The sequence below is a fragment of the Aquarana catesbeiana genome, linkage group LG03, assembly GCF_042186555.1.
Source record: "Aquarana catesbeiana isolate 2022-GZ linkage group LG03, ASM4218655v1, whole genome shotgun sequence".
In the NCBI taxonomy this organism is placed as follows: Eukaryota; Metazoa; Chordata; class Amphibia; order Anura; family Ranidae; genus Aquarana; species Aquarana catesbeiana.
Genome location: NC_133326.1, coordinates 641,297,417 through 641,441,595, shown reverse-complemented (window position 1 = coordinate 641,441,595; position 144,179 = coordinate 641,297,417). Strand labels below are relative to the sequence as shown.

Below are 144,179 nucleotides of genomic sequence, written 5' to 3'. Positions count from 1 at the left end.
AAAACGCCGCTATTATTAGCGGCGTTTTACCGTCGGTATGCGGCCGCTAGCGGGGCGGTTTTACCCCCCGCTAGCGGCCGAGAAAGGGTTAAATACCACCGCAAAGCGCCTCTGCAGAGGCGCTTTGCCGGCGGTATAGCCACACCGTCCCATTGATTTCAATGGGCAGGAACGGTAAAGGAGCGATATACACACCGCTCCTTCACCGCTCCGAAGATGCTGCTGGCAGGACTTTTTTTACCGTCCTGCCAGCGCATCGCTCCAGTGTGCAAGCCCTCGGGGCTTTCACACTGGAATTAAAGCAGCGGCACTTTCGGGGCGGTTTGCAGGCGCTATTATTAGCGCAATAGCGCCTGCAAACCACCCCAGTGTGCAAGGGCTCTAAGTACTGTTAGGCCTCATGCACACGAGACGCCGGTGCAAACTCCGCTGAACACATGTTTTTAAAAGCTGAAACCGGCGTTTAGAAACCCCCGTTTTGCCGCATTTGCATGCCGCGTTTTACCGCGTTTGTGTCTAGAAGCGTCTACAGAACAGAGAATGACATTTTGCGACCTGAATTTGGGGCCCCATATCTCGGGGCCACTTAGTGTTAGGAACCCCAAATTTGGTGTGCAAACACAGTGGAACTACCACTAGAATGTGGGGTTCCTAGCACCAAGTGGCCCCGAGATACGGGGCCCCAAAGTCGGGTCGCAAAATGTCATTCTCTGCTGCAGAAAAGTGCTTGACATTTTGCAACCCGACTTTGGATATGTTGTAGTGTTAGTTCCACTGTGTTTGCACACCAAATTTGGGGTTCCTAGCACTAAGTAGCCCCAAAATATAGGGCCCCAAATTTGGATATGTTGTAGCGCTAGTTCCACTGTGTTTGCACACCAAATTTGGGGTTCCTAGCACCAAGTGGCCCCGAGATACGGGGCCCCAAAGTCGGGTCGCAAAATGTCATTCTCTGCTGCAGTTTACCATCATATTTCTGTGTTTTCTGGCCCATAAATAGGGTTCCTTTAAAAACACTTATAAACTCAAACGCGGCTAAACGCGGTACCCGCGTTTAGCCACGTTTAGCCGCGTTTGGCGTCTGAAACGTGGAAAACTTTTGCGTCTGAACCCATTTTTTTGCTTCTGGAAAAACGAGGTTAAACACAACTGCCTAAAAATGCCAAAAAAACGAGACTGTGTACATGGACACATAGGATAACATTGCATCTGTTCAGGGGCAGTTGAAAAAAGTGTCCAACTGCCTCTGAACACGCGTTTAACAGCGTCTCATGTGCATGAGGCCTTACAGCTTGATAAAGCTGGCCATATGCTAGTAGAATTTTCATTTTAAGAACGTCATTCAATTTTAGTGGGATCAAATCAATGTTTTCTTTGGACTGCAGTCATAACAAAATTCAAAGGTGCTGGATAGAGAAGTTTTCTGAAATGAACACAGCAGGATATAGCAACTTTGCAAGAGGACCTACTTAGAATAGAGGGGTGGGCAGCTTTATGGCAGATGAGGTTCAATGTAGGGAAATGTAAAGTAATGCACTCAGAAGCTAAACATTTGAATGCAAGTTACTCACTAGGGGGAGAACCTTTGGAGGAATTAAAGATAAAAAAAGGATCTGGGGGTCCTAGTAGATGACATACTCAGCAATAGTATGCAATGCCAAGCTGCAGCAATCAAGGCTTGCAAACTATTAGCATGCATTAAAGGGTTATTTACTCAAGAGATAAAACTAAGTCTATCACGTTACAAAACATTGGTTCGGCCTCATCTTGGCAATGTCATCCAGTTTTGGTCACCAATCTTTAGGAAGGAATTCTTGAACTGGAGAGAGTGCAGAGAAGGGCAACAACACTAGTAAGGGGCTAGAGGACCTCATTTGTGAGAAACGACTAAAAACACTAAACTTATTCTCCCTGGAGAAGAGGCGCCCAAGAGGGGATATGATCACGATATACAAAATTTTTATGAATGGTTACTTTAGCATTGGAAGAAAACGATTTCATCTTAGTTCTCTAATAAGACACCCGACCACACAATGAACTTAGACGAGAAGCTTTTCAGTTTTACACTGAGTAAGGAGTTCTTCACTGTTAGGGCAGTAAGGATGTGGAACTCTCTTCCACCGTTGGTGGTGTAAGCGGGCAGAGTAGATAAAGTCAAAAAACTTTTAGATGTGTTTCTTAGAGAACACGATTTACAGGAAGATGGAATATGGTGGTGACATATACACACACCCACACAGGTTGAACTAGATGGACTTGTATCTTCATTCAACCTTAACAACTATGTAACTATGAACAAGTTTCTAACAGCGAATGTGGTTTTCAATCAGGAAAGTTCGTTCACTCTAAAAACAAATGTTAAAAGCAAGTGTTTTTGTAACCACTTGACCTCCAAAACATTTACCCCCCCCCCCTTCATGACTAGCCATTTGTGATACAGCACTGCGTTACTTAAACTGACAATTGCGCAGTCATGCAACGCTGTACCCAAATAAAATGTATGTCATTCTTTGGTGGTATTTGATCACCACTGACAATTTTGGGGAAAAAAAAATGTTTTTACTTTTTTCTATAAAACGTATCCAATAAAAAAATTTTAAAAAAATCAAATGTCTTCATAAATTTAGGCCAATATGTATTCTGCTATATATTTTTGGTAAAAAAATCCCAATAAGTGTAAATTGATTGGTTTCCGCAAAAGTTACCGTGTCTACAAACATTTTATTTGTATTTTTTATACTAGTAATGGTGGCGATCGGTGACTTAAAGCGGGACTGTGATATTGCAGCTGACAATTGGACACTAATACTTTCGACACTTTGTGTGAACCAGTGACACTAATACAGTGATCAGTGATAAAAAAAATATGCACTGTCACTGTACTAATGACACTGGCTGGGAAGGGGTTAAACATCTAGAGCGAAGAAAGTGTTAACTGTGTGCCTAGCCAGTGTTTTTGTATACACTGTGTGCTGCTTTTACTAATTCCCTGCTTTGCAGGGACACAAAATCCATGACTTTCCCCATATCAGAATGGAACTTTGCCTTGTTTACATAGGCAGAGCTCCATTCTGTGTCTCTGCCTGATGATCAGTGCTTTCTGGCGAACATCCATTGCCCGGCACCCACAGATCGGCTTCTGCACAGAATGACTGCCCTGTAACAGTATACCTGCTATAGGACGGTTCTTAGGTGGTTAAAGTACTTTCAGAAAACATTCACCAAGTCATCAGATGTACTGATAAGAATTTTAATACGAATGTTCACACAAATGTTTATTCGAAAATCTACTTATGTACAGCATGGCCAGTTTAAATCAGTGCCTTTGCACACAGAAGGAACATGCTCTCAAACATTCTATTCTCCTACCTATGGGAACATTCTTTTCCTACTGCTGCTGCCAAATTACACAGGAAAAAGCAGAGGCAACCACTTATTGTTACGAAACTACAATCACCCCCCTTGGAGATTTAATTTCAGACTAGGTCAAATATTAAAAAAGTAATAAAGGAAAGAACAGATTGTTTCACAAACTCTCAGGGCTCATTTACATTCCCTGCATGCTAAAGCGTCAGTTTTTAGCGTGCAGGCAGCTGTCAGTTTTCAGCTGTAGAGAGCTGCGGTGATGGGGGGGTGTGATGAGCATTTCGGGTGGAAAGGGGGGTGGGGGAAGCTGGCCCTCCCGGGAGAAGACAGTGATTACTGCTAGCGGCTATAACAGCCGCTAGCAATAATCGCAAGTAAAATACTGCAGGCTGATTGTACCCAAATTGAATGATTGATCAACTCGGTACATTCAGCCTGCCCATACATGTTTCGAATCTCGTCCGGTTCCTGCTGATCCGAGATGCGAACCATCTATAACTGGCCTAAGTACGTGTACTTTGTACTGGAGTTACCCTCTCCTGCCCCCTCTTTTTTTCTTTTTAATTTTCCAAAAAATTGCGACAATAAAAAAACTTGTCATGCCTCTTACTAAATACCTTGGAATGTCTACTTTCCAAAAAAGGTTCATATGGGAGATATTTGCACTGTCCTGGCATTTTCGGGCCTCAAGAAATAAGATATGCCCTCAGTACATCAGGACTGATCAATGTTCAGATATATACCATAGTTTGTGGACTCTATAACTTTTCTACAGACTAAACCAGTGTTTCTCAACTCCAGTCCTTAAGGCGCCCCAACAGGTCATGTTTTCAGGATTTCCCTCAGATGAAGCTGCGGTAAGTACTAAGGCAGTGAAGCTGATCAAATCACCTGTGCAAAATAAAGGAGAGCCTGAAAACATGACCTGTTGGGGCGCCTTGAGGACTGGAGTTGGGAAATATGCCTCGTACACACAATCGGACTTTCCGACAACAAAACCGTGGAATTTTGTTTGAAGGGTGTTGGCTCCAACTTGTCTTGCATACACACGGTCACACAAATGTTGGTCAACAATTACGAAGGTAGTGACGTACAGGACGTATTACGTGTTTTTTCAGCTCTTTAACGCCACCCTTTGGCTCCTTCTGCTAATTTCGTGTTAGTAGACGTTTGGTGAGTGTTGATTCGCGCTTTTCTTTTCGCGTTTTTCATTTAGCGCTTTTCAGTTCGCGTTTTTCATTTTGTGCTTTTCAGTTAGTTTCTGAACGGCCGTTCGTCAACCAGACATGTTGCGGAATCAGAGAAGATACTGTGTTATTTATTATTGGCCTTGGAGTTATTGCTTTGACATTATTTTTTTGGTTGAATAATGATTTGATTTGGTATATTTTCTATATTTTTGGATGCATAGAATGCACTTTTTGGTTAAGTTCTATTGGCAGATAGTATGCCAAATTTTTTTTTTTTTAACGCACAATAAAAAAATTGTGGAGAATAATACTTGGCTATGTGTTTTACTTCAAATGACGGTTTGGGAGTAGGCAGTTACATTTCAAAAAATACAATGTAAAATTAACTGTAAAAATGTAGTGTAAAAGGGACACCAACATAGTTGTATCTTTGTTCTTAAAAACTACAGGATAATGGTGTTGTGCTAACTTGCACAAATAATTAAAAAAAAAAACCATAATAATATTATTCTTGATATCACTAGAAAAAAAAGCCTTTGGAAATTCGTTTGCAATAACTCCATCAGTATCACCAGCAAAGCAGCTTCATTATTATCCCATTAAAGAAGAAGAGAATTGTGCACTACATCTGGAGATTTCATAATTTGCCACGTCACGAATGTTAATTCTCCATTACGAACGCTAGTTTACAAGGCCGACCACTTCTGGCTCATCCTTGCTTCCGAGCATGCGTGTTTGTACTTTTGACTTCTGTCCGACGGACTTGTGTACACACGATCGGAAAATCCGACAACACACATTTGTTGGTGGAAAATTTGAAGACATGCTAGCCAACATTTGTTGGCGGAAAGTCCGACAACAATTGTCCGATGGAGCATACACACGGTCGGACTTACCGCCAACAAGCTCACATCCAGTATTTCCCGTCGAAAAATCCGATCGTGTGTATTACTGGACTAAACAATCATTGTGTGAAAAAATTATAAAAAATTTCATATGGGTACAGTGTTGCATGACCGCACAATTGTCATTCAAAATGCAACACTGAAAGCTGAAAATTAGCCTGGGCAGGAAGGGGGTGAAAGTGCCCGGTATTGAAGTAGTTATTATTTATTAATAATTATTAGTAACTAGAAAATGTATTTCCTGGAGAAAATGCATGGGAATGCTAAATGGCATCCCCCTATCTGCAAGCTGCCTGTCCCCTGAACACACTGTAAAAAAACATCTCCTCACTATCTGCTAGCTGCCTGAGTGAGAGACAGTGTGAGAGAACCCTTCAAACAAGCCTTAATAAATCTACAACAGTACATGCTATGGAAGCAGCGACACACGGCCTTTGTGAACGTATCAGTATAAAATTTGTTGATAAACTTAAAAATGTGGGCATGTCAGCGATTTAAAAAAGAAGTTGGCTGTGCGTTTCGCTGGAAAATATGAAGAATTTTATACAGGACAGTCAATGGAAGAAAGTGTAGAACTCTTGTCATTTGGAAGCTCAACCAGCCAAAAGTAAAAGGCGTATCACAAAACTGAGCACATTGCCTGAAACTAGACAAAAATACCTACATTTTGATGTATACATTGTGTATGACAAGTAGACCTTGTGGGCGTGAGCAATTTATAGAGAAGGAACTAAGATCATTTTTTTAAGGCTCTGTGCTCTAGAAATGACATCATCCACTCTAAGCACCCCAATAGACACTCTGTTTAATCGATAACATTTCCAGAAATGATCACTAAACTTTTTCACAAAAACTGTAAAAGATATCAAACTGAAAAGATATAGCCAGATAGCTGAATATTTTGTGAACATTTTAAAGTTTGTTTGGCGTCTGTAGGTGAAAGTAGCTGAAACTTTTGGGAGCGGAAGAAGATTTTGAGGATTTGAAGCATGCTCTCATTCACTTCAATGTTAAAAAAAAGTGTTAAAAAGCTTAATATTTTAAAAAGTATAAATAGTAGAAAAAAAAGTTGAAGAAGTCCTATCATCATTCCACTAATTATTACAGTGCCCCTTTGCAGTGCAGCCCCCTTTACATCACTGTGCATCTTTACAGTGCAGTTTTTTTCAGTTTTGGATAGAGTGGTAAGGGACTAGAACCATTGTTAGCTTTTTATTGCTGTCTGTATCCCAAATATTCTCACAAGGTGTGGAAGTCAGGCAAAATCTAAAATCTGAATTGTCATCTGAACAGAAGGGAAAATCTCCTAATGAAGACACACCTTTTGGCTAAGATCAAGTGCAGTATCTGTTCTTATCAGCGTCTAGAATGGGTGCTCTGCCATCATCCTGGTCTTAGGCCAGCCGGGGATGGCTCCCCCCCCCCCATTCCTGGGAGAATACAATGTCTAAGGTTGCAGGAAAGAAATTTGCTTCGTGTATGGATGGCCTTATAGCTGGGTTGGCTGCCACCTACACTTATATATGTTATGTCTTTTCACGCTGGATGGCAGGGTTTGGGTCTTTGGGGCTACCATAAAGACTAGGGGAAGGATGTGTGACCATTAGGTTCATTCTTCCCTTGCTGTGGGGGGGTCTACCTTTGGGAGAGCCCCCTGCCTAGTACTCATTGGTCAGCTTCGGCTGATCATGAGGAGCGGGGTCTGCCAAGCCTTTTGGCAAGGTAGACCTGAGCGTTCCTTACCCCTGTCAGGAGTTTTTTGGTCTGAGGGAGTCCAAAGGCACACCCTAAGTGCACTTTTTTTCACTTTTGGTGTTTACTTTTTGTGCATTGCAAAGCAGGGTTGAAGATTTAAAAAAAAAATTAAGACTTTTTTGGTATGGATGGCGGCTGCCTTTGTCAGGTGATGGAAGGTGCAAGGAGCTCTCGATGATGTGCCCCTGAGGTGGCATCCTAGGGGTACCAGAAAATTACTGTGGAGTTGATTTTCTAAAACTGGAGAGTGCAAATTCTGGGGCAGCTCTGCATAGAAACCAGCTTATAACTTCCAGCTTTGGCATATCTCTAAGAAGCAGGGTCCACCTGTCTTCAGCCTGGATAGACCATAGATTTCCTGGCCTCTGTCAAGAGCCTTGTGCTGTGGGGGGGGGGGGGGGTAGTTCAGAAATTGAGGCCCTTCCTCTTCAGGAGGCTGGTCTTATTCTCGACCTTGGTGCACTTTTTTGAGTGCTGTGATTTCACGGTTCACTCGTTCGATCACTGGGAATTGACTAAATACTGTACCATGGAGCTGAACCATGAAATTTGAAAAAATGTCCTCTCTCTTCTAAAGCAGACAGTTGAAGAGATGACATCAATGCCATCACCACCTCTTCCAAGTGATGTTTGCACCAGAACTACAGTATATGGGCACTTACACAGGTGAGAGCTGAGCCGTATTTAGCATAAGGTACTTGTGGGCCAGTCCCTAAGGTGGAAGGGTTGGGGGGTAACAACAAGCCTAAAATTATACATAGTGTGATAACATTTTCTGTATTTTGTTTCTGCTTTTCTCTCTATATGTGGGCATTCGAGGCTATATTCAGCAAGACAGTTGTATGGAGAAGGGGAAGGTGAAGACATGTTAAAGTTAAACCAAAAGCAAAGCTTTTTTTTTAATCCATTTTGGTCAGATAAAGGGAGGGTTATAACTCCTGTCAGTTTATTTTTTGCCATCTGTGTCCCACTGGGGAGATTGCCCTTCATTTCCTGTCCCATAGCCAAAACAGAAAGCAAGAGGAAATCCTTCCAAGGTGAGGGAATCTCTGATTGCACTGTGTTTGAAAGGGAGCTGAAATGTTGATTTCTTATGCCTTATGTGATGCTGATTTCACAATAAACACGTGAAACACAATTATTTGAAGTGTAGATGACTTTTGCATCTTCATTTCTGTTTGTCACCAAGGTAATCATAGTTAGTTTATGCATTGGAAGATTTCCCCTCTTTTCCTGCTCTGGTGACAACCCGAAATTTGGGATTTACTTTCACTTTCTGTGATCAGGGCCGGTGTTCTGCTGAGAAAGTTCCTCTCGGCGGATAAGGACCCCCCTCTACTGCGCAGGCGCAGCGCTTGCGCAGTAGGAGTCGGCGGAAATAGCCGAAGGCGAAAAGAATACAAATCAGCTGTACACGGCGCCTGTAAGAGGGCCCCTCACGGGCTCGCTTCACTCGCCACGCTTCGGGCACTTTTTTATTCCCCCTCTAGGTCCACTTGGATGGTGGGGCTTGAACCTGGACCTAGGGCGCAGGCGCCGTGTATAGCTGGTTGAAGTTTCTCAGCTTTGGCTATTTTCGGTGGCTCCTAGTCATTCGTACTGCGCAAGCACTGCGCCTGCGCAGTACAGGGGGGTTCTTATCCACCGGGGGAACTTTCTCGGCAAGACACCGGTGCTACAATAAGGCAGCTTGAGCAGCCTGCCTTACATTACCAGGATGGGGGAGGGGGGTAAAATCCAAATCTCCAGCAACTTGCTGGGGGTTTGGATTTTTACAGTGCTGCAGGCGTGTTTTTTTTAATGCTAGTAAAGCCGACTGTCGGCTTTCATGTGGAAATGATACAAGTGGTTGTGGAGCCGCCTATCACTTCCACCACTGCCGCAATGTGGCGTGTTTCCTACCCATGCAAGCCCCCCCGCCATGTTTACCGGGCTCCGCTGTCCCACCTACAGGCCCAGTGCTGTCATGGCAGGTGTCGCTGGGAAGGGTGGCTGGAGCTCAGCGGACCTCCATCCGCTCAGCCTCCCTTCTGTACGAAGACCAGGAAGTGATGTGTATGACATCACTTCCTGGACTGGAGCTGTCATTCTCCGGGATCAGTGCTGGGGGAAGCAGTTGATGGAACATGGTCTGTGTTCCATCAGCTGTAGTGGATTAGAGAGGAGACATCCATGGTCTAATAGACCCCGGGTGTCTCTATAAAGATAACCTGTCATCTACATGCTATCACATAGGGGCTATAGGTTCCCTATGTGATAGCAATAAAAGTTATGTAGAAAAAAAATAAATAAAAATTAAACCAAAAATGTTTTAAGCATATAAGGAGACATATAAAACAATAACATAAGAAAATTCAGTCAATTCGCTGTCTCAATCCTATGTTATAACAGCGCTTTAGGTTAGTCCACTGGATTCCTGAAAAACACGCATATGTAATAGGGATGAGCTTCGAGTTGAACATCGGCTGTTCACAAGTTCACCGAACAGCGAACAATTTGGGGTGTTCGCGGCAAATTCGAATGCCGCGGAACACCCTTTAAAAGTCTATGGGAGAAATCAAAAGTGCTAATTTTAAAGGCTTATATGCATGGTATTGTCATAAAAAGTGTTTGGGGACCTGGGTCCTGCCCCAGGGGACATGGATCAATGCAAAAAAAAGTTTTAAAAACGGCCGTTTTTTCGGGAGCAGTGATTTTAAGTGAAACAATAAAAGTGTAATATCCCTTTAAATTTCGTAGCTGGGGAGTGTCTATAGTAAGCCTGTAAAGGGGCGCATGTTTCCCGTGTTTAGAACAGTCTGTTAGACGAGAGAGCGCCCCCCCTTCTGAACCGTACCAGGCCACATGCCCTCAACATTGGGAGGGTGCGTTGGGGTAGCCCCCCAAAACACCTTGTCCCCATGTTGATGAGGACAAGGGCCTCATCCCCACAACCCTGACTGGTGTTTGTGGGGGTCTGCGGGCGGGGGGCTTATCGGAACCTGGAAGCCCTCTTTAACAAGGGGACCCCCAGATCCCGGCCCTCCCCCCTGTGTTCAATGGTAGGGGTACAAAAGTACCGCTACCATTTCACTAAAAAAGTGTCAAAAATGTTAAAAATGATAAGAGACAGTTTTTGACAATTCCTTTATTTAAATGCTTCTTCTTTCTTCTTTCTTCTATCTTCCTTCATCTTCTTCTTCTTCTGGTTCTTCTGGTTCTTCCTCCGGTGTTCTCGTCCAGCATCTCCTCCGCAGCGTCTTCCTCCCTTTTTCTCCTCTGGCCGCTCCGCATCCATGGCTTGGAGGGAGGCTCCCGCTCTTCATCTTCTTCTCTTCTTCATCTTCTTCTCTTCTTCATCTTCTTCTCCGGGCCGCTCCGCATCCATGGCATGGAGGGAGGCTCCCGCTGTGTGACGCTTTTCCTCTTCTGACGGTTCTTAAATAATGGGGGGCGGGGCCACCCGGTGACCCCGCCCCCCTCTGACGCATGGGACATGACGGGACTTCCCTGTGGCATTCCCCGTGACGTCACAGGGAAGTCCGGTCAAGTCACCGTGCGTCAGAGGGGTCGGGGTCACCAGGTGGCCCCCCCCCGTTATTTAAGAACCGTCAGAAGAGGAGAAGAATCACACAGCGGGAGCCTCCCTCCATGCCACCATGGATGCGGAGCGGCCCGGAGAAGAAGATGAGGAAGAGAAGAAAATGAAGAAGAGAAGAAGATGAAGAGAAGAGCGGGAGCCTCCCTCCATGCCATGGATGCGGAATGTCCCGAGGAGAAGAAGGGAAGAAGAAGCCGCGGAGGAGATGCTGGACGAGAACACCGGAGGAAGAACCAGAAGAACCAGAAGAAGAAGAAGATGAAGTAAGATAGAAGAAAGAAGAAGCATTTAAATAAAGGAATTGTCAAAAACTGTCTCTTGTCATTTTTAACATTTTTGACACTTTTTTAGTGAAATGGTAGTACCCCCTTACCATTTCACACAGGGGGGAGGGCCGGGATCTGGGGGTCCCCTTGTTAAAGGGGGCTTCCAGATTCCGATAAGCCCCTGCCCGCAGACCCCCACAACCACCGGCCAGGGTTGTGGGGATGAGGCCCTTGTCCTCATCAACATGGGGACAAGGTGTTTTGGGGGGCTACACCAAAGCATCCTCCCAAAGTTGAGGGCATGTGGCCTGGCACGGTTCAGGAGGGGGGGTGCTCTCTCGTCCCCCCCTCTTTTCCTGCGGCCTGCCAGGTTGCGTGCTCGGATAAGGGTCTGGTATGGATTTTTTGGGGGACCCCACGCCATTTTTTTTTTTATTCTGGCGCGGGGTTCCCCTTAAAATCCATACCAGACCTCAAGGGTTCACGTGTTCGAACAAACTTTTTTTCTGTTCGTATGTTCTGGTGCGAACCGAACAGGGGGGTGTTCGGCTCATCCCTAATGTGTAATCACCCATATGAAACTTGATATGTTGACAGAAAGTGCATTCAGCTTAGGAGATAGTAGATGATCTTAAACGGTTGGTAAGAATGTGAACAATCCCACCACACACCAGAGTCTTCACCACGTGAGGCACACTCCCCCAAGGGGTTACACTCACCAAAATTCAAAAAATCTCAAGCCGAAAAGTGAATCCTTTCAGTACTTTAAAAGTCATCAGTTATGGGCAGTGTGAACAACCAAAGGTCCGTGGTGGTCACGTTCTGACGCATTTTGTCAGATCCGACTTCAACTGAGGCCTCAGTTAAAGTTGGATTTGATGAAACGCATCAGATGTGACCTCCACGGTAACAGGAAGTGACGTTTGCGCTTCACGATCAGCTGAACATCACCAGGAAATACACAGTGCGGCTGGGGAATTCCCATAGATGCCATCCTGAGCAGTAGATCAGTGAATACACTATATTTTATTTTACAGCTTGGACGTTTTCTGTATAAGGGAAGGGTTTTTTTTGGGCTTTTAAATAAATGTGTGAAACAATATTACACTATTGTGGAATCTCTCTGTTTTCATGGTCACATCTAACCGGAGCTGTTCCCGTTGCCCAGTACCTCCCTGCATAACTGATGACTTTACTTTTAAAGTATTGAAAGGATTCACTTTAAGGCTCGAGATTTTTTGAATTGTAAATGACTAACCTAAAGCGCTGTTATAACATAGGACTGAGACAGCAAATTGACAGAAGTTTCTTATGTTATTGTTTTATATTGGATTTTTTGAGATTTTATAATAGCAGCTTTTCTTTTATCTGTTTGGTTAGTGGTGTTTACTAATCAAGAGGTTTGGCACAAAAAGTCATAATACATATATATAGATATTATATAATAATTCTATTATTTTTGATTAGTCACAAGTAAGTTAGCGCTGAGTAGTGTAGGTAGGCCTTATTTTTACACTTTGTATTGCATATAAGGAGACATATACATTTAAAAAAAAAGTAAAACATTTTTAGAGGCCCCCCCCCCCCCCACACACACACACACACACACACACACACCCACACACCTACAAAAATGTGTGAATTGGGGCACCTATGTATGAAAATGGTGTTTTTTAGGCACCTTTGCCTAAGTAGACAAAAATCCTTGCACCGGCCCAGTCTGTGATAACAACAGACATGAAACATAGAGAGGGTGAATCTACCCAATGGGGACACAGACAGCAATAAAAAAATGACAGGTGTTCTATTCCCCCTCCACTCTAGTCAATCATAAAAAAAAGTGTTGAATTTTGATCTATTTTAATAGGAGTCAGAATGCTCTTTATAATTTAAAAAAAATGAAGCTACCTCTCTTTTGTCTTTTTTAGTAGTCTGTACAGCTGAAAATTGTTTTGCGTATAAAGCAGAACTTCCTGTAATAAAGACCAATCACTGCTGCTCTCTTTCCTTGTGCAGGGTGACTGGTCTTGTCTCCGCCCCTCCTGCAATTTTCTGCAGGAAGCCTGTAGTGGGTGGAGTCTGTATGACCCCTCCCACAGCTCTACTCTCTGCACAGGCTATGTACAGAACAGTGATGCTGTCACTTCTACTGTTAAAAGGCATATCTGTGTTTGCAAAGACATTTAGTGCACATAAACTGGATAACCTATCCTTTATCCGTTATTGAGGAGCATTTTTTAATATACGTTTTTGTGCCCGGAGATCAGCTTTAAAAGTGTATTCTAATTTTTATTAATCACGTGACACAAGGGGAAGCACTTGTACAAGTGTACACCATTATTCATGTGTTACAAAATCACTGTGGTGTCTAAATGCAGTCCTGAGTTGGAGGAGGAAAGGCTGATTACTTTTATCCAGACACATTTTATATGGACACGATCCAAGAAATGACAATGCAAGCCTGTATGGTCTTTTGGAGAAATGTCTTTGGTAAGATATCTCTAGAGTGTTGCAAACCTTGTATAATAAATGTTGTACATTGAGGCTGTTATGTCAAACTTTATGAACTCATGGATTGGAACTATGAAGCCTCTGTTCGCTGGATGTTGCAGGAAGTAGCACCACCTACTGGGAATTGAAAACATTACAACCCAACCTCAAGTGCAGAATTGTAAGTGGATAGACCAGCCTTTCTCAACAAGGGTTCCTCCTCAGGTTGCTAGAGGCTCCTTGAGCACTGGGAAACTTCTGCCTCTCAGATGAGTAACTGCTGACACCAATGATCTTTTTAGCTATCTATGGAGGGGGGGGGGGGCTATTCTTCCTACTGACCCTAAATGTAAGGAGCATTCGTACAATGGGCTGTAGATATAGTCAGGGCAGGACTTAGGGTGGTGGGGGCCCCTGGGCTTGATGTGACCATGAAAATATCACAGCTAAACAAAACAACTAAACAGAAGGATGCATACAGGCATCTGTGGGAGGAAAAAACTATAATCCTGATAGAGAGGGTCACAGGTTATTCCTCCCACATACAGGAATTACAAAGAAAAACACATCGAAAGACGAATATTCGTATCAGTATTTGTATTATGTAGCGCTACCACCCCCTCCCCCCCAGGGTCATGAGTTATGTCAGGTCCTTTGTTCTTACATGGACTCTGATGAAGGCCTCATTTGCATTTGCAGTTTCTCATTACCTTTGGGTCACCCTGAAATTAGACTCACTCTTTGTAGCAAATAACAGTTGAACCTTGGATTACGAGCATAATCCGTTCCAGGAGTATGCTCTTAATCCAACGTACTCGCATATCAAAGTGAGTTTTCCCACTGAAGTTAATGGAAACGAAAATAATTCGTTCCACATTGACTTCGAAGGGATGCCTCGGAAAGGCCCGAGGACACGCCGGCTGACCTCGGCAAACGTCGGAAAGGCTCGGAAACTGAGTATTTCCGTGTCTTTCCACACATTGCCGATCGGCTGCAATCGTCGCTGTTCGGCTCAGCTCAGTTCCGGGCCCCCGCACGTCAGGCCAAATGCAGTACTGCAGGCCCTATTAGGTTGAATTCTGCTCGTCTCGCGAGACAACACTTTCAAACCGAGTCAAATTTTTTTTTAAAAAAGTTGCTCGCAAATCAAAACGCTCTCAAACCAAGTTACTCTTAAACCAAGGTTCCACTGTATATTGTCAAATAGATTTGTGCACAGCGGAAAATTTTGTTTTGTTTCTTTTTTATTCCTAAAATACATAACTTCGTTCTGTTATATTCGTTATGTTACATTAATTCACTTTTGGATAGTTCGTTATCTCTGTATAGATATTCGTTATAACGAAACGATTCGTTTTATTGTTTAACCCATGGTCTAGCGGCAGGGTCCAATGGACCCTGTAGGTAGTTTGTGTTGTGTTTTTTAATGGAATTTATTATTATTATTTGATAAGAACTTATGACTTTTTTACTGCTAATTAGACAGTTATAAATCTGAAAGCATTAATTTTTTTGTACTTTTTCTGTAAATTTAAATTATAGCATCGTACACTGGCAGGGTCCATCGGACCCATGTTGCTCTTCAATGGTTTCTCCATTATGACTCATAAAGTCACAATGTTATTGTACTGCACTTTGGGAGCCATTTTCAGTCTGCAAGTTATGCCGCGTACACACGAGCGGACTTTTTGGCAACAAAAGTCAGACGGTCATTCCGGCGGACCTTCAACGGACTTTTGACGGACTTCCGACGGACTTTCGAACAAACGGACTTGTGCACACACGCTCACACCAAAGTCCGACCGTCTAGTACGCGGTGACGTACACCAGGTCCAACGAGTCTATAAAACAGAAGTTCAATAGCTCGTGCGTCACCGTTTGGGCCCCTTCTGCTAATCTCGTGTTTATCTCGTGTTAGTAGAAGTTTGGTGAGAGATGATTTACGCTTGTGAGACTCGTATTTTTCAGAACTGAACTGTTGTTCAGTTTGTGCTTGTGAGGTTTGTATCTGCTTTTCAGTGCCTGTAGTCAGTTCGCATTTATTTGTTTGTTTGATTTATTCAGTGTGTTATTGTTCGCTCGTTGCTGATTTTCAGCTTGCTCTTCACAGGCCTTGCTGTTCTTCAGTGCGTTCTGTTAAGTTCGTTCTGACCAGCCAGCCGTTTTGAAGCCATGTTGCGGGTACGTTCTCGTCGTCGAGCTTGTGCTTTGTATGTGCTTGGTGCTGTAGTTCATTCTTCAGCCCAAGCCCAGTCCATGAACAGGGTGGGGAGGAGTTCATGGACGAAGAATTGGTTGCTCCAGCATGACCAATTCTCTCACATGTCTTTGCTCCGTGAGATCCATGAGAATAACCCTGTGGATTTCAGGAATTTTCTCTGGATGACGGACCCCGTTTTTGATTGTTTTTTGGCTTTGCTGACCCCTTATATCAGCAGGCAGGATACCAGCATGAGGCAAGCCATCACTGCGGAGCAGAGGCTAGTCGCCACGTTGCAGTACTTGGCGACGGGGAGAAGCCTGCAGGACCTTAATTTCTCGACAGGCATCTCCCCCAAGGCTCTGGGGATCATTATCCCAGAGACCTGTTCTGCCATCATCCAGGTCCTGCAGAAGGACTATATTAAGGTAAGAATTTTATCCTTTAATATCACATTTTATTGTATTTAATGTTTGCTAATGTAATGTATTTCTTTACTCAAACACTAATTACCATGATTGCAATATAGTGTGAATGTTCCCTTTGTCCTCATGCATGCTGTAATTTTTTAATGCTCTTTTTTTGTCCTGCATGCATATTTGCCTTCACTAACCTCCCCAGCATGCTATGCTGGGCCCATATCCACCTAGTCTAGTCACTTAACAATGTATTTTGTCAGCCCCATTGTAGTGCTTTACACTAAAATGTCTCCAAATGGTCTGTGTGTCCTTAAATTGATTTAGAATCCCCTCCCTCCCTAAAATGTCTCCAAATGGTCTGTGTGTCCTTAAATCGATTTAGAACCCCCCCTAAAATGTATCAATGGGCCATCAGAGGGGGTGATGAATCTGATAAGTGGGCCTTATATTTTAGGCTTTAAATAATACTTACAATTAATGTTATACTGATGCTGGGTAATAATGATTTTTGTGTAATGTGCTTGCAATGTTATGTGCAAAAGTACTTATATTTTTTTTTCTTGTTTGACTCCCCAGTTTCCTTCAACGCCACAGGAATGGCAGACTGTGGCATCCCATTTTGCCACCCGTTGGGACTTTCCCAACTGTGAAGGGGCTATATATGGGAAACACATCCACATCGTGCCACCACCCCATTCGGGGTCATACTATTTTAATTATAAGGGGTTTCATAGTATTGTCTTAATGGCGGTGGTGTCGGCACAATATGAATTTCTGTATGTGGACATGGGGAAGAATGGCCGGATGTCGGATGGAGGAGTCTTCGCCTAGACGGAGTTCTACCAGCTTCTCCAGAGTGGTGGCCTGGGATTGCCACCTGATGCGGATAACGTGGAAGGACTCCCCTTTTTCTTCATTGCAGATGAAGCCTTTGGTCTGGGCGAGCACATGATGAGGCCATTCCCCCAAAGGACCCTCACCCCGGAGAGGAGGGTTTTTAACTACCGGCTGGCCAGAGCGAGAAGAGTTGTGGAGAATGCCTTCGGGATACTGGCCAGCCGGTTCCACCTGTTTCAGACAGCTATCCACATGGCGGACTACAAACTAAATCACCTTGTCCTAGCGTGCTGCAGCATCCTGCACAATTATTTACACAAACATTCAAGCAGTTATCTTGCATCACTTGGGCCTGAGGCCGGACTTATAGAGAATCCTCTGACGGGCCTGGATACTGGCTATACTGGCTTGGCCCCCCAAAGCGCCCGTCAAGTTCGGGATAAATATGTGGATTTTTTTTACGGGTAGGGGGGCCATTGCAATGCCAGACAATCTATAAATTTAAATGATACAGTGATTAATTTATATATCGGCAACTTACAATTGCCGTCAGTCTTTTTATATACACACTTAGAAACATTTATAGTCAAACTGACACTCTGGCAGATACGTGGCGCCGGAGCCGAGCAGAGCCGAAAGTCGCCGATCGCAGCGGTTCAGAAATGCAGGGAAAGCCCCGAGAACACTTTGGCTGACCTCAGCAAATCTTGGGTAGGAAGTCTTTCCGAGGTTAGCCGAAGTGTTCTCGGGGCTTTTCGGCCGTTTCCGAGGCTCTCCGGCACCCCCGCCTCTAGCCGCATGCGGTATTGCATCCCATTGAAGTCAATGCAGAACAAATTAATTTTGTTTCCATTGACTTCAATGGGAAACCTCGCTTTGATATGCGAGTACTTTGGAATATGAGAATACTCCTGTAAGGAATTATGCTCGTAATCTGAGGTTCCACTGTATGGCCATTTTTGGGCATTCGCTGCAGGCGTGGGCTCCTCCATTCCTCAGAGGGCGTTTCTAAGGTGGCTCCTTGCAAGTCTCTTGGGATGGGCTCTTCTCTCTTGGGGAGGTGGGGGCGGCCTCTGAACCCTCCAGAGTTTTCAACGGCTCTTATCATTACTGGTTACAAGAACACTCATTCCACTCTTGAGCGGTAAATATACCACTATGGCTTATTTAATGTGATGTATGATGACATGCTTCTTTAATTCTGAATATATGTAATATTTTTTAGAGCCAATTGTCCCCCTGAAGAGACCGCACATAGGTCAAAATGCGTCGGGGCTCACACACCATTAAGCATTATGTAATGTAACAATGTGCACAATTGTGTTTGTCTACTGTATTGTGGAATATGTATTGTGTCATTGGACCAGATTTTACATTGTATATATTGCATTTAACTATACCATGATATTGGCCAACCCTTAAATAAACAACTCTCTAAATATTACTTAATTTTTTCGACCCTGTTATATTGCTGTTTTAAAACCCGCCCCATTGGGGAAACCTTTCCATATTATCTGTTTTCGGGGTGTGCAGCTTTTTCATCTCTCTTATATGTGTCTTTTATTGTATTACCTTCCCTAACCTTCTCTCCTCCAGAGAGGAAATCCCTGGTTTCAAATTTAGTAGCCTTTTACTAGATCCCACCTGTATCCAGCAATGTCCTCCCTGAATATATTGACATTTAATGTACAAGGTCTCAACTCTCCCCCCGAAACACACTAAAGCTTTTAACTTTTTTTCCAAATTATCGGCACATGTGGTTTGCCTACAAGAGACACTTTATCTCACAATCTTCACCAAAATTTTTTAGTCGCAAATACCCCCAAGTTTATTCGGCTTCGGCCAATGCAAAAAAAAGAAGAGCCAAAATTGCTTTCCACCGTACAACACCGTTCACCCCTGAAAAAGAACTTAAAGACCCCAAGGGTAGATACCTGATCTTATCTGGACTACTATTAGATAGTGAAGTTGCGATCGTCTCCTATTATGCTCCTAAGAAAAACCCACTGTTATTTCTTTCCCATCTTTTTTTCGGTTGTTGAATCACATAAACAAGGTACTCTAATTGGTGGTGACTCAAACCAAATAGTATACCCCTTCCTTGACAAATCCCCAACACCAACTGCCACACCTAAACATTCCTACCAGCGACTCATAAGCCAATACTCTCTTCTTGATACCTGGCGAGAACATAATCCTGCAAAGCGACAATACACTCATTATTCCCATCCTCAAACCATTTTTCCGCATAGACCATCTTTTTGTTTCTGTTAGTACCTCAGCACTCATTCTAGACTCAAATATTATACCATGAACCTGGTCAGACCATAATGCAGTTATAACAACTCTTTCCTCCTTGGTTCCAAGACCCAATCATCATACTTGGTACATTAATGATAGTCTGTTGGCAAATTCTACATTTCAACAAGAATTAGAGAAAGCCAAAAAAGATTATCTTATCCACAACAATGCTACTGATATAGACCCCTAGACCCATTGGGAAGCTCTCAAAACTTATATCAGAGGGGTTTGTATCAGTCAAGCATCTCATCACCGTAAGAAAAAACAACTTCATAAACGCCTAAAAAAAGCATTTTATAAAGCTTCAGAAATTTTTCAGACCACACCCTCTCCGTCAAATAAACTTGTTTATGATAAAACATGCCTGATAAAACATGACTCTATCCTTAATTAATGGGGATTTGGACCACATTTCCTGTATGCTTTTATCTTATCTGTGAAAGTCAGGTGTCATGGATTTCTGAAAGGTAGTAGGCACACAGCAGAATCCAGCGGGGAATGGTTAGACACAGAAATGAGGGCTTAGCCATTGACTTTTGAAAAAAAGTCAACATTTGCATATCAAAAACAACGCTGTTTAGTTTGAACATTTTGGAGAAAGAAGGGGTGCTTCTAAAATAGCCGATGGAGCAGATTATGAAGGTATAATTACCTATTTGGGGAAGGAAAATTCACTTTAAATTGATAGGATGAATGTCTTTAAGTTGTATACAGTCAGTTAGCACTTAGGAAACATCTGTGCAGTTTGCCTCATAAATGTCTTAATAGAGCAGGTATCGTGCAGCTTCATATAACAGCCGACAAGCAAATGATTGACCACCTTTCCTGCTTCTCTGTTACTGCTTCCTTCCTATAGGTTGCGTTACATGGCAGCTTTTCCTGAATGTGTTTTTTTAATTGAGAATTGCCTCTTTCTACTAATTCCACACTGAGCTGATATCTGCACGTCATCTTAGGATGGCAGTCAGTGGGAAATGCTGTGATCGTCACACATGCAGCATAGTCTTGGAGGACAGCCTTTTAGCGGACAGGATAGCATTCATGAAATGATAATAAGGGAAGCTCCCTTGACATCCCCTTTCACTATTACTCCCTCCTAATGTCTTTTACACAGGATAAAGCTGTAAACACTCAATAAATCAAAAAGAATGGTGCGCGATCTCCTTAAATCATACTCATAATCTATAGTGAACACGTGTGTAAAAAATTATTTGTGTAAAAAAAACCTTCTCACAGTGTATATAACAAAGCAAGTCACCCTGCAATGGATAAGCCTCGATCTTAATAAATTAAAAATTAAAATTCACGTGTGAACAATAAATATTTAATAAATCCAGTTATTATTTATTATTAGTTTTTTATTATTAGTTATTATTAAAAAAAGTTATTATACAATCCATAAATGTGCAAAAAACGGTATCTCACATCTGATGTGAACATATGTATGCAAAATCAGTATTACATACATCATACAAAATAAAAAAAATCTTCAGTCCCTAAAATTTCATAAATTAGGCAACATAAAGTGCTCAGTCATTCAATCCCAGAGGATGCCTTACATGGAGAAACACAGGGCTGTTCGGATGACTCAGTGGCCGTGGCTTCACATAGCTGTCTGCAAAATACATCTTATATTGTAACTCATGTAAGTGCAGTATTTATCTAAATAAACAAATGACACCATTATAGTTGCGCTATGAGATCCTTTCTCCCTTTATGTCTGTCATATACGAGTGTCAGTGTTTAAGCTGCGAGTGCCAACAGGGGGTTAGCAGATGCCAGAGACTGGGCTGTCTATTAAAACTGCAGGGGTCAAAAATCTGAACGCCAACTCCTGGCTGGGCGCTTCGGCTCCTTGGACATACACTAGCACATCTCTATATAGTGATCTCTATCATTTGAGATCAGTGTGGTCCAGTAAGAGGCCATTTTTCCTCACGGGCACGACTTAGGGCTGAAGCTTTTTTCTTTTTGTATGATTTATGTAATACTGAATTTGGATAAATATCTACTTGCTACCTGTAGGACGTCCATGGAAGTTTCAGTAGTTATACCGGGGTGATGCCTGCACCTACAGGCCTCATCCCAGTATGGATCTTTTCAGCCGACAATTCCCTTTGTAGCAGAAGTGATTCAAGTGGCTAATTAGCCACTCAATCACTTCTGTGGGTGGCAGAAGGGGGTTCCACTGCACTGAACAGAGAGAGAGAAGAACTGACGTTGTTCCTCTCTCTCTGTAACTCTGGACACCCGGAGCGACGAGTAGTTTGTCACTTCTGGTTTCGCCTCTTTTTGTTTACCTGGCCGCTAGCGGCCAGGAAAGCAGCTGATCAGACCACTGTTGTTTGATTGGCTGCATGGAAGGCCAGAGGAGAGATTTGAAGATTTGACCCCATATCTCTTCATAAAGAGGACATGTCATGGCCCATGCTGTCACAAAGGATGTTGTTGGTCCCTTGTGATATCAGTAAAGTTTGTATAAAATTTTGTATAAAAAAAAATAATAATAATAAAAAAAAAAAATGTAACATTCCCCCGCCCACTGTTCTTATGCATAAATGCAAACGCATAAATTACTCCCACACACATATTTAAATGGTGATCACACCACACATGTGAGGTATTGTCATGAACATCAAAACAAGAGCAATAATTCTAGCACCAGACCTCCTGTGCAACTCTAAACTGGTGGTAACCTGTAAAGGCATTTAAAGCGTCTCCTATGGAGAATTTTAAGTACCGTAGTTTGCCGCCATTCCACGGGCAGAGGCAAATTTTAAAGCATGACGTTTTAGGTATCTATTTACTCAGCGTAACATTATCTTTCACATTATACAAAAAAATTGGGCAAACTTTACTGTTTTTTTTTTTTTCAAGTGTATTTTTTTCAAAAAATTGTATTTGAAAAACTGCTGCACAAAAATACCGTGCAACATAAAAAAAATTGCAATACCCACCATTTTATTCTATTGGGCCTCTGCTAAAAAAAAATATATAATTTTTGAGGGATTCTACGTCATTTTCTAGCAGAAAAAAGTAAATTTTTACATGTAGGAGCGAAGTGTCAAAATTGGCCCCGATACAAAGTGGATATATTTACAGATGTGAGATACCCGTTTTGTTGCACATTTATGGATTGTATAATGAGTTTGGATTTATGAAATATTTATTGCTCACACGTGAATTTAAATTTTTTATTTATTAATGTAGCAAGGCCCAGGCCTCCTCTAGTTTAATGAGAACCTCTGCTGACATCCTTTAGTACAGAGTGGGTTGTGAGGCATAGTGGGTATAATGCAAGTTAGATTCATGGCTCCAGACACTTCTTGAATGCAAATAGATTTTATTTCTCTTAAACATAACTTTGCAAGAGAAGGTTAAGGCCAGAACATTCTTAAGCAGTTGCAATGTTAATTGGTAGACTCCAAGACTTCTATAGGTGGACAGCCATGTAGGGAAAGGCATCCAGCAAGACTCTTCGTAGAACAATGCCAGCTAGAACTAGATTGTGAAAGAGAGAAAAACGTTGTCAGGTTTGTACAGCTGTCTGTGTGCCCATTGGTGAGATCCGATCTCACCTTCTATTTTAAAACCTGTTGTCATCGAGCTAGAAAGTGAAAGGAAATCTATTAGCCATTCCCAACCAGGGTTCATAGAACCTTATGCCGCGTACACACGGTCGGACTTTCCGGCATACTTGGTCCGGCGGACCAGAGTGTGCCGGACAATCCGCCCGTGTGTAGGCACCGGCGGACTTTTCCGGCGGACTTTTTCCCAAAAGCCCGCCGGACCTAGATTTGAAGAAAGTTCTAAATCTTTCCGCCGGACTCAGTTTCGGGCGGAAAGTCCGCTCGTGTGTGTGCTGGTCCGACGGAAAGCCCGCTCGTGTGTAGGCTGGTCCGACGGACCAGATACGACGCGAGGGCAGGGTATTGCATCTCGCGCTCTCTGCAATAGGAAAAACACATTTTCCTATTGCGGCGAGCGCGGGGCATACCAGGCCCTTAGGTCTGGTATGGATTATAAAGGGAAGCCCCTACGCCGAAAAAAACGGCGTGGGGTCCCCCCTAAAATCCATACCAGACCCCGATCCGAGCACGCAGCCTGGCCGGTCAGGAAAGGGGGTGGGGACGAGCGAGCGCCCCCCCCCCTCCTGAACCGTACCAGGCCGCATGCCCTCAACATGGGGGTGGGTGCTTTGGGGGAGGGGGGCGCCCTGCGCCCCCCCCCCCAAAGCACCTTGTCCCCATGTTGATGAGGACAAGGGCCTCTTCCCGACAACCCTGGCCGTTGGTTGTCGGGGTCTGCGGGCGGGGGCTTATCGGAATCTGGGAGCCCCCTTTAATAAGGGGGCCCCCAGATCCCGGCCCCCCACCCTATGTAAATGAGTATGGGGTACATGGTACCCCTACCCATTTACCTAGGAAAAAAGTGTAAGTAATAAAACACACTACACAGGTTTTTAAAATATTTTATTAAACAGCTCCGGGGGGGGGGATCTTCCTCCGGCTTCGGGGGTCTTCTTCCGGCTTCGGGGGTCCCTCCGCTTCATCTTCTCCCGGCGTCCGGTTGGTTCTTCTCCGCTCTCTTCTCCCGGTGTTCCTGTTCTTCGGCCGGCTCCTCTGCTGTCTTCAATTAGCTCTCTTGCCAGCAGAGGTCCGGACTTCTGGGCTTCTGGGCTTCTGGGCTTCTCTTCCCCAGATGTTGACACGACGCTCTCTCCTGCTGGACTGCTCTCCGAGGGCTGCGTTGTGACTTATATAGGCGGAGACCCCGCCCCCTTTTGATGTCACAGTCCCTGGGCATGCTGGGACTGTGACGTTTTAGGGGGCGTGGTCAACATCACCCAGTGACCACGCCCCCTAAAACGTCACAGTCCCAGCATGCCCAGGGACTGTGACATCAAAAGGGGGCGGGGTCTCCGCCTATATAAGTCACAACGCAGCCCTCGGAGAGCAGTCCAGCAGGAGAGAGCGTCGTGTCAACATCTGGGGAAGAGAAGCCCAGAAGCCCAGAAGCCCAGAAGTCCGGACCTCTGCTGGCAAGAGAGCTAATTGAAGACAGCAGAGGAGCCGGCCGAAGAACAGGAACACCGGGAGAAGAGAGCGGAGAAGAACCAACCGGACGCCGGGAGAAGATGAAGCGGAGGGACCCCCGAAGCCGGAAGAAGACCCCCGAAGCCGGAGGAAGATCCCCCCCCGGAGCTGTTTAATAAAATATTTTAAAAACCTGTGTAGTGTGTTTTATTACTTACACTTTTTTCCTAGGTAAATGGGTAGGGGTACCATGTACCCCATACTCATTTACATAGGGTGGGGGGCCGGGATCTGGGGGCCCCCTTATTAAAGGGGGCTCCCAGATTCCGATAAGCCCCCGCCCGCAGACCCCGACAACCAACGGCCAGGGTTGTCGGGAAGAGGCCCTTGTCCTCATCAACATGGGGACAAGGTGCTTTGGGGGGGGGGGAGCAGGGCGCCCCCCTCCCCCAAAGCACCCACCCCCATGTTGAGGGCATGCGGCCTGGTACGGTTCAGGAGGGGGGGGGGGCGCTCGCTCGTCCCCACCCCCTTTCCTGACCGGCCAGGCTGCGTGCTCGGATCGGGGTCTGGTATGGATTTTAGGGGGACCCCACGCCGTTTTTTCGGCGTAGCGGGGTTCCCCTTTATAATCCATACCAGACCTAAGGGCCTGGTATGCCCCGCGACGGGGCTAGTAAGGTGTCAATCTCGCCGATAAAAGCGGCAAGATTGACATCCTTTTCTAGTCCCGTCGCACCTGAGTCACGTTCAAAATGAACGGACTTGTCCGTGTGTGGGCAAGTCCGTTCATTCTGAAAGTCCGCCGGAACTCCGGCGAAAGTCCGTCGGAAAGACGGGCGGACTTAGCCCGCCGGAAAGTCCCGGCGTGTGTGGGCAAGTCCGTCCGTTTTAAAGTCCGGCGCACCTGGCGGACAAAGTCCGTCGGAAAGTGTGCCGGACCAAGTAGGATAGAAAGTCCGCTCGTGTGTACGCGGCATTAGGGTTCCTTTAAAGGTTGTTAGGGGTTCCTAGAGCTGTGGCTGGTTGTGGTTGAATTTCTATCTGATGGTACCTGCATAATTCTGGGTCTGATGCCCCTTGGCAGTGCCAACACTATGACACCAATAATCTGATATTTTCAGCTGTCTGTAAGGATGGCATTGTTCCCACTGACTACAAATGAATTCTTTTTCACAGGGGTTTCCCTGGAGAATAAAGGTTGAGATAGGCTGGAGTAGAGAATTGTTAAAGTTCACCTTCAGAACATGTTAGCTGTGTCCCAGGCAGGCAGGAGAAGATCTCCACCAGTATCTTCTGTGGTGGCAGCAGCTGCAGCATAGAGCGAGGAGCCTCCCCCACCCTGACCTCCTCCTCCGCACCCCCGTCCCGATCCACTGCGTGCAGCTAGGTGTACACCGCCATCCCTAAACTGAAGCCTGCACACACTCAGGTTCCACCCACCAATCCACCCTACATTGCATCCTTGAATCCACTCTGACAGCGGGACATGCCCTCCACCCCGTCTGCCTACTGCGCTCTCTGTGCTCTCTCTGTGACAGCAGCCTACTAAACAGCAGGCAAACTAAAATTTCCACATGGATTTCAGTATCTTGAGCATTATCACTATTATCACTTGATTGGGACTATTATTTAACGCGACTATAGTGTTACCATATTATGCTATGTTATCTGCTTATTTACTAATGTGCAGCACCTAGTGCGATGGGCTATTTAAGCTGCACTAGTTCCTTGTGTCGAAGTCGTTTGGCCTCTTACGTTCCTGAAATATCTGTGTATCTGTTCCTGTATTGCCATTTTGTTGCTGACCCGATCTGCTCCTGACTTTGCCTGAACTCAGCCTGCACCAACTCCTGGCTTGCCTCTGGACTACAGTTTTGCCTTACCCTTCTGTTCATCTGCCTTGTTGTTACCGATCCTGGCCTGACTTCTGACTACTCTTCTGCCTGCTGCCTTCTGTCTGTGTCTGATCTGCCTAATAGTTACTGACCTGGACTGTCTGACCTTGGCTCTTCTTCCTGCACCCGATTCAGCCATAGCTGTGCTTAACATCTGTTCCTGCTTTTCTGCCTGTGTGCGACCAGCCAGCTGCTCTTGCATATCCGGATGCTGCCACACATCCGCATCCTCCAGCAGAAGTCTTATCAGGCACTCGTGCCACTCTGTGCTCTGGCATTCCTGTTACTCTACCAGGGCTCCTGAGCCAGAGCTGTAAGAGAGGCCTTCCGCTACACTTTGGGCTCCATCACCAGGTACATTAGAGCCCACAATAATGGTCACTGCCATTGAAGGGAGATTCACCCAAATCTAGCTGGCTGGACACACACAGGCAGATATAAATCCTGCATACATTCTGGTGCACCAAAGCTGGCCATATATGGGTCAAAATTCAGCCTATTCAGCAGGAACCGGCTGAATTTCAATTAATATGTGGGTGCTCCCATTCATGAGAAGTCGATCTAACGTTTCATGAAGGGGTTGTTGGTATATGTTTACTTGTCCAGTATGTAAGCAGGTGTTTCAAGAAAGGTTATTGTTTTATTTAATTTTCCGTTTTTTTAATTATGTTGTGGCTGTATTGGCTGATACATTTTTGGTTAATGTTGTCCTGCTGAGCTGGTGCCTCCTGAGAGTCAAGGGTTAACACTGCTGGCCAAGTTTCCCAGGGCTTTTTGGGTGGTACCGCCCTCTGCTGGGGCAAATGTATAAAAGAGGGACCCGGCTCTAGTTGGAGGTGGTCACTTCATGTATGGGAAGGGAATCCGAGTATTACTGAACATGTGATTACTACTGTGCTATTAGATTAACCCTTAGCGGAAGCCCAGTTGGGGTTCCAGGACATTTACTTATGGACTTGATACTCTAAGGCATCGGTTCTCAACCTGGGGGTCGCGACCCCCTGGGGGGTCGATTGCCGATTCTCCAGGGGGTCGCGGATGCTGGCCGAGATGCTGCCTGAGATGCTGGCCGAGACGGACCCGAAGTTACTGCCGGAGTCCGTCCGTCTCGGCCAGCGAGATGTCACTTCCTGCACAGGAGAGACTGCACGGAAGTGACGTTCCGTCGCCGCCATCTTGGTACTCTCGTCCACAGTAATGCTTAGACTTAGAAGTCGGCAAGCGGACATCTTGTTACACCCACCGAAGTCCGCTTGCTGTGGATGAGTGTACCAAGAGGGAGGCAACGACACACCTGAAGAAGAACACCTGTGTCACTGTGACATCTGGTAAGTCAGACACACAGGAGAAGCTGACAAGATAACATTTTTTTCATTATGTTACTTAACATTTATATATATATAAACGTATATATATATATATATATATATATATATATATATATATATATATATATATATATATATATATATATATATATATATAAATGTCCCAGTTGGTTCCTCAAAAGTGTTTATTCCGTGCCAGTGCTAGATACATGTTTGGGTGCTATACACTTTGTGTATCTAGCACTGGCACGGAATAACCACTTTTGAGGAACCAACCGGGACGTTTATATATAAATAAGTGGTGGGGGCGCAAACAAACTGAAAAAATCTGAAAATAAAAACCCCCATTAAAACGCTGCAACTGTGCCTTTAAATGCAGCCACTGTGCCCATCAATTGTCGCCACTGTGCCATCAAACGCAGCCACTGTGCCCTTTAATTGTTGCCACTGTGCCAAACACAGCCACTGTGCCCATCAATTGTCGCCACTGTGCCAGCAAACGTCGCCACTGTGCAGCCACTGTGCCCATTGTCGCCACTGTGCCATCAATTGTCGCCACTGTGCCAGCAAACATCGCCACTGTGCAGCCACTGTGCCCATCAATTGTCGCCACTGTGCCCATCAATTGTCGCCACTGTGCCAGCAAACGCCGCCACTGTGCCATCAAATGCAGCCACTGTACTCATCAATTGTCGCCACTGTGCCAGCAAACGCAGCCACTGTGCCCATCAATTGTCGCCACTGTGCCCATCAATTGTCGCCACTGTGCCAGCAAACGCCGCCACTGTGCCATCAAATGCAGCCACTGTGCCCATCAATTGTCGCTACTGTGCCAGCAAACGTCGCCACTGTGCAGCCACTGTGCCCATCAATTGTCGCCACTGGGCCCATCAATTGTCGCCACTCTGCCAGCAAACGCCGCCACTGTGCCATCAAATGCAGCCACTGTGCTCATCAATTGTCGCCACTGTGCCATTAAACGCAGGAACTGTGCCCTTTAATTGTTGCCACTGTGCCAAACGCAGCCACTGTGCCCATCAATTGTCGCCACTGTGCCAGCAAACGTTGCCGCTGTGCAGCCACTGTGCCCATCAATTGTCGCCACTGTGCCATCAAACACAGCCACTGTGCCCATCAATTGTCACCACTGCCAGCAACACCGCCACTGTGCCATCAAATGCAGCCATTGTGCCCATCAATTGTCACCACTGCCAGCAACACCGCCACTGTGCCATCAAATGCAGCCATTGTGCCCATCAATTGTCACCACTGTGCCAGCAAACGCCGCCACTGTGCCATCAAATGCAGCCACTGTGCTCGTCAATTGTCACCACTGTGCCATCAAACGCAGCCACTGTGCCATCAAACGCAGCCACTGTGCCATCAAATGCAGCCACTGTGCCCTTTAATTGTTGCCACTGTGCCAAACGCAACCACTGTGCCCATAAATTGTCGCCACTGTGCCAGCAAACGTCGCCACCTGTGCCAGCAAACGCAGCCACTGTGCCCTTTAATTGTTGCCACTGTGCCAAACGCAGCCACTGTGCCCATCAATTGTCGCCACTGTGCCAGCAAACGTCCCACTGTGCAGCCACTGTGCCCATCAATTGTCAGCACTGTGCCAGCAAACGCCGCCACTGTGCCAGCAAACGCGACCAACGAAAATAATTTTACTGTTAGGGGTCCCCACAACTTGGGAAATTTTATCAAGGGGTCACGGCACTAGATAGGTTGAGAACCACTGCTCTAAGGACTCTTTCTGCTATTTACAAGGTATGACTACCTGTGCAGTGGGCACCAAGGGACAATGAGGAAGCACATGTATTAGTAATGGATGTGTGTGAACAAGCTTTAATGTTTATTTATATTTAAACAACTTTTACAAAAAGAACTTTGTTGTTACATATCCTTAAAATGTATTTATAAACGTAGTGCTACAACACACCTGCCTCCTTCCCACAAATGCTACTATGACCCACACTTATTTGTGCAAAACAAAATACTTAAAACCGTATAAAAAACATAAATGCCCATACTATAATACACCTTCCTCTTATTTAACCACTTGCCGACCAGACGCCGTCATTATACTGCGGCAGGTTGGCTCATTCCTATGAATCGCCGTCATTGTACGTCGGCTCCAAAACTCTATTTTTTGGGTGTGCGCGTCCACTGGCCAGCGGGGGAGCCAATCAGCGGGTGGGGCAAACTCGATGTCCGCCGGCCACCCGCGATGGTTCCCCGCAGTGACAGAATGGGGATCTGCCTGTGTAAACAAGGCAAATCTCTGTTCTGACAAGGGAGATCACACATATTTCTCTCTTTCTGCTATGCAGGAAGATGGATCTGTGTGTTTCTCCAGTCACACAGTCCCCCATACAGTTAGTAAACACACTGAGGGAACACATTTAACCCTTTGATCGCCCCTGATGTTAACCCCTTCCTTGCCAGTGTCATTAGTACAATCTCAGTGCATATGTTTAGCACTGATTACTGTAACAATATCACTGGTTCACAAAAATTGTCAAAAATGTCAGTTAGGTGTCCGATCTGTCTGCCGCAATGTCGCAGTCCCGCTAAAAATCACTGATCACTGCCATTACTAGTGAAAAAAATAAATAAATAAAATACAAATGCCATAAATCTATCACCTATTTTGTAGACACTATAACTTTTGTGCAAACCAGTCAATATACGCTTATTGTGATTTCTTTTTTATTACCAAAAATATGTAGAAGAATATATATTGGCCTAAACTGAGGAAGAAATTCGTTTGTTTTTGTTTTTTTGGGGGGGGGGATATTTATTATAGCAAAAAATAAAAAATATTGTTTTTTTTCAAAATTGTCGGCCTTTTTTTGTTTATAGCGCACAAAATTAAAACCACAGAGGTGATCAAATGCCACCAAAAGGAAGCTCTATTTGTTAGGTACAGAATCGCACGACCATGCAATTGTCAGTTAAAGCAATGGCCTGGGCATTAAGGAGGAGAATTTTCTGTAAGTGTTCTGTAAGTGTTTAAGAGGGGATATGATAGCGATTTACAAATATCTTAATGGCGATTCCTGCATTGGAAAGAAACTCTTCAGTCTTAGATCACTCATGAAGATAGGTGGCCACTCAGTGAAGTTGGACAAGAAATGGTTCATCCTTAAACTGCGTAAGGGGATTCTTCCCGATAAAGCGGTAAGGATGTGGAACTCCCTTCCACAATCGGTGACTGTAGCGGGAAATGTAGCTAACTTCAAAAAATCCTTAGAGGGACATTTTATTAAACACAATATTCAGGGATATGGGAAATGGTAGGGACATAATACTTACATAGACAACCTTGCAGGTTAAACTGGATGGACTGATGTCTTCATTCAACTTTACCAACTATGTAACTATGTACTTACTGTCTCGTGTCACCTTGACAAAGAGGGCCACCGTGCCCTAGAAACAGGTGTTGTTTTTTTGTTGATTTGGGACTTCAGTAAATTTTTACGTCTGGATTTTCAGTCTGGCACGCTGGCTTTCTCCTACCATTGGATTTGCAGGGTACCATCATTAGCCATACGTCTACCCTGCCATAGGGGATTTCTGAAATCTGGGCAGTACGGTATGATGCATTTTTAGCAATAATAACCCGCCATCCAAATCCATTTATAATTCCTAGAAACACACTTTAAAACAATATTCCCCCATTTAAAAAAAATGGCGTTCCTTTTGTGAGTCAGGCTTACAGAGGTGGGGGATTTTTGTATTTGTTTGTATGTTTCCTTTTTTCAACATAATCATCACCAACGGTCTGTCTCCATATGTTGTCTCTTTCTAAGGTGATCACCATGTGCTGCCCGAATCTTGAAATAGCAGCTCGATACACTAGAGGCTTTGTGATCTATAAACGTAGGGCCAATTCACACTATATGAGGTGGCAGACGTTTTAAAATGGTAAAATGTATGTCACCGCAGGGACACACAGAAAACAATTGTTTCCTATGTGTCCCATTCACGCCACAACGCAGCCTAGCATTGTGCTGTAGCATGCTGTGATACAATGCAGACATGCTTCATTTTATTGCAGCGCACCGGCCTGAAAACGTCAGGTTAGTGAAAAAAAAAACAAGCCATCTAGAAAACCTACGCTAATTTTTCCAATTTTTATTACAGATTCCTTCCTATTCTGTTTTGAAGCTGTTGGCCGTACAGCTTTTTTATTATTTATCATGGGTTCCATATCTGAAGATTTGCACTATTAAAAACACATGGTTGGCCCCAGTGTTGCGTGGAGGTTACAAGGTATTCTCTGTAACCACAAACGTTATTAAATGAATCAGCAAATTAGCAACAGCATTTCTGGAAATGGAGTGTGGGAAGGTCTCGGAATCCCACAGTCCAGTACTGATATGAATCTCTAATAAATTCAGGCAATTCTGAGGAAGACCATGAGAGAGGTAAGAAGGAATTTTTCAAATGTAACTCTTGAGGTTCAGGAAAGGATGAAAAAAGAATATTTTATCAGATTACTTGTATCTCATAAAGTGATGAACTGGGTCTTCGGGTTGTTTTATTTTATTTTTTTTTCCATAAAAGGGGTGTTTTATTTGTTATTACTCATTTCCTTTAACCCTTTCTCTGCTGTGGATTGCCTTTCCAGCACCTTGGTGAGACGAAGCATTTTTCCTTTTTCTGTATCCACTGATCAAATACACATAACAGACTCAACATTTTTGAAAAAAAAAACAACCCTCAGACCATATTTTTTTGAAAAGAATTTAAAGACCATTTTTCAGACTTCATAATAGTTGTGCAAATGTTTTCAATATTTTTGTTGACAATACACCTAAATTGTTATTAGTGCACACAAGTTACAGCAAAAATGATAATTTTTGGCATGTAATTATGCGTGTTTTTGAGGAAATTGTGTTTAGAGGCATATCCACAAACTCATACCATCGGTTAGAATATTAATTTATTCTAGCAAATAAAAAATTTTTTTACGTGCATACATTACACATTGAAACGTGTTTGTGCACATTCAGGGGCAAGAGGTTGATGACGTAACGCGTAAGGGTGAGCACCAAGACCTGTCAGTTGCACACAGGGGAGCGAGAGGAAAGAACATACAGCAAAAAACCACTGGTCTACAGAAACTGTATCCCGAGCAGCATTATCAGTGAGTGGTAAGCTATGAGAGCTGTCCCTGCTCTCATAGGGAGATACTGATAAGCAAATCTGTGTGTATTTAATTAAATGGATATCTTATTTTTGTTTTGAGCCATTATCTGGGATTTTTCTTGGTTGATTATATGGTGGAATCGGGCTGAATCTTTCAATAGAGCTTGTCCCGGCTTTAAGGGGGTCCCCCGCACTCCAGACCTTTTATAACTTTAAGGTCCAACATAAAAGGTGAGCAAGCGCTCACCAGCATGAGTAGTGGTCGTGGTAACTACATGGGCACGTTGTTGGGTGGCACACCTGAAGTGAAGAACTTTGATATTTGTTTAGGTTGTTATTTAGACTAATGGACACATTTTTATAGCACTTTTTATGGCACTTATTTTGATATTTAGCATCTGTTTTTGTACATTTATTTGAACTCTCAAGTTTATTTATTCATTACAGCGCGATGCATTTGTACATGTATACAGTTTGTTTTATGTTAGTTAAAGTTGAACTAAAGGCAAAATCTTTTTTTTTTTTTTTTTTTTACATTTTGCATAGATTAAAGCAGTTGTAAACCCGGCTTTGTGATTTTTACCTACAATAAGGCTTACCTGTAGGTAAAATTAATATCTCCTAAATCTGTACGGTTTAGGAGATATTCACCCTGGATGCAGCCGCTGACGTCAGCGCCACATGTGCTCTGAAGGTTCGGCTTACCGCGCTGGAACTTCAGAGCTTCTTGCCGGAACCGAGGGCTCCCGCGTCCATGCACGGGAGTAACGTCATTGCGCCCCCGGCTGCTCACAGCGCTGGAGCCCGCAATCCCGGAAGAGAGGATAGGAAAAGATGTCAGCCCTCTCAGCGGTGACCAGGCACCGCTGAGAGGGCTTCATTCTAAGGTGAATATTTCATAGTACTAGCACATTATGCCTTTGTCTTGCAGTTTTTTTTCCTCCATTTACAGCCGCTTCAAGGGAGAGTTATAACCCTTGTTAGTATTTTTTTTCCATCATGTCTCATTGGGCAGATTTCCCTTCACTTCCCATTCTATATCCAAAAGAGAAAATGAGAGGAAATTGACCCCAAGTGAGATAATGCCTGGTTGTCACCAGAACTAGTTTTCCCCTCTATTTCTGTTCTGAGGACAAGCCAAAATTTGGGGTTTTCTTTAACCTCTACTTTTAGTGATAACAGTATACAGGATAGATAAAGAGGGTGACTCTCCCTAATGGGGCACAGACAGCAATATAAATCTGACAGATGTTACAATCCCTCTCCACTCTATCCAAAACAACAACAAAAAAGTTTTGCCTTTAGTTCTACTTTAGGTGTAAGTTAAGATTTCCTAGATATTAATTAATACAATTTATGTTTTAATTTTCAAGTGGTGACAGCTTTCAAAACCTTTTAGAGTTAATTCTTGTAAAAGTTCAAAGCGTAAAACTTGCTAGTGGTTATAAATTTTCCGCTTGCTGACCAACAACAATTGTTGGCTGGAATTGGGGTTTTTATTTTTGGGTTTTAAAGTTCAATAAAACCATCCTAAATGGCTGTAAAAATATTGGATTAAGGGCCAACTTGAAAAAGAAGATTAAAACATTCTGCTGCTGAACAAAACCAGAGAACAAACAAGCTATTATAAATCGGAAGAAACGCCAGTTTTTTTTTTAATGTTCTAGCTTTCAGTTTGCTTAATTTTAAAATTTCATTTAAGGATATTAGCTGATCTGAAGATAATTTAGATTCATTATTTTAAAAAAGTAAAAAAATAAAATCTATCCATCTATAAATCTAGTTGTGCTAGGTAGTAATTAGCCTGGCTAATGGTAGGTTGATCCACTGATTCGTGGATTATATATATATATATATATATACTGTATTTATTGGCGTATAGCACTCACTTTTTCACCATGAAAATTGGGTGCAAATAGCGTGTGCGTGTTATACGCCAATACTTCAATTTTAGCTGCCTGGGGGGGGACAGGGAAGGGGGCGGGACGATCGGCGTCAGATTACATACAGTGAGAAACTCCTGTTTACTTGGTGGCCTCTGTAATAGGAAGTCCCGTCTCCTGGGCTGCCATTGGACCACTGTTCTGTCTATCATAGGAGATTCTCACTGTATGTAATCTGTCGGCGCTCATCCCACCCCCCTCCCTGTCCCCTCTAGGCTGCAGGTGGGCATCGATCAGGCTGCACTGATGGCAATGGTGAGGCTGCTGCATTGATATGGACTGATGAGGCTGCATTGATGGCACTTGTGAGGCTGCAGATGGGCACTGACCCTTATTTTGCTTCAAAGTTCCTTATTTAAAATTTAAGTTTTTTCCTGAAACTTCCCTCTGAAAATGAATGTGCGTGTTATACGCCTGTGCGTGTTATATGCCGATAAATACGGTATCTATATATATATCTATATATAGATATATATCTATATATATGTGTATATATATATATATATATATATATATATATATATATATATATATATCTATATCTATATCTATATATATAGATATAGATATATATATATATATATATATATATATATACACTGTATATAGATAGATAGATAGATAGATAGATAGATAGATAGATAGATAGATAGATAGATAGATAGATAGATAGATAGATAGATAGATAGATAGATAGATAGATAGATAGATAGATAGATAGATAGATAGATAATTTTATTTGTTCTGATATGAGTTTCTGCAGATGGTGGACCAGTTTGCATTATTTTCTGCTTTGGAAAATTTGGCAAAGTTTATGTTGCCTTTACTTCAGCACCGAGTAATTTATGAGCTGAAAAATGAAATACAATAAACTGCAATTGTTGGCTCACAGCTTTTTATTTCTTTGTCCCCCCGCTTGTTATGATTTCTAACTTATTTTTGCTATGAAATAACAATTTGAAATTACTGAAAATAAAGTAAATTTTTTATATTAGTAAAAAACTGCCTCTTACCCTCACACTGCAGTGCTCTGTGTTGGCAGAGCTGAATAACAGCCCCACCGCTCATCACAAGGGTCCCCGCACAGACTTGTGTTGCAAAGAAGGGCAGAGGTGTGTCTAACCAGGCCAGTCAGCAGAACGATTTGTTCGTTCTCAGTGAGGGTTAATGAGCATATAGCTCTAATAAAAGAAAGGTGACACAGACATTATCGACAGTGTCACAATCGAGACCCAAGGGGTTATGGTACTGAATTTTTTATCATTGATCGGTATATCCCTCCATGGAGAGGCGGAGCTACGACCAGGGGTGTGTCACGCCTTGAAACTTTCTGAATATACTAATTCCAGTCTCATTCCCCTTTGGGGTTAAACATAGAGTGGGACATCCATGCCTTCATTAACAACGCATGAGATATTCATAATGTCCAGGATGCACTTTCACATTTTTGTATATATTGTTCATATATTTTTTATACACTCTTTTGATTTTATATTTTATATTTTCTACATTGTCATGTTATATGATTATCTCAGTTACTAATTTCTAACCATTATTGTATGTGGTTATACAACTTTGTGACTAATCTTGGCTTCCATTCTAATATTTATTCATTTTTATGTCAAATATTTTTAATGCCAAATATTTGCCCTTATGTAGTACATTTTGCATCGGAGGGGGGTGTCACCATTCTCTGAGTTGCAATATCTCCTATAAATGTTATTATGGACGCTTAGGTTGTTTATATTTAAAGTGAGGCTTGGTTACAGTGAAGTTCAGTCTGTGCATTACTTTCAATAGGGAGATTGATGGTATCGTTGATGCGGACGTTCCACACGCTGTTGAAAGTGAGTCTTGATCCGCTCGCATCACCACATCCTTAATTTTCGTTATGGAGATTGATGGTGTCGTTGATGCGGGCTTTTGGCGCGCTATCGAAATTGTTTGGCACTCACATCACCATATCCCTCTGAGCGGTATGCTGACCAAGCATGATCCAGCCCACGTTTCATAGCGAGGCTTGACACGCACGCACAGGCGCCATTTCGGAAAACAGGAAGTAACCACAGTCACAAGCCAGGATCGAATCACAGGTTGGCATTCACAATTTTGGGGCCATATTTTCTTTATAAACTCAATGACTGGAGCAAGCTCACACCCCAGATGCTGTCTCCTTGGACGAAACGTGTTGGGACGAGCTCTGCTGATGTCCTTACGTTGCTTTTACTCATGATTACAAGCGCTTGTTTTACTCTTCCCAAATGTGAGTGTTCCCAAATTTTTTTACATTAAACTTAGTATACCTATGGGTTTACACTATGTGGAGTTTTCTGTTTCCTTCTCGGTTATACTGCATGTTACAAGGTTAAAGACATATCCCACCGAGACTTGTGGACACTGGTCTTTCTAAACAGAGCCTGGTCGGAGCCCTTTTCAGTATATGGAATGGAAGCATCTCCCATCTTGGCTTAAACCATGCATGTGGATGATCCATCCTCTGGTACAGGCATTACACCTGTAAGGGGCCCAAATGTTCCCAGGGGCCCAGTCTCCCCCTGTTCTCAGCTCGCGGCTGAGAGGAGAGAAAACACTTTCATTTCGGCAGTTCCCCCCCGCCGCTCTCATGTCACGGCTGGAGAGAGGAGAGAAAATGGTCACATGATAATCCAACGCACCAGACTTGCAGTTCGATCCAGCTGTTATTCAGCTGTGCCCCCTCCTCCTATCACGTGTCCCCGCAGCGATCTCTCCTCCCCCTGATCCTCGGTGAAGTCCGTCCCCAGCCTGCCAGTGACTGCCTAAGCCATGCTGGTGAGCGGCGGAGGGAAGGGCAGGGGACAGGATTGCCGCCTGTGCAGGGCATAGTGCTGGCTGTGGGGCCCAAGGGGCTCTGCGAGGAGATGACGGGCCCAACTTCCTGTCAGAGGAGGACAGAGCAGTAAGTGGCCACATACCCTTCTCATGGCTGTGTGACACCTCTCAGGGAATGGATGTTTCAATGTATTTAAGACATCATGGGCAGAGCCAGTATACAGATGTGCAGCTCATAGACACTCCCCATGGCATACGCTACTTCCCATCCATTTATCCCCCTAGCATAGTCTGTGTCTTATTCACCGACCCCCCCGTCATAGACTGCCCCCTATTCACTGACCCCCTCTGTCATAGACTGCCCCCTATTCACTGACCCCCCTGTCATAGACTGCTCCCTATTCACTGACCCCCCCTGTCATCATAGACTGCCCCTTATTCACTGACCCCCCTGTCATAGACTGCTCCCTATTCACTGACCCCCCCTGTCATCATAGACTGCCCCTTATTCACTGACCCCCCGTCATAGACTGCTCCCTATTCACTGACCCCCCAGTGAATTGACTGCCAGGGCCGCCATTAGGGGGGTACAGGCAGCACCCCCCCGGTTCTCTACTCGCTGCAGAGGGAAGAAGGGAAGAGAGGTGAGATGACACTTCGACTTTTTCGCAATACCCCCCCCCCCCGGGTTCTCTGCTCCAAGGGGCCTGAAGCTGTGTAAGGCCCTGATGGCCCTGGGCATATGCCCATTTGGGTCCATTTATTCCAGTAATCCTTCCTGCAATCAGTGGTGGCTGTCTTTCACATCTATTCACATCTTAAGGGACTATAACTTTCCTATTAGATCCAGTTTTATCATATATGATCACAACTTTTCAGTTTTTGCACTATATGGACTCTTTTCACGGACATTATTACTATATATATGATCATTATTTTTGTTCATAGATTTATGAGCACTAACAGTCATTGATTTCTGTAGCTTTGCAGAATTTTTTTGATAGATGGGATTGAAGGACACTGGAGAGGAATGGACAAATTGAAAGAAGTGTCAAAAAAGGAACCCGAATGGGTTTATGAAATGAGTACCTTACATCTTTATGAGTTAAATATAGAAATTTACTTAAATTGTTTTTTGACCAATTTTTCAATTGCAAATTACTGATGTTTTGAGAGATATATACAGAGGTTTAATTATATACTAAAGGGTGGAATGTCTATATTTACATTTAGCTGGTGCAAGGCTTCACTCAAGTAGATAAGAGGAGATGCATATGAGCCCCACCTTGCTAGACACATGCGATAAGGGCTTGAGGACAATGGGACATTATGTTAGGGTTTTAAAAAAACAGTATGTGAGCTTGCTCAAATATATATTTTAAAGTGATTGTAAAGTCTTCTTTTTTTTTTCCTCATAAACATAACAAACATGTTATACTTACCTGCTCTGTTGCAGTGGATTTGCACAGAGCAGCCCGGATCTTCTGTGATCTTCGCCCCTCCCTCCTGTTCAGTGCCTCCACAGCAAGCAGCTTGCTATGGGGACACCCGAGTCGAGCCACAGCTCCCTGTGTTCATTCAGACATGGAGCCCCGACCTTGATGCACAGAATGCATTAGGATAAAAAAACCTTCTGACTTTACAACCCCTTTAAGTGTGTTTTATATGATGTACACATAATGGATGTGGAAAACGGGACAGGTAGCATCAATAAAGATGGCGCAGTGACAGCAGACGTCCTTTCATTCTGAGAGGATGTCACATGACAAAACGCATAGGGAGGGGCAAGGACGCTGACGTCACTACGCACGCTAGAATCGTACTCACGGCTTGAACCTTTGGCTGGAGATGATTAGCAATATGATTAAGAGCTGTCACCCTAGAGTCGGGAAGACACTATGAACATGTGTGTTTTTTTATCCTTTTTAATAAAAGCCTGATTACAAAATGTTTTTTATGCTATGAGAGCCTTCCTTCCTTTATCCTGCCACTATGTATGATCAGGACCCGTATATGAGGGTTCACTGTGAAGAGATTGAATTTGGAGCCAGTACCGTGGAGCCATTTGCCTTAAAAGGATTCGTAACAAGCGCAGTAGGTGGTTCATTAAGTGACCAGCCATTATCTCTGGTGGGTTCATTTAGTTTGTTCGGTGAAGGATCTGGTTGTTGCATACAGTGGTTTGAATAAGCACCTCTGAGAAGGATTCAGCACCCAGTTTGGAGTGTTGTCTCCGGACTTTCTCCTTTTAATCACTTATGGACTTTTTTTGATTATTGATTGAATATTATACTCTTTTCACAATTTTGCACTTTATTAGCACTTTATTTCATCGGCTTCATTTTATGATTATGCAACTTTTGCACATTATTGTATAATAATATTGGATTATTTTGTTTACATTGCTAGATTTGGAGGATGTATTGTGTATGTTGTTTTAGCACCAATGGTATATGATTATTAATTGATTGTAAAATATCACTAGTAACATTAAAGGAGTTGTAAAGGCACAAGGTTTTTTTTATCTTAGCCCCCATACCTCCCAACATTTTGAGATGGGAATTAGGGATACCTACTGGCAAATGTATGTAGGCTTAGGACACACTCCCTGCCACACCCCTTAAAGGAGAATTAACTAAAAAAAAGGTTAATTAAATCCACAAGGGCTTTTTTTACCACTACTATTCCTTTATATTGGCTTTTAAAATGTACAAATTCAGCAATTTAGAAATTGGATGAAAGGTTTAGCACTGGGAAACACTTTTTGAAAGATAAAAAGTGAATTTTATATACAACTATATAGATCAGACCAAAATGAGGGACAAATGAGGGGGAATGAGGGACAGAGGGACATTGCTCCAAATTAGGAACATTCCCTTTGAAATCAGGGACAGTTGGGAGCTATGGCAGCCCCCAGCAACCCCCAATTACCTACCTGAGCTCCTTCTCTCTCCAGCAATGTCCACGATCCCCTCAGCCATCCAGTACACTCCTCCTGATTGGCTGAGACAGAGCAGCGGCGCTATTGGCTCCCGCGGCTGTCAATCTAAGTCAGTCAGCCAATCAGGGGAGAGAGGGGGCGGGGCCAGGTCAGGGGGGCTCCATGTCAGAATGGATACACAAATGTCTGACTTGGCTTGGGTGCCCCCTGTAGCAAGCTGCTGGCTGAGGGGCACTCAAAGGAGGGAGGGGCCAGGAGCAGCAAAGAGGGACCAGAGAAGAGGAGGATCCGGGCTGCTCTGTGCAAAACCAACTGCACAGAGGAATTAAGTATAACATGTTTGTTATTAAAAAAAAAAAAAAAGCCTTTACCATCACTTTAACCACTTCCCGACCGCCGCACGACTATGTACGTCCTAAGTTTGAACGGGGATATCGTTGTTATGGCAGCAGCTAGCTGCCATAACCCCGGTATCCCCGTTTTCGTGCGGCGGCCGGCTTTCAGATAAAAGTGGTCCCTGCGGCGGATTCGCCGCGAGATCACTTTTATCAGTGGCGGGAGAGGGGCCCCCCCTCCCGCCGCGATCCGGTGCCCTCCGCCGCTTACCGGAGCCGTCGGTAGCGGCGGAGGCGATCGCGTCCTGTGCCGTGGTGTGTCTGGAGACGAGTGAGGCCAAGATGGCGCTCACTCGTTTCCATGACACTGCTGGGCGGAAGCGACGTCAAAACGTCACTTCCGTCCACGCCTCTTAAAGGCATATTTTTTCAAATGTCATTTTTCTAAATGACTTTTTTTTTTTTATTGCATTTTAGTGTAAATATGAGATCTGAGGTCTTTTTGACCCCAGATCTCATATTTAAGAGGTCCTGCCATGCTTTTTTCTATTACAAGGGATGTTTACATTCCTTGTAATAGGAATAAAAGTGACACAATTTTTTTTTTTTAAACAGTGTAAAAATAAATAAAATATTGTAAAATAAATAATAAAAATAAAAAAATAAATTTTTAAAACCCCCCTGTCCCGACGAGCTCGCGCGCAGAAGCGAACGCATACGCGAGTAGCGCCCGCATATGAAAACGGTGGTCAAACCACACATGTGAGGTATCGCCGCGACCGGTAGAGCGAGAGCAATAATTCTAGCCCTAGACCTCCTCTGTAGCGCAAAATATGCAACCTGTAGAATTTTTTAAACGTTGCCTATGGAGATTTTTGAGGGTAAAAGTTTGACGCCATTCCACGAGCGGGCGCAATTTTCAAGCATGACATGTTGGGTATCAATTTACTTGGCGTAACATTATATTTCACAATATAAAAAAAATTGGGATAACTTTACTGTTGTTTTATTTTTTTATTCAAAAAAAGTGAATTTTTTCCAAAAAAAGTGCGCTTATAAGACCGATGCGCAAATACGGTGCAAAAAAAAGTATTGCAATGACCGCCATTGTATTCTCTAGGGTGTTAGAAGAAAAACCATATATAATGTTTGGGGGTTCTAAGTAATTTTCTAGCAGAAAAACCTGTTTTAAACATGTAAACACCTAAAATCCAAAACGAGGCAAGTCCTTTAGTGGTTAAGGAGTGAGCACATAGGTTAGTATTGGCCAGCGCTGCTTATCTTTCTTTTCTTCAATAAGTGATCTCCCGAAATAACAAATTAACAGGTTCAAATTAATATAATCAATCTTCCGAAAAAACTTCTGAATATACGAATCGTTTCAAATCAACGAGTATGCAAAAGGAATTTGTATATACAAAATGATTCTGAATATACAAAACAAATTCAAATGTACTAAACTAATTCCAAAAACGAGTCATTCTAACATAGCAAATATGACAAAACAAAATGATTACTTAACAAATTAATCCAAATCTAAAAATGTTTTCCATCATGCACATTTCTAGAGTTGAATAGGACTTTTTTTCTATTATAGAGGTCTTTACATTAGACCACAAAGAGGAACAACTTAGCAGGAAAGAAGAACAGAGGGATGTGGTTTTATTATTATTTAAAGTGGTTGTATACCTTTTTTTTTTAACTTTTACCTACAGGTAAGCCTATAATAAGGCTTACCTGTAGGTAAAAAAAATATCTCCTAAACCTGTACGGTTTAGCCCCTCGCAATGAGCCGCTGACTGCAGCGGCGCATGCGCACAGGGGATTCTCGGCAGACAGCCCGGCAAACTGCGGAGCTTGCCGGACGGAAGTCTCCCGCACGCATACGCGGGAGTGACGACACCGCGGCTACGGCCACTCACAGCGCCGGAGCCGCGATACCCGGAAGACACACCGAGGGGAAATGTCAGCTCCCTCGGCGTGGACCGTGCGAGATGCCGGCGCCTCATTCTAAGGTAAGTATCTCATAATGAGCTAGTATGCTGTGCATACTAGCTCATTATGCCTTTTCCCTTGCAGGTGTAGAAAAAAAAAAAAAACAGCGGGTATACAACCGCTTTAAGGTACTTATATAGTGCCGTCAATTTACACAGCGCTTTTACATATACATTGTACATTCCCTACCCTGAAGGAGCTGACAATCTAAGGCTGGATTCACACCTATGCATTTCAATGCCGCGTACACACGAGCGGACTTTCTGGCAGACTTGGTCTGGTGGACCGGACTCCGTCGGACAATTCGATCGTGTGTGGGCTCCAGTGGATTTTTTTTCCCTAAAAGTCCTACAGACCTAGGGATAAAACATGTTTCAAATCTTTCCGACGGACTCGAGTCCGGTCGAAAAATCCGCTCGTCTGTATGCTAGTCCGACAGACTAAAACCAACGCTAGGGCAGCTATTGGCTACTGGCTATAAACTTCCTTATTTTAGTTCGGTCATAAGTCATCACGTACGAATCCGTCGGACTTTGGTGTGATCGTGTGTAGGCAAGTCTGTTCGTTCGGAAAGTCCGTTGGAAGTCCGTCGAAAGTCCGTCGGATAGCCCGTCGGACCAGTCCGGTCGAAAAGTCCGCTCGTGTGTAGGTGGCAATGGTGCTTTTTGCATTTTGCAGATTTGCACTGCAGTCCATTCAACATGGTTTCCTATGGAACACGTTCTGTAGTGCAAATCTGCAAAATGCAAAAAGCACTAAAAATGCATAGGTGTGAATCCAGCCTAAGGGTCCTAACTCACATTCATATAATGGAGCCAATTTAGACAGAAGCCAATTAACCTACCAGCATGTCTTTGGAATGTGGGAGGAAACCGGAGTACCTGGAGGAAACCCACGCAGGCACAGGGTGAACATGCAAACAATAGGCAGGTAGTGTTGTGGGTGAAATTTGAACCAGTGACCCTTCTTACTGCTAGGTGAGAGTGCTACCCACTACACCACTATGCTACCCAAAAATAAAAATAATAATAATAAATAATGAATATAATAATAATAATAATAATAATAATAATAATAATAATAATAAAAAATAATGATAATAAAAATATAATAATAATTAAATAATAATAAATATAAAATAATAATAATAATAGTAATAATGTGGTTTTAAAAGGTGGGATAGGTGGGAGCTTAGAATCAGGATCACATTCCTTGCATTTGTTTTACAGAATAAACCCAGGTGAAGTGCCATAGTATGGATGATGTAGGGAAGGAAAGGCAGTATAGTGAAGTTACAGAGTTCCTTAAATAAGTCCCAGACGTTCTAATACAAGCAGACGTAGCGGGGGTCCTGTTTTTGAAAGTGAAAGAGGTGCCCCCATTCCCAGGCTCTCTAATTATATCAGCAGACCAAAGTAGCCGTTTGAACACAGGAAATTCCTCAGCAGATGTCTGTGTGTAATATAGCGGAAGGAAAGCCTTATACAGTAAAAAGCTGATATCCATCCCACATAGTCCCTGTCTGTTCTGCTGAGCCTCCATGCTGCAGATATCATTATGGAGCTGCCAAGAACCCACCTCTGTCTACTATTCTTCATCTGTGGCATCATTCATACAGGTGAGCTGATGATTAACATAAACTTATTTTAATGCTTTTAGCTTATGCTGTGGCTGGGTTTAATAGGTGATGGCATTTCCAGAGTGGAATGCATTGACAGCTGTGTTTAGAAAGCGTTTACAGTGCCAAAACGGATTGTTCAGTTATGGGTGGAGGCTGGTGGGTCTCATCTCTCCGGGACTCCAGTAGAGAGATCATACCTCTGGAATTGCTGGCAATGCTGGCCTCGTGTCATGTTTCATTGTCTGTAAAATAAAGGAGAAATCAAGGTGACAGATGCATGTTGGCTATGATAGGCGGATGGATGTTGAGGTTCAGATGTTACAGCTGGAGGTCTGAAGAAGAAGAATAGACTAGAGGCTGATTAACTTGGGGTAGAATAACCCATTTAAATTTTGTATTTATTTATTACAGGTACTTATATAGTACCAACAATTTATGCAGCACTTTACATATATATTGTACATTCTCATTAGTTCCTGCCGTCAAGGAGCTTACAATCTAAGGTCCCTAACTCACATTCATACATATACTAAGGTCAAGCCAGGTAACCTACCAACATGTCTTTGGGGTGTGGGAGGAAACCCATGAAGGCACAGAGAGAACATGTAAACTCCAGGCAGGTTGTGCCATGGTTAAGAACTGACAACCCTAGTGCTGCCAGACGGAAGTGTTAACCACAGCGCTGCTGTTTTATGTCTGTTTCTTCCCTTTGCCGTCCTTCCACTGATATTTAGTACTATTAAAGCAATGCTACACCAAAATTAAGGCTAACCCCTTTCCTATCAGCTTTCTGAGATAGGAAGGACCCCTTTCAGCTCAATTTAGATAATCATTTATTAAAGAGCAATAAATGATAATTGCTTTTTATTTATACTGGCTTTTCAAAATAACAAATGCAATAATTAAAGGGTAAAACTCTGGTAAAACTGTTTGAGTGGGGACAGGTTAGAATTCATGTTGGGTTTTTACTACTAGGTAGAACTCTGTTGGAGAGACTTCCCCTCACTTCCTGTCAATGTGACATTGGTTATACCCATGCCTCCTAACTTTTTGAGATGAGAACGAGGGACACCTATTAGCAAAAGTATGTTGGAATAGGACATGCCTCCTGCCACGCCCCCTTAAAGGTGTGATGATTAGGTAAATCCACAAGTTTTTTTTACCACTACTATTCCTTTATACTGGCTTTTGAAATTTACAAATGTAGCAATTTAGAAATTGGATGAAAGGTTTAGCACTGGGAAACACTTTTTTAAAGATAAAAAGTGCATTTTATATACAACTATATAGATCACACCAAAATGAGGGACAAATGAGGAGGAATGAGGGACAGAGGGACTTTGCTCCAAATCAGGGACAGTCCCTGGAAATCAGGGACAGTTGGGAGCTTTGCATACCAGACAAGAAGTGACTGAAAAGTATGAGAACTTATACATTCAATTTGTATCCAATCAGGCAGGCCCTTGTACTCATGGCTACTGGCAGATCTAGCTATGACTAAGCAACAATGATGTTGTGAAACGCGTCAACTGTTTGTCCTGCTTCTGTTGTCACATGAACGTTGACTATTCATTACAATAACAGATGTTATCGGAGTGCGGATGTCCAGAATCCATTTCTTCAATACTGGCAGATCTAACAGAGATTGTAGTTTCAGGATGACATTTGTGGTGAGCGTAAGCTGAACTTCTGCCTTCCCATCAGTCTTGTACAGTTGTACAGACTTAGCTTCTGTAATGAATTCCTTACTATGTACTGCATACTCTTAGCTTATTACAGTGTGCATTGGAAGTGGATTAGTCAGCTAGAGCCCACCTCCTGAAGGATGTTCAGGGTCATTTAGTCCTTTCCTCTTGTTTTCCTTTTTAAAACCCTATTTAAATGTCACAACATAACATTTTACACAACTTTATACACAACAGTGACATGGGAATTTTATAGATAGGCAACTCCTATCCTCATATTGATTAGTGGTTCCAAATTAATAATAACTACTGCAGTAGGGAACAGACACAAAAGATAGGCTCAGCATCTTTCCAAATAACTGTTCTGCCTTATTATGACACAATTAAAGGTTTTTATACACATGATTACGTAGCTATCACATTAATATTACAATTGTACGTTTATGGTAATAAGGGGCGTTACATAGGCAGGCTAATTCTAATCAGGACTCGAAAGAATGTAAACATGTAATGAAAAACATTATTAGTGCCGTGTGCACAGTGAGGGCAGTGTGCAATACATACAAAATACAATACAATTATATACAGAACTCACACATTTCCTTAACAACAGCGTGTTGCGACACACTGCGGTGTTTTGTAACACATGATTGTGTGTTGCAAGGTGTACAAACCATGGATGTATGGTGAAAAAAGGGCATGTGGAAGATAATTGTTGCATTGAACCTGCATTGATAACAGTGCTGATTACCACAGCTAAACATACCAGGTATGAATCAGACTATACACCAAGGGAAAGTTTGTTCTAGTTAGAATGGCTGAATGGCTTTATAGCAAGCATTGAAGACTGATGCACAAATCTGAACATTCAGTCTTAAATTATAATTTAGGCTTACTCAAGGCCAAGGGACAAGGCAAGATCAAGGGGTAGGCAGAAGAGGGGCACAAAAAGTCTAGGACCTGTAACCTATGCTGTTGAAGTAGCCTACCACTCATGGAGGGGGGGGACTTTGACCTTTTCGCTTTACTACCTAAAGGACCTTGTCCCGCACCAGGCTTATGCCGCGTACACACGGTCGGACTTTCCGGCATACTTGGTCCGGCGGACCAGAGTGTGCCGGACAATCCGCCCGTGTGTGGGCGGCGGCGGACTTTTCCGGCGGACTTCTTCCCAAAAGCCCGCCGGACCTAGATTTTAAACATGTTTGAAATCTTTCCGTCGGACTCAGTTTCGGGCGGAAAGTCCGCTCGTGTGTGTGCTGGTCCGACGGAAAGCCCGCTCGTGTGTAGGCTGGTCCGACAGACCAAATACGACACGAGGGGATGGTATTGCATCTCGCGCTCGCTGCAATAGGAAAAACAAATCTTCCTATTGCGGCGAGCGCGGGGCATACCAGGCCCTTAGGTCTGGTATGGATTATAAAGGGGAACCCCGCTACGCCGAAAAAACGGCGTGGGGTCCCCCTAAAATCCATACCAGACCCCGATCCGAGCACGCAGCCTGGCCGGTCAGGAAAGGGGGTGGGGACGAGCGAGCGCCCCCCCCCCTCCTGAACCGTACCAGGCCGCATGCCCTCAACATGGGGGGTGGGTGCTTTGGGGGAGGGGGGCGCCCTGCGCCCCCCCCCCCAAAGCACCTTGTCCCCATGTTGATGAGGACAAGGGCCTCTTCCCGACAACCCTGGCCGTTGGTTGTCGGGGTCTGCGGGCGGGGGCTTATCGGAATCTGGGAGCCCCCTTTAATAAGGGGGCCCCCATATCCCGGCCCCCCACCCTATGTAAATGAGTATGGGGTACATGGTACCCCTACCCATTTACCTAGGAAAAAAGTGTAAGTAATAAAACACACTACACAGGTTTTTAAAATATTTTATTAAACAGCTCCGGGGGGGGGGGATCTTCCTCCGGCTTCGGGGGTCTTCTTCCGGCTTCGGGGGTCCCTCCGCTTCATCTTCTCCCGGCGTCCGGTTGGTTCTTCTCCGCTCTCCGGCCTCTTCTCCCGGTGTCGCAGGTCTTCGGCCGGCCCCTCCGCTCTCTTCATGTAGCTCTATTGCGAGCGGAGGTCCGGACTTCTGGGCTTCTTGGCTTCTTGGCTTCTCTTCTCTTCTCTTCCCCCAGATGTTGACACGACGCTCTCTCCGGCTGGACTGGTCTCTGAGGGCTGCGTTGTGACTTATATAGGCGGAGACCCCGCCCCCATATGATGTCACAGTCCCTGGGCATGCTGGGACTGTGACGTTTTAGGGGGCGTGGTCGACCACGCCCCCTAAAACGTCACAGTCCCAGCATGCCCAAGGACTGTGACATCATATGGGGGCGGGGTCTCCGCCTATATAAGTCACAACGCAGCCCTCAGAGACCAGTCCAGCCGGAGAGAGCGTCGTGTCAACATCTGGGGGAAGAGAAGAGAAGAGAAGCCAAGAAGCCAAGAAGCCCAGAAGTCCGGACCTCCGCTCGCAATAGAGCTACATGAAGAGAGCGGAGGGGCCGGCCGAAGACCTGCGACACCGGGAGAAGAGGCCGCAGAGCGGAGAAGAACCAACCGGACGCCGGGAGAAGATGAAGCGGAGGGACCCCCGAAGCCGGAAGAAGACCCCCGAAGCCGGAGGAAGATCCCCCCCCCCGGAGCTGTTTAATAAAATATTTTAAAAACCTGTGTAGTGTGTTTTATTACTTACACTTTTTTCCTAAGTAAATGGGTAGGGGTACCATGTACCCCATACTCATTTACATAGGGTGGGGGGCCGGGATATGGGGGCCCCCTTATTAAAGGGGGCTCCCAGATTCCGATAAGCCCCCGCCCGCAGACCCCGACAACCAACGGCCAGGGTTGTCGGGAAGAGGCCCTTGTCCTCATCAACATGGGGACAAGGTGCTTTGGGGGGGGGGGCGCAGGGCGCCCCCCTCCCCCAAAGCACCCACCCCCCATGTTGAGGGCATGCGGCCTGGTACGGTTCAGGAGGGGGGGGGGGGGCGCTCGCTCGTCCCCACCCCCTTTCCTGACCGGCCAGGCTGCGTGCTCGGATCGGGGTCTGGTATGGATTTTAGGGGGACCCCACGCCGTTTTTTCGGCGTAGCGGGGTTCCCCTTTATAATCCATACCAGACCTAAGGGCCTGGTATGCCCCGCGACGGGGCTAGCAAGGTGTCAATCTCGCCGATAAAAGCGGCAAGATTGACATCCTTCTCTAGTCCCGTCGCACCTGAGTCACGTTCAAAATGAACGGACTTGTCCGTGTGTGGGCAAGTCCGTTCATTCTGAAAGTCCGCCGGAACTCCGGCGAAAGTCCGTCGGAAAGACGGGCGGACTTAGCCCGCCGGAAAGTCCCGGCGTGTGTGGGCAAGTCCGTCCGTTTTAAAGTCCGGCGCACCTGGCGGACAAAGTCCGTCGGAAAGTGTGCCGGACCAAGTAGGATAGAAAGTCCGCTCGTGTGTACGCGGCATTACTCATGAAATATTATAGTTACATAGTTGGTAAGGTTGAATAAAGACACCAGTCCATCCAGTTCAACCTCTGTGGGTGTGTTTATGTCAAAAATTATTTCGCATATCCCTTTATTTTGTGCTTGCTAAGATGCCCATCTAATGCCGTGTACACACGGGTGGACTTTTCGGCAACAAAGGTCCGACAGTCTTTCCGAAGGACTTTTCGACGGACTTTCGAACAAACGGACTTGCCTACACACGATCACACCAAAGTCCAACGGATTCGTACGTGATGACGTACGACCGGACTAAAATAAGGAAGTTGATAGCCAGTAGCCAATAGCTACCCTGGCGTCCGTTTTTGTCCGTCGGACTATCATACAGACGAGCAGATTTCTCGATAGGAACTGGGTCCGGCGGAGTTCCGACGTAAAGATTTGAAACATGTTCCAAATCTAAAGTCCGTCAGATTTTCGACAGAAACAGTCCGCTGAAGGTCCGATGAAGCCCACACATGGTCGGTTTATCCGCCGGATTCGGACCAGTCCGGTCGAAAAGTCCGCTCGTGTGTACAGGGCATAAGAGGTTTTTTTAAACTATCAATACTTCCCGCTGACACCACTGATTGTGGAAGAGAGTTCCACATCCTCACCGCCCTGACTGTGAAAAACTCCCTACACAGCCTAAGGTCAAACCACGTCTCCTCCAATCTCATTGAGTGGCCCCGTGTCTTCTTACACTCCCTGAGACTGAATAGTTTATCCCCTACGCTAGGATTACCATTGAAGTATTTCTATATCGCTATCATATCTCCTCTCAAGCGTCTTTTCTATTATGTGGTTATTAGGTGATACTACACAATATCCTTATTCTCAAAAAATAATCCATATACATCCACTATTTTATGGCCCTGTAATCTATTTTTCATGAAATTGTTTCTTACTATGTTTTATTGCCTCCTTGTAAGGTCTTCCGTGAGCTCCTGAACCTTTCCTTATTCCGATCACTTCTATTTGTTTGAAATGAGCATGTGCACTGCTCTATGCACACCATATATCTCATAGATCATCCCAGGAGTAAGCAAGAGAGGGTGGAGATTTGGAGGAGGCTGAGAGCAATAGAAGGTACTTTTTTGAATTAGGAATATATACTATCAGATTGAGGTCAGGACTCTGTGCAGGCCAGTCAAGTTCCTCCACACCAAACTCGCTCATGCATGTTTTTATGGACCTTGCTTTGTGCACTGGTCCAAATCATTTGGTGGAGGGGGGATTATGGTGTGGGGTTGGACTTGGCCCCTTAACCGCTTCAGCCCCAGACCATTTGGCTGGCTAAAGACTATAGAGCACTTTTTGCGATTTGGCACTGCGTCTCTTTAACTGACAATAGCGCGGTCGTGCGACGTGGCTCCCAAACAAAATCAACGTCCTTTTTTCATCACAAATATAGCTTTCTTTTGGTGGTATTTGATCACCTCTGCGATTTTTATTTTTTGCGCTATAAACAAAAAAATATTTTTTTACTTTTTGCTATAATAAATATTCCCAAAAAATATATAAAAACATTTTTTTTTCCTCAGTTTAGGCCGATACGAATTCTTCTACATTTTTTTGGTAAAAAATTGCAATAAGCGTACAGCCCAACCATGTCTACGAGCACTTCATTTATACATACTGTACAGTCCTCTGTTCTAGTTTAGGAACTGAAAACAAAAGCATCAAAACTAACTGACCACAAACAGGTAAAACAATACTGCACTAGATTACCAGATAACTGCAGCTAAAGCACAAAATTTAGCAGTAAATATGAAATACTTCTGTCTCATTCTGGATACACTGTTCAGTAAACAGTATTCTATTCTGCTCAGTCTGGCAATGAACTAATGTGTGTTGTTTCCACAAAAGGGTTAGTCGTGATTTTGCATAGCCTGGGGTGCATTGGCAGTCTATTCAAAATTAATTGGTCTGCCGTAACACAATGCACATTAACGCACAGCCCAACATTGTGAAAAACAGACAGCAATAAAAACCTGACAGTAGTTCTAATCCCTCACTACTCTATCCAAAACAAAAACAAAAAAGTTATGCCTTTATTTATATTTTAAAAGAGAAGTATGTTTGTTTTTCTTTTATTCATACTTACCTAGGTGGATGCAGCACTGGTCCGATACTGCATCTGTTCCCCGACGCCTCTAACACTGAGGACAGAGCAATCGCTCACAGCTCCCCGAGCAGTGAGCTGCTGACTGTCAGTCACCGGCTCTCTGCTTTGCCCCCTCCTTGCTCACTGGAGCGCCAGGCTGTGGAGGGGGCAGGAGAGGCTGGCTAAGGCTCTCAACAGCTCGCTGAGAGCCTGAGCCTGAGCCGGTTGCTTGTCCAGGGATCTGGGCGGATCCCGACTCCATGGTCGTGATGACGTGGTGCCTGGACCGACTCTGTGACGTCAGCAGAGAGCGGACTTCAGCCCGCTCTCTGCTGAAAACGGGTCACAGGAGTGCAAAACGAACTGCACTCCTGTGGTCCACAGAAGTACAGCCAAACAAGCTTTGGCTGTACTTCTCCTTTAACTTCTTTGCTGAAAAAAAAACCTGTTGTTTACAGACCTCAAAAGCTGAAGCCCAGATTGTGCACACAACTGAAAGATCAGAGAACTGATTTATCTCCTTGCTGCTCTCCACAGATATTTAATTGAAATTCACCAAACATTTGCCCGATAGTCACCTATTTCTCATCATTTTTGACCAAGATTCAATTTTCCACTTTCTCTTTATGTATCACAGTTTTTTCCACCTGTTTTAAACAAGATTTGCTTGTCAATGGGTAGTCAATACTGATAGTCAATACTGGTTAGTATGGCTGCCCACCATTAAGAATGAGCAAAGTGTTAGGCCCAGGAGGCAGGACTCAGGAGGAGTGAGGTATAGTTGGCAACCACAGAAGAAATTACATTTTTGCTTATTGAAGCACCTTTGAATACAGGACACATGGGGCACGTGGAAGAGACTCTAAATAAACATCCAGGTACCTGGAGGTTCCTTCTCTATACACTTAGTGGTGTATTTATAAAACACTTGTTATTCATCATGTGAAACTGTGCACATATGTTCTGTATGAATTTAAATGCTATTAGACTATTATCTCTCCAGGTCTAATGTTTTTCATTCATATAGAATAAAGTGAAATACGAAAATACTGCACTATGCTCACTAGATGGAGCTGGTGATCATAGAAGATAAGCATTTACTTACTATGATTGTTAATCTATCTATTTACTTTTGGTCCATCTGGGGACCATAATGCAGTAATTTCTTTATTCAATCTATTCTGTATATATGAAATTGACCTGGAGAGAAAATAGCCTAAAAACATTTGTATTTGCATCTATTTGCAAAAATCATATGTACAATAATTTTTTTCAGGATGAATAGCTCTGTAAATTGTTTTATAAATACACCCCAAATGATAGATTTAAAAGGTTAAACATAGAAAATGGTAACTTTAAACAGAAGAGAAAAAAAAAGAATTTCAAAAGAACATAATCTCAAAATAAGTACTTTCCTGATGTTTTTATTGTGACTGGCACTCTCTTATAGGTCATATGAACTTAATACTTAATACAATCTTACATTTTAAAGACTATCTTATCTATGTTTATCTAAAGGAAGAACAATGGTTTCAGTTTCCCTAGAACTAATTAAAGGATTTTACATGGTCAACCAAGATAAACTCTAAGATCCCAACTATAGCAGGACAAAGCAGGGATAACGCCCTTTCAAGTTAGAAAAACTATTTTGTGTGACCTTTACTAAATATTTAAAACTACTGCCAGCTTATCATGAACAATGCCATTTTCTGAAAGACTTCAGAGAAGAAGCAAGCTCATTGTTCTCTATCACATTGTATATGAACTGAACATAAAATGTAACATCTCTAAAATTTGCCTCTTTTTAGCTAATGAAACCACCAAGTTACTCCCTCGTTATCTCTTGCCTTTCTCATAAGCCTACCTCTCCATACCCTATCCCCTCTTCAATCTATTAAGAATGATGCTGCCAAACTCATCCACCTTAAGTGTCTGCTACCCCTCTCTGTCAATTCCTCCACTGGCTTCCGATTGCCCAGCAAAATAAATTTTAAATACTAACAACAACAAACAAAGCCATCCACAACTCTGCCCCGAGCTACAGCCGTGGCCAAAAGATTTGAGAATGACACAAATAATAATTTTCACAAAGTCTGCTGCTTCAGTGTTTTTAGATCTTTTTGTCAGATGTTACTATGGTATACTGAAGTATAATTACAAGCAATCCATAAGTGGCAAATGCTTTTATTAACAATTACATTGTTTATGCAAAGAGTCAATATTTGCAGTGCTGACCCCTGTTTTTCAAGACCTCTTCAATTCACCCTGGCATGTTGTCCATCAACTTCTGGGCCACATCCTGACTGATGGCACCCCATTCTTGCATAATCAATGCTTGGAGTTTGTCAGAATTTGTGAGGTTTTTTTCTTCACCCGCCTCTTGAAGATTGACCACAAGTTCTCAATGGGATTAAGGTCTGGGGGGTTTGCTAACCATGAACCCAAAATTTCGATGTTTTTTTCCCCCAAGCCACTTAGTTATCACTTTTGCCTTATGGCAAGGTGCTCCATCATGCTGGAAAAGGCATTGTTCACCAAACTGTTCTTGGATGGTTGGAAGAAGTTGCTCTTGGAGGATGTTTTTGTACCATTCTTTATTCAGGCAAAATTGTGAGTGTGCCCACTCCCTTGGCTGAGAAGCAACCCCACACATGAATGGTCTCATGATGCTTTATCATTGGCATGAAACAGGACTGATGTTAGCACTCATCTTTTCTTCTCCGGACAAGTTTTTTTCCAGATGCCCCAAACAATTGGGGTGCATCAGAGAAAACTATTTTACCCCAGTCCTCAGCAGTCAAATCCCTGTACCTTTTGCAGAATATCAGTCTGTCCCTGATGTTTTTCCTGGAGAGAAGTGGCTTCTTTGCTGCCCTTCTTGACACCAGGCTATCCTCCAAAAGTCTTTCTTGGGCACCCTGAAACCTTCTTTACAAATGCAGTGGAAATGTTTTTTTTATAGGATTAAGTTCATTTTCATGGCAAAGAGAGACTTTGCAATTAATTGCAATTCATCTGATCACTCTTCATAACATTCTGGAGTATATGCAAATTGCCATCTTAAAAAACTGAGACATCAGACTTTGTGAAAATTAATATTTGTGTCATTCTCAAAACTTTTGACCATGGCTGTACATCACCAATCTTGTCTTCAAATATCAACCAAACCGTCTTCTCTGCTTTTTCCAAGACCTCCTGCTCTCAAGCTCTCTTGTCTCCTCTTCCCATGCTCGTATCCAGGACTTCTCCAGAGCCTCTCCAATCCTCTGGAACTCTCTACCTCAACCCGTCCAACTATCTCCTACTCTCTGTCTACTCCTCATCTCTTCAGAGAAGCCTATCATGCCTCAAAACTAACAACTGAACTTTTACCTCTTCCATCAGCTCATCCCCCACAGGGCTTGTTCACACTTGACTAAATTTATGATGCTCAACAAACGCTGCTATAGCATTTGTATGGCATTAGTATGGGCGTCAAACACAATGGAAAGTGACAGAAATGAACAAATTTAGCACACCGCAACCACACCAAAACCACGCTGAAAATGCCTGCCAGAGTGTTTGCGGAGCATTACCATAGACTTGAATGGGAGGCATTGAAATGCTTCAAACACCTCCTGACTCGACATGAGGCTTCAATTTTGAAGCGATGCTAATGCTTAGTGTGAACAGCACAATGTGCTGTCTATTATAGCTTGTGCATAGGCGTTCAAGGGTTTTGAATGCTTGTTAAACGCCTCTCAAACGCCTGTTTTTAATGCCAGTATGAACTCAGCCTTATAACTTTTTGTACCACTTGGCCCACCCTATTAGTTTGTAAGCTCTTATGAGTAGGGCCCTCTTAACCCTCTTGTATTTTATTGTATTGTAACTGTACTGTCTCCCTTTAGATTGTAAAGCTCTGCTCAAACTGTTGGCGCTATATAAATCCTGTATAATAATAATAAGAAGAAGAAGAAGAATGTAAATACAAAAATGAGAGAAGACAGTCAATGACCCTGGCAATGCTATGCAGTGTGCAAAAGTTAGAAAGTCCACTTGATATAACATTGCATCCACTTTGCACCTTTAGCAGGCTATAAACAATGCTACTAGCTGTGACTTCAACCTTTTGACTCAGAACAGGGGTAATAAATGAACCTTGTACTGAGAGAAATGGTTGTCCCACCATTGCTGGTCTCTCCCTGATAATACCAGTTTAAAGGCAGAGGTTCCCCTTTAACTGGTGGCCACTCCCCTTTGAAGGTGTATCTTTGGATTGGCCTTGACCTGTTCCTTTAAGGAGAAAAGGGAGAGATCAGTCTAGGTCTTCAGGCTATTAGCTGTTGGAGGAAGGATGGACCTATGAGGAGGAGAGCTCCCCCTGGAGCTTGGGGAGGGACTGGACATGTGGAGGACTAAGGCCTGGACAGCAGCATGGATGGAAATATTGAGTAAGCACCATAGCACCCCTTCTGTTAGTAATGAAATGTTACATTGGGAATACCTGGACATTGGTAACAGTGTATGTTGTGTACACAGAAGATTTTACCAAGATGTGGCCTCTTGTAATTTGTTAATCTGTTCAGTATAGTTAAAAAAAAACTCCTTGCCTCATCCTTGTCTCAGCTGGGGAAACAATATTAAAAGGATGTTGTGGGTTTAGCTACTTGGTGAAGAACAGTTAATGTATTATTTACTGGTGCAAGCCTGATCTGCTCAGAAGTGGGTGGTGGTTACAGTGCACAATGTGAGAGAACATACACCAGGTGACCTGGCCCTGGATTGGACTGCTGGAGCCCTAACCTGGAGCATGTCAAAGCACACAGGCCTGTGTGTTGGGAGTGATCCAGTAGTTAAGGGGTTATTAGGAACTGTGACTAGGAGGTTAAGTAGAGTGGCCTCAGGCCAGCATCCGTGCACATGAACTTGGTGTGAACTTGGGCTCTGGAACTGATGGGGGGTCCAGAAGCTCTGTCTATAGGCTGGGACTCAGCTGCACCTGCTAGTCACGTGCATGGAAAATGGGCAGCATGCTTCCAAGAGTCATAGCTGTCTCTGGCACCAGCACTTTCAGAGGATGATCTGGAACAAGTATGCAGATCAGGAAAGCCAACATGAACTCAGGTCATAAGCTGAGTTTGGTAACAGCCAGGTAGATACTTACAGAATCACAATCAGAGTTCAGGTCACAGACAGGCAAGGGTCAGCAATGTAATGGTGCTGAGGTAGAAAATCAGAAGGCAGAATCTTAGTCAAACGTCCAGGACAACGTCGGTAATACGGGTAAGCAACAGACATGAGCAGCAAGGGGAATCCAGAGAAGAGTCAGACCTAGCCGGGTCAGTAACAGGATCAAGCAAACTTTCAAGAGCACAGGTCACAAGCTGAAGACCATCCAGTGATGATACCTTGCATGCCTCAGGTTTAAATAGGCCATCAAGTGCCAGGATCTGTGGGGTACAGCCGTCATAAGGTTCCTTACACACTGTCAGTTTTGTCCATTTAGTATGAGAAAACTCACTGCTCTGACATATTCACTTGAGTATTTCAATCTCATCTTCAGCTACTGAGTTGTTTAACCAACAAGTTTTGGTAGAAAGATTCAGGAAAAACATGTGAAAAGAAGCCTAAAACTCTACCTGCTGGTGAAATATGAGAATACATTACATCCCATTATATATAGTGTTCTGCAGTTTTGGTGCTTTATAAATTCTGTATAATAATAATAATTTTTATTCAATATTTCATGTTTATCTGACAATAAAACATATACTTTTTTAGTTGTGATCATTACAAGACAGAAAATATATATAATATCACTCCCTTTCAATACAAAATTCTATGCGGTGGAGAAGGCATTATTATGATTTTGCTTTAAAAGAGGAGTATCTTGTTCTTTTCTTCTCCCATCGCCTTGTCTTATGCGACAAGTAAAGAAGTTCCCCTGTCCATGAGTCAGGCACATGTGTGTATAATAGAGCTGAAGGATGCCTTATACAGTAAAATCCAGGCAGATGCTCAGAGCGACTACACCCCTGCTGAGCAAACTCCCTGGTGATATATCACAGTGGAAAAGTCTGTATACCACCTCTGTCTCCTGCTATACATCTGTGGCATCCTTCAGAAAGGTGAGCTGGTATTTAGCATAAGCAAAACAAAACGATCCAGTGCTCAATGGGTTCGTGGAAAAAATCTGGCTCACAACAGGCAGTTGAACATTGAGTACATGTAGTTTTTTTTTCAATAATAGACATAAAATCCAATCCTGCTGTCCAACAGGATTGGATGTTATGGCTATTATTGAATAAACTATGTGTACTCAAGTTCAACTGCCTGTTGTGAGACATTTTTTTTCCACGAACCCATTGAGCGCTGGATCGTTTTGTTTTGCTTTGTTTTATCCATATCCTCCAGCTATTGCTTCTGTCCAGCTGCACTGGGCTTGGACACCACGCCACTGACTGTGACCCTTTCCTAGCCACACATGGCCACGTTTTAGCGCTGTTGATATTTGTTGTTTATCCTTAGGTATTTAGCATAAACCTTTCTTTAATTCTTTAAGCCTATAGTGTGGCTGGAATTTTGAAAGTATGGTGGAAGCTGCCAGAATCAGATGCATTTTATAGCTGGGCTTTTAAAGAGGATAGTTAGCTCCAAAACTGATTTTTGATAACATACAGACTGATGTACGCTAAACAGAACAGAAAATGACCAACACCGATGAATACATACTGGCAGCCGCAAGCTAAAATTGATGGGTAATGACACGCACTGACTAATAGAAAGATACTTGCAGCTGGCTATACTCCTGCCCACCCGAGGCAAGGAGTTACCAGAAACTTGATGGGGTTTTAATTAGCTTGGCGAAATTAAAGGAAATGTACAGTCAAAAATATTTTTCTATTTATGGATAGAACACAGAGGAGTTAGAACTTTTGCTAGTTTTTTTAGTCCCTACTGAAGAGATTTCCCCTCACTTCCTGTCAACGCTAATGCAATTTGGAGTCATGTGGTTTTTCCCTTCCTGTTGACTACTGTACCCCCTCAAATCTTGTACATACACCACAGGAACAGGAAATGGGGAGAAATAAATCCCACTGTATCAAAAACTAAAAAAAATGATCTGGGTTTTAAAGAGAGCCTGTAAGGTTAAAAAACCTGGATCAAATGTTTCTTCAACACCAATGTCCCAGCTGAGTCCCGTAGTGATGTAAGGGTCAGAGTATGGAACTATTTGGCTTTTGACATTTCCAGGAGTGTCATGCCTGTTTTCCCCACTGGTGCTGTGGTTCCTTCTTCCAGCACCAATGTAAAAGCTATTTTTCATAGTGGTGTACAGGTCTGAGTATGGACCTCTTCGGCATTTGACATTTCCAGGCATATCGGTGACTATGTTCCCCGCTGCATACAATTCCGGTTCCTTCCTCCAACACCAAAATCATAGCTGATCCTGTAGTAACATTGGGTAGGAGGATGGAACTCTTTAGCACTGGACATTTCTGGGAGGTTCAGTGCCTGTGTCCTCTGCCCTGTGCTGTGGCTCTTTCCTGCAAAACCAATGTCATGGCCGAGTTCTGTAGTGACATAAACGTCAGGGGATGGAACTCTTTGGTATAAGACATGTCTGGGAGTGTAATTTCCCATGTTCCCTGCTATGTGCTGTGGTTTCTTCCTCCAACACCTACATCATGGCTGGTCCTATCATGACAAAGGCATTTATTATGTCTGACACTCCAAGACATAGCGAATGCCAAGGTGGGTGCAGAGCTGGAACGGAGGGGGACATTATCCACCTTAGAGGTACTATACTACCATTTCTATTGCAAGGACCCTTGAAATTTTCTTACCTTAAACAGTCGCTTTATTGTGACAGTGGTATGGAAACCCTGCTTCCAGTCTACAGGCTGTGGAGTTTTTACATATAAAATGCACAGCAAGTATGGAGGTTCCACCATAGAGCATACATAATCTTATAATAATTATTTAAAGAAATCTTTGCTCAGTAAGGATGCTAGTGTAGTGCCCTCTTAGTTAGACTGCTAGGCAGATTTTTTTGGGGGGCTCCTGTAACCAGAGGAGCAGTAACTGTTTTTGGTCTGGCATGGTCTGTTCAGGGCTTCACAGGCTGAGTTTGATTGCTTACCCCTGACTCTAGAAGAAGTTTCTAGATCTTAGGGAGGGAGAAGTCAAATGACCAGCCTGGTGGAGGGGGGGGTAGCGGGGAGTGGCCGGTGTCTGGTAGGTGGCTGGGGTGCTGTTAAATAGTTTGAAACCCTGAGGAGATTGTCTTTTTCCCGCCTGAGGAAATAGATCTGTGAGCTAAGAGGAGGGGGGGCTTCTTGCCCCTGGTGCCCTTTGAACTGGATGCTGGGTTTCTCTGCAAAAGACTGCACTATGGACTGATCTTGTTCCAGGATTCTGTGAGTAGAGTCACCTTTCTGTGCTGCATCTTAAAGCTACTTAATGGTCCCCAGCCATGAACCTGACTAGCTGTACTCTGCTAAAGTTACTTCATAGTCCCCAGCCATGAACCTACCTAGTTGTACCTGTACTAATGCTTCTTCATGGTCCCCAGCCGTGAACCTATAGATTGTTCCAGTCTAGCTATACCTGTTCTGCAAAACTATCTCATGCTTTCCAGCTGTGAATGAAAGACTAAGGTGCTGCTGTTTAGAGAGAGAGAGAATTGTGCTCTGTGGAACTGTGCTTTTGGACTATCTCCCATCACCCCATCACCCCTCTCAAGTGTTGGCAAGCAATAAAATACAAAAAAGACAAATCCCTAGACTGTTCAATGAGCTGAAGTGAATGGACTGTTACTGTGTGCCTGGCTGCCTCTGCAAGTTGGGAAAGAATCACCTAAATCTACAGCGGCTTCTTCAGGGTTGGCGCTAAATTTGTTTTTCAGATGGGTGGAATTCTCCTTTAATTATACTTTGAGGCTTATTTTCATCATGATAATAGCGTGAGAAAATTAATGTTGGTACAGGAGTAACACAACATCACAATGTACTATGAACACAAATGTTACTTCATATGTATCAGATGAAAAGGCTACTAATAACATTTACTTATGTGAACCCTATTTATATTGCCAGAAAAAATAAGAGCATTATTGCTTGAATAAATTGTTTGAAGTTTAAAGAGATTGAAAAAGAAAAGTTCAAAGTTCAAAAAGTAAAAAAACAAAAAAAAAATATCCAAAACAAGGTTTAAAAAGGGATAAGAGCAGCAATATCTTTATCCCTTTAAGCATAGATAAAGCTGAGGAAATGTCTCATCAAAAATGTAATTTCTATTGCAGGGGATAATTTTATGTTCCGTTCTAGTTCAGTGCAAACTTCTATTAGGAAAATTGGCAAGCCAATCTCACAGGAAAGGAAAGAGATTCTGTGGACATTGTACCCCATCACCTTTGCAAAGAAACCAAAATGTAAAGGATATTGTTGATCCATACTTCTTAGGCCCCTTTCACACAAGAGGTCTGATGGGATACAGCTTTTTGTTTTTCAGATGGACCCGATCGGACCCTCCATTCTCCTCTACGGAGCGCTGGATGTAAATGGACCCAGCTACCTCTAGGTCTGATCTGTTCCGGCAAAAAAAAAAAACATAAGGTGATCCGTTCCCCTCCATCTGGCCGGATTAGATCGGAGAGCAGTTGGGTGTAAACGGACAACTGGTACATTTACATCAGGCTGCCCATAGAACAGAGTAGGCTGTGTCCCTGTCTTCTCTCTCTCTGCATAAGCGGAGTGGGCACGGGCCTGTCATCTGGCCGCTCTGCTCAGCTCAACAGGGGATCAGCAGACGGATCCCCTGCTGAGCAAAAATAAGATCCGGCCCATGTGAAGAGGGAAGTGGGAAGAGCGGTGGATCTGTGTCTCTTGATCAGTGAAAGGGTTGTGAGCAGTCTGAGGATTTGTCTGGCTGGCTGGCTGATTGCTGCTTCCAGTTGCTGCACTTACTCCCCACAGAAAATCTTGTTTCAATATGCCTGTTTAATCGCAGTCTATGTGAGTAGTTTTTTAGTGTTTTTAATAAAACTATCCAGCAGTTATCACACCATTTGAGTTCTCCTGTGCTCTTTTTATGTATCCATCGGAGGGATTTTTGAAGGGAGAGTAGAGGAAGTGGTGGATAACAGCCTAAGTCCCCTGACATGAGCCTGGTCTGCCTAATCTGTTCCTAGATAGGCATAAGGGTCTCGTATGGTAAGTGCAACCCTTGATTGTGGTGGAGGGAGCACTTTTTGATGTAACTTACCCAAGCACCTTTGAAGAAATACTTGGTAGAGGACATTTTTAGACACTTCATTGGACTTTGTATTGTTGTGGACATTTTTTTCATGGTGGATTCTTTTGTCTTTGGTGATATACACATTCATTTGAAGAGTAGATTTTGTTAGCCCTGATATATTTATTAAATATTTGTTTGCAGTGCTGTATTTTGTGTATTTGATATTCACGTTGTGGCAGTTTACATACAGCAGCTGTGCCACTTTCCGATTTTTCAGGGGGTTTAATTGATTATTTTATTTATTATTGTTCATAGCGCTGCAGGGTATATTGATTTATTTAATTTTATTTATCAATAAACATTGGACTCCAGCACACACACCTCACTCTGCAGTATCCATACCACCAATTGGCATTGCTCTCCAGCAAACACAGCTCACTCCCGGTTGATGTATTGCAAGCAATAATGGTTTTAGGTCAATGTTCTTTATTTTTTTAAGTTTGTAAGTTTCCAAACTATATATATATATATATATATATATATATATATATATATATACATATACAGTATCTCACAAAAGTGAGTACACCCCTCACATTTTTGTAAATATTTTATTATATCTTTTTATGTGACAACACTAAAGAAATGATACTTTGCTACAATGTAAAGTAGTGAGTGTACAGCTTGTATAACAGTGTACATTTGCTGTCCCCTCAAAATAACTCAACACACAGCCCTTAATTTTTAAACTGCTGGCAACAAAAGTGAGTACACCCCTATGTGAAAATGTCCAAATTGGGCCCAAAGTGTCAATATTTTGTGTGGCCACCATTATTTTCCATCACTGCCTTAACCCTCCTGGGCATGGAGTTCACCAGAGCTTCACAGTTTGCCACTGGAGTCCCCCTCCACTCCTCCATGACAACATCACAGAGCTGGCAGATGTTAAAGATCTTGCACTACTCCACCTTCCGTTTGAGGATGCCCCACAGATGCTCAATAGGGTTTAGGTCTGGAGACATGCTTGGCCAGTCCATCACCTTTACCCTCAGCTTCTTTAGCAAGGCAGTGGTCATCTTGGAGGTGTGTTTGGGGGTCGTTATCATGTTGGAATACTGCCCTGCGGCCCAATCTCCGAAGGGAGGGGATCATGCTCTGCTTCAGTATGTCACAGTACATGTTGGCATTCATGGTTCCCTCAATGAACTGTATTTCCCCAGTGCTTGCAGGACTCATGCAGCCCCAGATCATGACACTCCCACCACCATGCTTGACTGTAGGCAAGACACACTTGTCTTTGTACTCCTCACCTGGTTGCCGCCACACACACTTGACACCATTTGAACCAAATAAGCTTATCTTGGTCTCATCAGACCACAGGACATGGTTCCAGTAATCCATGCCCTTAGTCTGCTTGTCTTCAGCAAACTGCGGTGTTTCTTGTGCATCATCTTTAGAAGAGGCTTCCTTCTGGGACGACAGCCATGCAGACCAATTTGATGCAGTGTGCGGCGTATGGTCTGAGCACTGACAGGCTGACCCCCCCCACCCCCACCCCTTCAACCTCTGCAGCAATGCTGGCAGCACTCATACGTCTATTTCCCAAAGACAACCTCTGGATATGACGCTGAGCACGTGCACTCAATTCTTTTGGTCGAACATGGCGAGGCCTGTTTTGAGATCAAGCACTTTGCACATGGAGGAGGACTATCTCACATATTGGGACTGTGATTGAATAGTTAAGCTAAGCAGAGCTTTGAAAATGTGTGAAAATTATTTGATATGTAGCTATCTGCTGGCTGCATAATAAAAGAAAATATTCATATGCAATATTTAATATTTACCTAAAATTTATTATGATGAAGTAATATAAAATTATATAAAATAATTTTCATACTTAATGTTATAATTGTATATTTTAAATTTTATAGACATTATCTGCCAGAAATGTACTCAGCTCCTAATTTCCTGTTGTGTGCTGACAAGACACATCATTTTAACAAGCTCCCCCAAATCCCCCCTCCTAGCCCCCCCCAATGCCTCCTACCTCCAACCCTCTCCTCCCCATATCCCCCTCCTAACACAAATTATATCCCTAAAGGAGTAGTGACAGCAGCACAGAGGAGGAGAGAGCCAAGAGGTGTGGGTTGTACTCTCTTGTCCCCCCACCCAAGCTCATTCTACATTCCAATCTGAACATGATCCTCTGTTAACTCCTGAGATAGAGGAAGGAGGAGAGCACTGTTAACTCCTGTGTAAAGAGGAGGCAGAGATCTCAGCCTGCTGGCTGCCTGTGTCCTACCAACTGATTATGTCATTCTTTCTGTTTTGCTGACAATAGTACAGAGTGGAGGAGAGAGCCAGGAGGAGGTGCAGGCTGAGCTCTCTGCCACCTCTGTACATGGGAGTTAACAGTGCTCTGCTCCCTCCTCTATCTCAGGGGTCTACAGAGGGCCGCTCAAGTGGGGCTGTTGCTTCAGCACCTCTGAGGACTCTTTGAGACATCTGAAAAACACTGATTTAGACTTTTTGAGATAACACAAGAAGTGTGCACAAGACAGGTCTGAATTTCTGGCAGAATCAACAGGTTTTTTTCACATATCAAACAGATATAACGATACACTTTCAATTGTAAATTTAACAGGTCAAATGGGAACCAATAAGAGAAGTTTTTAACAGGGTTTACTTACACTTTAACGTTCTTTGTACACTTTCAGGCTTGTCCCAGAAGCAATGTGAAGTGCAGGTTGTCAGCACTCAGGTATTTGCGCCATTTGATGAGTGGGTCCTGCTAAATTGTACTTACACATGTTCCAAACCTAGCTGGGAGTCCAGACTACGAAAGAAGAACACAACAGAAGGAGAGCACTGGGTGTCCACAGAGGTCCTTGTCAACGACTGGGAAACATCCAGAATATCTTGTATATCAGAGGATGAGGGGAAAGTGCTGGAATCCATCGTGACAGTGGCAGCATATGGTATGTGGAATATTATTAATTTTATTTTATTGTCTGCTCAGAATAATTGAAATGGTTTGCAGCCCATCAAAGAGTATTGCACGTAACTTAAAAAGAAAGCACAGTGGGGGACATGAATCAAAGCTGTCTTATAGTTTGAAGTTGCTAATTTCTCACTGATATAATTAACGCTTGGGAGACACATTTGTTTTCCTTATGCATTTGCTTAATAAATTGGCCATTGTTAAAATAAAATAAAAATAGTTTATGTTCAAGAAATAAAAATAAGTGCTTGCAGTTGTGGCACAACTGAGAAAATAGTTGTACAGTTGCAATTTGGCCGCAGTTTTGAGTAAAACTGAAGCTGTTATTTTGTCAGTAAAAGAAACCCAAAGATTCATGCTAACATTTTTTCATGCAAAATGCACAATATTTAATATGCAATTGTGTTAATAAATGTTAATAAATGTCTTCCAATGTGTTTTCAGTGAGCAAAAATGTAGAGTTGCAGTGTTCCCTTAGGTGACAATTTCCCTTCATCTGAATCTGTCTTTATATAGGCCTCATGTAATATCTTACAGCAGCTCTTAGACCTCTTTCACATGGGGTGGATTCCACTCTGATCATCAGGGAACAGAACAGCTCACAGATGCCCTGCTGATTGGAGCAGAGTGGGCAGATGACACCTCTGCACATAATGAGAACACATGGCAGAGCCCACTCTGCTCTATGGGCAACTGGGAGAAAACTAATTTTGCTGTTCGTTTACACCTGACTACCCTCCAAAACGATTCACCTAATTGGAAGAGGACATATTCCTTTCTGATTTTTCTTGGACCTGAAAGTCCACAAGTCCATTTACACCAGCCTGACAGGCAGAACTAATCAGAATGGCAATGTGAAAGGGGCCTTAGACAGGGAGAGGGAGGGCCACATCCCAGTTTAAAGTGAGGGGGAGAATATGGTGACAACCTCATCAATGTCTGCTGCTCCTTCATTGTCTATCCAAAGGCTGGACAATGAAGAACCAGGCTATATTGCTTAATTGGAATGAAGGCAAAGATCTGGCTGCATTGAAATAGACACCTGAGGCCCTGTGCACCTGCACAGAGGGTTGGTGTGTCCTGGGTTTAGTTGTAGGGCTTACATTGAATTTACATTCACTAAATAACAACAGATTGTTCAGGTATTTTAAAGCAATATTTTTGTTGTAAATTTTTTAGCCATGATAAGTATATACCACAGGATATAAATGTTATGTACTCTGAAAATGTGAAAGCCTAAATTTATGGCAGAAAATCTAAGGCCAAAACAACTGCTTTTTAGAAGTTATAAATGAACACAAAGTCAGAGATCATGTGATGAATGAAACCGTTTATACTCAGACATCACTAAGAATTTACTACTACATATACATGCACTCAGTGGCGTAGCGTGGGTTGTCAGCGCCCGGGGCGGGACAAGTAATTTGCTCCCCCCTGACTCGCGAACTTACCTATTTTCAGCTAGCTCCAGTCTGGTTACATGATCCCCTGTGTGAGCCAGCGGTGGCTGCAGGGGAGAGGAGAGCGTGCTTGACAATGACTAGTAAAGCATGGAGTGGTGACATCATGCATAGGTTCCTATGTCCCATCTGATGTTGGCGCTCCCTCCTCTCTCCTGCATACACGGTACACCACTGGCTCACACAGGGAATAACATGACCAGACAGCCTGAAAATAGGTGTTTACATCTTCTACACAGGTTAGCCATCATAGGCATTAGGAAGGGGGATTTTATAATATTTCAGTTAATGGAAGCTACATATGTCATATTCACACTATAATACTTGTTGCAGCACCGTGCAGTTGGGATCAATACCCAGTAGGGTTTTGTATTTAACCTTTTTGAAAATGTTCTATATATATTTTGGTATATCTATATATAAGCCAATATATATATATATATATATATATATATATATATATATATATATATATATATATATATATATATATATATATAAAAAATTCAAAAAGGTTAAAAAAAAAACCCTACTGGGTATTGATCCCAACTGCATGGTGCTGCAACAAGTATTATAGTGTGAATATGACATATGTAGCTTCCATTAACTGTAATATTATAAAATAACCCTACTGTTAGTGAGTCCCAATCACCGGTGCTGCCAGAAACCTCAACCTCATTGTGCAAATAAAGCAATTAAATAAAGTACAGAAAATTTCATAAAACAATTCATCAAATACAATAATTCTAAGATAGTCCTGCTGGGTAGTGAATCCAAATCACCAGTGCTGCAAGAACACAAAACTGTGCAAATATATAAATAAACAAACTAATTCCATATAACAATCAATAAAAAGCATCCAAAAAACATGGCTATGAATTAACATTTTATTTATAATTATATAAAATTAGGTTGTTTATTTATATATTTGCACAATTGTGTGTTTTTGCAACACTTGTGATTTGGATTCACTGAGAGAGACATTGTGTTTAGAGAGACAGTGGAGCTGAGGGAAAGGGGGGAGGCTGAGAGATGACGAGAGAGACTGCTAGCCCTACCTTCCATGCCAGTGTCTCCTTTCATCCTTCCAGCGGCTCCCTGGCAGCATGCCTGTCCTCTGGGTCCCCAGTCAGCCTGTTGCCCAGGGAGGAAGTTAAAGCAATCCATGCTCTAGAGTCACAGGAGATTCTGCGCCCGCCGCTTCTCACCTCTTGGGGGAGGGGGGGCAAGGTCAAGGAGGAGGCGGTCACGGAGGAACTATTCTTCCGACTCCCGGGCTCTCAGGCCATTCTGTCCTCGGCTCAGCCCCATGAGAGAGATCCCCCTGCTGCTCGCCCGCACCGCAAGTACGGCCGCTGTTGCTGGTCAACGCGGACTTGTCACAAGTTTAACAGGAGCTATTATCCTCTTGCTAGACGGTCCACACTCGTGACAGCGCCCCTCTAAATTTTGCGCCCGGGGCGGTGGCACCCCCCCGCACCCCCCACGCTACGCCACTGCATGCACTATAAAGGATAATGACCATGCCGTGGAATTTACCAGTTAAAACAAACCCGTATTGTGCCCATATTTATACTAAATATCATGCTTGTTTTCTTGTCAATACCCATTGAAAGGATTTTTAGTGTGGATGTTGTGCCCAAAAATGAAAAGCAGAGGACAATGGACTAGTCACCTGTATTGCCTGTGGTCTACCTGCAGCTGATATCTCCCCATTATTGACTTAACATGTCTTGTTCCAAGTTGTGTCTCTGTGTGAGGGCAGCCATCTTGGTAGAGGTAGAGTTTTGCTTTTTAGGGCTGGTTCACACCAGATGCAGTCCAGTTTGTTTTTATTCTGCTTAAAAAACACGTGGACAGTGTTTAACATGGATTCCAATGGCCCTAGTTCGCACCAGTGCAGTGTGTTTCAGGGCAGTCAACAAAAGTAGAACACTTTACTTTTTTTCTCTAGGGAACGCATCTGGAACGTGGCAAAATGCAAAATCAAGAAATACACCAGAACACACATGTCCTCAATTGAGATTAAGAAAAAAGAGGGGGAAAAACACCCCAGAACGCATCAAAAATGGGCATACAGAAACACTTCCAGAATGCAGAAAATGTGGTGGTAACTGGCCCTGATTGACAGGCCTGGCCCTCTGATAACTGGATAGCTGATGACTGATGTGATAGTGATAAAGTAGCAGCAAGAGAGATGAAGGCAACACAGATCCACAAAATGAAGAAGCATAAGCAGGGAGATTCTTCCACTGCAGGTCCTCGGGTACAGCTTCTTCTCCAGCAAGGAAAACAGTGAGCAGCTCAGTAGTAACATTACCAAATCTCATGAGGAACAGGCTTAGGCCCAATTAGCATTTTTAAATCACCCAAAGAGTGTTCTAAATACCTGAATATGCTTTAGTCAGATCTTACCCAGGATGTGTACACAACCCCCGCTTCTATATAACGGCACTCATTTCTAGCAGTTGGTCACTCAGTCACCAAAGGTTGTGTTGTGGTTAGGCGAGGGGTTGGGGTGAAAGTGTAATGTGTTCCCCCACATTAGAAGTGCCAGCTATAAATGGCTTTCTGCATGCAGCAAAAAAAGTGAGTAGAGAATTAGTAAATCTGCTTAAAGTTCTTCACTGTAAAGCAAACCAATTTATTTTCCCATTACAGGTAAAAAGAAAATAAAGTAAATTGTATCTAAAAGCAAAACATTTTTTTTCTTTTGATTGAGTGGGGAAGAGTTTAGATCCTATCTGTGCCACCACTGGAGACAATCACTCTCTTTATTTTGACTGGTGACCATTGCCATTGGGATTGAAAATAAGGAAAATCCAAATAATTCAGTTGTCATTAAGGGTGTAATAGGGGAGGAAGTCTTTCTATGGAAAGATTTTCTCTTATTTCCTGTTGTATTTCTTGGCCAGAAAGAAAAAATAAATCTCCCCAATGGGACACAGATGGCAGAAAAAAAAAACTGACAGAGGATTAGAACTGTTCTCTACTACATCCAGAACTAATAAAATGTTAAACAATTCTGTTTATTTTTTTCATAAATGATATAGAGGTTGGTATAGATGGCTCAATCTCAGTTTTTGCGGATAACACAAAAATAAGCAGACTACATGGCAAATGAGGTTTCATGTGGAGAAATGTAAGGTAATGCACTCGGGGGCTCACTAAGGGGAGAACCTCTGGGGGAATCAAGGATGGAGAAAGATCTGGGCATTCTAGTAGAAGACAGGCTGAGCAATAGCATGCAATGTCAAGCTGCAGCTAGCAAAGCCGGAAGAATATAAGCATGCATAAAAAAGGTGATATACTCCAGGGATAAAACTATAATTCTGCCACTGGTTATGCCACATCTGGAGTATTCCCTCCAGTTATGGTCACCAGTCCTCAGAAGGGATGTGCTGGAGCTGGAGAGAGTCCAAAGAAAGACAACAAAATGAATAAGGGGACTGGAGGACCTTAATTACTAGGAACGACTACAAGCACTAAATTTATTCTTGCTGGAGAAAAGATGCTTGAGGAGGAGATATGATAGCTATTTACAAATACCTCAATGTTGATGCCAGTGTAGGGAAAAAAAATATTCAGTCTCAGGGAGTGTAAGAGGACACGGGCCACACAATGAGATTGTAGGAGAAGTGGAGAAGTGGTTTACCTTAAGCTGCGTAGGGGGGTTTTCACTGTCAGGGCGATAAGGAATTGGTGTCAGCGGGGAGTATTGATATTTTTAAAAGACTTTCGGACATGCATCTTAAAGAACACAACATACAGGCATATGGGAAATGATTATTGACACTGACACACGTACAACTACACAGGTTGAACTGGAAGGACTATTGTCTTTATACAACCTTACCTACTATGTAACTATATAACTATGTTTAACTTAACAGCAAATGAGCTGATTTTGAGTTTGTGGGCATAAACCCTGAGATTCAGAGTCAACACCTGTAATTTCACAGGTAAATGAATAACTTTATTCAATTTATTTTATTAGCGCTTCCAAGTAAAGTGACAATTGACCTGGAAGAAGAGCTGGAGGAGGGACAACGACATGAAGTCACCTGCACTGTGTTTGACGTAGCACCTTTGGCCAATCTCAAGGTTTCTGTGATCAGAGAAGGGAATGTGATCCGCACACAAACATTTGCAGAAGACACCATGACAGGCAAACAGACTCTGTCTGAGTCATTTTTCTTTGAACCCAGTCGAAGGGACAACCTTCAAGACTTCTACTGTCAGGCCACCTTAGAGCTTGGGACAGTCGAGGATTACATGGTACAGTCTAAGAAAATCAATGTGAAAACATTTGGTGAGTACTGCTATTCAGGTTCATTGCATAACATAACAGAGGCACACCTCCAGCTCTGCAGCTCTTATTGGCCCTCTTATGACTCATCCCCCCTCCCTTCCTGACAAACTCTCACTAGAGTGAGAGTGAGAGCTGTGCATGATGTCATAAGCCTAGGCTAATGACCAGACAAGAAACAGGAAGTGGGCTGTATAAGGTATTTGCTGGCAGAAAAATAAATGTTTAATTATCCAAAGGTAAAACAACAAGGGCAGAAGATTTAATAGATAGAAAGATGAAAAAATGACTGAAGGTCCGCTTTAACATCACATCTAGATTGTCATAACTTTCTTTCAAGGCAAATGATGGTTGTCCAAGAAAAGGATGAGAAGAGTGCAACTCAAACAAATAACAACGATCCTAGACTTCCTGGCACCAAATTGATTGAATTACAGTATCTCACAAAATTTTATATATTTTATTATATATTATATATATTTATACATTTTATTATATCTTTTCATGTGACAACACTGAAGAAATTACACTTTGCTACAATGTACAAAGTAGTGAGTGTACAGCTTGTATAACAGTATAAATTTGCTGTCCCCTCAAAATAACTCAACACACAGCCATTAATGTCTAAACCGCTGGCAACAAAAGTGAGTACACCCCTAAGTGAAAATGGCCAAATTGGGCTCAAAGTGTGAATATTTTGTTTGGCCACCATTATTTCCCAGCACAGCCTTAACCCTCTTGGGTCCAATTAGCCATTTTCCCTCCCCGGTGTCAAATGACTCATTAGTGTTACAAGGTCTCAGGTGTGAATGGGGAGCAGGTGTGTTAAATTTGCTGTTATCACTCTCACTCTCTCATACTGGTCACTGGAAGTTCAACATGGCACCTCACGGCAAAGAACTCTCTAAGGATCTGAAAAAAAGAATTGCTGCTCTGCATAAAGATGGCCTAGGCTATAAGAAAATTGCCAAGACCCTGAAAGTAAGCTGCAGCACGGTGGCCAAGACCATACAGTGGTTTAACAGGACAGGTTCCACTCAGAACAGGCCTCGCCATGGTCCAACAAAGAAGTTGAATGCACGTGCTCAGCGTCATATCCAGAGGTTGTTTTTGGGAAATAGACGTGTGAGTGCTGCCAGCATTGCTGCAGAGGTTGAAAGGGTGGGGGTCAGCCTGTCAGTGCTCAGACCATACGCCGCACACTGCATCAAATTAGTCTGCATGGCTGTCATCCCAGAAGGAAGCCTCTTCTAAAGATGATGCACAAGAAAGCCCGCAAACAGTTTGCTAAAGACAAGCAGACTAGGGACATGGATTACTGGAACCATGTTCTGTGGTCTGATGAGACCAAGATAAACTTATTTGGTTCACATGGTTTCAAACTTGTGTGGCGGCAACCAGGTGAGGAGTACAAAGACAAGTGTGTCTTGTCTACAGTCAAGCATGGTGGTGGGAGTGTCATGGTCTGGGGCTCCACGAGTGCTGCCAGCACTGGAGAGCTACAGTTCATTGAGGGGACCATGAATGCCAACATGTACTGTGACATACTGAAACAGAGCATGATCCCCTCCCTTCGGAGACTGGGCCGCAGGCAGTATTCCAACATAATAACGACCCCAAACGCACCTCCAAGACGACCACTGCCTTGCTAAAGAAGCTGAAGGTAAAGGTGATGGACTGGCCAAGCATGTCTCCAGACCTAAACCCTATTGAGCATCTGTGGGGCATCCTCAAACAGAAGGTGGAGTAGCGCAAGGTCTTTAACATCCGCCAGCTTTGTGATGTTGTCATGGAGAAGTGGAAGAGGACTCCAGTCAGTGGCAACCTGTGAAGCTCTGGTGAACTCCATTCCCAAGAGGGTTAAGGCAGTGCTGGAAAATAATGGTGGCCACACAAAATATAGACACTTTGAGCCCAATTTGGCCATTTTCACTTAGGGGTGTACTCACTTTTGTTGCCAGCGGTTTAGACATTAATGGCTGTGTGTTGAGTTATTTTGAGGGGACAGCAAATTTACACTGTTATACAAGCTGTACACTCACTACTTTACATTGTAGAAAAGTGTCATTTCTTCAGTGTTGTCACATGAAAAGATATAATAAAATATTTACAAAAATGTGAGGGGTGTACTCACTTTTGTGAGATACTGTATGTAATGAAACAGGGGCTTTTGCAAACTTTTTTTACAACTTTTTAATATCTTCTTTAAGAAACGAATTTCTTCCTAGGTGCAAATCGAGTACACCCTCAGAAAAATGCAGTGGCATCAGTCAATGACATGACCAACATCAGACAATGACTTGACCAACACAGTGATTTATTCCCGGTTATCTGTCTAGACCAGTGTTTTTCAATTCCAGTCCTCAAGGCGCCCCAACAGGTCATGTTTTCCGACTTTCCATTATTTTGCACAGGTGATTTAAACAGTTTCACTGCCTTAGTAATTACCACAGCTGTTTCATCTGAGGGAAATGCTGAAAACATGACCTGTTGGGGCGCTTTGAGGACTGGAGTTGAGAAACACTGGTCTAGACCAGTGCTGATGAACCTTGGCACCCCTGATGTTTTGGAACTACATTTCCCATGATGCTCAACTATACCGCAGAGTGCATGAGCATCATGGGAAATGTAGTTCAAAAGTATCTGAGGTGCCAAGGTTCACCATCACTGGTCTAGACCCACAGCAAGAAAAGCACAGAGGTACATGAGGGATCATGCAGAAGAACATTAATATATAAACTGTTGAAATAAAGAGTTTAACAAGCTTTTGGCAGACTTTAGCTCAAACACTATTGCTAACAAGATAAATCATTGTATATCCAGGGATAGAGGACTGTTCTGTGTAATCAGAAAGAAAATGCTGGCATTAGATCAGTTGTTTTAAGGGCTGGCATCTTGACACTGTGTAATTTCAGGGGCGGACTGTTTTAGCTGACAGATTGTGTAAGCTGAAATAGAAGTTTAGAAGTGAATAAGCAACACTGGAACTACATTTAGAGATAAGCAAACGACGGGCTGAATGTCGGGCGGCATTGGTTGGTTCAATAGAAACTGGGTAATATCCGACCCGTGTGTACTGAAGTTGGCCCGACAGAAGCTGGATGTTTGGCAGGCTTCTGTCAAAGGGGCATGACCGAAAAAGGTCTGCCGATCGGCTGACCAGAGTGTTCTGGTGGAGGGGCCATCTCCCTGTCAGAACACAAAAGAACAGCAGGGGAGGTCGCTGTACTAACGTCGGATAGTTAGTACAGCCTCTCTCCACCTGCCCATTGCAGAATCTCCCGTCTATGTCCCTGTGTTGATTGGTGTTGGAGCTTAGACAAGAGGATGATATCATAGCACCTCTCAAGTTATATTGTTTGAGCCTGAATCAGGTCTGGCCCAAAATTATGTAGCATAGGGAAGGCCGCATGCTCCACAATAGCTGGAAGCACTGCTAAAAAAATGAGAGCTCCGACAGTGTAGGGAGGTGGCAAGGAAGAGTGGCTGGTTCAGTGTACTGTACATGCCTGGGGTGATCTACAATGCCTTGAAAAAGTATTCATACCCCTTGAAATTTTCCAAATTTTGTCATATTACAACCAAAAACATGCAGTGCCTGGAAAAAGTATTCACACCCCTTGAAATTTTCCACATTTTGTCATGTTACAACCAAAAACGTAAATGGATTTTATTGGGATTTTATGTGATAGACCAACAGAAAGTGGCACATAATTGTGAAGTGGAAGGAAAATGATAAATGTTTTTCAAAATATTTTACAAATAAATATCTGAAAAGTGTGGCATGCATTTGTATTCAGCCCCCTTTACTCTGATAGCCCTAACTAAAATCTAGTGGAACCAATTGCCTTCAGAAGTCACCTAATTAGTAAATAGAGTCCACCTGTGTGTAATTTAATCTCAATATAAATACAGCTCAGAGGTTTGTTAGAGAACCTTAGTGAACAGACAGATCAGGGATAAAGTTGTGGAGAAGTTTAAAGCAGGGTTAGGTTATACATTTTTTTATAGGTTATAAAAAAAGCAAGGTTAGGTTTGACCCACATCGAGGCTTGGTTCAAACCAATGTGTATTTACATGCGTCACCTCAGTGTGTCGCCCGTGCCCCAGACGACATCATTGTGTGACGAAATGCGCGTCGGGAGGAGCTGACGTGCTGACGTTCCGCGTGTGCCGTCTGTAGGACGGGTGTTCGCTATAGCCGGCCGGCTGTTTTGCTGTTTTATCTCTGTGACATTGTAAGTGTCTTTCTAATTACTAATAAATACGAGTTATCAGGATTATGCTATGTCGATTCCTTTCCTTTTTTTGGGGAACCTCTGAGTGATACTCATCTTGCTACCTTTTGTGACCTGTGTACTTGACGAGATTTGTGCTGGGACTGACCCCTTCCGTGGGGCTTGTTGGAATATCGCCCCCCTGATTTCCTCTTGGATAAAGGCCCTGGCCGGGTAACAGGTCGCAAGCTTCTAAAGCTTGCCTTGGGGTAAGCGAACGCTCTATGTGGTGTCATCACTGCGGTGCGGTGGAGGATTTATACATTCAATCATCGTATTTGTTTCATTTAATCATCACATTGGAAGATTAATTTATGGGCTTAAGGCTTTGAACATTATTTTTCTATATAGATGGACATTTTTTTTCACCTATGCACTTTTTTTGTTTAATTAATTTAGTGTTTATTATAACATATTGTTCAATATCACTGCTGTCAGCGCTGCTACTTCCCATTCCATATGTTTTTGTGTGTGTCCCACTTATAGAGGCTGCTTTTATGTATTGTTTCCACATATTTTCACTATTTGATGATGTCAAATGTCTATGTCTTAATTTATAATTGTCATTAGCTTTTCTCATTTCATTTAATTTTATATAGCGCGGTATTTTTTTTTTACTACTTATCTATGCCACTGATACCCACATACTGCAGCTTGCTCAATTAAGACAACATCCACCTGAATACCCATTGATCATACTATGGATATCTTTGATTATAGGGCCTCCAAAAAGGTTAATACTACTGGGGTCTTTGAACCATACAAAGATGAAGAGGGAGATTTAAGTGGTCTCTTCACTAGGTTGAAAAACCTTACTATAACCGAAACCCATACTAAATGGGATGTCGCATATTTGGAGACCTATGTCAAGTCCAATATGGTCCCTAGAAGTCTTAGGTGGGAGGTTAGTCCCCAAAAGGGCGACATAAAATTAGAAGACTGGTACGAATATTTTAACGAAGCTGGAGTTAGTCTCCTCAGGTTTTTGATTGAAAGAAAGTTACTTAAACTCTCTTGGTTAGATGAAGAAATCAATACCCTTAAGGAGAAACTAACTCCACTCCAAGACACTGCTGAATACAAGGATAAATCACAAGTTTTATTGAATATTTTAGAGAAAGAGGACAGAGAACAGAAATACAAAAAGAAGAAAAAATACAATAGAGACTTAGCAGATTATCATGGTGGTGTTGTTTTCGAGTGGCAAAAAAAATTATTGGCAGCCAATGCGACTAATGCGAACCAAAATAATGCCACAATGGAAACATTACCTTCCACCACTTCTAACCAAGGGAGAACACCTGTCCCCAATAACCCACAGAGGACCAATGATAGGAATAGAAGGGGTTCTCATCAATCCCCCTACAGAACCTACAACTATGTTAGAGGGGTACCATCTTCAACCCATTATCCTGGTTCCTCTCAGCGCCCCCCTAGACCCAATCAAGGGAACAGGGGAGGACGGAATCAGAATACTCCCTATTATGGTCCTAACCATAATCAGGGATGGGCTCCCTATTCTCAAGACACCTCTCAGTACGGCTCGGGTTATAACCCAAGATGGGGCCCTCCACCTCGTGTGCAAAATTACCCTAAATCTGGGGGATCTGGGTGTCCACCACCTGTTCGTAATGACATGGCATACCCTAATAGTTCTGATTATAGTTATCCCTATATGCCCGGTGGTTTACAATCAAATCCATCTGGCATAACAGACACTGAGAATTGTTTTGGTTTTGGTGGCAACACACAAAACAGATTCTTCCCCTTGCGGGACTTGGATGGACCTTTAGAGAACTGTGGGGATCAAGCTGGTACCCCATACCCCCCTAGAGGTAGAGAACCTCCCGGCCTATCCCAATATTATGGGAATGATAGGGGGGTTACTTATGCTAGTTCCGGACCATCTGGTCAAGACTCCCAGCAATGGGGTTTTCACAGGCCCAGCCAGGGTACCAAGCGAACGGCAGATCAAGGAGAGGAACTAGAGGGGGTAGACGAATACGAACTAAAAAGAAAAAAGCTTTAGCTGGAACAGGTATTTTTAATCCAAGTACAGTTATTCTAAGTGTTCAGGAGAAACAGGTATTGGATAAAGGTCTCAAATTCGCACCCCCCCCCCCCCCCCCCCCGGAAGCTGAATAAATTTGAAACTTATATGGATATTCACAAGTTTATCCGTAAAATCAACATTAAGAGATACATGCTTTCCAATCCAATAGAAGATAGAGGAGAGGTGTTTAGTGACTACCATCACTCAGGACTTGCTAATGCCTCCCTTTTCAACCCTCCGGGGGCAACAGCCCCCTCTATTAAAGTTTTCAAAGATGTTTTACTAAGAGACCTTGAGAAGATGCCCATTAAAAAGGATTTCCAGACAGGTCTGGACTCATTATGTAACAATAAGGAGTTGGTAATCAGACCTGCTGACAAGGGGGGAGGGATTGTAGTCCTCAATAGAGAGGACTATTTAAAAGAGATGTATAGGATCTTAAGTGATAGAGACACCTACACTCCTCTTAAGTCAGACCCTAAAATCCCCTATCTAAGAGAATTAAAGACACTAATTGATGGAGGATTTACACAGGGGATTATTAATAAAAAGGAGAAGTAGTATCTTATCCCCAAAGCCCCCCGCACTCCAGTTATATATTACCTACCCAAAGTCCACAAACACCCTACCTGCCCCCCGGGACGTCCTATCGTGAGTGGGATAGATTCCCTCATGTCCAGGGTGGGCAGGTATATTGACTTTTTCTTACAACCCTTGGTAGCTAAAATGCCCTCCCTTATTAAAGACTCTAGACATGTTATTAATCTTTTGTCTAACTATACCCCCACTTCCACCATGTGGATGGTTACGGCAGATGTAACATCCCTGTATACGATAATTTCCCACAGTTTGGGCCATTTTAGCAGTAGAGTATTATCTTAGGCGGGATTCTGAACTCTACGATGAACAAATTAATTTCATTATGGAGCTTTTGAGGTATGCGGCATCACACAATTACTTTTGGTTTGACAAACAATTTTACCGCCAAGATCGTGGAGTTGCTATGGGGGCCAAATATGCTCCCAGTCTCGCGAATCTTTTTATGGCCCTATGGGAGGAGGATGTCGTCAATGTTTGCCAGAGGCCCCAGTTAAAACTGTGGGCTAGGAACATTGACGACGTCCTCCTCCTATGGGATGGAGCCCGCAGCGACTTGGATCTTTTCATGGAAGATTTAAATAAAAATAATAGGGGTATTTTATTGAATTTTGAGGCTAGTCAGTCTAACATCAATTTCCTTGATTTAAGTATAACTATTCAATGCAACTGGTTTGTCACCTCTACGTTTTTCAAAAATACAGATCGCAACTCTTATATCCCTATTGATAGTTGCCATCACAAAACATGGCTCCGTTCTGTCCCCAAGAGCCAATTTATACGTCTTAAACGTAAGTGTACAGATGCCACTCAGTTTTTAGAACAAGCTGAAATTTTGGTGGATAGGTTTTTGGAGAAGGGCTACCTTTTGGAAACATTAAAATCCACTCTGAATGAAGTCAATGGTTTGGATAGGAATGAGTTGCTGACTGAGAGGCCACCTCGTGAGAACAATTCTGTTCTCCTTCCATTCACTACCACTTACTCGGTACAGCATAACAGCATTAAGAATTTACTGAATAAACATTGGCATATTTTGGGTAACGACCCTCTCATGAGATCAGTTCTACCAGATAGGCCACAGGTCATATTCAGAGGAACATTGTCTCTCACAGACAGATTGGCCCCCAACGTCCTGGATCCCCCTACCACCAATATGAAAGGTCTTTTTGACAATCTTACAGGTTATTATAAATGTGGAAGATGTCGAGTGTGTTCCTTTAATACTGGCACGCGTAGACGTACCCAAAAATTTACTTCCCACAGTACACAGATTGAACATGAAATTGAGCCTTTCATTACTTGTTCAACAGAGGGGGTCGTCTACCTGCTTCAGTGCCCTTGCGGGTTACAGTATGTGGGCAGGACTAGACGACCCCTCTCCGTCCGACTTAACAAACATATTACCAATATCAAAAATGGGTTTCCAAAACACTCAGTCTCAAAACATTATCTGACCACACATAATAAAGACCCCTCCAAAACCATCTTTTTGGGGATTGATAGATACCGTCCCCACTGGAGAGGGAGCTCTCTTGTTAGGAGTATTTCCAGACTCGAGATGCTGTGGATCCATAAAATAAAATGTTATACTCCACATGGGCTCAACGTAGATACCGACACTAATGCCTTTATTGATAATTCTTGATAGTAATCTGTTCTATTATCTTTTAAAACTGCCATCGGTTTCGTTTAGGCTCCTTCTGCATGGCCTGATTAGTTGTGATATGTATTAGACATTCATTTTGTAAAGAATGATGGGGTCTATGTATATGATATCCTTATATTTGGATATATGCTAGGTAATGACCCTCTATGTGGGTCAATGGAAATCATCTTTGACCGAATTTTTTACTAATATTGCCTATCACTCTTTTTCCTATATACTATTTGTCAGGTCTCTCACTACCAGACCGGAGAGTCCACTTGGGCAGAGGGTAGGCTCCCTTATGTATCCGACTTGCGGCCCCTGGTAGAGCAGACAGGAAGCACACAAGTGCGGAGTGGTATGAGAGCCTGTGCAGAAGTCCGTATTCCAGAAGCTAGCAGTCTTCAGACAGCAGATGATAGTCAGAGGCACAGGCAACGGATGCTGAGCAGGAGCTAAAGACAGGTCAATGCACAGGCTGGGTTTGGCAACAGGCGGGCAGCAGAGGTACAGGAGGAGCAGGCAGAAGTGAGGTCAAAACAAGCCGGTCAGATGCAGGCGGAGGTCAGAAGAATCCAAAGGCAAGCCGGGTCGTCAACAGATCTGGAACTCAGGAACTCAGGAACACAGGAACTAGGAACAGGAAACAGGAAACAGGAACTAGGCACAGAGCTGTTGATCAGGCAGCACCGATCAGAGATAGCAGCAGACCTAAATAGGCTGATTGGCGCCAAACGCTGCTCTCGTGCGCGCACCGATACGCACAGACGCCCGCGCACCCGCACACGCCCCCAGACACTGGCGCGCACACCAGCACCACCAGGCACAGCGCGGCCAGTGGGATTAGACACGCCAGTGCCCCCAGAAGCACGCGCCCCAGCACGCACAGGAACGCGCGCACCAACGCGCCCCGGCGTGCACCAACGCCCAACCAGGTAACCTCTCTGACACTATTAATGTAAAAATTGGAAATCTGAGCAGTAAATATTATCTTTTTAGGGGGTCTGCTCATGATAATTGGGCTTAATTTTGGTCCCAGTTAACCTATTAAGAGTAGAGGGCAATTTGTCATTTATAATCCCCTATTTGTTTCTCTTGTCCTCTATTTTTAGTTTATTTTTAGTTTATTTTTAGTACACTTTCTTATTTTTATTTTTAATGTAAATTAATACTTGATCTTTGTCACATACTAGTGTGAATAGAGATTAATTTCTAGATACAAAATACAATAACTTATATATTATGTTTTTATTTATTATAAAATATTTTTTGATATTTTTTCCACCTTCTGAGACAAATTTTTTTTAAATAAAATTTTCTATAAAGATGTAAGAGGTTTGGTTAGAGGTCAACCAAAATCGGTGGATGCCTTGTATTTTTGGTGCCTACGATCCTCCTTCCAAACTCTTATTTTATTCACACTAATTTTAAGTTAATTCCTGTATCCGTTTTTTTCCAGCATCCAAGATGGTGGTTTTGAGCGTTGCCAGGTTTACTGGTGAAGCGCAAGATGATTTACTGGTTTGACCCACATCAAGGCTTGGTTCAAACCAATGCGTATTTACATGCCACACGTCAGTGCGTCGCTCATGCCCCAGACGACGTCATTGTGTGACGAAACGCACGTCGGGAGGAGCTGACGTGCTGACGTTCCGCGTGTACCGTCTGTAGGACGGGTGTTCGCTATAGCCGGCCGGCTGTTTTGCTGTTTTATCTCCGTGACATTGTAAGTGTCTTTCTAGTTACTAAAAAATACGAGTTATCAGGATTACGCTATGTCGATTCCTTTCCTTTTTTTGGGGAACCTCTGAGTGATACTCATCTTGCTACCTTTTGTGACCTGTGTACTTGACAAGATTTGTGCTGGGACTGACCCCTTCCGTGGGGCTTGTTGGAATATCGCCCCCCTGATTTCCTCTTGGATAAAGGCCCTGACCGGGTAACAGGTCACAAGCTTCTAAAGCTTGCCTTGGGGTAAGCAAGCACTCTGTGTGGTGTCATCACTGCGGTGCGGTGGAGGATTTATACATTCAATCATTGTATTTCATTTAATCATCACATTGGAAGATTAATTTATGGGCTTAAGGCTTTGAACATTATTTTTCTATATAGATGGACATTTTTTTTTCACCTATGCACTTTTTTTGTTTAATTAATTTAGTGTTTATTATAACATATTGTTCAATATCACTGCTGTCAGCGCTGCTACTTCCCATTCCATATAAAAAAATATCCCAAGCTTTGAACATCTCACAGAGCACTGTTCAATCCATCATCGAAAAATGGAAAGAGTTTGACACACCTGCAAACCTACCAAGACAAGATGGTCCACCTAAACTAACAGTCTGGGTAAGGAGAGCATTAATCAGAGAAGCAGCCAAGAGGCTCATGGTAACTCTGGAGGAGCTACAGAAATCCACAGATCAGGTGGGGGAATCTGTCCACAGGACAACTATTAGTAATGCACTCCACAAATCTGGCCTTTATGGAAGAGTGGCAAGAAGAAAGCCATTGTTGAAAGAAAGCCATAAGAAGTCCCATTTGCAGTTTGCAAGAAGCCATGTTGGGAACACAGCAAACATGGGGAAGAAGATGCTCTGGTTAGATGAGACCAAAATTGAACTTTTTTGCCTGAAAGCAAAACGCTATGTGTGGCGGAAAACTAACACTGCACATCACCCTGAACACACCATCCCCACCGTTAAACATGGTGGTGGCGGCATCATGTTGTGGGGATGCTTTTCTTCAGCAGGGACAGGGAAGCTGGTCAGAGTTGATGGGAAGATGGATGGAGCCAAATACCAGGCAATCTTAGAAGAAAACCTGTTAGAGTCTGCTAAGGACTTGAGACTGGGGCGGAGGTTCACCTTCCAGCTGGACAACGACCCTAAACATACAGCCAGAGCTACAATGGAATGGTATAGATCAAAGCATATTCATGTGTTAGAATGGTTAAGTCAAAGTCCAGGCCTGAATCCAATTGAGAATCTGTGGCAAGACTTGAAAATTGCTGTTCACAGATGCTCTCCATCCAATCTGACAGAGCTTGAGCTTTTTTGAAAGAAGAATGGGCAAACATTTCACTCTCTAGACGTGCAAAGCTGGTAGAGACATCCCCAAAAAGACTTGCAGCTGTAATTGCAGTGAAAGGTGGTTCTACAAAGTATTAATTCAGGGGGGCTGAATACAAATGCATCGCCACACCGATATTTGAAATTTTGAAAACAATTTATCATTTTCCTTCCACTTCACAATTATGTGCCACTTTGTGTTGAACTATCACATAAAATAGCAATAAAATACATTTACATTTTTGGTTGTAACATGACAAAATGTGGAAAATTTCAAACGGTATAAATACTTTTTCAAGTAACTGTAGGTGTAAACACTGTCAATTTGCCCTGAATGAATAAAGTGACAGTGTCTCTGAGTGTAGTGCATAAATGAAATTAGGTATTGGGTGGGGGTAAGTGTTACAGGCTCACTTTAGAGGTTAGATTAAGTGTCAAGATGGGTTAAGGGTAATTGTGAAGGGTACTGTTTAGATTCACTTTAGAAGTTAGGGACAGTTTTGGAATTTTAGGATTCTTGGTTATCAGTGCCAACATGCCTATGCTAAGAGTTACTGGCCCTAGTCCCAAAAAGCAAATTAACTATTTGACTCAAATGTGTTGGTTTGCAACGGAAAGTATAGGTTGTTCCAAAACTGGCATCATCACCTTAAAAAAAAACTATAAAAAAATAAATACAAAACCGTTTTTATTTTTTTTTGTGTTATTTAAGGCAGATTCTGTGGACCACATTATTTTGCTGTCACTCTTCTATGTACAGGGGGTCCCCTAGTTACAAACATCCAGCTTACAAACAACTCCTACTTACAAACGGAGGGAGACAACAGGAAGTGAGAGGAAATCTACCCCTAGGAAGGGAAATTCACTCCTGTAAGAGCTATTATGGGGAAAAGGTACCTCCACTGATGCTTTATCACCAAGGCTTGTTTCCACAACAACCCAAAATTTTCAAAATCCAATTGTCATTGGGACAGAAAGTGAAGTGAAACACACACAGCAAAACAAATGTTACAGGGGTGTTAACCCTTACCTATGCTATCCAAAAAGCTTAAAATTACTTTTTTTGGCTGGAGCTACACTTAAAAAATGTACCTGTTCCGACTTACAAACAGCTTCAACTTAAGAACAAACCTACAGTCCCTAACTTGTTTGTAACCCAGGGACCCCCTGTATCTGTTTTTCTGAAACTTTCTGTATCTGTGTTTCCTAAACTTACTTTCTGATATCTTCTTCCTCAGCAAGGCCAGAGTTCCCAACTATCTCAATAAAACCTTATACAACTGTCAAAGAAGGTGAATCCGTAACCCTGACTTGCCGTTCTGAGGGATTACCTGAACCCGAGTACTCTTGGGATCTTCCTACAGATGCTCATGTGACTTTCTCGCAGGATAAAAGTATTGTTAATATAGCCAAAGTCTCTTTTGCTCACAAAGGTAGCTACCTGTGTATGGTCAAGAACAAACATGGAAGAGTTCGTGAGGAGAAATTCTTAGACATTATAAAAAACCCTGGAGGTAAGCAAGTAGTCCTAATTATATCACCAATAATTTGATGGGGGGACGACGGAGATGGATAAAATGTTTCTATACTGTTGTCAAAGCTATTATAGTCAAATGCACAGTGGTAGCACAAGGCAGTCAACTCCATTGTTTTTCTCATAAATACTGGTTCCACAAAAAATCTACATACCTAGTGACGGGCCGAAACCAGGGGGGCAGGGGGGACATGTGCCCCAGGTGCCAACTTCAGAGGGGCACCTCCCACCCTGGGAGTCAAGGAGCCAAATTGAGAGATGTCGGCACTCGGCAGCTGCCAGCTTACAACCGCAGGGATATGGCTATGGTGGCCGCCAGCCGGTTGGATCGGGCTGGACTGTCACAGTCAGACTCACTGACCGGAGCTGAGCTGCTGCCTCTGCCTGCATCTGAAGAGGGATGCCAAACTGCCCGGCTGCTTGATGTAACAATGAGGCGAACCCCGGAGCCTGCATCCCAAAGCCCCGATCTCAGGGCAGGGGGAGCCTGGATCAGGACCTGCTGGGCTGCTGCTGTGTTGTTCCTTCCTGAAGAGATCCAGCTGGAGGAGTGAGCGAGAATCAGTCCTGCTGAACCTGGGATCCAGGCAGGAGAGAGCAGCAGTACCCGTGGTGACACAGTGACACTGACACCGTCTGCCCCATGATCCATCCATCCATGTCATTCTTGAAGGGATCAACAGACCCCCAAGGCGGCTGCAGGATTAAATGCCCAGGGAGATCCCCTCTCTCTCTGTGAATCTGTGAAGTCAGAACTTATGATCCGCAGCCTGGGGGGGTTGTTGATCAGCTGGTGGCTGTAGTCATCTGACTCAGCTCTGTAGTATCTAACTTGGGAATGTGATCTGAGTTCTGTGAGTACCTGCTTGGTGTCTAAATCCCAAGCAATCCCTATTATTACTGGCAGTGGCGGCTGGTGCTCAATTTTCTTGGGGGGCGTCCCCCCCCCAGACTATTAGAGGGTTTATCAGAAGGTGAAATGAGGGGGGAGATTAGGAGTGGTGATTTTATCAAAATAGGGAATGGGGTCTTTATCAAAATTGAGAGGGTGGGCGCCAAACTGAGTCTTTGCCCCGGGTGAAAGAATGTCTAGCTTTGCCACTGCCTAGTGATAATCTAGGGAAGCAGGCTGGACAGGCCAGTGGAGTTTTGCTTGCTTTCAAAGAAAACATACTCTTAAAGTACTGTTCTCTAAGAAAATTCCATGTAAGTTGTCCAAACCACCTCAACAATGTAGGCTGGGCAGGTCAGCAGAGATCTGGCTTGCCAAAGATATGTACCCAAGAACTTCCTGGGGATTTACAAGTGTCCAGCGGTCATCTTGGCAGGGGGAGCCATCCCGGCTGGGAGAACACACAGTGAATATTGCCAGTGGCTATAGCTGCTGGCAATAATCACACAACCATTTAGACAGACTGGTTGGACATGAGTTGATTGATCAACTTAGGTAAAAATAGTGACGGAAAATACTGCGCCACCACACTCAATAAATGAGCTGTTGACACTGCAATTAGACAAATTGTGTAAAGAGAGTGGTAAGGATTTAAGTGCAGCGTAACTAGTGACATGTGTAATAATACAAACATATGAGTGACAGTGCACAATCAAACATCCATTAATGGAATTGCCTATAAAGCAAGACTAGTATGCAAAATAGTAAGACAACATATATATAAACATGTTGAGAACCATAATGTCCATTAAAATGCGTCAAGAGACCCAAACTGAAAAAAAAAAAGATTTTTTTTCAAACGGTGCAAGATAAGTAAATAATTCAGACCTCCAGCCAAAGATGACCAACAGAGGTATGTGCTCGATTCAGTCGAGAAACGGATTCACCATCAAATGTGCTACCGCCACCAGTGAAGGTAATAGGGTACTCTTACCAAATGGTATGGGCTACCTGCCAGCAGCAGAGAGCCGAACAAGCAAAACTGATGGGGTCTTTAGCATCACAGGAAACAGCATGTGGGTTGTACAGCAGTGCAGATTCGGCAATCAAACTTTCCGGGACCAGCATTAAGAAAGTATAACGTTCCAAGCTCAGCATATAGAGACTCATGGGCTCCACCAATTAACAGGAAGGAGTCATACAGGAAAAAAGATTGCCACATAACATAAAATCCTTGGCTATAAATGTATTAATTAAAGTCTTGCACTTACATCAATGAAGATAAAAACAGGCCTTTGTATAATGTGATCACAAGAAGAAGAACGCAGTGTTGTGGAGCCAGCGCGGTACGTCCCAATGCATTTTGTCTACCAAGACATCATCATGTCTTGGTAGACAAAACGCGTCGGGGAAGAGATAATGGTCATTTGCACTTCCTTGGGAACGTTAAGGGACTTTTCTCCCATCATACATTTAACAGATGTCCTGGATGATCCACATTTAACCCTTCAATGGCTGAAATGTTGCTCTGGGACTATTTTTAACTGTTTCAAATAGTACTTGTAATTAGTGTCAAGGACTGATGAGCTTATTTCATAAGGCAATACTAATCACAGTTGTTTAAAGTAAAGGAAGTATACATTTTGAGCAGTAAGAACATAGAAAGGAGTTACTATGGGGTTCTCCACTTTGAACCTGGTGTCAAACCTTATTCAGTAAGGAAACCTGTAAAATATTAGGATATTAGAATTTCATTTTATCAAAAACCTTTTTAATATGACATGGAGAAGAATCTCTGTTAGACTTTAATTGCTAATAAATCAAGTCTTTTGCTAAGGAAGACAGCGCTAGTGTCAATGAGTGAAAATGACAACAATAAATATTGTGTTATTATTACGTACATATAGTTACATAGTTAGTCAGGTTGAAAAAAGACACAAGTCCATCTAGTTCAACCATAAAAATAAATAAAAAATAATATCAAACAATCCCATCTACCCAACTCTATACCAACAGTTGATCCAGAGGAAGGTGAAAAACCCCAGCAAAGCATAATCCAGTTTGCTACAGCAGGGGAAAAAAATCCTTCCTGACCCCTGAGAGGCAATCGGATTTTCCCTGGATCAACTTTACCTATAAATGCTAGTACCCAGTTATATTGTGTGCATTTAGGAAAGAATCCAGGCCTTTCTTAAAGCAATCTACTGAGCTGGCCAGAACCACCTCTGGAGGAAGTCTATTCCACATTTTCACAGCTCTCACTGTGAAGAAACCAATTCCATATTTGGAGATGAAATCTCTTTTCCTCTAGGCGTAAAGAGTGCCCCCTTGTTCTCTGTGTTGACTGTAAAGTGAATAACTCAACACCAAGCTCACTATATGGACCCCTTATATATTTGTACATGTTGATCCTATCCTATCTCCCCTTAATCTCCTTTTCTCAAGAGCGAATAAATTCAGTTCCTCTAATCTTTACTCATAGCGGAGTTCCTCCATGCCTCTTATCAATTTGGTTGCCCTTCTCTGCACTTTCTCCAGTTCCCCGATATCCTTTTTGAGAATTGGTGCCCAAAACTGAACTGCATATTCCAGAGGAGGTCTTATTAATGATTTGTACAGGGGCAAAATGACATCGCTCTCTCTGGAGTCCATACATCTCTTAATAGAAGAAAGGACTTTGCTCACTTTGGAAAGCGCAGCTTGGCATTGCATGTTATTATTGAGCTTATGCTCTACCAAAACCCCCAGAAACTTCTCCACTACGGATTACCCTCAGTTGTACTCCCCCTAGTATGTATAAATCATAAAAGGAATCCAAATCACGTGTGCTCCTAATTCAAACAGAAAAAGTGCATGTGTCTTTATTATTCAGTGCCACCGCACTCACCAGATGGTGTCGACTTATTATAATAAAGAAGTCAAGCTTTCTATGCCGATGTACCATGCATGGGATCCCCCGCCAACGTTGTCAACACTCCTTTATAATCTGAGCACTGGGTCCCCCATCAATATGGTAAAAAGGTAACTCTATCCCTTTAAGATTCTCTGTGGCAGCAGTATTAGAACAGCAGGACCATCAACAGAAAATGGGAAAGTGCACTTACATCAGTATAAAATCATAGAGCTCAAAAATCAAAAGTGAAACTACCGCTATGCTCTCCAGCATACGTTCCACTAAAGCAGAAGTGACGTCACTGGAAGCTTGCCCTATGTGTTTCGCCATCTGAATGCGCCACCCTCAGGAGCCAGGGGATAAGACGTGAAGGGTGCCAGTGTTATCAGCACAGGAAGACACTGTGAGCAATCTATACTGACTAATGTTCTAATCCTTCCTCACTCTTTCAAATACATTTTATATTCTTGCTGTCTGTGTCTCCATCAGAAGGAAATTCTATCACTTCCTTCTCTTGTGACACCCGGCCATCAGGACAGAAAGTGAGGGTAAATCTCTCCAACTGGGTCACAGACATCAGAAAAAAAAAGCCAGAGCTGAAAATGTATTTAATTAAACCCCCCCCATCTCTTTTTATGCTGATTATGCAGGATTTATATACAGTTAAACCAGCAGTTTGTGCAGCGCTTTACAATATAAAGGGGGACAGTACAATTACAATACAGTTCAATACAGATGAAATAGGAGGGCCCTGCTCATGGAGCTTAAAATCTAAAGGGAGGGGGAACCTCTTATCTAATAAATAAGCATTGTTGGGGCTCTGGAATATCTGTACTAGTGAAGTTTTAAGCTGGCCATACATGGATCGAAATGCGGCAGCAGGGACTGGCTGAATTTCGATTTACGCACGTACAGGGTGGTTGTACGGAACTCAATCTACCGATTGAGTTCCGTACAACCACCTCGGCAGATTTTTTCCACTCAATCAGAGCTGTAGGCTATAGCCGGCAGCACTGGTTAGTGTATTCTGATGGCAGGGAAGTCTTCCCACTGTCAGAATACAAAGGCTTAACATGGAGGATTCCTTTACCCACCTCATGTATGGATGGGGGAATCAAGTAATTTCTTATTTTTTTTTCAACCTGTTGGTTGAATAAAACGTGACTCAACTATGGGCTGCTTTACAGGCTCCAAATGCCATTATTGTTGAAAAAAAATGTATTAATAAATCTCCAGGGACATATAGTAGAAAAGATTGAAAACCTGGTTAAAGAGGAATTTCTTTCCCCCTTTACGCTTTTTCCCCCCTCCTACCTGCATCACTGGTCGTCCTTAAATTACTCAGATACCCAGCAAAGCTAGCGCTGTCTGGTGAAACCTGCTGCTCCACCACTGAATATAAGGTCCGACATCACTCTCTTCTATACTGACATCATCGGGGGGCCAGGTGTCTCTTCTACTTAGAATGCACAGTGTGTCCAACATTGCCGGGTGCATGTCTAGTGTGCTGAAGCCTCCTGGGATTGGTGAAAAAGGTATCCTAGGAAGCTTTAGCAAGAGTGGATGTCATTCTTGCCTAGGCAAGAAACCAGAAAGTGTGGGGCTGGGACCCAATGAAAAGGTATTAGATGAGGAGGTGAGGAAAACTCTGTAAAGTACATAAACATGGTAAAGGTCCATTTTAACACATTTCAGCCATACTCAGCCTTAGGCTGGCCATACATGGTCGAATTTTGAAATAATTTTGTTTTGAAAATCTGAAAATTTGTGCATTTTGTGATCCAATGGTGCCACCATTGATTTCGAAATTCGGCCAACCAAGCCTTCAATTTCACCTCATGTTGCTACAGAAAATAATTTTCGTGGCTTGGAATCTTCCTTTTTCTTTCCGGGAATTTTCTTTTCTTGCACATGCACATTTCTTTTTCGATTACATTTCTCGATTACGATTCTCCCATCATTGATTAGAAAATTGTTCGTTTTTCAAAAAATTTCCAACATGTCCGATTACTCAAATTTGATTGCCGCACGAAAATTGGCTGTTGCTGCAGCCCACTAATGGTGCGAAATACGAACGAAAATTCTTAGATAAGATTTTTGAAAGAAAATTCTTTCGAAATTTGACTCATGTATGGCCTGCCTTAGTCATAACCTTAGTCATTAATGTCTGAAATCAGTCAAATTGGTAGATAGGTAGATCAAGAAAGATTGCAGCCACAACTGCCAGAAGAATTGTTCAGAAAAACCCACAGGTAATCTCAGGAGAAATACAGGCTGCTCTGGAACTTGAACAAAAATGAGCTGCATGTTTGAGTTGCCTGAAAGAAACCTTTACTGCGCCAATGCCACAAAAAATATGCGTAAAGGTGTATGCCCGGCAACATCTTGACACATCTCACAGCTTCTGGCACACTGTAATCTGGCGTGACAAGACCAAGATAGAGCTTTATGGTCATAACCATAAGCGCTATGTTTGGAGAGGGGTCAACAAGGCCTATGGCGACAAGAATACCATCCCCACTGTGAAGAATGGTGGTGGCTCACTGATGTTTTGGGGGAAGGGAGGTGAACTCTAAAGGCACAGGAAACTTGTGAAAATTTATGGCAAGGTGAATGCAGCATGTTATCAGAAAATGCGGTCAGACAGTTTGCATTCTTCTGCACAAAAGCTGCGCATGATATGCTCTTGGACGTTTCAGCACGACAATGACCCCAAGCACAAGGCCAAGTTGACCCTCCAGTGGTTACAACAGAAAAAAGTGAAGGTTCTGGAGTGGCCATCATAGTCTCCTGACCTTAATTTCATCGAGCCACTCTGGGGAGATCTGAAACGTGCGGTTCATGCAAGACAACCAAAGACTTTGCATGACCTGGAGGTATTTTGCCAAGACAAATGGGCAGCTATACCACTTACAGGAATTCGAGGCCTCATAGACAGCTATTACATTGATGGGGAGGGCAATGCACAGTATCAAGAACTAAGGGTCTGCAGACTTTTGAACAGGGCTCATTTCATTTGTTTATTTGTTGCCATGTTTGTTTTAAGATTGTGCCATTCTGTTGACCTACAATTGAATATGAATCCTATAAGAAATAAAAGAAATGTGTTTTGCCTGCTCACTCATGTCTTCTTTAACATTGGTACATATTGTATATTACCAATTCTCCAGGGGTATGCAAACTTTTGAGCACAACTGTAGAAAAACATAGGCTTTAGGCCAGTTGAATGCTTTGAGACCCTTAGGTTTTGGTGGTGTGACAGTTGTAGTTTAAAAACTCATATGAAGTCTTCAAGCAGAAGTCTTCAAAAAACTTTACTCCATCGGTCTCCGTGACTGTGCTCTTCAGTGGCTCTCATCCTACCTATCCCAACGCACCTTCAGTGTCACTTACAATTCTACTTCCTCCACTCCTCTTCCCTTCTCTGTCGGGGTCCCCCAAGGTTCTGTTCTTGGACCTCTTTTATTCTCAATCTACACCTCTTCCCTGGGTCAGCTGATAGCCTCTCATGGCTTTCAATATCATTTCTATGCTGATAACACACAAATCTATCTCTCCACCCCTCAACTCACTCCATCAGTCTCCTCACGCATCACTAACTTACTAACCGACATATCTGTATGGATGTCACACCACTTCCTCAAACTCAACTTGTCCAAAACCGAGCTTATAATATTTCCTCCCCCACGTGCCTCTTCCCCCGACTTCTCTGTGAAGAGCAATGGCAAAACCATCCACCCGTCCCCACATGTCAGGGTGCTAGGTGTTATCCTAGATTCCGAACTCTCCTTTCAGCCCCACATCCAATCACTTTCCAAAGCTTGCCGCCTCAACCTCCGCAACATCTCTAAACTACGTCCCTTTCTAACCAATGAAACCACAAAGCTCCTGATTCACTCCCTGGTTATCTCTCGCCTTGACTACTGCAACTCACTCCTCATTGGCTTACCTTTAAATAGACTATCCCCCCTTCAGTCCATCATGAATGCTGCTGCCAGACTCATCCACCTTACAAACCGATCAGTGTCTGCTACCCCTCTCTGCCAATCCCTCCATTGGCTGCCACTCGCCCAACGAATTAAATTCAAAATACTAACAATAAGTTACAAAGCCATCCACAACTCTGCCCCCAGCTACATCACTAACCTAGTCTCAAAATACCAACCTAAACGCCATCTCCGTTCCTCCCAAGACCTCCTGCTCTCTAGCTCCCTCATCACCTCCTCCCATATCCGCCTCCAGGACTTCTCCCGAGCCTCGCCCATCCTCTGGAATTCCCTACCCCGATCTGTCAGACTGTCTCCAAATTTATCCACTTTTAGGCGATCCCTGAAGACTTTACTCTTCAGAGAAGCCTATCCTGCCTCCATCTAACAACTGCATTATTTTCTCCATTAGCTCATCCTCCACAGCTATTACCCTTTTGTATAACTTGACCCTCCCTCCTAGATTGTAAGCTCTAACGAGTAGGGCCCTCTGATTCCTCCTGTATTGAATTGTATTGTACTTGTACTGTCTGCCCTAATTGTTGTTGTAAAGCGCTGCGTAAACTGTCGGCGCTATATAAATCCTGTATAATAATAATAATAATAAGCCAATAAGACCAAGGTACTTTTACTTTTTAACTGCATTGGAAGCAGTTGATTGGTGTAGTTTCCAAACAGAAAGGGCATCATTGGCTGGAAATGCCATGGATTTAAATACTTTCTTTCTGGAAGCTTAAGGGTTGAATGAAGAGTAATGCCACCATGTCTGTTATTCATGGCTCTATAGAAATATTTTAATAAAGTAAACACGCAAATAATTCTGAGTATATGTTTTTTAATGCATAACCTGTATCTTTACCCAATACTTAAAGTGGAACTTCACTCTCCCAATCAACATTGATTATTTTTAATCCTTATGCTGCTAGCTTTAATAAATAGATGGGAAAGTATATCATATACAGTGCCTTGAAAAAGTATTCATACCCCTTGAAATTTACCACATTTTGTTCACTAAGGTTCTCTAACAAACCTCTGAGGGCTTCACAGAACAGCTGAATTTATACTGAGAATAAATTACACATAGGTGGACTCTATTTATGAATTAGATGACTTCTAAAAGCAATTGGTTCCACTAGATTTTAGTTAGGGGTATCAGAGTAAAGGGGGCTGAATACAAATGCACACCACACTTTTCTGATATTTATTTGTAAAAAAAATTAAAAACCATTTATCATTTTCCTTCCACTTCACAATTATGTGCCACTTTGTGTTGGTCTAACATAAAATCCCAATAAAATACATTTACGTTTTTGGTTGTAACATGACAAAATGTGGAAAATTTCAAGGGATATGAATACTTTTTCAAGGCACTGTATACGTGTTTTAAACTTTTTTTATATTTCTTTAGGCCTTATGTACACTGCTGCTGGTAAACGGACGTTTTAGGAGCAGTTGGAAGTTTTTTTTCTTCTCTATGTTATCTTATCTGTCCATGTACACAGGGTCGTTTACAGTCGTTTCTGGGCATGTTGAGTTTACAGGCATTTTTTACTGCACTGTACTGTGTCTACTGTGTACAGTAGACACAGTACAGTGCAGTAAAAAATGCCTACTGGGTTGTAAGGTTGGCAAACAGCCGCCTCGTCACCTTCAAACCTAGACAATCATGTAATGATTTCATTATAGTTCTTTGTGTCTTAGACTTATTTTCTATTATTTTTTTTTTCTCAGCTCAGCCAGATACTCCATTTGTCACGGTCTTACCCCGTGAGACTGTTGAAGAAGGTGAGTCCCTAAACCTAACTTGTCACTCTGATGGATTCCCGGAACCCAAGTACTTCTGGATCATTCCTTCCAAAGATCACGTGTCTTTCTCTGCGGATAAGAGTGAAATCTTCATAAGAAAAACAACTCCTGCTCACAATGGAACCTATGCATGTGAAGCTCAAAACACACATGGAAAAGTTCGTAACCAAGTGGTCGTAAGGATTATTGGACAAGCCAATGGTGAGCAAAAAACCCAATTATGACACTTGTAACTCTCTGTAGAAAGCGAGTTGTCTGTAACATATCATAGCTAGTCTTGGAACATCAGTAAGATTTGGCTGCAGTTATTTATGCTTCTCATAATTGCACAAAAAATCTTCATTATAATTTGTCCACTACGTATGCCAGGGGAACTCAAAGTTTTTTAACATAGGCATGGGCACACAGTGTGCCAGGTGTGCCTGGGCACACCCTAATCACCTGGTGTGGTGCAAATACCCCGTGTTTGGACCCCTGATATTTTACCAAAGTCCCCTAATTAGGATCGTAAAAAAAAAAATAGTAAAAAAAAAAAAAAATGTAAATACAATTGTAAAAAATAATAAAAAATAAATAAATAAAAATAAAAAGTACTGACACCAATCTCTGCCCTACTGACACTGTCAGTATATGTATATACACACACACACACACACACACATCGCATATATGTTTGAGCTTTGGGATGCACACCTATGCTTTATAATATGATCAGCTTAGCAACCAGTATTTTGCCTGGCCACAAACTTTAGCTAATCTTTGGGAATTCCAGGATTTCCTAAAGGCAGCTGGTTGATATCATTCTGTCAATGTGTTCTGACCGAACCTCCCTGGGGCCTCACATTAGAGAAGACCTGCAATGCACAAAGTTCTAACTTTCTGTTGGAAAGTTAAAGCGGAACGAAATTCAGTCATTTTTTCATCTTTTTAATCTATTAAATCTTCTGCCCTTGTTGTTTTAACTTTGGATAGCAAAACATTTTTTTCTGCCAGTAAATACCCATAGCTCCCAACTGTCCCTGATTTCGAGGGACTGTCCCTGATTTGGAGCAATGTCCCTTTGTCCCTCTTTCCTCCTCATTTGTCCCTCATTTTGCTCTGATCTATATAATTGTATATAAAATGCACTTTTTATCTTTCAAAAAATGTTTCCCAGTGCTAAACCTTTCATCCAACTTCTAAATTGGTGCATTTGTAAATTTTAAAAGCCAGTATAAAGGAATAGTAGTGGTAAAAAAAAGTCCTTAAAGTTGATTTAAGTAACCTTTTTTTAAATTCTCCTTTAAGGGGGTGTGGCAGGGGGCGTGTCCTATGCCTACATACGTTTGCTAGTAGGTGTCCCTCATTCCCATCTCAAAATGTTGGGAGGTATGAATACCTTATACAGTCCACTTCCTGTTTCTTGTCTGGTAAAAAGCCTAGGCTTATGACATCATGCAAAGCTCTCTCACTCTCGTGAGAGTTTGCCAGGAAGGGAGGGGGGATGAGTCATAAGAGGGCAAATGAAAGCTGCAGAGGTGGAGGCGTGCCTCTGTGTGTCTCTGTAAATCCAGGAAATGAACAGGCAGCAGCTTCAGCTGCCCACAGATAAAATGGATGCAGCCAGACTCGGTGGAGGGAGATTTCTGCAGCATATTTGGCAAGTACAGAGTCACAGTACAGTGGTACCTTGGATTACGAGCATAATTCGTTCCAGAAGAATGCTTGCAATCCAAAGCACTTGTATATCAAAGCGAGTTTCTCCATAGAAGTCAATGGAAACTCAGATAGTTCCACAGTGACTTCTATTGTATGCAGTACTGCATGAGGCCAGAGGTGGGGGGGGGGCGCCAGAGACACTTGGAAACACTCAGAAACCGAGTGCTTCCGAGCGTCTCCGAGTGTCACCGGCGCCCCCGCACCTCTGGCCAAATGCGGTACTGCACCCTGCAAAGGCTTGAATCCTACTCGTTTTGCAAGACAACGCTTGCAAACTGAGCCAGGATTTTAAAAAAATAATAGCTCGCATTGCGAAATGCTCATTAACTGAGTTACTCGAAATCCTAGATATTACTGTATATATAAAATAATATGCAAAGACATGCTGGTAGGTTAATTGGATCCTGTCTAAATTGTCCCTAGTATGTATGAATGTGAGTTAGGGACCTTAGATTGTAAGCTCCTTGAGGGTGTAGGGACTGATGTGAATGTACAATATATATATACAATGTAAAGCGCTGCGTAAATTGACGGCGCTATATAAGTACCTGAAATAAATAAATAAATATGCAAAGTGGTTAGAGGGAAGCTTCAGAATAACAAATATGTTTTTATTACAAATTATGTGAGCAGACTGCAGTTCCTCTTTATGTATCTTTTTTTTTTCAATAGGCTTGTCTTAGTTTAATTTGCTGCAGTTAGCAAAAGGGCTGCTTTATGGCTGCAGAGGTTGCAGTTGGCACTGGCCTTGACTCATTAAGGAAGAGCTGATAACAGATGTACAAGAGTAGTCTTCAGAATCATTGCTAGTCAAAGCTCTGCCAGACTTTCTATGTGCAGTACTTCTTTCACCACTTGACCTCCGGAGAGTTTACCCCCCTTCATGACCAGGCCATTTTTTGCGATACGGCACTGCGTTACTTTAACTGACAATTGCGCAGTCGTGCGAAGCTGTACCCAAATAAAATGTATGTCCTTTTTTTCCCCACAAATAGAGCTTTCTTTTGGTGGTATTTGATCACCTCACCTCTGCGTTTTGCGCTATAAACAAAGAAAAGACCGACAATTAAAAAAAAAAAAAATAAAATAAAAAAAAAATATATATATATATATATATATATATATATATATATATATATATATATATATATATATATATATATATATATATGTATATATATATATGTATATGTATATATACATATATATATATATATTACTTTCTGTTGTAAAACATATCCAATAAAAAATTTAAAAAATCTAATTTCGTCATCAATTAAGGTCAACATTTTGGTTAAAAAAATCTCTGTATAATGATTGGTTTGCGCAAAAGTTACAACATCTACAAACTATGGGATATATTTACTTATCGTGGGACCTCGATGTTGCGGTGAACATTCTGATACTAACTGGCACTTTTTTGCCAATTTTAGGGGACCAGTGACACTAATACAGTGATTAGTGCTAAAAAAATATGCACTGTCACTGTACTAATGACGCTGGCCGGGAAGGGGTTAACATCAGGGGTGATCAAAGGGTTAACTGTGTGCCTGACTAGTGTTTATAGGTACTGTGGGAGGTGCTTTTTCTAGGGGAAGACGTGGATCCTTGTCCCTGCTTTGCAGAAGCACAGGATCCATGCCTTCCCACCTGTCAGAATGGTGATCTGCTTTGTTTACATAAGCAGGCCGCCATTCTGCCTCTCTGCTGGAGGAACCGTGGGTGCTGGCAGACATCGAGTCCACGGTACCTGCTGCAGGACTCCTACTTGTGTGATCACAGCGGGAGCGAGCCGGCGGTGGATCGCATGCGCACCCCTACCCAGAAGAGCCAGACCATGTATAAATACTTGATCCGGTGCAGAGGTGCCGCCCTGTAGCGGTAAAACTGCTGTAGGGTGGCCCTTAAGTGGTTAAGGAAGAGCTGATACCAGATGCACAAGAGGAATTTTCAGGATCATTGCTAGTCAAAGCTCTGCCTAGCTTTCTCTATGCAGTATTTCTTTAACCACTTGCCGACCGGCTCACGCCGATATACATCAGCAGAATGGCACGGCTGTGCAAAACAATTCATGGGTACGTTGTTCCCTTTAAGAGCCGCCGGAGGCGCGCGCATGCACCCACTGCACGGCGGGGGACCCGATGCATGCGGCCGACGGGCATGATCCCCACTGGCTACCCACGATCGCAGGCACGAGAGCCAGCTTGGGGATTTGTGTGTGTAAACACACAAATCCCTGTTTTGTCAGGGGAGTGGAGACATATGTTTTTTCCTAGTAAGTAGCAACACTGATATGTCTCCTCCCCCAGTCAGTCCCATCCACTCACACTAATGCCCCGTACACACGGTCGGACTTTGTTCGGACATTCCGACAACAAAATCCTAGGATTTTTTCTGACGGATGTTGGCTCAAACTTGTTTTGCCTACACACGGTCGCACAAAGTTGTCGGAATTTCCGATCGACAACAACGCGGTGACGTACACCACGTACGACGAGACTAGAAAAGGCCGGTTCAGAACCAAGCGCGGCACCCTTTGGGCTTCTTTTGCTAATCTCGTGTTAGTAAAAGTTTGGTGAGAGACGATTCGCGCTTTTTCAGACTCGTGGCTTTCAGATCGTTTTCTGCCGTTCAGTTTGTGCTTGTGGGTTTGTATCTGCTCTTCAGTGCGTGCAGTCAGTTCATATCGGAGTTTACTGTGCGATCTTGCCCGCTCGTTGCTGTTTTTCAGGTCGCTCTTCACAGGCCTTGCTGTTCTTCAGTGCGTTCTGTTACTTCGTTCTGAGCAGCCGACCGTTTTCTAGCCATGTTTCGTATGCGTACTCCTCGTAGAGTTCGTGCTGTGCGGGGGCTTGGTGTTGGGGTCCTGACCTTGACACAAGTCCAGTCCATGAACGGGGTGGGGAGGAGTTCATGGACCAAGAATTGGTTGCTTCAGCGTGACCAGTTCTCTCATATGCCTTTGCTCCGTGAGATCCGTGAGAATAATCCTGATGATTTCAGGAACTTTCTCAGGATGACGGACCCCGTATTTCACCGTTTGTTGGCTTCGCTGACCCCCTATATCAGCAGGCAGGATACCTGCATGAGGCAAGCCATCACTCCGGAGCAGAGGTTGGTCACTACCTTGCGGTATTTGGCCACAGGGAGAAGTCTGCAGGACTTGAAGTTCTCGACAGGCATCTCCCCCCAGGCTCTGGGTATCATCATCCCAGAGACCTGTTCTGCCATCATCCAGGTCCTGCAGAAGGAGTATATGAAGGTAAGATTTTTTTCCTTTTATATCACATTTTATTGTATTGAATGTTTGATAATATCTTGTATTTCTTTCCTCATTCCCTAATTACCATGATTGTAATATGCTGTGAATGTCCCCTTTGTCCTCATGCATGCTGGATTTTTATGTAATTATTATTTTATGTCCTTCATACATATTTGCCCTTCAATAACCTCTCCAGCATGGTGTCTCCTGCCCCTATATTCACCTCATGTAGTCACTTAACAATGTATTTTATCAGCTCCATGGTAGTGCTTTACCCCAAACACCCCCTAAAATGTTTGTTAATGTTATTTTAGCTTTAAATTCAGGCAGAGTGCCAGAGGCTTTTTTTGTGGTGTCCACAAATTTTGGGTAACCCTCCCTCCCCCCAACTGCTAAGTCAGCTGATCCCAATTCTCTATCCTCAATCATCTATCTGCTGACTTTGCCAAACCCATACACACTATACCCATCTCTTTACTGGTCAGATTTATGAATGAATTCCCCAAAGCATGTAGTGCAAGGGCCTGCCTGTATACTTTCCAATGGAACTGTTTAAAGTTTTTGTATCCTATTATTATCTTGATAGGTAATAGCAGAATGTCCAAATGTCCTCAAATGTGTACAATGTGTATTTATATCTTTGTATTCAGACACTTCTTACCTGTCCAGTGGTCTGCTAATAGTGTAACTAAGGAGGGGCTGTTCCAAATAATACCCTGTATTTAGGCATTCATCTCTCAATGAAGTGAAGAGGGTTACCTGTCCAAGAGTCCCCCCCCCCCTATAATGTTAGAAATGGCCCATGAGAGGGGGGGAGGGGGAATATGATAGGTGTACCTTATACTTTGGCCTTGTTAAATTCCCCTTATTAAATGCTATCTGGAGGTTGCCCCATAATGTTTGTGTATAATCTGCTTGCCATGTTTCTGTGAAAAAATAGTAATGTTTATTGTTTTTTCCTCAACAGTTTCCTTCAACGCCACAGGAATGGCAGACTGTGGCCTCCCACTTTGCCCAGCGGTGGGACTTTCCTAACTGCGGAGGGGCAATTGATGGGAAACACGTCCACATCGTCCCACCACCCAACTCGGGGTCGTACTATTATAATTACAAGGGGTTTAATAGTATAGTGATGTTGGCGGTGGTGTCGGCTAATTACGACTTCTTGTATGTGGACGTGGGGAAGAATGGCCGGATGTCCGATGGTGGAGTGATCGCCCAGACGGAGTTCTACAGGCGTCTCCAGAATGGCAGCTTGGACTTGCCACCTCCAGAGGACAATGTTGAAGGTCTCCCATTTGTGTTCGTTGCTGATGAAGCATTTGCGCTGGGGGACCACCTGATGCGGCCATTCCCGATGAGGACCCTCACCCCGGAACAGAGGGTTTTTAATTACCGGCTGGCCAGAGCCCGAAGAGTGGTGGAGAACACATTTGGAATCCTGGCCAGCCGATTCCGATTATTTCTGACACCCATCCATATGGCGGAGTATAAACTGAACCATATAATACTTGCCTGCTGTGTTCTCCATAATTTTTTAAGAAAACATTCAGCCAACTATGCTGGCTCAGTTGGGCCTGAGGCCGGAATCCCAAATCCATCAACACTGACAGCGCTTGAAAGTGGCCGTCCTGGCTTGCCCTCCCTGAATGCCCGTGATGTCCGGTTACGCTACCTGGAGTTCTTTGCGGGTAGGGGGGCTATCAATATGCCAGAGAATCTGTGACACCTTTTTCAAATAAAAAACAAACAAAAGAAATTCTTGGTGGACATTTACTGCTTGTGTTTGTTTTAGCTGACCCTGACAGAAATGTTTTGAGTGCAGAAAATGTCGTGATTGGGTAACCTTATAAAAAACACTGTTGGCTGGTACTTCCTAAATGCCAAAACACATTTCACTACAAGTGCACTTGCAGCTGCACTGAACCTGCACTTGTAGTGCAAAGTGTAATTGCCCTTAGGAAATAACCCCCATTTGTGCATAAAACAGCAATTACATCACCCCAAAAGTGTTGTAGTGTTGAGACAATAATCCACACATTCTTGAGTAAGGCACTTTTTTATAGCTGCAGAATCACATGTGCATTTACGCAAGGTTTTTAAAACAAACCAACATGTTTGTTGTATAACAATGTTTGCAGTAGCATTATCAAAAATCGAAATATCCATTTCAGATAAAACAGGCCTGTGTAAAACCAACAAGAAAGCCAAAAAACTTGAACTTACAAAGTTCACATATGGTAAAACCTGAAGGCTATATCAGACATGAGTATTTAGGAACTGTGTTTGATATAGCGTTCAGATGGGGGGAAATCACCCCTGGAAAAGCCAAATTTGGAAGATGCACACCAATTTACGAATGTCAACATGTGCTATCTGCCATCAGGGGGGATCAAGGGACATGTTTTGGGGGAGCAAGCCCTTCCTCAATGTGACTTTATAATTGAGGAAGGGGTTGCACCCCCAAAACGCGTCCATTGATCTCCCGTGATGGCAGATAGCACATGTTGGCACACTGTGTGCATCCTCCAAATTTGGCTTTTCTAAACATTGTAAAAATTTTAGTAACATAAAACAGGTGATTTTGTGGGGTTTAAATTCGCCCCAAAACATCAATGATGTTATTATTTTTTTTAATAACATCAGTGATTTGTTGCTGGATGTTTTGCAATTGGAGATTACACCCCATGATCTCCCCGATGAGTATCTGGGCACTTTCAGATGTAAAGCGTTCTGGATCACGATCACCTAAAAAGAGATAAAGAACAAAAAAAAGGTCTCAAAAATATGCCACCATCCATCTCTTTTACCTGAGTCTGTGGTCGCAGACACTCACCTGTTGTGGTGCCAATCTCCACCACATCTTCTTCCTCCTGCTCAGCTTCTTGGGTTGGTATTTCCCCTTCTTCCAGAGGGGGGGGGGTCTCTGGTCTCCTGGGATGAGGGGTGTCCTCCGAGTCTTTTCTCCCCTATGTAAAACAAAAATGGTATAATTAGTACACAGATATTTGATGGCAGAACTAAAAATAGGAAACATTGCTTGGAAGTGGGGTACAATTGTCTATTTTAGCCGAGTTCCAAGATGTATATTTTTTATTGCCCTTTGTCAAGTTGCAATACTTTACCTGTTTGGTACAAGCTTCACAGATGTAGCCCCCCCTATAGAATACACTGGAGCACCTGTGTGGCCCCCCTAATAAAAAGGGTGTTCTGGGGTCCCACACTAGTGCTCCAGTGTCCAGATGTGAAAACAGCTGCTCAGTGTCCTCTCCTTACACACAATCTAGTTAGCATTTCATTCTAGTAACAAACCCATCTACACAAACAAATATTTGGCATCCAAGTAGGCCCCCAAAAATGTGTGAAAATGCAATGGTGTTCTAGAGGCCGAAAGAAAAATGTTTGATACGAACGAATAATGGGCCCATGAACATTAAAGTTGACCTTTTGAAACGTTACAATTACTAAAAGCATATGGAGCAGGACGAACGGAATAAAGACAGAAAGAATAGGAACACAGCACAACTACTTACTTTTTTGCAGCACTCTCCGGATCTTTCGGTACTGCTCTGGCTCTCTTAACTTCAGGTCCGACCACCGCTTCCTGAGCTGATCTTTCGATCGTCGTACCCCGAAATTCCTCTCAAGACTCCTGACCACTTTCGCCATGATCTTGGCCTTTCGGATGTTGGTTGTGGTAAGGCCCATATTTTCCGTCATAGTCGGACTTCTTCATGATGTCGACCATCTCCAACATCTCCCCAAACGACATATTTGTGGCCTTAAAACGCCTCCTTCTGGATCGGGACGTGCCTGGATCCGGGCTTTCCTCCTCCTCCTCCTCATTGTTAGAATTATTATCACACACCTGTTGTAACTCCGCCATCATGCACTTCCCCCACTGCGCCGAACGAAAAGGGGCGGGGAATACACTAGAAAGAACGTCAGGGGCGGGCGGAGTTACACGCATGCGCAGTGTGTATAAAGCGTAACACGCGTGCGTATTACGTACGATCTATGAGCGGAGGAAGGAGCATTGGACGCGCCAATCGTAAGAACGAAGGTAAGAGACAAACTTGTGCCTATACTGCTTCTAGATTGAGGCCTATATTGTAACAAGATTAGGAGAGTTTTGTCTGACATTAGGCTTTGTCTTGTGTTGTGTCTTGCAGTGAACATGGATATCTTAATGAAAGACAATGACTTCATGTCAGTATTCATAGATATGCTAAGTGAGCTGCCATGTCTGTGGGAGATTACCCACCCCCATTTCAAGAACCAAGCAAAGAGGAAGGCAGCACTGGAGCAATTGTGTGAAATTGTGAAGCAGGTGATCCCCACGGCAGACATCACCTATTTAAAGATATTAATTGGTGGACTGAGGAGCACATATCTAAGGGAGCGCAAGAAGGTCCTGGATTCACAGAGATCCGGAGCAGCAGATGACATCTATGTCCCCAGGATGTGGTACTACGACAGGCTGCACTTTCTAGCAGGCCAGACTGAACCCAGGCCATCCCTCTCCAGTCTTCCTTCCACGCTTCCTTCCCCCCCGGCTGAGGCTTCTGACGCCCAACCTGGGCCTTCCAGGCAACAACACATGGAGGAGCCCAGATTGAGCCAGGTATAGCATTCCTCTAAATATTTCTGCTTGTCCAATCAATGATGTTAACTAGATGTTAGTTGGGAGTACTAATTTAGGATTGTGATTGATGAAGCAACAACTAAAACCATGTCCCTTTTTCATACACAGGGAAGTCTCAGCCAGGAGGTGGCCGGGCCGAGCCGGCTGGCTGATATCAAGGTCCCTCCACCACACCTGAAAACAGAAAGTGGCAGTAGGACGAGTACCCTAGAGGAGGCGGCTATAGCATTCTTTTGGAGGGCTACAGAGGTCCTGGAAGCACCCCACACCAGGCAGGAGAACATTGCTGCATTCATAGCATATAAAATGCAGAGGATGGAGGAGGGCCAAAAAGCCATGTGTGAGGCCCTCATATCAGAGGCTCTGGAGAAAGGTATGAGGGGCCAAATTACACCTCACACACAGCTTTGGGATGGTCCTCCTCTTCCTCCTCCTGCAGGTCCTCCTCCTCCTCCTCCCTCTCCTCCAGGTCCTCCCAGTCCTCCTCCAGGTCCCCCCAGTCCTCCTCCAGGTCCTACTCCTCCTCCTGCCACATCTCCAACTGCACAGCCACAGCCCCGAAGGAAGTGTGGAAGGAAGACCAGACAGTGATTGCCCTGGGTTCAGTCTGGTTGGCCAAAAGATGCAGCCTCTTGTGGTACCACAGCCTGGGCACACACATGTCATCTGCTGCTATCCGGATCTCTGCGAATTCTGGACCAGATTGCCCTCCCTTACATATGGACTCCTCAGGCCACCAATTTTGATGTTGAAGAATTGATGTCTGCCGTGGGGGTCCCAGGCTTCGCTAATTTCTCATGTTGATCCAGTGTTGCCTTCCTCTTTGTTTGGTTCTGATCCCTTAATAAAGGATTTTTGTTTTGAATTATACTCTCCTATGTGTTTTACTTCAAAAAGGACAGTTTGTTTGTGAGGATTCAGGTATATTTCAAATATACAATGTGAAATGAACAAGGGACACCAACAACAAACAATCTCCTTGAGATTAAATAATAAAAGATATCAATGGTGTTGGGGTAACTTGACACACAAAACACACCCAAAAATATTCTGGAGTAAAAATAAAAATAACATTGAACAAAGATCAGCCTTGGAAAAAATCCAAACATTAAAGAAAAAGAAAGGCTGAAAATCCCAAAAAAAAAAATAAAAAAAAAATAAAAAACTGTCAGATGTGACAACTAATAACAATATATTGAGGGAATCCCACTAAAAAAACACAAATAAAACTTTGTGAGAAGTGTGTGTGAATATGAGCAGCAAAACGACTTAATTCTTGTCACATTATAAAGAAGAAGAGAGTGCGCTGTATTAAACCATTTTTAACATTGCAGCGTGACGAAAGTGCTGTATCCATTACGAACGCTAAGTTTACCAGAACGAGCTGTCCCGTGTCGGAATTTCTTCTGAGCATGCGTGGCACTTTGTGCGTCGGAACAGGCCACACACGGTCGGAATTGACGCGATCGGATTTTGTTGTCGGAAAATTTTATCTCCTGCTGTCCAACTTTGTGTGTCGGAAAATCCGATGGAAAATGTCCGATGGCGCCCACACACGGTCGGAATTTCCGACAACACGCTCCGATCGGACATTGTCCATCGGAAAATCCGACCGTGTGTACGGGGCATAAGAAACACTAACTAGGGAACACATTTAACCCCTTGATCACCCCCTAGTGTTAACCCCTTCCCTACCAATGACATTTATACAGTAATTAGTGCATTTGTATAGCACTGATCGCTGTATAAATGCCAATGGTCCCAAAAATGTGTCAAAAGTGTCCGATCTGTTTGCCGCAATGTCGCAGTACCGCTAAAAATCGCAGATTACTGCCATTATTAGTAAAAAAAAAAATATATATATATATATATATATAAATACAAATCCCATAAATCTTTCCCATAGTTTGTAGACTCTAAAACTTTTGCGCAAAACAATCAATATACGCTTATTGCGATTTTTTTTTTTTTACCAAAAATATGTAGAAGAATATATATTGGCCTAAACTGATGAAGAAATTTGTTTTTTTAAAACATTTCTGGGGGTATTTATTATAGCAAAAAGTAAAAAATATTGTTTTTTTTTATTCAAAATGCAGAGGTGATTAAATACCACCAAAAGAAAGCTCTATTTGTGAGGATAAAAAACGCAAATTTTGTTTGAGTACAGCATTGCATGACCACGCAAAGCGACGCAGTGCCAAATTGTAAAAAGTGCTCTGGTCAGGAAGGGGGTACATCTTGCGGGGCTGAAGTGGTTAACTGCTGTAAAAGCTGCTGGGTGACTAAACGTGCAGCCCAGAGGTGAATTATTGTCCTTAGAGATTCTGCCAGCCAGTAAAATTAATTAGGTGTGCCAAACATAGTTTTCTCCAGGCTGTAAAATCTCAAGAGTGTGTTTGCAGCTACAAAATGACTGGACAAATGAGATGTTTATATCTGCAAAGTAAAAAGTTTGTATTACACTCACCATACACTGAGATATAACCAGTATTAAACTAGGGTTTTAAAAAAGTATCCAAATAAGGTAACAGGAATACCAACAACAATTCTTACAAATGCCCACTAGGTGGAGAAGATATGGTGTAACTATTGCTATGGCACAAGGCCAGGGAAAAAGCCACTGGCCAGATGCAGATTATGGCCCAGGTGATTGAGGACAGGAACCCCTTAGTAGACTCCCCACATGTACGGCTGCATAAGTCTATGGTAAAGCACTCTAGATTGCCTTATACAATGCCACACCACTTGAATGGCTGTACTAGGAAATTTCTAAATAGTTACCAATGTGACTATGTTACTGAGACCTAACTTACTGCTGCAGGCGCTTATGCCCTTGGGTGGCCAGTACTGACTCATGATCCCACCTGAGCACTGGATGAGGGGGGGGCTGCAATTTTTATCCCCTGGGCATGTATAGGAGTCCAGAGGATGATGGGACCCTAGGGCATACCTCCCAACTTTTTGAGATGGGAATGAGGGACACCTATCAGCATAAGTATGCAGGCATAGGACACACAAGTGCTTTTTTTTACCACTACTATTTCTTTATATTGGCTTAAGGAATTTACAAATGCAGCAGTTTAGAAATCAGATGAAAGGTTGAGCGCTGGAAAACACTTTTTGATGGATAAAAAGTGCATTTTATATACATCTATATAGATCAGACCAAAATGAGGGACAAATGAGGAGGAATGAGGGACAGAGGGTCATTGCTCCAAATCAGGGACAGTCCCTCCAAATCAGGGACAGTTGGGAGCTATACCCTAGGGAATAGTGAGTAAAAGAGAGATTAAGGGCCTTGCAGTTTCCAGTGGGGAAGACGGGTAAAGGGTTCTGCCTTACTGACTGAAGACAAGGAGAAGACACGTGATGCGTAGGGGAGGGGCGGTCAGCAGGGAGATATCGGTTGTGCGGCTTTGGGGGTGATCTTATACACTACTGCCTGAAATAGCCTGGTGTGCTGGAAGCACCAGGAGCATGTGAGTACCCGGTTTGATATTTTCATAAAAATTCATGTCCAAATGATATAAGCACTATTGGAGTTTTCTTACACCCACGTGCACTTGTATGCTGTCCACTGACGGGGAGATTGTGATAAGTAAAGGCGCAGTTGCCAGCGGATCTAGATCCACCATAGTGAGCCCTGGAGAGGCTCACAAGCGTTTTCTTACCCAACTTAAGTGAGGGGTCACACGCTTTGAGGTGGGGAGACACCCATTAGGGGGAAGCACGTGTGAGGTGGCACAGCGGTTGTTGTAGCACCTTATATTGGATTGCAGAGTCTTTTCATTGAATGTAATTCACAGAAAGAGTCATGTCACACGTGGAACACTTTTTTTGCACTTTGATGGACTTTATGTAGCACTATCCACTGCATGTTAATATATTTGGTTGTTGAACACGTATTTAAGTGTATATATACACATTAGGATTGTTATACACAGCACGTCACATTTATTGATTTACAATATAATTTATTTTTATTTTTATCAATTAATCAATTATTGTCCGTGGTGGATAAATACATATCCTGAGAGCAGGAATATATTTAAAGTGATAGATTATTTATTAGTAAGCTTGCTAATCCTATGGAAGGTAACTCTGGAGTTATTTTTTGACACACTTTTTGGCATTATATTAAAAGTTACCAACACATTTTTGTGCTGGCTGCTTATCACAAAAGAAACACTTTTTGTTTTTAGTATATTTTCTGTTATGCTGTAAGCACTTTTCATTGTGTAGGGTTCATAGTGTAGCGCCAGCCCCGAAGGAGCCGCTTGGTAAATTTGGATTTTCTGATCTCCGCCTCAATCCCAAGAATGACCTCAGCCCCTCTGGCACACCTGGTTAAAATTAAATTACTGCAAACATATTTAAAGACTGTCAGAAACCATGAAATCATGCCGAGACAGAAGCACAGTTAAATCACACTTGTTTAATAATAAAAGCAAAAAGAACAAACGTAGTCAAAACATAGCCAAAGTTCAGTAACCGGAATGGATAGTCAGCCAAGCCAGAAGTCAGGGATCAATGTAGTGGAACAGCAAGCAGGATCTGAAGCCAGAAGGGATGTCAGCAAGGCAAGTCTTGAACAGGATAGTTTTTGTGATGTTGTCCAAGGCGAAGGCAGAGATCCTCTGGACTGGACGGCTTAAGTAGGCAAGACTGACGAGCAGGATATCATCAACAGCTGAGTAACTGTGGAGAGATAGGAGCTGGCAATTAGCCGACAGCTGAGCGGCCAGCTCAGAGAAGGAAGGGCTGAGCCCAGCCCTGACAAAGATGTGGAAAATACTGTTATCCTGGCTGTGGATTATGACCAAAAACAGACACACACCTGGTAGTGATAAACAAATTGAATATATTATCACGGTTTAAAGCATATGAAAGTTTACAACGCTGTTAAACCTTTCTGCAAAGAATTAATACTTTAGAAAAGACAACCTTCAATAATTAGCAACTGTAAATTTAGAAAAGGGCAGTAATCTATATGCCTATAACACAGACGCTGAGAGGGAGGAGAGAAAATCTATCAACTTCTAAGCTCCTTCTGGGCCACAAACACCATTAAAAGTAACAATACAAAAAAGAAGAAATGGGTTAACAGGTACAGTAAGCACAGTTCTGTAATGTTACTGGTCCTGAGTTGAAGGGTACTAGTGTTTTCTGCTAGCAAACGCTGGGGCCCTTTGTAAAGAGAGTAGGTTTAATCAATCAAAAGTGTGACACTAATCCTCTAGGAAATCCCGTTAGGTAGTGGTTTGTGAGAACAGAATGGCTAAAAGTGGCAGCTCTAAACAAGCATCCTCTGACAGGAGAAAGGGGAATAGGTGTCTGCATGCAGTGTCTGTACTATGCTAAGAAAGATGTTGGGTTTACACCCGCTCACGAATCCTCTGGGTGATGACACAACGAAAGTCCCAAATGGTGGTTCAGGCTCCTGGCAATGTTGTAAGGCACTGGATCACCTCCTGTCGGACGATCAGGATGGCTGGTAGCTGAACTGGCAGGGTGATGGGACAACGGCCAACAGGACACCTGGATGGATCTTGTGATCCCCGAAGCAGTGTGGGTTGTCTCCGCTGGGCTAGATGGCGCTGAGTTGCTGAGCAGGGTCCCTGGGCTGAACGGTGGAGGACCGTGTGGGTGACATTGTTCCTGGCTCCTTTATCCTCAGTCTCAGCACTGCTCTCTCTCTCTCAGATGCTGGTAGACAGTGTGGCTCTCTCTCTTAAGTAGAGTTCCACCACACAGTCCTGTCACCTCACCACTCCTGTCCTCTATCCCCTTTCCTCACGGCAACTCTCCCCGGTAGTCTCAATAGAAACGTGGCTTTCTCTCCCTCTGTTGGGTCACACAGTCCCTGGTGTCAGCGTGTGTCTCTCCCCTCAATCAGATGCTGGTACCTCAGACCGCTCTCCTCACTCCCCTCAGATGGCCCTCCTCAGATCTTCTGTCAGCACTCTCTCTGTAGTGCTGCGTGGAAAACCTGTCTCTCTCTCTTTTCTCTCACCTCATTTACCTCAGCACTTCCTGAAAACTGCCCCTTTTCCCAGTGTGCTTTGTGTCTCTGAGTTTTCTGGAAGAACAAATCAGCATCTTTCTGTCTCCATCTTGTGGCCAAAAGGAGAAATTGCATTACAACATGCCTGCTACATAAGTCTTACTGTTTTGTGTCTATGTATTTAGAAAACTGCTGTGTGTATTTTACTACCTTAATGTATGTATTGCTGCACATGATGTTGCTGCTCTATAAACAGCAGTGATGATGACAATAAGAGCAATCTATAATGATATTTTTTTCTCATCTTTTAGGTTCATTTAATACAAGGCCAGCCGCCATCTTGCTTCCATCTGTTTTGGCTATTATTTTGGCTTTATTATGAAGAACAGGAAAAAGATCACCAGTACTAAAATGGTTCAGACATTGCCTGTCTAAGGACGTTCTATGAAAAGATACATATTGTTGGTATTTAAATGGCCAGAAATGTAAAAAATTGTTGGCACAGAGGATCGTATATGCTGGATGTAATTTTATATTATCCCTGTGTGTAAAATATGAGGACACATCTGGAAGCCGGATCTGCCAATTTGTGACCACCTCTGTGCATTCTCGCTGGGCTTGATCATGCTCCATTTTTGTCAAAACCTGCCCCAGTTACCCCACTGCCTTATTTTCACATATTATATGATAGGATTATACACTGTATGACAAGATTATCACAGCTCAGTAGAGGAAACCTGTACAGAGAGAAATAAGGGGGATGCCTTTTCTGGCCTCCTTTTGACATGACTAGACCTGGCTGTCTCAACCTTCAACACTCGAGCACTCAAAGAGGCGTTGTTAAATCTTAGACTGCCATGTGTACTTAGATGAAGAAAAACTGCAAACAAGTTCAATAGCTCTGGCAAGGCTCCCACACAGCAAGGATTCCCCCGATGAGCACCCAACAGTTGCTCAAACCATAGAAATACAAAAAAGATTACGAGACCAAAACCAGATGAAACAGTCCAAGATAATTTTAACCAATGGTAAAAAAAAATGGTATAAATGTGATGGCTTCTGTGCTTTCTAGCCAGTGGCCTGGAACAAGTATGTAAATCAAAGGGTCCAGACTTCACTCTGCCTATTTTTTTTTTTATCCATAAAGATTTTATTAGAATTTTCAAACAGGTAATACAGAAGGCATCTATAAAGAGATATCTTCACAGTAAGACTGGGTTTAAACAACAATGTAATACACATCTATATATTAATAACAACACCCTTAATAATAGTTCCTGCATTAAATGCATTCTAAGTGCCTGACATATACCATCATATATTCTTCTTGAGGATGTCAATGCATATGCATTGCTGACATTGGTATCTCTCTTATCTGTAACCACATCAGAGCAACTAAGGAGACTGGGTCCTCCCAGGCCACCCCAACTTGTTTTCTGTTTATTGCATATGGTATGGGGAGATGAGAAGACCACTAAGTCTGCCCCCCACCCCATATCCCCCATCTGTTACAGTAAGTAGAAAGAGAAAAGAAAAGAAAGAGTGGAGAAGAAAAGAAAAGAAGGGGGGGGGGGTGAATATGAGGTCCTGTTAGGAGAGGGGGTGGAAAACCAACGGCTACCCTCTTCACTCCCTACCGGACGCGCCACCTGAGACCCCCAATCCAGCTTTTGGGTTGTATTATCAAGGTGTGTCAAGAGTAGTAGGTCATAAGTTAAGTAATGTCGTGTATCAGTTCCTGATATTGCTGAGAGGTTCGATATTCAAACCAGTTAGCCCACGTTACTGTAAACCTGGAGATTCTGTCTTGAGTGATGTGTATCAGCTCCTCCATCGTTGCTATATGGTTAATGCGTGATGCCCATTCTTTCATTGAAGGGGGGATTTAGACCGCCAATGAACCGGCAGGCAGAGCCTGGCTGCATTGATCATGTGCATAGCCAATGTCTTATAATATCTTTTTGAAGATATTTTGGAAAGGTGAAGGAGGTACCGTGCTGGTGAGACTTCCAACGGGAGAGAAGAGATCGAAGTCGTAACGTCGTGCACCTTTCGCCAGTAAGGCTAGATCATTGGGCATTTCCACCATATATGGAGAAAGGTGTCCAGCTCTTGTTCGCATCTCCAGCATCGTTCTGAGACTGTCGGAATACATTTTTGAAGTACCGTATTTATTGGCGTATAACACGCGCCGGCGTATAACACGCACCCCAAGTTTAGGAGAGAATTTTAAGGAAAAAAACTTTTAGGAGGGAAGTTTAAGGAAAAAAAACTTACATTAAAATGCCCATCAATGCAGCCTTATCGTGTCCATCTACAGTCTTGTTTGTGTCATTACAGCCTTTTCAGTGTCAGTGCAGCCTTGCCCCAGTGTCCATTGCAGCCTTGTCGGTGTAGCTTTGCCCCAGTGCAGCCTTGTCAGTGCAGCTTTGCCCCAGTGGTCAGTGCAGCCTTGCCCCCAGTGTCCATGCTTGGACAGATCGCCGCCGACATACACATAGCATGTAGTTTTAAATATGGCGCCGCGGAGTTCGGAGGGACTCGGCGGAGCTGAAAGAACGCCGCCGAGATACACATAGTCGAGTGTACTCGGCTCTTTCCGGCGCCGCTCACAGTCCCGCCCAGTCCCGCCCTATGATGGACATAACACAGGTCCAATGGCGGGACTGGGCGTGACTGTGAGCGGCGCCGGAAAGAGCCGAGAACACTCGACTATGTGTATCTCGGATCCGCCCAGTCACTGTGATTTCGGCGGCGCTCGTTCAGCTCCACCGAATCCCTCCGAACTCCGCGGCGCCATATTTAAAACTACATGCTATGTGAATGTCGGCGGCGATCGCCGCCGATAGATCACAATTAGCGGGGATCAGCGTATAACACGCACCCACGATTTTCCCCTGATTTTAAGGGGAAAAACTGCGTGTTATACGCCGATAAATACGGTACTTCCGGAGTCTTATACCATCTCATTTAATTTTATACCCATTTTCCTGAGTGTGAACATTCAGAGAGCCTTTATGAATGTATAGATGAACACGGTCCCAACTGGTGTCCTTGATCGTCATGTTTAGCTTAGTCTCCCAGAACACATGCTCCGAGCGCAAAGAGGCATATGGTTCCTTGAACATGGAAGCGTAGAGCACTGAGATCACATGACTCACAGACGAGCTAGAACACAGCGACTCAAGGATAGTAGGAGGCTTCGTGAAGCTACCTCTGCTCGCCGCATTGTCCAAATAGTGTTTAAGTTGTATATAGGCCCAAAAAGGGAAAGATTTAGTGTTGGACAACGTGGCGAGTTCTCCTTGACGGAGGAACCTACCCCTCGAATAGAAGTGTTTAGCCTGCATTTCTGCGTATGGCCACTCCACTAATAAGAAAGCCTTGGCCATTCCTGGGTGAAAATCTTGGTTACCCTTAATAGGGGTGATCGCGCAGTCTTTGTCTGATATTGCGTGAATTTTACAGGCCCTATCAAACGCCTGAAGTGTCGCCCCAATAAGCGGATGCGTGTGTATAAGAGATGTTCTGTATTTTTTAGAGAACCAGGGGATTAAACGAAGCTCCGCTGCTGAGATCAACTGCTCGAACAACACCCAGCCATTACATCGCGTATGTAATCTCCAGTCAACTACCCTAGCTAGGTGGACAGCCCAGTAATACCTCTGGAGATCCGGCAAACCTATGCCACCCCCAGATTTTGGTAGGACCAGCTTCACTCACCCAATTTGAGCTGCCTTGGTTCCCCAAAGAAAGACCCTGCACATCCTCCTCCGCAAAAAAAGAAGGCGGTAGATGGATCGGGATAGTTTGCATTTTGTGTAATATCCGGGGGAGCACCGTCATCTTAAGGATTGAGGCCCTACCAAACCAGAAAACAGTGGGAGCCTCCCATTTGTGGAGGTCTTGTTGTATGTTTTTAAGTTCTGACAGGAAATTTTTTTCATAGAGGTCTTTCAACCTACCCGGGAGTTGAATACCCAAATAGGTGATAGCATCTGTTTTCCAGCAGAAAGGGAAATTCGACTGGCAGAGTTGTACTAGCTTAGGAGATAATAATATATTTAGTGCGAAGGACTTCGAGTAGTTAATTTTCAGGTTTGATATGGTTTTGAACTGTTCTAGAACCGGATCAGATTGGGCAAGGACGTCAGTGGGGATGAAAGGAAGAGCAAGATATCATCCGCAAAGGCGGCAATCTTATATTCTCGTTGATGGACCTCAATTCCTTTTATGTTTGGGTTTGCTCAAATACAACGCAATAGAGGTTCCAGAGTAAGGATATACAGCAGGGTGGAAAGAGGGCACCCCTGTCTGGTTCCATTATGGATGGAGAAGGACGTCCGACAAGTGACCATTAACATGGTTTATTGCTTTGTTCATAGAATAATTTTTGTGATAGCGTCTGCCATTTCCTTGCCCTTTTGAATAATTCTTTTAATAGGAGTGCTCGTGTTTCAGCTAGTTCTGTCGCTACTTTAAGTGCTAGTGAACATTTGTGCTGCGCTTCCAGCAGGGTTATTTTGTTGGATAGATCTCGAATTAGGGTTTGGTGTTCCTTTTTTTTTCTTGCCGTGATGGCCAATATATGACTTCTTACGACACACTTATGCGCCTCCCATTGAATCATGGGTGACACATCTGGAGTGTCGTTTTGGCGAAAGTAGTCACTAATGGTCTGTTTAATAGTCCCCAGGTCCCCAGGGTCTGTAAGTAGGGAGGCATCCAGTCTCCAAATCTTGGTTGATGTTTCCCTCTGAGGGAAAAGTAAAGTCAGAGTGATCGGGTGATGGTCCAAGAGTATCATGTTCTCTATTGTCGCATCATAGAGGTAAGATAAGTCTGCCTGGTGTATGAAAAGGTAATCCAACCTTGAGTAGCGGTTATGTGGAGACGAGAAAAACGTGTAGTCCCTCCCCCGCGGATTTAAGGTGCGCCAGGTGTCATGGAGTGTGAGAGAGGCTACAGCGAGTTTCACTTGCCGTAAGGCGGAGAACGGAAGTGAGGAGGTACCTGTGGAGGTGTCAAGAAGTGGATCTAGGGCCATGTTAAAGTCCCCCCTACAGAATAAACTTCTCCCCCCAGGCCTTTAGCGTTTAAGGAATAGACCTTGAGGGGATAGAGGAGCTGATGAGTGCATCACAGGAGGCATATTCACTAGAAGGGAGTGTACCTTGGTACCACCCTCAGATAGCGAGTGGAGAGGGCCCGTGTGGAGGGGAGAGAGAAGAAAGAGCATAGAAAGGGGAAGGGGGTAGAGGGTAGAGAAGGCGGAAGACGTTAAGGAAAGAGAATAAAAAGAAGAAGAAAAAGAAGGAGCAGAATCTGCTCCTAACCTATTTGGGTACGTATAAGTGCTTAAGTAACCTGAGGGGGGTATAGCACCCCCTTGTATCAGCTACCCCAAATAAGGGTCTCATGGAAAATACACCGGAGGTAATTACAGGCCTGCTGAACTACCTGAGTAGGATCGTATGGAGTGCTGGAGTGGTGAAAAACAATGCCGGCAAGTTTCAAAGGGGAGACCTGCCTCTTTGAGGTGGGGAAGAAACCTGACACCGAGACCAAATTTTGCATTCTACCATCCTAAATGTAAGCATAACCATTACAGAAAAACCTCAGCTTGTGAAGGATGAGTAGAGCCCGGGGAGGCCCACTCAGAAAAGATGAGCGAGGCCTCCCTCGGAGAGCCCCCATCAAGCAGAGCCGATGGACTCAAAGGGTGTAGACTTACCTATAGCAGCATATACTATCATTAAGCAACATATATATGTAGCAAGGCCATTATGAAAAGGCAGATAACCATCATTGTGTATGCTACGCTGGTGGACAGAGACCTCCGCTCCTAGGGACACCAATCAAGTGTTTACCCAGGAACAAGAGGCTCCAGCTCTCAACCCCTTTCCTCAGTGTGTTCCTTATGGGAGCACTTAGGAAGGCAAGAACTAAAAAACCATTAGTACAGTAAACCATCAAATTGTGTAAAGACATGCGTAGCCTATGGAGAACAAGGCGAGCTAGTCGTCTAAAGACGGCCTCTTTAGCCCCACCACTATACGTCATATACAGTTTTTGATGAAAGAATGGGCAATGGTCCCTTTCCCACATGCTAATCCCTAAAATTCCCTATAATGGGAGAATTAAGGTATGCAAGAACAGCATAAAACAAATACAACAAGTAAAAATGTATAACTGCGGTAGGCTGACCCAAATACATTCCCGTCATAACACATGTATTACATTTATGGACCAGAGTACACTGTCTGTAAGAACAAGTTATGGAGCTCAAGACCCCTACATTCAGCTCATAGTCTCTGAGAGCTAGCAGTTTGAGGGGGATGGGGAGAGAAAAAAAAGGGGGGGGGGTTTCAGGTACTGCTACTGAGTTGCCATTTGTTGAGTGTCCAGTAAACTCGTGACTCTTTCGGGGTGTGCAACAGTTCAATCGCATTTCAGGTTAAGTAAGCACAAAATAGAGAACCAGACATCTGCTTTGTTTCCATGCTGCATCTGTCCCACAGCTGTCTGGAGTCTCAATGTAACAAGAAGGGGAGGACAAGCATTTCCCCCAATTCAGCTATGGCTTTGTTGAAAGCAATTCCCCTTAGGCTATATCCAGACACTGGACACATGGTCTCTGTTCCCTGCTGTCACAATGCTCCGAAATGAGGGCATCTGCCAGAGATCTGAGCAACATCAAAGTCCGAATATACAGATATATATAGCAGATATACTCCACCAGAGCATGGAAGAGTCATCTCAAACTCCAGTGTAGATGCACCAAGGGGAACAGGTCGCAGAGAGGGTGTGTCATGTGTAGCAGTGGAATTACCCGCAATACCTTACCCGTCCCGTGCCATGTGTCACGGCTCACTCTGCCTTTTTAATGAGCATGCTTGTTCTGGGTCAGTGAGTCAGTGTTGAAGTGTTAAAAATACAGAAAGGAGTTCCAGACTAAAATCGGATGAAAGAATGCAAGATTATTTTAATTGTTGATAAAAAGTCATCTAAAAACAGACAATGCGTTTCAGGGGCAACACCAGTTCCCCTTAATCAGGGCTCAATACGGGATTAAACTTGGATGGAGCCTTCAACACTAACTCACCGACCCGAAACAAGAATGCTCATTAGAAAGGCAGAGTGAAGTCGGCACCTTTTCACATACTTATTCCATGCCACTGGTTAGAGAGGAGTGAATCCATCAGATCAGCAAGACAGAGAGGCACTTCACATTTCGCAAATTGGAGGTCAGCAATAGCAGCTCCATATTTCTCTTGCAATAGGTTTCCTATTAGTATGACTAAGACTGGTGAAAAAAAATAGGAAACATGGGAGCAGCAGGGTAATAACTTTGGTGGCTCTACTGATTATTGATGTCTGCATTGTAGACCTATTGATATCAGGGGATGCTGTTTTTAGCAAGGCACTGAGAAAAACACGCCAGGAATCTTCTGTTAGCAAGACACTGTAACCCCCCCCTGCCACCACCAACATATATTAATATTTATCAATACAAAATGTTATAACTTCCAGTAAGGTAAAGTGGAATTCTCATCTTTACTAGCTTAACAGGTACTTGGGGGAACCGCATAAACTTAAATTCTCGTTTTTTTGGGGTACAAATAACAAACATATTATAGTTACCTGCTCTGTGAAGTGGTTTTGCACAGAGCAGCCCCAATCCTCCTCTTCTCGGGTCCCTTGCTGGCGCTCCTGGCCCCTCTTTTTGAGTGCCCCCAGCTTGCTATAGGGGGCACCAGAGCTGAGCTGCTGCTCTGTATCCATTCAGACACAGAGCTGCAGCTCGGCCCCGCCCCTCTCTCTCCTCATTGGTTTACTGACTTTGATTGACAGCAGCAGGAGCCAATGGATATAACACCAACATGTCAAAAAAGTAAAAATAATTCAAAAACAGAATCACCGAGTTTGAAAAAGAATCACCCTCTTGTGTCAGTATTTTGTTGAACCAACTTTTGCTTTAATTAAAGCTTTTAGTCTGTTGGGATATGTCTCTACTAACTTTGCACATCTAGACTTTGCAATATTTCCCCACTCCTCTTTGCAGAACTACTCAAGTTCAGTTAAATTTGATGGTGACCGTTTGTGGTCTGCAGTCTTCAAGTCATTCCACAGATTTTCAATGGGGTTTAAAGGAGAAGTCCAGCCAAAGCTTGTTTGGCTGGACTTCTCCTATGGATCACAGGAGTGGAGTTCGTTTTGCACTCCTGTGACCCGGTTTCAACAGAGAGCAGACTGGGGTCCGCTCTCTGCTGACGTCATCAATGTCAGTCCAGGCACCGCATCATCCCGACAATGGAAGTCTGGATCCACCAGATGACTTGACTGACACCCGTCTCAGCCTCTCAGCAAGCCGCTGAGTGGCCTGAGACGGGCACTCCCTGCCCCTCCACAGTTCAGCACAACAATGAGCGAGGAGGGAGAAGAGCAGAGAGCTGTGACTGACAGTCTGCAGCTCTCTGCTCACAGAGCTGTGAAAAACGATCGATCAGCGGTGTTTGATCACCCGGTTCTCAGTGCAGAGGCGCCGGGGGGACAGATGCAGCATTGGACCAATCACCTAGGTTAGTTTGAATCTGCAAAGAAAAATAATTCCTTTACTTCTCTTTTAAGTCTAGGCTCTGACTATATATACAGTAGCTAGCTTAAAATGTGTAATTATATACAATACTGTAGTTTTGCTACTTTTGGATTGCTTGCAATTCACAAAGCATTGAATGGAATTCTTCCCACAAAGCAGCCATTATCCAGCTTACTTTTTTTGAGATATATTATTATTATTATTATACAGGATTTATATAGTGCCAACAGTTTGCAATGTAGGGGGGACAGTACGATTACAATACAGTTCAATACAGAAGGGACGGGAGGGCCCTGCTCATGGTGCTGTCATATATATATATATATATATATATATATATATTTATATATATATATACAGTATATATACAGTATATATACACAAGAGTCTATACAGTAGAATATAAAACTCATATTGTAACACCTAAACACTAATAATTAGTATTCACTGAACTGCATCCAATGATATATAATCACATCATCACATGCATACAAAAATGCAGTTAAATGATGCTGTTTTCATTAACAACCCCTCCAGAGGAGGCCCAGAGTCATAGTAAGGATGAGAATGGCCATAATGGAATTTAACTGGGACAGAGTGCATAAGGCAGTGCAATTGTACAGTCTGCCCAACATTATAGATTTATAAAAAATGCAAAAATTTGGTACATGAGCTTCTATTTCATTTTTTGGGGCAGAGGGAAGTCCATTCAAAATGAATGATGCCGCTCCAGAAATGCGCCACAAAAACTTACAAAAATAATGTGACGCTTTAGCATCGCTCAGGTGTGAACAGGTCCTAAAGTCACATATCCTGCATATTCAATACTACTTGATTATTGATTACACCTCCAGTAGATAGCTGGTAGGGTGCGGTAAAGAGATGAAGGGATTGTAGGGAGAAGGCGAGGGGACCTTCCCATACAAAACAGACAAATAACAGTAAAAGTGAATAGTATCCCTTAAGCAAGAGTGAACAGCTCAACAACTGTCACCCTGCATACACAGCTTGATCACATGCAACCAAGCATTACCGCTTCTCTCCAATACAGCAGTTAATTTACATAATTCTGCTATTATTTCTGACGTAGACAAAGAAAACATTTTACAGCTAACATTTGTCACGAATGGTACAAGTAACATAAATACAACATCACATTTATTTTTTTTTAAACAATAAGCTTTTATTAATGCTTGAAGATAACATTAATACAATCTTATTAACATTTGTACATAAGTTTCATATAACAAAGAATAATTGACTTCAATGATAGAGTATTTACTGGTAAGACCACCAGGGTGGTTTCGTAACCGGCCTATTGTTACATTGATGATTTATTTGGAAATACTCTAGATTTGTATAGAAAAATCTGTTATTTAATTTAAAGGGAGAATACATTTGTGGACCCCTGAGAGGTGTCCTTAGATATAGATATAGTAATAGAAATGAAAAGAAAAGAACATCACATTTTTGCATTCGCAGTAATGTAACGTCACTTTTTTTACACGACCATTATAGATGTAGAAGGCATCTAGTTATAAATCGCAGAGTGGTTTATGTAAAATAAAGGTTTTAAATTAAACCTTCAGACAAAACCAAAACATTCTGTATTAAATATGAAAACTGAAATGTTATTACCTGTGTCTGTCATTTTGTTAAAAGATGTGTAATTTGAGAGAACATATAATGTTCCATAGAGACTTCAGAGTGTCACAGCAAAGGAAGTCCGCCTTTGACAATTTCCTGTTTCTCTGGGATCTGCAGAGACAAAATCACAGGACATCCAATGCAATACTCCCAACGCACACGTTCCTGCACAAATGGCTGTATCTTAGATTGGGTGCTGAAATGACCAATGGCTGGAACCAACTGCAATCATGAGAAGGAAGTGTCACTATCACACCAGGATCTTCAAAATTGGGTCCAAAACTTTAATCACATAGTATCAAAAAATAAATAGAATAAAAAATAAAAGCGACGTTTCGGAGCCACGCAGGACCCCTTCATCAGGCATGTGGTCACATGCCTGATGAAAGGGTCCTGCGTGGCTCTGAAACGTCGCTTTTATTTTTAATTTTATTTATTTTTTAAAACTATGTGATTAAAGTTTTGGAACCAATTTTGGAGATCCTGGTGTACTGGTGACACTTCCTTCTCGAAATCACAGGACAAACTCAATTTAAAGTTCATGCCTATTTAATATTAAGAATAGACAACAGTACCTAACGTGAAGCTCTGAGCTTACAATATATGGAGATCTCAACCCTGACCTTGGTGGTCTTTCGTTGATAAGGGGATCATCATACCCTGATACCTTGGCACTTGGAAACCTCAATCCCTCTTTCCAGTACTCTTGGGTACCAGTGACAGGGCTGTTGATTGGATTGTAGAGCCGGCCCTTCCACACTTGACCCGGTGGTAGAAAAGGGTCTTTTTAGGTGCCACGGGTGGTGGCTCCCAGCAATTCAACAAAAGTTCCCTGGGCCCCATCAGTTCAGCAGCAAGAGCCAGAGACAGAGAGGGGACTATTTACTCATTTTTGAGAGCAGGCAAAGTAATATTCCGTGCCCTTGCTCCTGACAATTAAATTCAAGTCCCAGCCTTTTCCTCTATATCAATTTGCCTGGGCAGGCCAGAGCTTTAATTGAATTGTCAGAAGCTGTGACATGGAGGATTACTCTGCCTGCTCCCAAAAATGAGTGAATAGGCACATCTCTGTGCTTGACCCCCCAGGGAACTTTTACTTAATTGGTGGAAGCCACCGTCCATGGGTCTACTGCACCAAAAGGTATTTAAAGAGGCCCCTCTATGCCCCTGGCCCCTGGCCCCTGCTGCTGAACTGATGGGGACTGGAGAATTTTTATTTATTGCTATTGGTTCATCCCTATCCAAGTGGAGGCAGGAAGGTATCCTGTCATGCAGGCAATATGGGACCCCATGATTTCTTATGGTGGACCTGACCAGTGGTAATTTGGTTAGCACTATATTTATTCTCTGTAGATACTTACATATATTATTATTGTGTACCTAACAGATGCCACTGTGCACATATCTTCTAACTATTGCTCCAAATATTGTATGCTCAGAGCTTCATGTTAGGTACCATTGTCTGTTCTCAATAGTAAATAGGAATGAAACTTAAGGTGTGTTTGTCCTATGATTTTGTTTATTGATGGTCGGGGGGGGGGGGGGGGGGGCAACAAGATTACACCCCTATTTTGAAAATATAGCACCCCTTTGTTGGCTATTTTTCTATGTGTACTATTCAGGTGGTAAGGTAAATTATGTGTCTGTGGGATCTGAATGGCATAGTAGCCATTAGTCACAAGGCACTGAAAACTATGACTTACTTGACTTGGGCTAGGTTTTTTTGGAGGCACAAACAATACAAAAATGTATCCACTACACATGATATTAACTTTCTGCAGATACCACTGTGAGCCTCAATAATCAACAATCACGAGACAACTTCCCCCCTTCCCCAGTAGTAACTGGAATCCTGACTTTGCCTTCAAAGATTCTACAGGCTGACCAGTTGTCCTCTTCCATTCATTCTACTGGGCCAGATTGAAAACAGATAGGGTCCAATATGATAGCGGTGAATGCCTAGGGTTTCTGGCTTACATCTACAGTACCTCAACGCTGTATCCTGGCCTAGGCCAACAAGGCCCAGGCCTAGGGCAGCACTTTGCAGGGGGGCAGCACGGAAAGAGTCCCCGCCGGCTTCTGCTTTACTGTTAGTGCAGCACCAGTCTTATGGGGGGGACTGGGCTGAGAGGCAAATTAGTCTAGCGTCCCCATAAAGCGGCCTCACTGCTTCCAGTATGCGGGCGGCTGGCATTCTGCAACTGTGGGGGGGGGGGGTCGCCGCTTTTAACTTTGACTGTCCTTTCATCCTGGACCACAAAACTTCCTCACCGTGCTATATGTTTTCTGCTGCACCATTGGCATGGTTATATCTTCTTAGCCCTCTCCATAAAATTATCAGAAATGTGTGTTTAAAGTAGAACTATAGGCAACACTTTTTTTTTTTCATTTTGGATAGAGTAAGGGAGGGTTATAACCCCTGTCAGTTTATTTTTTTTACCATCCCTGTCCCATTGCAAAGGTTTCCCTTCACTTCCTGTCCCATAGCCAAACAGGAAGTGAGAGGAAATCTATTGTCCCCCTGGCCTTCAGAACTAGTGTCCCCACTCGAACATTTCTTAAACAGCAAGGGGTATGGCCTTGACAGGAAGGGGTGGGTCATATTTAAATTAGGGGGTGCACGAGTTTAGTCAGGCCTAGGGCAGCACAAAACCTAAATACACTACTGCAGTACCTACAGTTCAAGGCTCCTGCAAAGGCCTTAGAAAAACACTCTGCTTGTCCAAGGCCTTTGTGTATTTCTCTTATTTGCTCCCATTTGGTCTTCTAAATATACAGTTGAAATGGGGTTTTCTATACCTGTTCAGTAAGTTCAAAGATGCCTGTTAATGATGTTAGAAATTCAGAGTTGTCCTGTGTTGTCCTAAGGGGTGTAATTAACCATCACAATTCTTATTGTGGATTGCTCACATATTGTTTGGGTATTTTGACACCTGCTGGCGTTGGCTGTCAGGATACAATAGTCAGGACAGGAGATTTGTCTATCTACGTTGCACCTAAAAAAATCAGTGTAAGGCCAGCTTGAGGCACTGTGTTGTAAATAATAGTGGGAGAGACTGAGTAGTTTAGCAAAAAAGCAACTGGGCAGGGCTGACACCACTTAGTTCACAACAAAACTTGGGGGCTGAATGCATTTCTGGTAGATCAACAAATATATTTCTATAAAGTGATAAATGGGGTAATGTGCACTGATTGCATATTTTTTCTTTTATTTAACCCTGGCATACCCTTTAATTTAAGCTAAGGAACATTAGCTTGTAAGCCCTTGAGGGCAGGGACTGATGTGAATGTACAATATACATGTAAAGCGCTGCATACAGTGGCGGCTGGTGCTTAAAATTTTTGGGAGGGCGCAATCAAACTGAAAAATTCTGAAAGATACTGAAAAAGAAATATCAGTTGCAGCTTCACTGTGCCATAAATTGCAGACACTGTGCCCATAAAATGCAGACACTGTGCCCATCATATGCAGCCACTGTGCCCCATAAAATGCAGCCGCTGTGCCCCATCAAATGCAGCCACTGTGCCCATCATATGCAGCCACTGTGCCCATCAAATGCAGCCACTGTACCCATCATATGCAGCCACTGTGTTCATAAAATGCGCTATTGTGCCCATAAAATGCAGCCACTGTGCCCATAAAATGCAGCCTCTGTGCCCATCATATGCAGCCTGTGGCCATCATACAGCTTCTGTGCCCATCATATGCAGCCTGTGCCCATAATATGCAGCCTCTGTGCCCATCATATGCAGCCTGTGCCCTTCATATGCAGCTTCTGTGCCCATCATATGCAGCTTCTGTGCTCATCATATGCAGCCTCTGTGCCCATCTTATGCAGCCTCTGTGCCCATCATATGCAGCCTATGCCTATCATATGCAGCCACTGGAACCCCCCCCCCCCTGGGACCCCCCCCCTCTTGCTGGCCTGGTCGCTGTCTGACTGGCACACACATACCCCATCCTGGTGGTGGGTCAGGCTGCGGTCAGACGACGGCTCCTGCATCCTCCATGGTTCTCTGTTCCTTCTGCTAGGTGTCCAATCGGAGTGCCTGTGCCTTCAGCCAATCAGGTGACGGGTATTAGACTTGCGCTTCCTGATTGGCTGAGAGGCGGTTTAGTGTTAGAAAAGCAAATATTCATTCGCTTTTCTAACACACCTGGGTGGACTGCGAGCGCAATGCTCTGTGCTCGCAGTCCACCTTTTTTAAAGCCTATTAGAGCCTATGGCTCTAATCAGGTGCTTCAAAAAAACAACACCGCCGCTGTAATTCAGGCACCCAGCGCCCGAAAAGGGGCCGGACGCCTGAATAGGGGGTTGCAGCGGTGGCCATGGATAGATTCATGCTATGCATGAATCTATCCATTATTTATAGAGGGGGTGGCGTGACAGACGGGACGGCACCCATGCGCCGTTAATGGACGCACCACCACTGGCTGCGTAAATTAATGGCACTATATAAGTACCTGTAATAAAATGTAGCGCACCCCCTAAGGAGTCGCAAGTAGAATGGGATCCCCCACCCTGCACAGCCAGGCACACCGAAAATCCACAGTCACTCCAGAGTTAGAGAACAGTCCGTGACTGTGTTTTTTTTTTGTTTAATTGAGGGATTTATACTTGGATTGGGATGGGAGATTATGGGATGCCCACTTGACTTCAGAACAAACTTCAGGGACAACTCCTCCTATATACATATTCACTCTCTCTCTCTCTCTCTCTCTCTCTCTCTCTCTCTCTCTATATATATATATATATATATATACAGCTCTTCTTCTTCCTCCAGCACACACTTGCTTGCAGAACCCAGATATGTCACCCTGTAGCAATTTTTGTAGCAAAGGCCCATTATAGGCAGGCACTCAGTGACCACAGAGAGAAAGTGCTGGGAAAGTGTGAGCTGTGTCCCCCCATCTGCTTGAAAAATCAAGCCCCTATACTTGAAAAGCAGATGGGGTGACACAACTCACACTTTCCCAGCACTTCCTCTCTGTGGTCACTGATCCCAGCACCACCTCTTCAGGCACTGCCAACCCTCCTGGCTGCAGCTGCCCCTTTCACTAGTCCCCCAGACTAACTTCCCCCCACAATCCCCCAGAATGACACTCACCAGACACCCGTCTGACTCTCAGGAGATCTCCTGGACATGCTGACCTGCTCCTGCTGTCCTCTCCTTGCTTCTGTGCCTCCAGGAAGGGTTTCTTCTGTGTGTTTTAGGGGGAATCTTCCAGCACCTGAGCCCAGGGCCCGAGGTCACCCGAGATTAGGGGGCACCCTCAAAGGCCACCGACAGCCTCCTTACTACTCCATCTTCCACCCGCCTCTTGCTCGCATGACTCATGCCTATTTATGAGTTGAGTCTGCCGCTTGCCAGCTCATTTGCTGGGGATCGGCTGAGGCCCTCATAAATATGCCAAGCAGCTCCTCCTAACCTCCACCACTATGTCTGGAACATTCTCCAATGTCCCAGAAAACAGGGGGAGGCACCAGGGAGGCTGTTTTTCTTAGTCATCCAGCCCCTGAATCACTCAACCCTGACCCAGATTCACAACCTGGGCCTGGCTCTCAGCCAAGCCAATTTTTTAAACCTATTTACATCTAGCACACTAGCTAGAAGGTTCTACAAAAATAAAATAAATAATTCCTGAAGGTTCAAGACAAAATCTGGTGCTCCACCAACTGAACAAGCTTGGGTACAAACTCTTATAAAGTGTTCCATAAACAGTATCTGACTTGAAAAACAGGTGAATGCTTTTGAATCAGGAGAAAATGGCTTGTAGAATACACACCGCCTGAACAGGGACTTGAATTCTGGACCCTCAGATTAAAAGGCTGATGCTCTACAGACTAAGCTATCCAGGCACTGGAGGAAAAAAAGTGTATTTAGGCATAAAAAGGTCAGGTAGGCAGAAAACCTACACATAAACAGACTTCCACATACAAAATAAAATAAAAATGAAGGTGTTTGTAGGCAGGCTGTAGACAGCTGCCTACAAGGGGAATGACTCATGTAGTAAGATAGCTAGCTAGCTAATCTGCCCATGTTAGGGAAGGGTTAATGCAGTTCTTGGTTTCTTGGCTTCTTGGCTTTTGGAGGACTCTGCCCTCCTCCCTGTATCATTTAAAAAGGGGGAAGGCTCTTCCCAGGCAAACTCCAGCAGCACGGGAAGAAGCAGGAGGCTCACAGAGGAAGATGGAACCCTTTCCAACCAGTAACCCAGTGCTGTGTTTTGGCCTAGGCCAACAAGGCCCAGGCCTAGGGCGGCACTTTGTGGGGGGCGGCAAAAAGCCGCCCCCCCCCCCCCCCCCAAAACGGCACCCGCTCTCCTCCCGCACAGCAGGGCACATCAAGAGAGTACAGCTTGGGAGTGCAGCGCCTGCAGATGGGGCCAGGAAGCAGTTAAATCAGGAGCTGTCAAGCCGCCCCTGTAAAGCTGTGATTCTCTCTCTCTGTTGTGGCCAATCATGGGGAGGGAAACAGCAGAGAGGAAGCTGGGCGGCGGCACGGCAAAACCAATTAGAGCCGCTCTCTCTCTTTCTTCTCTCTTCTCTGTTCAGCTGACAGAAAGGGGAAGGGGGGGCGAGCGGGGGAGTTCTCTGGTAAATGGAGCAGCAGCGCTGTGACAGGGAGAGGAGAGATGCGGGCTGTCTGTGTATCTCCCCCGCTCGCCCCCCCTCCTCTTTCTGTCAGCCGAAGAGAGAAGAGAGAGAGATCGGCTCTAATTGGTTTCCCTGTGCCGCTGCCCAGCTTCCTGACTGCTGTTTCTCACCCCATAATTGGCCACAGCAGAGGGCCAATCAGAAGACTCTGGGGGCATCATAGGAAGAGTAATCCCCGAAGAATGGCAGCCCTGTGTGTCCACAGACATCATGCTACAGCCCCCAGCATGAATGCACTCTGCTGGGGGGGGGGTTTACAGGAGGAGAAAAAGAGAGTACTGTGCTGGGGGAAGCCAGATAGGGAGCCACGCTGTACCCGCACCACCAGAGAGCCACTCTGTACCCGCACCACCAGAGAGCCACGCTGTACCCGCACCACCAGAGAGCCACGCTGTACCCGCACCACCAGAGAGCCACGCTGTACCCGCACCACCAGAGCCACGCTGTACCCGCACCACCAGAGCCACGCTGTACCCGCACCACCAGAGCCACGCTGTACCCGCACCACCAGAGCCACGCTGTACCCGCACCACCAGAGCCACACTGTACCCGCACCACCAGAAAGCCACACTGTGCCCGCACCACCAGAGCCACGCTGTACCCGCACCACCAGAAAGCCACACTGTACCTGCACCACCAGAGCCACGCTGTACCTGCACCACCAGAGCCACGCTGTACCCGCACCACCAGAGCCACGCTGTACCCGCACCACCAGAGCCACGCTGTACCCGCACCACCAGAGCCACGCTGTACCCGCACCACCAGAGCCATGCTGTACCCGCACCACCAGAAAGCCACGCTGTACCCGCACCACCAGAAAGCCACGCTGTACCCGCACCACCAGAAAGCCACGCTGTACCCGCACCACCAGAAAGCCACGCTGTACCCGCACCACCAGAGCCACGCTGTACCCGCACCACCAGAGCCACGCTGTACCCGCACCACCAGAGCCACACTGTACCCGCACCACCAGAGAGGGAGCCACGCACCACCAGAGAGAGAGCCACGTTGTTCCCGCACCACCAGAGAGACGTTGTTCCCACAACCCCAGAGCCATGCTGTACCCGCACCACCAGAGAGCCATGCTGTACCCGCACCACCAGAGAGCCACGCTGTACCCGCACCACCAGAGGGGGAGAAAGATGAAGCCACTGCCAGGGTAGAGATGCTACACTACTGACTAGAGTTGGCCTGGGCAACCCAGAGTGAGTGAACGTCCAGCCGGAGGAATCACTGTTGCAGTTTCACCGGATCTGGTAAGAGAGCCTGTTGGCCATTATACATTACTGTTCCCAGGAACTGAGCCATTAGGAAGTACCTAATCTGATATCCTCTAGGCCAACCCTAGTGACACCACTGTCCCAGAGCCCAAAACAAGTTACGGCACTGAGTTTCGGTAACTGGCCAGACAGGGATGTGCCAGCATGGGCACCCAGGACATCTGCCGCCCGGAGTCCCACAAGCGGCGATGGGCTTTCAGTAGCAGCCCACACCTCTCTCCCCACTGTCAGCCACACACACTCAGTACACAGCCAGGAGGAGGAGCCACAGAGGAGGGACACGACTTCAGTGCAAGAACCTCCCAAAGCACCCAGCACATATCCCCTTACCCCCAAATGAAAAGATGCCGTATCGCTCACTGTCCTCCTCCCGCGGCGTCCCTTTGTCCTCTTCCCGTGGCGTCCCTCTGTCCTCCCATGAAGATGACAGGGCGGATCTTAAAAAGGAAGGGGTGTGGCCTTGACAGGAAGGGGTGGGTCATAGTTAAATTAGGGGGTGCGCGAGCTTAGTCAGGCCTAGGGCAGCACAAAACCTAAATACACCACTGCAGTAACCACCTGCACAAGTGAGAGTCTCTCTCTACACATGGGAAGCCTGCACAGGGACTGCTGTGGCACATAGTCCCACAAGAGACTGGAGTTCAGAGGACAATATCTGGTATGAACTTTCACCTCTATAGGTATGCCTGTACAGCCACACAACTGTAGTTGGGATTAGGGATGAGACTTGTTCATTTTGAGCTGTAATATATGAGGTTCGGTAATGTTATATTACCCATTAAGAGCCTGGTCAGAAGTTACTCAAAGGGGTCCTGTGGTTTCTGGCGTATGAAAGAACCGGATCAGTAAAGCACATGTGGGGTATGAAGAAACATCACTACAAAAAAGAGTTAACTTGGCAAGACAAGAAGAAAATAGTTGCTAAGGGTAACAAAGCACAAGGTCAAGACACAAACAACCAGTCTTTTGGCGTGGTACCTGGTAAAGGTGAAAGGTCATCCGGTAGTGAGGGGGTCGCTGTCTGGCTCCCTCCCTAGCGGTCTGTTTCTAATAGCAACTGGAGCCAAGCCTACATTGCAGAGATCAGTGGCTTGGTCACAAGGTACGGGAAGGAAGCAGTTACTATGAGCACGTATGAGGTCCATGCTAGGTGCTCAGTGGGACCTCATTCTGTTACTGGGAGTTACAGTAGGTAACAGAGGTACGCTGGACTGGTGGAGTGGGCGCAGCCTCAGCAGTCCCTCCCAAAGCAACATACATCAGTTACAGTGTGTAATGACATAGGACATGATGCTTTTCAGAGGACCTTTGTACATTTTTTACTGCACACTGTGAAGGCTCATCTCTAAGTCAGGGAGCCACCATAATGTTTGATTCTCACATGAGCGCAGTCCCCCCTCATGATGAGCACGAGCACAGTGAAAGGTACCCCCCACATGCATGGGTGAGTTGACTCCGCCCACACGCTACCAGTGACTAGTGCAAGACCATGAAGAGACACACTAGCTGTTGATGTATTCTGTTGGCGTACCTTTTGCAACTGTTGCAACTTCAGCTGTCATTTTTTTATTATTAATAGTTTATAAAATAGAAGTGAACAAAAAAAATTAGCAGGAAAATAATAATTAAATGGAGAAGTAGAATAAGGAGTTAATTAAGACCGATTCGAGAAAATAAGGGTTAATAGGGGGTTAAAATAGAGGAACATTTAATAAAAAACAAAAAAATAAAAATAGTTTTTTACTTGACAGGTTGCTTTAAACTGACTTCATCTGCAGATCAAAGTTCATCCCTTTGATCTGTACATGTATAAACAGAAAGATACAAAAAGAAACAATGTTTCTTTTTACTTTTCTGTTTCAGGCTGAGCAATGTTGTTGATAAACATTGCCAGACTGCTTTTTTTTTTTTGACAGCTCAATTGCTGGGACTTGGTTTACACTTCAGCTGTCAACAGGATAACCCCACTGACAGCTGAATGAGTCATCGGTTGATGAGTGAATGAGTCACTGATTCTCTCCCAGGCGCAATGTGAGAGAGAAAACAGGAAGTGATATCAAACTGAGATGTCAATCAAACCGGCCGGCCGTAGTAATAGATACTACGAGCGACGGGCGGAAGCTACTCGACGCTTCGTAAAGCGCCGCAAGGCGGGATAAAAGCCCGCAAATGAAGCGCTGCTTCTGCAATCTCATGATTGCATAGACGTGGCGCTTCCCACAAGTGCACTGTGTCCGGCGTCGCACTGTGTACAGCGTCTGAACACAGTGCACTTAAGGACCTTTTTTTGTATTTTTTTTGGGCCAGTATTAAAATTTTTTTTTGACATTTTTTGTCACTGCCTGGAGGGGGGGCGGCGCCCATGCGCCCCCTATGGATGGGCCACCACTGATGACCTCAGCTTATATGAGAGGCCTGCCCCCTGCCAATGCAAGTTAATGATTGGTCAGGGCTCCTCACATGAACTGCCTGACACTCAGACCTCAAATCCAACCTCTTTTCCAAAACTATCCTTCTGAAAGCAGAGGAGGCATCTCTGAGTCAGAGTGCAGGTGGCCACACCCCCCACTACACTAATCACTCCCAGTCCCAAATTACAACAACCAGGCCTAGCCTACAGCACAGGCCTGGCTAAATTTACCTGCACTTGGGTCCTGAGCTAGAAAAATACCACTCTAGCACCTACCTTTAGGTAGAGGGTGCTACATTCACCCCCCACTAAAATCACAACTGTTCTCAGTTGTAGGAAAGAATGAATTAGCAAAATACCTCCTTAATTAAGGAGGAAAGGCATCTCATATCTAAACAGTTGGATGGGGAAAAGGAAACAAACTTGGAAAAGGGATAACATTAGCATAAAATTACAAAATGACACATAACATTTGTACAAATTACACATCGTGACTGCAGGTGCAACTAACATTACATACAAGTGAAACCAGAACATTGCTCCTTGGAGAGGAATACTCTGCTTACCACAGGTCTTCATCTGTTCCAATGGTGGGGATAGACAACCATCACATCCCAGGGTTTTCCTAAGGCCCCTTTCACACTGGGGCGGTTTGCAGGCGCTATTGCGCTAAAAATAGCGCCTGCAAACCGACCCAAAAGTGCCGCTGCTTTGTCTCCAGTGTGAAAGCCCCGAGGGCTTTCACACTGGAGTGATGCGCTGGCAGGACGGGAAAAAAAAGTCCTGCCAGCAGCATCTTTGGAGCGGGGAAGGAGCGGTGTATACAGCACTCCTTCCCCGATCCTGCCCATTGAAATCAATGGGACAGTGCGGCTATACCGCCGGCAAAACGCCCCCGCCCCAGTGTGAAAGAGGCCTAAAAGAAGACTTAACAACACACAACTAACTAAACAGACTAACTGAAAATCAAACACTTTACCAAACAGAGGGGGTTATCATCCTCTGTCCGGTAACAGAACAACTTAAAGGACCAAATTTGGCATGTGGTTCCCTGCCAGAATTGTCACCCCCTCAAAAGGAGATTAAGAGACCTCCTGCAGAGTGCAAGCTGAGCAGACACGCCACAATTTTAAGAACATGAGACAAAGTTTCTGTTTGGCTCCTAAACAGGAGTCCTCTTTTTTTTTCTTTTAGCGAAGCAAAGACTCAAAATCAACGGAGTCCTTCTCTAAAGCAAATGTGGCAAACCCTGCTGCCCTCTTGCAGTCAAATATGGGTATCATCAACACACCTGTAGCTATACAACAGTAGTCCTGACTACAGGTAGAACTTCGGGTCCGGCAATCTCTTCCGATTGTCCCCCTTGCTTTCAGAACCAGCACTTTATCTTTATAGATGGCCCTCCCGAGCTTCCACTCTTTGTGAATGCCATTAAACGGACCCAAACTTCACTTTCCGGTGTCCGTTTAGGTTTTGGAACATGTAAATAGTCCCAGACCATGTCATTCTCCCATTGCTCCCAGGAGTTTTCAACTACTTCCATGACATCGTCCAGAACATAAGGGTAGTCCAGGCCCCACTCCTGAGCAACATTCCTCTGGACTTCCCTTTGGAATCGGGAAAATCTCGGCAGTTCTTTAGGCATCCTACGGCCAGGCAGGACGCAGGCATCAGGGGCTCTACTAACCCACTGTCTGTACGTGGGTGGTCCTTCCGAAGAATTACTAAGTGAGGCAGTAGAAAGTCTATAGGGTGGTACTGGGGGTTGTGATGGACTTAAAAGGTCTCTCCGGTGCTCCGGTGGATGCTCCAACTGAGGTGAAACTTTCCAAGAACCATTGCTCCTCATCGCTGGGCGAGGCATCTTCAGGGGATGACCACTCGAACAGGTTTTCTATGGACCCATATTTCTCCAATACTTGCGGTGACCCCCAGTCCACAGCCCGGCCCTTGCTTACCCTGTCCAGCTCACCTGAAGGATCTCCCTTCTGTAACTTAGGCTGCTTCTGGACAGGCACAACAAGGGACTTACTCCCGGCCGGCTCCTCAGGGGTTTCTTCCAGAGACTGTCCACTGACACTGACAGGGTCCCTGGCCAGGCTACAGGCTTCCCCGACATTTCCTACCTTTATCTCCGATTCAGATGAGTCGGACAGGAGCTCCTTCACTGCAGAAGCAGGCGACACACGGCCCTCTCCGGCCTTCCGGGTCACCTGGACTTGCAGCAGACAAAGTGCGGTTGTTAGGCTGGCAGAATAATACTGAATCTCCTGCTGTACTGATCCCAGGCAAGTCAACTGACCTCTGCAATGCCCACACCGTGCCCAGACACTAACTCCAACTGTAGGCCTGCGACATCGTAGACAAAGCATGCATAGTCTTTCCACGCCTCCGATTACTCCTAACGCCAGGCCACCGATGAGCTCCAGCCGGATACCGGTGTCTATTAGTATCCGGTCCTGCATGTCAGGTAACCACTGCATGGCGGGTGCTCTCTGAACACCCTCCGCCATTTTCCTCCACCTCGTGTCTGGGCGTAGCACGCTGAATATCTGTTAACTTTTCCTCTGGGGCGTGGCTCCACCCCCCCTACTTGTTGGTTCAGCGTGCGAGGAACTGTAACCATACATTTTCAAAGAGCTCCCCAGCGACCCCTGGCGACAGGCACTGTTGAATTGCGGGCTAACTTGGCAACAGTCACCATCCACAGGAAAGTGTCTCCATTGCGATGTCCCACTGTAAAGGACTGACACATGCAGATCCCCGTCCATGACACCCCCTTGTGTCCATGTTACTAAGGGCAACAGCGACATCCCCACTTTCCACTGTGTTTAGCAGGATAAAGAAGCTGTTTGCAAAAACAGTGGGTAGTGTCCATGCTGTACACACGCCAGACACATAATCCAAAAGGCACGATGCCCACCGTGGTTGCCACATATGACAGCACAAGATTACAGTCACTGAGTTGCAGGATTTGTTACTGTTGTGAGTGTCCATTGGTGCAACTGGGTACAGGAGGCGCGCAGGCTGCGCTGATCCTGGACGGTTGATATAGGCAACAGCACTTGGCAACAAGCTTGGTTTGGTTGCTATGGGTGACAGCAAGCAGGTTAACTGTGAAGGCAGATCTCGGCGGGACCTCCATTTGTAGCGTTACCCCCGTAAGGGCTGCTGATTTGGTTACTAGCAATCCGCCAATCATCCTGCTGCCAACCCCCCCATTTACCATTTTAAAGACAATGAACAGTCATTTTGCTCTGTTTTGTTGCTTTTATTGTGGGGTACAACTTGAATGGGAGAAAAGGGGAATATGAGATGCCCATGATACAGCACAATCTTGAAATTACTCATGGCCTTGCATCTTTGTATTTCTGTGCATTAACTTCTTTACTGACTGTCGCTTCTTCTCTTTGTGGTGCAAATCCTTTACTGCATAGTTGCTGAGTTACTAACTTCACTTCCAATGGAGCAAGAGGAATCACTCTGAAAAATTCCTATTTGTAGACCAGAATGATATTGCTTTTATGAATCACAGAGCCAGATATGCACACAGCCTATCCCTCCAGCCTCTATGAAAATGACAATAACCCAATAACTCTTTGGAAGGTATTACCAATGTGCTAACCAGGCCAGAGACGACATGGCATCTCCCCCCCGATGACCTGACACATGTCAATAAGCGGACTACTGCGCCCAGCCAGTCCATTTCTGACAATGCTGTGTTCCCCGGCCACAGCATTCTACACTGCTATGACCAGCTTCTTTCCTTCTGTTACACTGACCTTCTCCACCAGAACAGCTCTGTGTCCCCAGTCACAGAATGCTGCTCTACTCTCCTCCGCTTGACTGTTACTTCCTCTGCTTAATCCTCTTTACATCCAAGTCCTGTGTTCCCCGGTCACAGCAGCCTGATGCCTCCTTAGAGATGAAGATCCTTATCTTTAGCTCCTTCCCAGCGGTTCCTCCATTCCTCCTCCACATCCTCCGCATCCACCGAATCCCCCCAAGTGGGGATGCCCAGAACACCCCCTCACTACTCCATACTGTCTTTCCTGGAACTCCAGACTTCTCCCTGGAAGCATGTTAACCCCAGCTTATATGAGAGGCCTGCCCCCTGCCAATGCAAGTTAATGATTGGTCAGGGCTCCTCACATGAGCTGCCTGCCACTCAAATCTCAAGTCCAACCTCTCTTACAGAATTATCCTTCTGAAAGCAGGGGAGGCATCTCTGAGTCAGAGTGCAGGTGGCCACACCCCCCGCTACACTGATCACTCCCAGTCCCAAATCACAACAACCAGGCCTAGCCTACAGCACAGGCCTGGCTAAATTTACCTGCACTTGGGTCCCGAGCTAGAAAAATACTACTCTACCTTGAGGTAGAGGGTGCTACAAGTATATATACTTAGTTTTTTTTCTTTTATACTAGCAATAGCAGTGATCAGCAACTTATAGTGGGACTGTGACACGAATACAGTGATCACTATACACTGTCCTTGTACTAATGAAACTCGCTGGGAAGGGGTTAACATCAGGGGCGATCAACTGTGTGCCTAACAATATGTAATGTGTGCAGGGCTGTCTAATATTGATTGGTCCCTGGGCAAACATTTTCTTGCCCCCCCCCCCCCCCCATTCAATTTCACTCTCCACCTGCCTGCACACCATGAACTGGGGTGGTGAGAGGACCCATCAATAGACAGAAAACTCCTAGGGACTCTAGAACTCCTGGAATCAGTGGCAGTGCTGTGGGGAGGGAAGGGTGTTATCAACGGCAATGCAGATTTTGTCGGCAATGTTGCGTTTTGTCGCAATTACGACAAAACGCAGGACACGTTTGCAAAGCTATTACTTCCTAATGGCACCCCTATCACGGTGCAATTTTGCTGCGGTTGTCTTGCAATAAATCACACTGCAATTGCAGCAAAACACAATGCGCGATGCTGTCGCCCAAAATAAGCTCCTGCTCGTTTTTGAGCGACATGCTTCATGCGTTGCGATTTTGCTGTGATTGCAACGCGAGTTATCGCATGACAATCACGGCAAAATCGCACCGTGTTTAGGGTGCCATTAAGAAATAATGGCATCGCAAGTGCGTCCAGTGTTTTGCTGTATACAAGAACATATTTGGGGGGCACACCATACAATGCGTTTAAATTCAAGATGGTGCTGCTATAAGACCTACAAACAGTACAAAATATTTTACAGCGCACACATACAAGAATGACATTTCCTGCAGGGCTAGTTAAAAACACCTGAACACCTGAACATATTCAAAAAATACGGGGGTTTGGTCACACTATATGGTCATATAGTGCTAAGCCCACTTACTGCGACACAGTGTTTTGCTGTGATTCTGGAATTGTGGGCGGAATTGCGGCGATTCCGCCCGCGATTCAAATCGCCTAGGTGTGAATGGAGCCTTAAAGTAGCACTGTGCTGAATAGCAAAAGATGCCCTGGTCATGAAGGGGGTAAAACCTTCCGGAGGAGTGGAGAAAGAAAAATGTAATGCGGTTGTAATAATTTTTCAGTTTGACTAGGGCTACCAAACCTTTGTACACAATGAACAGTGTACAGTATTATATTTGCTGTTTTTGTTTATTTTGCTTAGTGAGACAAACATGAAATATTGCACAGAAACGTTTCATATTTATCACTTGCAGGCAGCAGGTGGTAAATACATAGCAACAGAGCCATCAAAGTATTTGGATGTTTACCTACTGCTGTAATTAGCCTAAACAGCATGATATCATATTACACTTGTAAATGGATACAAAGCAGAATGAAATACAGGAGAAACATGCCCCCTGCTGGGGTAGCAGAAACATGATATATCTGTCTTTACTATATACAGAAGCAGTCAGTGAGTACACCTCTGCCGGGTTAGCTCCTCCATATCAAAATTTTTGAAAAAATCTTATGCAGTTTGTTAGATCTTTGTTAGATCAGGTTAGATCAACCGTTGTTTACGTTAGATCTCACATAGAAGAAGCAATATTAACAGTTATTTGCTGGGGGGGCTAACCCGTCATCAGCCCCCCTTATCAAAAAATTGACCAAACAGTTAACTATTTTGGAAGCTATTTGTTAGATCCGGTAAGATCAAGTGGTTTTAACATTAGATCTCACATAATTTTAGAGATATTCCAATCATTTAGGCTAATAGATATTCATTAGATCTGGTAAGATAAAGTGGTTTTAACGTTAGATCTCACATAATTTCAGAGATATTCCACATAAAAATAGAGATATTAGGTGGTACATAAGGACGGGTTAGCCCCCCCTTATCAAATTTGCTAGTCAAAAATCATTCAGGCTAATATATATTCATTAGATCTGGTAAGATCAAGTGGTTTTAACGTTAGATCTCACATAATTTCAGAGATATTCCACATCAAAATAGAGATATTAGGTGGTACATAAGGATGGGTTAGCCCCCCCTTTATCAAATTTTCTGGCCAAAAATCATTCAGGCTAATAGATATTCGTTAGATCCGATAAGATCAAATGGTTTTAACTTTAGATCTCACATAATTTCAGAGATTTTCCATATAAAAATAGAGATATTAGGTGGTACAGAAGGTACATCCATATTCAACCGTCTCTGGATGGTCTCTGGAACCGTCTTTGGATGGTTTTTCAGCGGGTGCCTGTAGTCTCTCCTCACACCTCCGTTCACCTCCCTGCCTCATGGTGATGTCTCCTCAGACCAACAAGCTTAAGTCTTTAGATAGCCCCCTGTCACGGAACGCCCCACACTCCGCTTGAGTGCTTCCGTCATATACCACTTCCTCCCAGTCTGTATACAGATATCAGATATTCCAACCTCTTTCTGAGCAGAAAACAAGGCGACACTTGCTTCACTGCTAACATGGACTCACTTTATTCAGAACCAGAATACAGTCTTATATACACAGGCGAAGATTACTCTAACAATACAAACGTAACCTAATTAACATGAGCTAATTATCTCATCCTTTATACAGCCTAGGTGGCTGAGACATGACCTTTTGCCCAGACTTGTGGTCACCGAGCTTCACACAGGAATATAAACACAATAGCTGGAGCTAATTACAATTAACAATACAAACATAACCTAATTAACCTAATTAACATGAGCTCCAATAGGAGTCGTCCCGTCTCCTACATTGTATAGAGGACAATGTGATCAGCTCATTCAATTAACACACATTACCATAAACATCAACACAGGATTAATTAGAACAAACAACAATGAGTTGAATACCTTTAGAACCTAGACTAAACTTATTTACATTAAACCCATTATAGCTGACATCAGACAGGTGAGTGGAGATGATGACATTAGCATCTCCTCACAGGATGTGTCCCAACAGTATAACTCAGTCTTATCATTCTAATATGGCATACAATGGGTTCCAGAGTCTGTGTGTTTTGGGGGAACATGGAGCTGAATCCAAAGTAACACCAACCCCAGGGTCCCCAGGCATACAGCTCACAGAGAGCACCATTGCCCCAAATGCTAGGGCCCATAATCGGTGGGCAACAGGCTTGCACACAGTCCTCTCCAACAGCCTCCGCTCTGGCCTTGCCCGTGACACCCCCCTTCTGGCAAAGCAGGCTTGGTAGTTCCACCCCCTGTAGAAATCAATGGGGCTGTATTGTAATGAGACTTCAAGTCCCATGGTCCTCTGCTGCTGCTTGATTGGCTCCCTCTCCCTGCCAATAGGGACACAGGAAGAGGAGAGGGAGGGGAAGAAATCCGCCACAGGGACTGACAGGTGTGCTTTCCCTCAGTGAGTGCCTGTGTCAGTGTCTATTCGGTCCAGCGGTCGCTTGCAGGAATGGCGGGAGGTGCGGGACCACAGGTGATAGAGTAGCCCCCGCTACACACTCCCCCCACCAAAGGATCTTTGGTCAGCCAAAGGAGGTAAAGAGTCTATGACCTGTTACATGCTTTTGATATACACACAAAAAAACAAAAAAACAGGTTAGTGTGCACAGGAAACCATACAATTTACATCTGCATAAAACCCTGGCAGAGGAACATCCCACCAATTAGCATAGGAGGGGGGGTTGTCCTGCCTACAGGCCACCTTACCTGGAATGGCCCAGTTAGATGTGCCAGGGGGTGAGTGTCAGAAACCAAGAAATCAGGCCGAGACAGAAGTACAGTAAAATCACACTTGTTTAATAATAAGAATAAAAAGAACAAATGTAGTCAAAACATAGCCAAAGTTCAGTAACCGGAACGGAAAGATAGCCAAGCCAGAAGTCAGGGATCAATGTAGTGGAACAGCAAGCAGGATCTGGAGCCAGAAGGGATGTCAGCAAAGCAAGTCTTGAACAGGATCGCAGGAGATTGTTTCTGTGATGTTGACCAAGGCGAAGCAGAGATCCTCTGGACTGGACGGCTTAAGTAGGCAGGACTGACGAGCAGGATATCATCAACAGCTGAGTAACTGTGGAGAGATAGGAGCTGGCAATTAGCCGACAGCTGAGCGGCCAGCTCAGAGAAGGAAGGGCTGATCCCAGCCCTGACAGTAAGTTGGGATTGTCCACCACCAAATCTGTGGTGGAAGGGTCAGTTACTTCAAGAGTCCTTTTTACAATGAGAACGACCTCCTCAGAACTTTCACCCAAAGTATCATATGTTAGTCTTTAGGGCGGGTGAATAACCCTTCGCACTGGCTGTTCTTTAGGTTCTGCTGTTACAGGCACACTGGTCTCTTCTTCTTCCTGCATTTCAGCTTCCTCAATGTCAGCAGGGAAGATTGAGGGTCTTCCAACTCTTCAAAAGGTGGACTTTGAGGTACAAACTCAGGAGCCTCTGGCCTGAGAGTCACCTCAGTCACCTTGGGAGGAGAAGAAAAGGGGGGATGGCAGGCCCTTTCATTTGAGATGGCCACAGACAATCTTTCTCTTAATCCCTGCTGTTTTCATCTTCAGCAAGGGGTACAGAGTGAGATCTAGTCACTGGCCGGGATCTTTGAGAGGCCGTGGGTGTGGACTTTAAATCTGGCTGTGGTGGTACATGAACTGCTTCTGACAGAGGCAACAGATGATTGCGATGCCAAGTCTTCAGCGGGCCTGTGCTTCCCTCTGGCCGGATTTGATATACTGGGTGTCCTGGCAGATGCTTGCAAACAACATAGGGCTGCGACTTCCAGTGGTCAGTCTTCTTGTGCTTTCCAGGGACACCCAGCAGTACCTTGTCATCTGGCTGTAGGTCCTGCACTCGTACCCTGAGGTCAAAGTTTATTTTGTTTCTCTGTCCTCGGGCATATGAGGCAGCTTGAGCCTTATTATAGGCGATTTTCAGACATCTCTGCAGACGATCCACATACCCTCTGTGGGAAGTTGCTGCGGTATGGTCGAGGGATGTGCCGAAGGCCAAGTCTACTGGCATCCGGGTCTATGGTCCGAACATCAAACTATAGGGAGAGTAACCTGTGGCATCATTGACGGTGCTGTTATAAGCATGCACGAAAGCCACTATATGCTTGCTCCAGTGCTGCTTTTGTTCTGAACTTAGAGTTCCGAGCACATCCAGGAGGGTTCGGTTAAATCTCTCTGGTTAAGGATCTCCTTGAGGATGATACGGGGTGGTTTTAGACTTCCTGATGCCCAACAGGTCTAAAAGTCTCTTGATGAGACTACTCTCGAAATCTCTCCCTTGATCAGAGTGGATGCATTGGGACAGACCATAGTGCACAAAGAATTTCTCAGCGAAGATCTTGGCCACCGTGGATGCTTGTTGGTCCCTCGTGGAAAACACCTGGGCATACCGGGGAATGGTCAGTCACTACCAGGATATTTCCCTGCCCGCTCAGATCAGGCTCCAAGCACAGAATGTCAATGCACACCAGCTCCATGGGTCCCTGATTCTGAAGATGGCCCATTGGGGCAGCTCGGTGAGGCAAAGTCTTCCTTTGGATACATCTGATGCAGGAGTGGCAATAGCCCTCAACTTCAGCCTGCATGTAGGTCCATTAGAACCGGTCCCTCACCAGGTGAAAAGTCCTCTTGGGCCCTAGGTGGCCATGGTTGTCGTGTAGGGCAGTTAATACTGTCTCCCTATGTTTTTTCAGATAGGAATAGCTGCCATTTTTCCTCAGAATCGTCAGAGGGGCCCCTTCGGTAGACCAACCCTCTGTGCACCTGAAACCGATCCCACTCTTGGTGCAGCAGATGGGTTTCCTTAGGGGAGTCAGTGAGGAGCAAGTCAGGGCATTGGCTCTTCAAGGCCTTCAATGCCAAGCTACAGGGAGGGTCCTCTAACTGGTCCCTCCGCAGGTCTTTCTTTTACAGCTTTGGCAGACCTTCATCCCCGACTTGGGTGACATTGCAATAACATCTGGGGACACCAGCGGCTGACACTCCAACTTCTTCGGTCCTGGATCCTACTCCAGGTTGATGTTCTGCTCCTTAACATAAGGCTCGTACCCCTTCAGGTGTCAGCTGGGCCTATTCTTCTGGAGGGTCTCTGGAACAATGGGGCCTTGTTGACAAAGCATCCGCGTCTTGTTTCCCGACCCCGGTCGATACTTCAGGTTGAAAATAAACCCTGATAGAGCAGCCAACCATCTGTGACCCGTGGCATCTAACTTGGTGGTAGTGAGGATGTAGGTGAGAGGATTGTGGTCGGTCTTGATCACAAACTCCTCTCCATAAGGTAATCCCTCAGCTTATCCACCACCGCCCACTTCAAGGCCAGGAACTCAAGTTTGTGCATGGGGTAGTTCTCGGCAGGGGACAAGTTCTGACTCACGTAGGCAACAGGTCGTAGATGGTCATCGTGCTCTTGTTATAGCACCCCACCCAACCCATCTTGACTGGCATCAAAGTGTAGCTTGTATGGCTTGGTTGGATCTGCATAGGCCACAACTGGAACGGTTGTCAGGCTTCACTTCAGCTGACTAAAACCTCTTCACACTTCGGAGTCCATTGTTCCTGAATGGACTCTCTGGGTTTTCTGGGCACTCCAGCTGGTCTGAAAGGCTTCACCAGATCAGGGTCAGCGTCTTAGCGAATCCCTTGACAAATCTTCTATAATAAGAGCAGAATCCCAGAAATGACCTAAGCTCAGTCACGTTGGTAGGCCTCGGCCAGAAGGTGACAGCTTACAGCTTTTGGAGGTCGGTGGCCATTTCGTCAGCAGACACAATGTGGCCAAGGTAGTTGACTGAGGGTTGATAAAACTGGCACTTTTCCAGAGACAGCTTCAACCTCCTCATCATGAAAATGAAAATGGACTTCTCCCGATCCTCAGGGTGCATTGGGATTTGGTAATACCCACTCTTCAAATCCAGCATGCTGAACCACTTCGCTCCTGACAGGCTCTGCAAGGCATCTTCTATCCTTGGGGTGGTATATTGGTCGGGAATGGTCCTTCGGTTCAGTGTCCAGTAGGGACTCTTGGATGATACCTGCCCTCTTCAACTCTGCTAGTTGTTCACGCAGATCCTCCAAGTGCCCTAAAGGAATCCATCAAACTCTTTCCCTGAACAGCTTATGCACTCGAAGAGATGGATCCGGTATTGGGCACTTTTTGCACACCCCACATCAAATTCACTCTTGGAGAATGCAGTCTGCCATCTCAGGAGCTGAGTCTTGGCCCTTTCTTTCCATTCAGGCAAAAGAGGAGTATTCTTCGGATAGAACTCCTCCACAGAGATTCCATCCCCACCAAATCAGACTGGGGTGTCCCAGCAACGTCTGAGCCGGCATCTTTACTGGCGAGGCTGTTATGTTGCGGACACTAACCAAGATCTTCCCGTGACTTCTTTACAACCCTTTGGTTGAAACTACCTCGGGAATTATCTCCACTCCCATGTCTTCTCTCTGTCCGTCCGATTCAAGGACAATGAAAGGGCCTGGTTGCTTACAATTTAGCCTGACAGATGCTCGTAAATAAGCCACTTTACCAGGCTGTAACACCTCTCACACTGGTCCAAGCGCCAGATCTTTCCCACTCCTTCAGGTGGAGCCTTCTGTTTTTGTACCAGGTGCTGGTAGGCTTATCTCAGCATGGGGTGCACACTTGTAGTTGAAGTGCGCGGCTCCAGAAAAAGAGGTGTTGACAAGATCAGTATTGGTCCCTATGATGAGAGAACTCTTACTGGCCCCTGGTGGGCAAGGACAGACCACTGCCTGAGTGTCAAAAGTCTCAGCTTTCCCAGCCATGGAGGGATCGAAGGTCAGCTTGACCGGTAGATAGCCATCATAGGGGAAGTTCTGAGTCACAATGCCCCATATCTGCAGCTCTTCCAACTTCTGCAAAGGCAGGTGCTTGAGGTGCCTGTCATAGAAGTCTCTGTAGAGAAGGGTCACTTAAGCTCCAGTATCCAGAAGGGCCTTGGTGTAGACTCCCTTTACTTGGATGGGAACAATAGGAGAAGGTCCCACCAGCTTGTCAGGGAGCATATAGGAAGCGCTGGCCCTGGCCTGTTCGAAGGTTTGTATCCACGCTCCTGTCTGCTGAGATTCTGATCGGGCCTAAGTCTGCGCTAAGTTCTGGGAGTCTGGTGTGCATTGACACCAGGCAGCATGTGTCAAAGGAAACGGGACACTGGGTTGCTTGGAGGCAACAACGGGGGGCCCTCTGCAAGGGTTTGGACATTTTCGCTGCTGTCTCTTCGTGTCATTGGTTTTGAGGCAGCTACCGTAGATGTGTACCCGGTTGGCTCCTTCACCAGAGCCCTCCGCAGTTTCCCTCTGGCTCCTGGCACTGTGCTTCAGGCTCCACTGGGCTTGGACACACCTGTCGATTAATGTCCCACATAATTTCAGCATACCTCGGTATGCTCAATGCCACTCCTCACTGGTACACGTGAAAATGCTCATTATCGGCTCCGATATAGACACTAGTATGGATAGCCGTGCATCGCTACCAAATATCCATAATATCCCTGTAATTATGGATAATCAAACATTAAAATCACTTGATCTTATTGGATCTAATGAATATCAATTAGCCAAGGTGATTTTTTGGCCAGAAAATTTGATAAGATGGGGCCAGCCCCCCTCATTAATCACTTAATAAGTCTCTAATTATGTGAGATCTAATCTCATCCTTATGTACCACCACCTAATATCTCTAACGTTAAAACCACTTGATCTTACCAGGTCTATGGAATATCTATTTGCCTAGATGATTCTTGGCTAGAAAATTGCATGTGGGGGGCCATCCCGTCCTTATGTACCACCTGATATCTCTATTTCTATGTGGAATATCTCTGAAATTATGTGAGATCTAACGTTAAAATCACTTGATCATACTGGATCTAACATATATCTATTAGCCTGAATGATTTTTGGCCAGAAAATTGCTTGTGGGGGGGGACAGCCCGTCCTTATGTACCACCTAATATCTCTATTTTTATGAGGAATATCTCTGAAATTATGTGAGATCTAACGTCAAAACCAATAGATCTTACCGGATCTGATGAATATCAATTAGGCTGAATGATTTTTGGCCAGAAGATTGCATGTGGGGGGCCAACCCATCCTTATGTACCACTTAATATCTCTATTTTTATGTGGAATATCTCTGAAATTATGTGGGATCTAACATTAAAACCACTTGATCTTATCGGATCTAACAAATATCTATTAGCCTGAATCATTTTTGGTCAGAAAATTGCATGTGGGGGGCTAACCTGTCCTTATGTACTACCTAATATCTCTATTTTTATGAGGAATATCTCTGAAATTATGTGAGATCTAACGTTTAAACCACTTGATCTTATCGGATCTAACGAATATCTATTAACCTGAATGATTTTTGCCCAGAAAATTTGATAAGGGGGGCTAACCCATCCTTATGTATCACCTAATATCTCTATTATTATGTGGAATATCTCTGAAATTATGTGAGATCTAACGTTTAAACCACTTGATCTTATCGGATCTAACGAATATCTTTTAGCCTGCATGATTTTTGGCCAGAAAATTTGATAAGGGGGGCTAACCCGTTCTTATGTATCACCTAATATCTCTATTTTTATGTAGCATATCTTTGAAATTATGTGAGATCTAACGTTTAAACCACTTGATCTTATCGGATCTAACGAATATCTTTTAGCCTGAATAATTTTTGGCCAGAAAATTTGATAAGGGGGGCTAACCCGTTCTTATGTATCACCTAATATCTCTATTTTTATGTGGAATATCTCTGAAATTATGTGTGATCTAACGTTTAAACCACTTGATCTTATCGGATCTAAGGAATATCTATTAGCCTGAATGATTTTTGGCCAGAAAATTTGATATGGGGGGGAGGTCCATAAATATTGGGACATCGACACAATTCTAATCTTTTTGGCTCTATTTTTACAGACAGTCTAATGACTGGAATGGTACCAGCTGATTGGAGAAAAGCCAATGTAGCACCAATATTTAAAAAGGGCCCAAAATACATCCCTGGGAATTACAGACCAGTTAGCCTAACATCAATAGTATGTAAACTCTTGGAGGGGATGATAAGGGAATATATACAAAATTTTAGTAATAAGAACGGTATCATTAGCAGTAATCAGCATGGATTCATGAAGAATCATTCTTGCCAAACCAATCTACTAACCTTCTATGAGGAGCTCAGTTGCCATCTAGATA

At 44.0% G+C, this 144,179-nt stretch overlaps 1 protein-coding gene and 1 long non-coding RNA gene across 4 annotated transcripts; one reads left to right on the top strand and one right to left on the bottom strand.

Annotated features, from left to right (window-relative positions):
- Positions 1-43,770: 43,770 nt before the first annotated feature.
- On the bottom strand, positions 43,771-125,694 carry LOC141133278 (uncharacterized). Of its 2 annotated transcripts, none has more exons than XR_012243035.1 (3): positions 124,345-125,694; positions 119,227-119,346; positions 43,771-44,619 (listed from the first exon to the last, which is right to left on the bottom strand). It is a non-coding gene; the product is annotated as an uncharacterized lncRNA (long non-coding RNA). The 2 variants fall into 2 exon arrangements; XR_012243034.1 differs by lacking the exon at positions 43,771-44,619 and adding an exon at positions 107,401-107,822.
- Positions 44,222-110,298, top strand: LOC141133277 (vascular cell adhesion protein 1-like). Of its 2 annotated transcripts, XM_073622551.1 has the most exons (6): positions 44,222-44,374; positions 64,568-64,828; positions 70,309-70,623; positions 83,505-83,780; positions 93,303-93,578; positions 109,301-110,298. In XM_073622551.1, the coding sequence occupies exons 1-6, from the start codon at positions 44,314-44,316 to the stop codon at positions 109,369-109,371; spliced, it is 1,260 nt and encodes a 419-aa protein (XP_073478652.1). In that variant the 5' UTR covers positions 44,222-44,313; the 3' UTR covers positions 109,372-110,298. The 2 variants fall into 2 exon arrangements, with proteins under 2 accessions (XP_073478652.1, XP_073478653.1); XM_073622552.1 differs by lacking the exon at positions 83,505-83,780.
- Positions 125,695-144,179: the final 18,485 nt, after the last annotated feature.

What these genes read in the sequence shown, in the direction of transcription:
- LOC141133277 (XM_073622551.1), top strand. Translation starts at nt 44,314, where the DNA reads ATGGAGCTGCCAAGAACCCACCTCTGTCTACTATTCTTCATCTGTGGC. An exon ending in AATCAATGTGAAAACATTTG is followed by an intron (nt 70,624 to 83,504) that starts GTGAGTACTGCT and finishes CTTCTTCCTCAG; the next exon opens with CAAGGCCAGAGTTCCCAACT. An exon ending in GATTATTGGACAAGCCAATG is followed by an intron (nt 93,579 to 109,300) that starts GTGAGCAAAAAA and finishes CTCATCTTTTAG; the next exon opens with GTTCATTTAATACAAGGCCA.